Below are 144,179 nucleotides of genomic sequence, written 5' to 3'. Positions count from 1 at the left end.
GTGTTTCTTAAAGCTCTAAAGTTGCCATTTGAAATGACTTTAGTTTTGTGCCATGTCTGTGATCTGCTTTTTTTCAACAACATTAAACAAATGAATGAACGTCCTCCGAGCCTGGTGATTCCATAATTTTTGCCAGGGGTTGCACAAAACAGTATTAGTTCTATAGAAATAAAAATTATTATTGTTATTACCAAACATCTTGGAGAACTAACCACAGATCTTCTGTGGATATAGGCCTGTGCAAATCCTTCTTTCTCTTCATGTAATCCCAGACAGACTCGATGATGTTGGGCTCTGTGGAGGACATATCATCACTTCCAGGACTCCTTGTTCTCCTTTACAATGAAGATTGTTCTCAATCACATTGGTTGGATGTTTGGGGTCATTGTCCTGCTGCAGAACAAGTTTGGAGCCAATCAGACGTCTCCCTGATGGTATTACATGATGGATAAATACAGCTTTGGCAAAAATTAAGAGACCACTGCAAAATTTTCAGTTTCTCTGATTTTTCTCTTTATAAGTATATTTTTGAGTAAAATGTACATTGTTGTTTTAGTCTATAAACTACTGACAACATGTCTCCGAAATTCAAAGCTAACAATTTTATATTTATTTGCAGCAAATGATAAAGCGTCAATATACTAAAAAAGAAACAGAACTTTCAGACCTCAAATTACTCTTGTTTTAACTGTGAAATCAATATTTGCCAATATTTGGTGGACTAACCATGATTTTTAATCACAACTTTCATGAGTCTTGGCATGCTTTCCACCGGTCTTTCCATGCTTTCCAATAGAAAACTGTTCAGTCTTCATTTTTGCCAGAGCTGTATCTGCCTGTATTCCTCAGCATTGAGGATACCGTTAATTTTGACCAAATCCCCAACTCCATTTGCTGAAACCACCCCAAACTTGTAAGAAACCTTCACCGTGCTCCACTGTTCCTACAGACACTTATTGTACTTATTGAGGGTCTCCAGCCTCTAGCAAACAAATTACCTTCTGTTACAGCCAAATATTTCACATGGTTTTTATGTACCCCATTCCTATGTTTTGTGCATAGTTTAGTCACTTGGCTTGTTTCCATGTTGAATGTTTGGCTTTCTGGTCACATTCTACCATGAAGAACACTTCTAGGCAGACTTCTCTGAACAGTAGATTGGTATAGCTTGGTACCACTGGGCACTGCCAGTTCTGAGTTGATGACACTGCTTGACATCTTCCAATTTAGAAGCAAAGCAAGCATGATGTGTATTTTATCTGCTGCACTGAGTTTTGAGTTTCGTTAACCAACTATTGTGTCTATGGTCCTCAGTGTTGCTCTTTTCTTGGTGCTTCTTTGAAAGAGCTTGAATATCACATCTTAAAACCCCAGTCTTTTAAAATTTTGCCTAGAAGAGACCTTGCTGATGCAGTATAACTATCTTGTATCTTGTTGCTGTGCTGTTTTGCCATGGTGTACGACCTGCTACATGAAATTGTCTTCCATAACCTTACCTTTGTCTTTTGGATTTTACTCAACCAGTTTTAAGCTTCCTGTTGCTATTTCAGTTCAGTTCTGTCTTTAAGCCTACATGTGAAAATGAGTAACACAACCTGTCTATAGTTTCCCTCTTGGAGCTTGTAGGTACGTTTAGAGCAGCAAGGAACAAACGTATTCAATTTTACATTTAATAGACATACATAAATTGTACAGTGCTTACAAAGTTCCAAAAAGATGAAATAACAAAAAGACATCAGGATAAAATAGACATGGCATGGAAATATTGCATTTCCCCTTTGTGCCATGTGAAGTCCCTGGTATGGACTGGAGACGTCCAGTCTACCTATTGGCAATTATCTTTCCCTGCATAAAGTATATTAGCACCTCGTTCCTAACGAAGAAACACTCAAGAGAGCATTTGGTCTCCCTGTAGACTGGCTGACTACTTTCAAATAGAATTTTCTACTCACAAAGGAGTTGGTCAGAATTTGGGCCCATTCCTCCTGACAAAACTGGTGTAATTGATCTAGGTTTGTAGGTCGCCGTGCTCGCACCTGCCTTTTCAGCTTTGCCCATAAATTTTCAATAGGATTGAGATCAGGGCTTTGTGATGGCCACTCCAAAACATTGACTTTGTTATCCTTAAGCCACTTTCTTACCATTTTGGCAGTATGCTTCAGGTTATTGTCCATTTGAAAGACTCATTTCCACCCAAGCTTTAACTTCCTGGCTGATGTCTTGAGATGTTGCTTCAGTATTGCCACATAATCTTCTTTTCTCATGATGTCATCTATTTTGTAAAGTGCACCAGTCCCTCCTGCAGCAAAACGACCCCACAACATAATGCTGCCACCCCCGTGTTTCACAGTTGGGATGGTGTTTTTAGGCTTCCAAGCTTCTCCCTTTTTCCTGCAAACGTAACGATGGTCATTATACCCCAAAAATGTAATTTTAGTTTCAGCAAAGGACATGTCTCCAAAAATTAAGGTCTTTGTTCCTGTGTGTGTGGCAACCCAGGTCTGGTCACCACAGTGGCAGCAATGTCATGTCTGAGAGCAGGTGGGAGGTTCCCTGGTTGGGGACAATTAGCATGCAGCACCTCCTGCCTCAGTCCAGGGAGGGGAGAAATCTGCCCTTTATAAACTGGATCTGGGGCGGGGTTAGACAGAGAAGTTAGAGACGAGTTAGAGACAAGTTCCAGTGAAGTTGCAGATAGGGACAGGTCAGCAGCAGGCTGAGGAGTCCCTGTAGGCAGAGGAGGAACACGAGGCCAGGAGGGGAGCTAGCAGAACTCATCCTGGCTAGAGACTTACAAAGCCGGACAGTGGAGTCCGAGGCTGTGAGGGTTATAAGCCCAGCAGCAGAAAACCACCACGCAGGGGACTTCAAGTCCTCTGGCCCAAGGAAGCCCGGAGGCTCAGCCACACGAGAGGGACCACTACTGCCCCGGAGGGGTGAGAGGTACGGAAGGCCCGAGTCGCCAGTCATACGGGTGAGAACAACACGGTACACTCAGAGACGTGGGCTACCACTACACTACAGCGGGATAGCCAAGAAAGAGTGGACTCAGCACGGTAGGCCTACAAACTTCCCCTGACCAGTGGGATTTCCCAGTTGCACTCAGACTGACCAGGCCTCCATTGTTAACCTGTACTCAGGACGGGTCCCTTAATACCACCAACAGTAAAGACCCTGAATTGCATGACAGACTCCGTGTGGTTACTGCTGCTCCCGCGCACCATCACCACCGACATCCCTATTTTCTGCCCTGAGGCTATACTCCTCTCGTGGGGAGTTATACTACCCTCTGCTGCACCCACAACACCAGCCTCAGCGGTCTGCCCTGCAGCGGCGGTTCACTCTGACCGCAATCAACGGGTGGCGTAGTCGGACATTCAGCATATAGACTGCCATTTTGGTTGACCGCCCTGGGCACGGACCGGGTCCCCGCCACGCAAGGACTACAACCCCCAGCATCCACAACGGGTCCGGTTCCGGGTATCCCCACACACACACGGCCCAGGGGGCGCGTCAACTTTTGGCATAGTCGGCAGGATTTCGTGCCCGCCACCAATGGGTACTGCGTGCCTGAAGAAAGACTGTAATACTTACCTTGGTGGAGTTTCCCGCCATCCGCAGCCGTTTCCCGCCATCCGCAGCCATTTTCCCGCCATCGGGCGCCATCTTTGGGACGCCGCGCGGGAAGATGAGGGGCGTGGACGACGAAAGCGCGCGAGAACTGGAGCCCCGCCTTACGCACGGACGCTGCGCAAGGTCCTGCAAGGAACCGAGCGGACGCTGACGTCACCAGGACGCGACGCAAGGTCCTCAACCCCGACGGTCGCCTGCGGAGCCGCGGCCTACAGAAGAAAAGCAACGGAAGGTAGGCCACGGTTGACTAGGGGGGAAGAAGATGTCGGAAGCGGAGGGAACTGCCACCGCCAGCGCGGCCGCTGCCGCAGTAATGCCGTTCACGATGCCTTATATCCCCGGAGCGGCCTGGTTGCCCCAGTACTCAGGGGAGTCGCATACCCTGAGTGACTTTAAAGAGAGACTGTATAGCCTATTCAAAGTATACCCCCTGACGGAGGAACAAAAAGTGAGCATACTGATAGGCCAGTTAAACGGCGCGGCCCAACGAGAAGTAAAGTCCTGGTCAGTCAGGGACAAGGGGACCGTGAAGGAGATTTTAGCCCGTCTAAAGGACACTTTTGATACCCGCACCTCAGCAGAGATCAAAATGAGATTTTATGGGTGCAAGCAACGGGCCCAAGACAGTATAAGAGACTATGCTTTGAATTTGCAAGAGGCCCTGAGAGCCATTAAGCAGGCAGACCCTGACAGTGTGCGGAATGCAGATAAACTGCTGACTGAACAATTCATTGAGGGTCTGCTGTCCAGCACTCACGAACCCAGTTATGCCTGATGGCCCTGCAGAACCCTGAGTTAGACTTTGCACAGTTTAAGGACAGAGCCATCCGGGTACTCCGAGAACCCGCACCCGGTGGCGTTGTGGCCTCCAGGCGCCCTGCTATCACTTGTTACCAGGAGGCGGCGCCCCAGTCTATAGAACCTGCAGGAGCCAATGCACAGACTACGAATAGTACCCCGTCTACAGACCTGCACCATCAGGTCCAAGAACTGACCAAAAGCGTTACCGCACTAACCAGGACTGTGCAGTCGTTACAGGTATCCTCTCCAGGAAAGATCCAGCTGGCTACCAGTCCGGAGGACGTCCCGTGGCGCCGACAGAAGAGGATCCCACCGTCCAGAGGGAAGCCAACGGACCGCTACGACCAGGATGGACAACCCATCTGCCGCCGCTGCAGCCAGCCAGGACATATTGCGAGGTACTGTAATTTAAACTAGCCCAACCTGGGGCAGAGGGCCTACCCCCAGGCGTAAGATCATCAGGCCCGTCAAACTGGCGTGACAAGTATGTGGGGGGACGTCCGGTCTTGCCTGTGGTACTGGATGGCATTCCTATGAGTGCACTGTTGGACACCGGGTCACAGGTAACCACCATCCCCTATGTACTTTTCAAGCGGTACTGGAATGACACGGATATTACCCGCTACCCAGATAATGACTTGAGCATCATCGCCAGCAATGGTCAGCCCTTGCCGCAGGTGGGGTTCAAGGAGGTGACCATCAAAATTGGTAAAGTCGATCTGCCGGCGCAAGGACTGATTATTGTGGACATTGACCGACGTGAAAGTCACCTTAAAATAACGTTGGGTACTAACGTTATTGAAAATTGTCTTTCAGAGATAATTGGTATATTACAGCAGGTTGCAATGAATGCCAGCTCCAGCCAGCAGCGTGTCTTACAAAAAGAGATCAGAGCCCTGATGAAGCGGCAACAGGTGGAACTGTCTGGTGGTGAGATTGGTAGCGTTAGGATGAGTGACCCGTTCCCTATCGCCATGCCCCCAAAAAGTGAAATGATGATCTGCTGCCGGACTGCAATCGGGTTAAGAGGTAGAGACTACCAAGCTATGGTAGAACCCGTTTACTCAGACAGTAGGCCCACCATTTTGACAGCACGGGGGGTGGTTGATGTCCGCCATGGGAGGGTACCAGTCCGCATCCTAAATATTGGGGAAAGAGAAGTACACTTGCCCCGGTATGCCACGCTAGCCAAATTGTTCACCATTAACCAAAACTCTGTAAAAGCTGTGGAACCCTTGCTTCCATCTTCCCCAGAGGAAGGTAACGGCTCCAAAAGACAAATGGAGGAATGGTGCCAGAAGCTGCACGTGGGCACTGACTCCACTCCCCCATGCCAGAAACAGGGAGTCTACCTGGTGGTTCAGGAGTACGAAAGAGTCTTTAGCAAACACCCGCTAAACTTTGGGTAAGTAATGGGGGTGGAACACCAAATCCCCACAGGAGACCATCCACCCATAAAAGAGAGATACCGGCCTGTACCCCCTGCACACTATCAGAATGCCAAGGGTATGTTGCGAGAAATGAAGGCGGCTGGGGTGATCAGGGATAGCTGTAGCCCCTGGGCAGCTCCTCTAGTTCTTGTAAAAAAGAAAGATGGCACGATGAGGATGTGTGTAGATTATAGAAAGGTCAACAGAATAACACACAAAGATGCGTACCCGTTACCTAGGATAGAGGAGTCTTTGGCTGCATTAAAATCTGCTAACTTCTTCTCTACTTTGGACCTCACTAGCGGGTACTGGCAGGTTCCTGTAGCAGAGTCAGACAAGGAGAAGACCGCCTTCACCACCCCAATGGGTCTCAGTGAATTCAACTGTATGCCATTTGGACTCTGCAACGCACCAGGGACCTTCCAGAGGCTGATGGAGTGCTGTCTGGGGCACAAAAATTTCGAGACGGTCCTACTCTACCTGGACGATGTCATCGTGTATTCCAAGACCTATGAGGACCATCTAAAGCACCTGGCAGAGGTGTTCGATGCCCTGGCAGGCTTCGGCCTAAAGGTGAAACCCTCCAAGTGTCATCTACTGAAGCCAAAAGTACGGTACCTGGGACACGTGGTGAGTGCTGACGGAGTAGCCCCAGACCCTGACAAGATCACGGTGATTAAGGACTGGCCAAGACCCTCCAGCATAAAGGAAGTGCGGCAGTTCCTCGGGTTGGTAAGCTACTACCGAAGATTCATCTCCGGGTTCACCAAGATGGCAGCCCCTATGCAGGACCTCCTGTTAGGTCAGTCAAGGACTAAAAGTCAGAAGCCGCCCTTTAAGTGGGACAAGCTGGAGGAGGAGTCTTTCCGCCAGCTGAAGATGGCCCTCACGGGGGATGAGATCCTGGCCTACCCTGATTACGGCCAGCCTTTTATCCTCCACACCGACGCCAGTAACGTGGGGCTAGGAGCCGTACTGTCCCAGATCCAGCAGGGCAGAGAACGGGTAATTGCTTATGCTAGCAGAAAGCTGAGACCCACAGAGAGAAACCCTGAGAATTATAGCTCCTTCAAGCTAGAGTTCCTGGCAGTGCTGTGGGCGATCACCGAACGCTTCAAGCATTACCTGGCTTCTTCTAAGTTCACTGTGTACACAGACAACAACCCGTTGACACACCTGGACACTGCAAGACTTGGTGCCCTAGAGCAGAGATGGATGGCCCGGCTGTCCAATTATGAATTTACTATCAAATACCGGACAGGGCGCGCAAATGCCAACGCAGATGCATTGTCCAGAATGCCTCACTTGCAGGACGGGGGAGAGGATCCAGAAGAACTGGAAGAAATTGAACTCCCTGCATTCCACCGTCATGGGATCACCCAGTGTTCCCATTGCGTAAAGGAGAGGTGCTCTGCCACCGCTACGTTCAATCTCTTACCCCACCACGGCTGGGCAGAGACACAAGATAGTGACCCCGCAGTCCGCCTGGTAAAAGAGATGCTGACCCAGGCTGATGCCCACCTTGATCCGGATGCTCCAGAGGAGACCAAACAGCTGTGGAAGGAGAGGAGCAAGCTGTTTCTCTACGAGGGGAGGCTGTGCCACAGAACCGTCAACTCTCGAACACACGAGCTGACCTGGCAGGTAGTGGTCCCAAGGAGGGATGCGGCTATGGTCCTAGAAGCATACCATGATGGAGCAGGGCACTTTGGATGGAAGAAGCTGGAGTTCCTGTTGCGTGAGCGGTTCTTCTGGGTAGGCATGAGAGGGGCTATAGAGAGATGGTGCAGAGACTGTGGCCCGTGCAACCTAAGGAGGAAGGACCACGCCAGACAGAAGACTCCCCTGCGGCCCATCATCACAAAGCAACCCCTTGAGCTGGTGGCCCTGGACTACGTAAAGCTGGCTCCAAGCAGATCGGGATACGTCTACGCCCTCACAATCGTAGATCACTACTCCCGGTTCCTAGTGGTGGTCCCTGTCAAAGACTTAACAGCTCAGACGGCCGCCAGAGCCTTTCAGCAGCATTTCTGCCGCCCACACGGGTATCCAGAGCAAGTGTTGACTTATCAAGGTCCAGCGTTCGATGCTGAAGTCTTCCAGGAATTCTGCAACCTGTATGGCTGAAAGAAGATAAGGACAACGCCTTACCACCCCCAAACCAACGGGATGTGTGAGAAAATGAACCAGGTTGTAATAGACCTGCTCAAGACGTTACCCCTGGAGGAACGCAGCCTGTGGCCTGAGAAACTACCGGATCTGGTGGACTTGTATATCCATATCCCAGTAAATTCTACCAACTGCACCCCAGCTTACCTAATGAGAGCAAGACCTGGTAAGCTGCCAATTGACCTGGAGATGGGAGTCCTGACATCCGAGGACACCTCACCAGAAGCAGACTGGGACACAGAACGACGGCAGCAGTACCGGAAAGTACAGGAGAGTGTGGAGCGAAGTCTGTCTCAAGCAAGAGAGAGGCAAGAGAGGAATTACAACCAGCATGCTCCTGCTGCTCCCCTGGCACCTGGAGAGCAGGTCTTGAAGAGGAAGAGACGGCTCCACAAGTTGGATGACCAGTGGGAGAAAGACCCGTACACCGTACTGCCCTCAAGCTATGAAAACCTAAAGGTATGTGTAATCAGTAAGGATGGAGGAGAGACCACAGCCATTGTCTCCAGAGACCACCTGAAGAAGTGTCCCGAGCAGCTGCAAAGCGCTGATGAAGACCAAGATAGCCCTCAACCCGCAGAGGAAAGGGAAGAAATGGTCAGTACAGTGCTCGGAGAATTTCCCCGGTCCTGGACACAAATCAACAACGCTATAGTGGTACCCGTCCTTACCTTTCTCCAGCCAGCCCCTCAAGGGCCTGCAGAAGAGCAAGTAGTGTTGGAAGAGCAAGTGGCCCCGGAGGCAGAAGAGTACATACCAGCAGCGCAGGAGAATCAACCCTCTGCTGGTAGTGAACCTGCCATGCCCGTGGTGAGCCAAAGAGTACGCAGAAAGCTGCCCAACCTACCCGTAACATCTGCAAACACCTCTAGTGCAGACACGAGCACACCCAGTACACAGGGGGTGGAAACAGGGGACCCGAATAGAGTACCACCAGACAGTGGGTTACGTAGGTCCACCAGGAGCACTAGAGGTCAGATGCCCGCTCGCTGGAGAATTTAAAATGTAATATAAATACCTGTATATTGCAAAGGTTTTATGTTTGTTGCCTGCGTACTAATTATGTTTTTCTAGTTACCCGACAGGGTTTATGGACTAACAGGTTATGGACAATGAATAGCCAGAACTGTACCTTGTACATAGTTGCACCTGGTAAGGTGCCCTCTTTTGAAGACGACCACAGAACACAAAACCCGTGGAGGTGGCTGAAGACGTGGTCCAACTCCGGATCATCAAAGCCCTGTAGCCACCCCAGGGCCTACGTGGAGGGTTTGGGACGGGTCCCTCAAAGTGCATCTTGGGTGACAAGGACACCTGGTTACGGAAGCGCCGTGACCTAAAAAGACTAAACTTCTTGTATATATGTTACTGTATTGTTATTTCCAGTTGTGTTTTTGCAAAATGTGTTTAGTCCCGGAGTACTAAATTTCACTAGGGGGGAATGTGGCACCCCAGGTCTGGTCACCACAGTGGCAGCAATGTCATGTCTGAGAGCAGGTGGGAGGTTCCCTGGTTAGGGACAATTAGCATGCAGCACCTCCTGCCTCAGTCCAGGGAGGGGAGAAATCTGCCCTTTATAAACTGGATCTGGGGCGGGGTTAGACAGAGAAGTTAGAGACGAGTTAGAGACAAGTTCCAGTGAAATTGCAGATAGGGACAGGTCAGCAGCAGGCTGAGGAGTCCCTGTAGGCAGAGGAGGAACACGAGGCCAGGAGGGGAGCTAGCAGAGCTCATCCTGGCTAGAGACTTACAAAGCTGGACACTGGAGTCCGAGGCTGTGAGGGTTATAAGCCCAGCAGCAGAAAACCATCACGCAGGGAACTTCAAGTCCTCTGGCCCAAGGAAGCCTGGAGGCTCAGCCACACGAGAGGGACAACTACTGCCCCGGAGGGGTGAGAGGTACGGAAGGCCCGAGTCGCCAGTCATACGGGTGAGAACAACACGGTACACTCAGAGACGTGGGCTACCACTACACTACAGCGGGATAGCCAAGAAAGAGTGGAGTCAGCACGGTAGGCCTACAAACTCCCCCTGACCAGTGGGATTTCCCAGTTGCTCTCAGACTAACCAGGCCTCCATTGTTAACCTGTACTCAGGACGGGTCCCTTAATACCACCAACAGTAAAGACCCTGAATTGCATGACAGACTCCGTGTGGTTACTGCTTCTCCCGCGCACCATCACCACCGACATGCCTATTTTCTGCCCTGAGGCTATACTCCTCTCTTGGAGAGTTATACTACCCTCTGCTGCACCCACAACAGCCTCAGCGGTCTGCCCTGCAGCGGCGGTTCACACTGACCGCAATCCACGGGTGGCGTAGTCGGACATTCAGCATATAGACTGCCATTTTGGTTGACCGCCCTGGGCACGGACCGGGTCCCCGCCACGCAAGGACTACAACCCCCAGCATCCACAACGGGTCCGGTTCCGGGTATCCCCACACACACACGGCCCAGGGGGCGCGTCATGTGCATTTGCAAACATTAATCTTGCTTTTTTTTATGTTTTTTTTTGGAGTAATGGCTTCTTCCTGGCAGAGTGGCTTTTCAGCCCATGTTGATACAGTACTCGTTTCACTGTGGATATTGACACAATCTTACCAGCTTCCGCCATAATTTTCACAAGGTCTTTTGCTTTTGTCCTTGGGTTGATATGCACATGTCGGACCAAAGCACGTTCATCTCTGGGACACAGAACCCATCTCCTTCCTGAGCGGTATGATGGCTGGACATTCCCATCTTGTTTGTACTTGCGTATAATTGTTTGTACAGATGAACAAGGCACCTTCAGGTATCTTGAAATTGTACCCAAGGATGAGCCAGACTTGTGCAAGTCCACAATTCTCTTCCTGATATCTTGGCTGATTTCTTTAGACTTTCCCATGATGCTACACAAAGAAGCAGTGTGTTTCAGGTGTGCATTAAAATACATCCACAGGTGTGTCTCTAATGAACTCAGATGTTGCCAAAAAACCTATCACAAGCTTCCAAACACATGGCATCATCATATGGACAGTCCAGAATTGTTTAAAGGCATAGTAATCTTTGTGTATGTAAACTTTTGAATTTGCAGTAAGTAAGAAAAATGCCTTAAAACATTCTCTCTCTTTATGCTGGCATTTTTCAAATATTAAAAATTATGGTAATCCTAATTGACCTAAAATGGGAAAGGTTTATTCTGATTTCACGTCAGATATTGAGAAAAACATGCATGTGTCTTTTTATATAGTGTATATAAACTTCTGGTTTTAACTGTAGTTCCACATACAACCCCTGGCAAAAATTATGGAATCACCGGGCTCGGAGGATGTTCATTCAGTTGTTTAATGTTGTTGAAAAAAAGCAGATCACAGACATGGCACAAAACTAAAGTCATTTCAAAACAAGCAGAGGGAAAAAATTATGGAATCATGAAAAACAAACACACAAAAGAACACTCCAATACATCACTAGTTATTTTGTTGCACCACCACTGGCTTTTATAACAGCTTGCAGTCTCTGAGGCATGGACTTAATGAGTGACAAACCGTACTCTTCATCAATCTGGCTCCAACTTTCTCTGATTGCTGTTGCCAGATCAGCTTTGCAGGTTGGAGCCTTGTCATGGACCATTTTCTCCAACTTCCACCAAAGATTTTCAATTGGATTGAGATCCGGACTATTTGCAGTCCATGACATTGACATTATTTGTCTTCTTTCAAGGAATGTTTTCACAGTTTTTGCTCTATGGCAGGATGTATTATCATCTTGAAAAATGATGTCATCATCCCCAAACATCCTTTCAGTTTATGCGATAAGAAAACTGTCCAAAATATCAATGTAAACTTGGTCATTTATTGAAGATGTAATGACAGCCATCTCCCCAGTGCCTTTACCTGACATGCAGCCCCATATCATCAATGACTGTAGAAATGTGCATGTTCTCATCTTTATAAATCTCATTGGAACTGCACCAAACAAAAGTTCCAGCATCATCACCTTGCCCAATGCAGATTTGCAATTCATCACTGAATATGACTTTCATCCAGTCATCCACAGTCCACGATTGCTTTTCCTTAGCCCATTGTAACCTTGTTTTTTTTTGTTTAGGTGTTAATGATGGCTTTTGTTTAGCTTTTCTGTATGTAAATCCCATTTCCTTTAGGCGGTTTCTTACAGTTCGGTCACAGACATTGACTCCAGTTTCCTCCCATTCATTCCTCATTTGTTTTGTTGTGCATTTCCTGTTTTGGAGACATATTGCTTTAAGTTTCCGGTCTTGACGCTTTGATGTCTTCCTTGGTCTACCAGTATGTTTGCCTTTAACAACCTTCCCATGTTGTTTGTATTTGGTCCAGATTTTAGACACAGCTGACTGTGAACAGCCAACATGTTTTGCAACAATGCGTGATGATTTACCTTCTTTTAAGAGTTGATAATCCTCTCCTTTGTTTCAATTGACATCTCTCGTGTTGGAGCCATGATTCATGTCAGTCCACTTGGTGCAACAGCTCTCCAAGGTGTGATCACTCCTTTTTAGATGCAGACTAACGAGCAGATCTAATTTGATGCAGGTGTTAGTTTTGGAAATGAAAATTTACAGGGTGATTCCATAATTTTTTCCTCAGAATTGAGTGATTCCATAATTTTTTCCCTCTGCTTGGTCTGAAAAAAATGACCTTTACTGAGTACCACATTTTTTATCTTGATTTCTTTTAGTGTTTCTTAAAGCCCTAAAGTTGCCATTTGAAATGACTTTAGTTTTGTGTCATGTCTGTGATCTGCTTTTTTTCCAACAACATTAAACAACTGAATGAACATCCTCCGAGCCCGGTGATTCCATAATTTTTGCCAGGGGTTGTAGTAACGATTTATTTCACACCCTGGATCATCTGACCTGTGATCTTCCAATTACAGATTATAAAAGATGTTTACTCACGTTAAACACAAGATCATGATCTTCTGCCGAAGATTTAATAACTTACCATGTATCCGGCGCGTCATCAGCAGAAAGGTCTCCAAAATTATGGAAGCAATATTTACTCGCCATTGTGTTAATTTCAAGCCTCCATTCTGGTCACATATTAGGGTCGTCAGGTCTGTGGTGTATCTAAGCCTCACATACAGCCTCCAGCATATTTTAGTAATTCACATCTGGCTCTGCAGTCGCCAAATCTGGCATCTCTGGGCATGGGGCGCATATGTGACATCATGGCAGTATGATTGACAGCTGTGCCCGGCATCAGCTAAATGCTTCTGGCAGTTCATTTACATTGCATTCCCTTTAGCCAAAATATTATTGCTCAGCACAACAATGCTGAATATGGAAAGTTTTGCTGAAAATGAATGCGATGATACAAATAATAATATTTTACTATTGCAAAAATCCCATTACCTACAATGTAACACTCGCAGGGGTCCAGGAAGCTGAGACATATGGAGCTGTTTGATGGGGTCCTCATGTTGTGGACCTCCTTTACCTGCCTATGTGCTGCCTGTAATTGCAAAACGGTATTAGACATAGAAATATACTGTTATAAGAAACACTGCATGGCAGTAGTATGTAAGAACTATATGGCAGTATTTACTTAGGCATGGTATGGAAGTGTTATTTGACTGTTTTTTTTGCGCACTATGGGAAGAGCCAAATAACCAGGGACTTTTGCAGCCTGATAATATTAGCCTGCTGCTGTCTGCTTTACCTTGGCTGGTTATTAAAAATAGGGTTCGCCCCATGTCATTTTTTTATTATTAGGTAAAACAAAGCTAAACACCCTTTAGTGTAGGTCATGGGACATTAAATATCTACAGGACGTCTATCTATCGAAAAATATATAGGTGCAGCACCAGCAATACCCAGAAAAATAGATTGGGTGAAAAAAAACGCCTTTCAGGCATAACCAAACGTCAAGACATCCACAAAAAACAAAGGCAGCATTCCATAGTAGAATCTGTGGTATTTTATTGGCCCATCATGTTAAGGCAACTTTTCGGTCCAACAATGTAGACCTTTTTCTCCACAGTTGGACCGAAACGTTGCCTTGACATGATGGGCAGGGCCGTAACTACAACCGGGGCAGCCGGGGCACTGCCCCGGGGCCCCAACCACCCAAGGGGCCCCAAACTGATGGTAAAAAATTGTATTTTAATACTTTAATTTCTCATAAAATACCCAGCTCCTATATTCCTGTCAGACAATGTCACCCGGAGGACAGGAGAGACTATCATTTCAATAATTTCCAGGAGCTCTGCCAGCTGTCAATGAATGGAAACCTGCACTGGCCTGGAGAGTCTCATAGCACAAGATTTGTAACAATATGTTAGTCTGGAGATCACAGAGAGTTGGCAAGGCAGGCACAGTGCACACTGACTGTAACAAACTCTCAGCATCATTGAGAGGAGACAGTCTCAGCAGACACAAATATCTCTGTGACAAACTGTGAGAAGCCCTGCTATTTAATAAACATATACAGTTATTTGAAAATTGTGCAATATTTGGAATTATTCACCTTATTAATTTTCCAAACATATTCACTGAATATTTAACTTCTAAAACTTGCATCATAAACAACAAAATCTATTAAAGGTCTTGCGGAACGTGGTGAAGCCTGTGTGTTGTATACAACAATGCGTAGCAGGCTTCACCACGTTCTGCACAACCTATAGTGATTGAAATGTTGAGGGGCCCCACTATGAAGTTTTGCCCCGGGGCCCCGAAGTGTATAGTTACGGCACTGATGATGGGTCAATAAAATACCACAGATTGGACTATGGAGTGCTGCCTTTGTTTTTTGTGGATATCTATCTATCTATCTATCTATAATCTATTATATATCTAATTCCTTTCTATCTATCTATTTATTTATCTATATATGATTGCTTTATTAGTTTGTAAACTAGCTTTAAGTTACATATAGTAGTGCAGTATGTAAAAGATTATGTTAAAAACACATTACATACAGATGCTAAGCTTGAAAAAAAAACTATTTTATAAACGCAGATGTGAGCGAACCCTAAGGCTGTGTGCCCACGTAGCATTTTTCAAGCGTATATGCTGCGGAATTTCCGCAGCGTAAACGCTTGAAAAACGCATGTATATCCGCACCCCATGGTCCCCAATGGGATTCCGCAAGTTCTATGCACATGCTGCGGATTTTTCCGCAGCGTTTATGCCGCGTTCAAAAATCCGCAGCATGTCATTTAATTTTGCGTTTCCGCAAGCGGAATTGCCTTTGTCCAATGCATAAAAAACGCAAGGCAATTCCGCATGTGGAAAACGCGTGATAAACGCGCGAAAAATGCGCAATAAACGCGTGCGGAATTCCGCATGCGTTTTTCCGGGAGAGGACTTGCATTTATGCAGCAGAAATTTTCTGCTTCATAAATGCAACGTGGGCACATAGCCTAAGTTTGTGCAGCAATTGAGCAGAATGATTATTTTTCTTCCAAGCAGTTACTGCCATCTAGTGGTCACATGTATATAAACTCATTTTTAGATCATGAAGTGTTGTAGTTAAAGAGGTTGTTCAGTGAAAACAAATTAAGGCTATGTGCCCACGATGCAGAAATGCTCCGGATTTTTTCCTGAGCGTTTTTGCATCTCCCTGGCAGAAAAAAAACTCATGCGGACTGTACATGTGGATTGTACATGCGGATTGTACATGCGGATTGTACATGCGGATTGTACATGCGGATTGTACATGCGTTTTTCCTGCCAGGGACATGCGGATGTGAAGCGTTCTTCACATGCATTTCTGCATGCGGGTTGACAAGCGCTTTCCAAGCAATTTTAGCATCACTTGGAAAATGATTGACAACTTGGTCACACTATACACCGCGTGCAGAATTATTAGGCAAATGAGTATTTTGATCACATGATACTTTTTATACATGTTGTCCTACTCCAAGCTGCAGAGGCTTGAGAGCCAACTACCAATTAAGTAAATCTGGTGATGTGCATCTCTGTAATGAGGAGGGGTGTTGACTAATGACATCAACATCCTATATAAGGTATGCTTAATTATTAGGCAACTTCATTTCCTTTGGCAAAATGGGTCAGAAGAGAGATTTGACGGGCTCTGAAAAGTCCAAAATGGTGAGATGTCTTGCAGAGGGATGCAGCAGTCTTGAAATTTCCAACTTTTGAAGCGTGATCACCAAACAATCAAGCATCTCATGGCAAATAGCCAACAAGGTCGCAAGAAGCGTGTTGGCCAAAAAAGGCGCAAAATAACTGCCCATGAATTGAGGAAAATCAAGCGTGAAGCTGCCAAGATGCCATTCGCCACCAGCTTTGCCATATTTCAGAGTTGCAACGTTACTGGAGTATCAAAAAGCACAAGGTGTGCGATACTCAGGGACATGGCCAAGGTAAGGAAGGCTGAAAAACGACCACCTTTGAACAAGAAACATAAGATAAAAAGTCAAGAACGGGCCAAGAAATATCTTAAGACTGATTTTTCAAAGGTTTTACGGACCTATGAAATGAGAGTGACTCTTGATGGGCCAGAGGCTGGATCAATAAAGGGCAGAGAGCTCCACTCCGACTCAGACGCCAGCAAGGTGGAGGTGGGGTACTGGTATGGGCTGGTATCATCAAAGATGAACTTGTGGGACCTTTTCGAGTTGAGTATGGAGTGAAGCTCAACTCCCAGACCTACTGCCAGTTTCTGGAAGACAACTTCTTCAAGCAGTGGTACAGGAAGAAGTCGGTATCATTCAAGAAAAACATGATTGATTTTCATGCAGGACAATGCTCCATCACATGCATCCAACTACTCCACAGCGTGGCTGGCCAGTAAAGGTCTAAAAGAAGAAAAAATAATGACATGGCCCCCTTGTTCACCTGATCTGAACCCCATAGAGAACCTGTGGTCCATCATAAAATGTGAGATCTACAGGGAGGGAAAACAGTACACCTCTCGGAACAGTGTCTGGGAGGCTGTGGTGGCTGCTGCACGCAATGTTGATCGAAAACAGATCAAGCAACTGACAGAATCTATGGATGGAAGGCTGTTGAGTGTCATCATAAAGAAAGGTGGCTATATTGATCACTAATTTTTTTGGTTTTTGTTTTTGCATGTCAGAAATGTTTATTTCTAAATTTTGTGCACTGATATTGGTTTACCTGGTGAAAATAAACAAGTGAGATGGGATTATATTTGGTTTTTATTAAGTTGCCTAATAATTCTGCACAGTAATAGTTACCTGCACAAACAGATATCCTCCTAAGATAGCCAAATCTAAAAAAAAAAACACTCCAACTTCCAAAAATATTAAGCTTGGATATTTATGAGTCTTTTCGGTTGATTGAGAATATAGTTGTTGATCAATAATAAAAATAATCCTCTAAAATACAACTTGCCTAATAATTCTGCACACAGTGTATAAATCCATGCAAACGGCATGGATTTATATAGTGTGACCTTAAAGAATGGTAAAAAATAAAAAAACAAATCTATACTTACCTTCCGATGGACTACGCAGTCTTGCTTCACTCCGTCCTGGCTTACCGGAAGCTCACGGTACACTGAAGGACCTGCCGTCACATGACTATGACGTCAGCGCAGGTCCTTCAGTCCACCGCGATCTGCCGGCATGGGAGGACGTGTGCAGCGGGGCCGTCAGAAGGTAAATATGATATTTATTTTTTATTTTATTCTTTTTTTTACAGGTTCTATGGTACCCGGGTCCGGAAGAGAGTCTCCTGTCCTCCACACCCGGGTACCATCCGCACATTGAAACGCATGGAATGCACATCTAGAGATACAGTGATGTGGATTCCATGCGTTCCAATGAAAGTCAATGGCGGCGAAAACGCAGCGCTTCCGCAAAATAATTGGTAGTGCTGCGTTTTTTTCCGCAATGATAATCTGCAGCGGAAATTTCCGCAGCATGTGCACAGCACATGCGGATTATCATTGGGGAACATGGCAGGCCTTGTACCATGCGTTTTTTAAGCGTTTCTGCGGCGTTTTTGCCGCTGCGGAAACGCTTAAAAAACGCATCGTGGGCACACAGCCTATCACTTATCCAGTGGCGTAACTGGGGTCCGATGTGCCCTGGTACAAAATTTGGTCCTGGCTCCCCCTGCATGTTTGTCAGATGTATGGGCACTTTTTGCGTTCTAAATCCTATAAAGACACACGTGCTGCACCACCCCTTCATTATGTAGTAATGTCCCCCATCCTGGGCATCTTCCAGGTACATATGTCAGTCCATCCTGGTCCCTTGCAGTTATATATGTCCCCCATCCTTGGCCCCTTCCTGGTATATATGTCCCCCATTTTGGTATATATTTATTTTATTTATTTTACTTACTTATATAGCGCCATTAATTCCACAGGGCTCTATAGTCATCATCATCCCTGTCCCTATTGGGGCTCACAATCTACATCCCCTATCAGTATGTCTTTGGAGTGTGGGAGGAAACCGGAGAACTCGTAGGAAACCCAAACAAAGGGAGAACATACAAACTCCTTGCAGATGTTGTCCCTGGTGGGATTTGAACCAAGAACCCCAGTGCTGAGCCACCATGCTGCCCTATATATATATATCCCCATTCCTTGTCCCCTTCCTGGTATATATGTCTCTCACCCTGATATATATGCCCCCCCATCCTGGGCCCCTTCCTGGTACACATTATATTACCCCGTTTTGCCTCTGCATAAAAAAAAGTATTCTACTCACCTTCCTCCGCTCCCACGATGTGTGTCCTCTACTGTAGCCGACGCAGAGGCCGGCAGCTGACATTGGCGTGCCTACTATGGTGACGCATGATGTCACTGCCACACCAATGCCTGGAACGCCGATGTCAGCTGCTGGCTTTTGATGGGCCGGCGGTGTGTATTGCAGTGCAGGGACCCAGCAGTTCTCTGCACTACAATACATTTCAGCTGAATGTGCGCCCCAGGATACACATCCAGCTGTAATAGGCGCTGGATGGTCGCACAGGCCCAGTCATTACGCCCGTGAACCTATCCACAAAATAGGTGAACATTTGTTGATCTGCGGGGGTCTGACCGCTTGGATCCGCAGTGATCAACAGAACAGGGAATGTGTATTTCCATTAGAATGGATTGATAGTACACATGGCCGCCACCTGCTCCATCTATTCTCTATGGGGCTGCTGAGCACTGAACTTCGCTTTTTCCAGCAACCCCATAGAGAATGAATGGAGCAGCGTCTGGGCGTCTGAGCTGCTGCACGATCTTGTAACTAGGATAACAGTTCCCCGATCTACGGATCGATGCTGGTCCCAACGGTGGGACACCCACTGATCAGTAAGTTATCACCTCTCGTGTGGATAGATGAGAACATGTTTTCACTGGATAACCCTTTTTGATCCCAATATTTCCCACCCATTTGACATCAATGAACATCTAGGGAGCTAAGATATTGGATGCTGTTTTGTATCATATTAATACCAACATCTTAAGTATGAATTGGGGCTGATCCCTATTCTGCTGAGTTCACCCCCAAAATGTCTAGTATTTCCCCATTTCCAGTCAAAGTAAAATTCTCCCTGTTCAATTACTGGACTATTTCACGGAACAGTCCTGCGAAAATTGGGATTATGGACAGGCATTATGCTTCATACTGTTTCTGCACTAGTTTTGGGGACCCTAATACCCCCAGTTGCCAAAGTTACTAGTTAGTGTAAAGCAGGTGACCGGAGGCAACACGCAGATAGCGGAAACAGCCAATGAACTATTTATTTCTACCGATATGACGGGAACTTACAGCAGTTATGGAAACAGTTCAACAGTATGAAACAGAATGATCACAAGTAAATTATACAATACGGAACATGCAGCTCTGGCAAAAATTAAGAGACCACTGGAAAATTTTCAGTTTCTCAGATTTTTCTCTTTATAGATATATTTTTGAGTAAAATGTACATTGTTGTTTTATTCTATAAACTACTGACAACATGTCTCCGAAATTCAAAGCTAAAATTTTGTATTTATTTGCAGCAAATGATAAAGCATCAAAATACTAAAAAAAAGAAACAGCGCTTTCAGACCTCAAATAGTGCAAAGAAAACAAGTTCTTATTCATTTAGAAACAACAATACTCATGTTTTAACTCAGGAACAGTTCAGAGATCAATATTTGGTGGACTAACCATGATTTTTAATCACAGCTTTCATGAGTCTTGGCTGCTTTCCACCAGTCTTTCCATGCCTTCCAATAGAAAACTGTTCAGTGGTCTCTTAATTTTTGCCAGAGTTGTATAATAAGTCATAGCGTTCACTTTAAACGTTCAGGAAGTCTTTTAGGGATTATGCTTATATCCTTCTAACAGGGGTGACACACCCGTACCTGTGGGAGCTACTGTGTTGGCTCCACATGAAGCAATAGTCCTAGTGAAGGTCCCCGGTTCTTCCCGCTAGGTTGCAAATCCTCCTGACAAAGTCTACCAAAGCACATTAGGCCTCCTTCACTTCAATTGACCCCCGCCCTGTCCGCTGTCCTAGCCCAGGCCAACCCCTGTACCATAACAATGCTAGAAGTGACGGCCCGGCTCACTGTCGTCTGTTCACCACCGCAGGCATCCTTTCTCAGACGAAGTCTCGTCACCGATCTTCGGTGCTTGACCGCCAGTGGGTCTCTCGGGTGCAAAAAGATGAGGGCTGGGCTCCAGATCTTGACTGTTATTGTCTGGGCTCTGGGTCTTGACCAGCGCAGGTCTGGGATTCAGGCCTTGACTGGTGTAGTTGGAACTCTGGGTATTGACCGGCATAAATCGGGTCCTCGGGCCTTGACCGGTGTAGTCTGGGCTCTGGGTCTGGCCTGGTACCACTAGGTTCCTGTTTACAATCAGCCAACAACCCACTGGCACAAGCTTCTTGCTGAAACCTGTCAATTCGGCTGCAGCATCTTCTCCTGTGCACGTCTGGACCGGTCTCTCCTTTGGCGCCAAAACCCGCTCCAGCTTTGCATGCAGACCTTTTATACTGAGGAACTCCGTCATCAATGGCACCTGACTAGGTATTAAATCCAAACTCGTCCTCCCTGCAACTCTTCCTCTTCCGATTAGTTCCGTATGGTCCCGTCTGAACGTTAGATGGCAGCCATCTTGCACCAATGACACACAGCGCCTGGGTTTGTCAGCAGTAGTGTCACCCCTTCTTACATTAGCACTGAAGAGGTGGATAGTTTTAGCCACAACAATTCCCTCTTCATGCTACTGTCCCCAACTCCAAAAGATGCAGGGGCACAGTAGATTTCAGGAGTCTGGTAGTTTTCCTTTGGATGTTCAGGGAGAGTTTGCATCTATCCTGATACTTAAAGGGGCCGAAAGCCCCTCTGCCACATAAAGTGACACAAATATTATAATATGGGCCAGCCGACTTTGCTCTGTTTTAGGTAAATGGCTGTCACTGTCATACATGGACTCCTTTAAGGGAGACCTGTCACTTGACATAAATATGTATTTTTTATACCTGGTATAAATGCCGCTGTTCTCCTGAATCCAGTGATGTTTTTCTTTTGTTTCTGCGCCTCTCCATTCCTGAGATATGGCCTCTTCTTCACAGTATATAAATCTAGTCATTTTTCCCAACAGGGTGTGGTCCTGAAGACACTCCCACATAGAAGAGTTGAGGACCACACCCACTTGGCTTAAATCACTAGATTTATATACAGTGAAGAAGGGGCCATATCTCAGGAACGGAGAGGCACATAAAGAAAAGAAAAACAACGCCAGATTCAGGGAAACAGCGGCATTTACACCTGGTAAAAAAAGTACATATGTGTGGTGAGTGATAGGTCCTTTTTAATCCAGCTTTTCAGTGTGAGGGGAAAAAAAAGAAACCTATATCTTAGCTTCTTTGATCCCTGTGAGTATATTGGTGTATTAGGTAGACCCCACCGGCTGGAAGCATTACCTTGTCTCTCTCTATCTGACACTGTGCAGGATTCCCGGCTCGCCAGCTGGCATCTAGTAAGGCACTTACATATAGGCACAAAGAGCAGCTGCCTGCTGTGAGCAGTGCTGCTGCTGGCATAGCAAACACTGCCTGCAGGACGGCCACATCTGACAGCGCCTGATCAATGGAAAGCGGGGCGCTGTGAGTTCTAGGGCAACAGAGGACACAGACGGTAATATTTTTAAACAACAGAGCAACTAGAAATCACAGAATTTGAGGATGTTAAATATGAAACAACCTCTTCACTTTCTCCTTCAACTCATATTTAAAATCTATTGCGGGAGATTTTTTTTCCCTAAACGGTCAGTTCTGAAGTATAATACAGGATATAACTCAGGATCAGTAGAAGTAATGTATGTACACAGTGACTGCACCAGCAGAATAGTGAGTGCAGCTCTGGAGTATAATACAGGATATAACTCAGGATCAGTACAGGATAAATAATGTAATGTATGTACACAGTGACTACACCAGCAGAATAGTGAGTGCAGCTCTGGAGTATAATACAGGATGTAACTCAGGATCAGTACAGGATAAGTAATGTAATGTATGTACACAGTGACTGCACCAGCAGAATAGTGAGTGCAGCTCTGGAGTATAATACAGGATATAACTCAGGATCAGTACAGGATAAATAATGTAATGTATGTACACAGTGACTACACCAGCAGAATAGTGAGTGCAGCTCTGGAGTATAATACAGGATGTAACTCAGGATCAGTACAGGATAAGTAATGTAATGTATGTACACAGTGACTGCACCAGCAGAATAGTGAGTGCAGCTCTGGAGTATAATACAGGATGTAACTCAGGATCAGTACAGGATAAGTAATGTAATGTATGTACGCAGTGACTGCACCAGCAGAATAGTGAGTGCAGCTCTGGAGTATAATACAGGATGTAACTCAGGATCAGTACAGGATAAGTAATGTAATGTGTGTACACAGTGACTACACCAGCAGAATAGTGAGTGCAGCTCTGCAGTATAATACAGGACGTAACTCAGGATCAGTACAGGATAAGTAATGTAATGTATGTACACAGTGACTCCACCTGCAGAATAGTGAGTGCAGCTCTGGAGTATAATACAGGATGTAACTCAGGATCAGTACAGGATAAGTAATGTAATGTATGTACACAGTGACTCCACCAGCAGAATAGTGAGTGCAGCTCTGGAGTATAAAACAGGAAATAACTCAGGATCAGTACAGGATAAGTAATGTAATGTATGTACACAGTGACTGCACCAGCGGAATAGTGAGTGCAGCTCTGGAGTATAATACAGGATATAACTCAGGATCAGTACAGGATAAGTAATGTAATGTATGTACTCAGTGACTCCACCAGCAGAATAGTGAGTGCAGCTCTGGAGTATAATACAGGAAATAACTCAGGATCAGTACAGGATAAGTAATGTAATGTATGTACACAGTGACTCCACCAGCAGAATAGTGAGTGCAGCTCTGGAGTATAATACAGGATGTAACTCAGGATCAGTACAAGATAAGTAATGTAATGTGTGTACACAGTGATTACACCAGCAGAATAGTGAGTGCAGCTCTGGGGTATAATACAGGATGTAACTCAGGATCAGTACAGTATAAGTAATGTAATGTATGTACACAGTGACTGCACCAGCAGAATAGTGAGTGCAGCTCTGGAGTATAATACAGGATGTAACTCAGGATCAGTACAGGATAAGTAATGTAATGTATGTACACAGTGACTGCACCAGCAGAATAGTGAGTGCAGCTCTGGAGTATAATACAGGACGTAACTCAGGATCAGTACAGGATAAGTAATGTAATGTATGTACACAGTGACTGCACCAGCGGAATAGTGAGTGCAGCTCTGGAGTATAATACAGGATATAACTCAGGATCAGTACAGGATAAGTAATGTAATGTATGTACTCAGTGACTCCACCAGCAGAATAGTGAGTGCAGCTCTGGAGTATAATACAGGATGTAACTCAGGATCAGTAGAAGTAATGTATGTACTCAGTGACTCCACCCGCAGAATAGTGAGTGCAGCTCTGGAGTATAATACAGGATGTAACTCAGGATCAGTACAGGATAAGTAATGTAATGTATGTACACAGTGACTCCGCCAGCAGAATAGTGAGTGCAGCTCTGGGGTATAATACAGGAGGTAACTCAGGACCAGTACAGGATAAGTAATGTAATGTATGTACACAGTGACTCCACCAGCAGAATAGTGAGTGCAGCTCTGGAGTATAATACAGGATGTAACTCAGGATCAGTACAGGATAAGTAATGCAATGTATGTACACAGTGACTCCACCAGCAGAATAGTGAGTGCAGCTCTGGAGTATAATACAGGAAATAACTCAGGATCAGTACAGGATAAGTAATGTAATGTATGTACACAGTGACTCCACCAGCAGAATAGTGAGTGCAGCTCTGGAGTATAATACAGGATGTAACTCAGGATCAGTACAGGATAAGTAATGTAATGTATGTACACAGTGACTCCACCAGCAGAATAGTGAGTGCAGCTCTGGAGTATAAAACAGGAAATAACTCAGGATCAGTACAGGATAAGTAATGTAATGTATGTACACAGTGACTGCACCAGCGGAATAGTGAGTGCAGCTCTGGAGTATAATACAGGATATAACTCAGGATCAGTACAGGATAAGTAATGTAATGTATGTACTCAGTGACTCCACCAGCAGAATAGTGAGTGCAGCTCTGGAGTATAATACAGGAAATAACTCAGGATCAGTACAGGATAAGTAATGTAATGTATGTACACAGTGACTCCACCAGCAGAATAGTGAGTGCAGCTCTGGAGTATAATACAGGATGTAACTCAGGATCAGTACAAGATAAGTAATGTAATGTGTGTACACAGTGATTACACCAGCAGAATAGTGAGTGCAGCTCTGGGGTATAATACAGGATGTAACTCAGGATCAGTACAGTATAAGTAATGTAATGTATGTACACAGTGACTGCACCAGCAGAATAGTGAGTGCAGCTCTGGAGTATAATACAGGATGTAACTCAGGATCAGTACAGGATAAGTAATGTAATGTATGTACACAGTGACTGCACCAGCAGAATAGTGAGTGCAGCTCTGGAGTATAATACAGGACGTAACTCAGGATCAGTACAGGATAAGTAATGTAATGTATGTACACAGTGACTGCACCAGCGGAATAGTGAGTGCAGCTCTGGAGTATAATACAGGATATAACTCAGGATCAGTACAGGATAAGTAATGTAATGTATGTACTCAGTGACTCCACCAGCAGAATAGTGAGTGCAGCTCTGGAGTATAATACAGGATGTAACTCAGGATCAGTAGAAGTAATGTATGTACTCAGTGACTCCACCCGCAGAATAGTGAGTGCAGCTCTGGAGTATAATACAGGATGTAACTCAGGATCAGTACAGGATAAGTAATGTAATGTATGTACACAGTGATTGCACCAGCAGAATAGTGAGTGCAGCTCTGGAGTATAATACAGGATGTAACTCAGGATCAGTACAGGATAAGTAATGTAATGTATGTACACAGTGACTGCACCAGAGGAATAGTGAGTGCAGCTCTGGAGTATAATACAGGATATAACTCAGGATCAGTACAGGATAAGTAATGTAATGTATGTACTCAGTGACTCCACCAGCAGAATAGTGAGTGCAGCTCTGGAGTATAATACAGGAAATAACTCAGGATCAGTACAGGATAAGTAATGTAATGTATGTACACAGTGACTCCACCAACAGAATAGTGAGTGCAGCTCTGGAGTATAATACAGGATGTAACTCAGGATCAGTACAGGATAAGTAATGTAAAGTATGTACACAGTGACTCCACCAGCAGAATAGTGAGTGCAGCTCTGGAGTATAATACAGGATGTAACTCAGGATCAGTAGAAGTAATGTATGTACTCAGTGACTCCACCAGCAGAATAGTGAGTGCAGCTCTGGAGTATAATACAGGAAATAACTCAGGATCAGTACAGGATAAGTAATGTAATGTATGTACACAGTGACTCCACCAACAGAATAGTGAGTGCAGCTCTGGAGTATAATACAGGATGTAACTCAGGATCAGTACAGGATAAGTAATGTAATGTATGTACACAGTGACTGCACCAGCAGAATAGTGAGTGCAGCTCTGGAGTATAATACAGGAAATAACTCAGGATCAGTACAGGATAAGTAATGTAATGTATGTATACAGTTACTGCACTAGCAGAATAGTGAGTGCAGCTCTGGAGTATAATACAGGATGTAACTCAGGATCAGTACAGGATAAGTAATGTAAAGTATGTACACAGTGACTCCACCAGCAGAATAGTGAGTGCAGCTCTGGAGTATAATACAGGATGTAACTCAGGATCAGTAGAAGTAATGTATGTACTCAGTGACTCCACCAGCAGAATAGTGAGTGCAGCTCTGGAGTATAATACAGGAAATAACTCAGGATCAGTACAGGATAAGTAATGTAATGTATGTACACAGTGACTCCACCAGCAGAATAGTGAGTGCAGCTCTGGAGTATAATACAGGATGTAACTCAGGATCAGTACAGGATAAGTAATGTAATGTATGTACACAGTGACTGCACCAGCAGAATAGTGAGTGCAGCTCTGGAGTATAATACAGGAAATAACTCAGGATCAGTACAGGATAAGTAATGTAATGTATGTATACAGTTACTGCACCAGCAGAATAGTGAGTGCAGCTCTGGAGTATAATACAGGATGTAACTCAGGATCAGTACAGGATAAGTAATGTAAAGTATGTACACAGTGACTCCACCAGCAGAATAGTGAGTGCAGCTCTGGAGTATAATACAGGAAATAACTCAGGATCAGTACAGGATAAGTAATGTAATGTATGTATACAGTTACTGCACCAGCAGAATAGTGAGTGCAGCTCTGGAGTATAATACAGGATGTAACTCAGGATCAGTACAGGATAAGTAATGTAAAGTATGTACTCAGTGACTCCACCAGCAGAATAGTGAGTGCAGCTCTGGAATATAATACAGGAAATAACTCAGGATCAGTACAGGATAAGTAATGTGATGTATGTACACAGTGACTGCACCAGCAGAATAGTGAGTGCAGCTCTGGAGTATAATACAGGATGTAACTTATGATCAGTAATGGATAAGTAATGTAATGTATGTACACAGTGACTGCACAAGCAGAACAGTGAGTGCAGCTCTGGAGTATAATACAGGATGTAACTCAGGATCAGTACAAGTAATATATGTACACAGTGACTCCACCAGCAGAATAGTGAGTGCAGCTCTGGAGTATAATACAGGATATAACTCAGGATCAGTACAAGTAATATATGTACACAGTGACTCCACCAGCAGAATAGTGAGTGCAGCTCTGGAGTATAATACAGGATATAACTCAGGATCAGTACAAGTAATGTATGTACACAGTGACTCCACCAGCAGAATAGTGAGTGCAGCTCTGGAGTATAATACAGGATATAACTCAGGATCAGTACAAGTAATGTATGTACACAGTGACTCCACCAGCAGAATAGTGAGTGTAGCTCTGGAGTATAATACAGGATATAACTCAGGATCAGTACAAGTAATATATGTACACAGTGACTCCACCAGCAGAATAGTGAGTGCAGCTCTGGAGTATAATACAGGATATAACTCAGGATCAGTACAAGTAATGTATGTACACAGTGACTCCACCAGCAGAATAGTGAGTGCAGCTCTGAAGTATAATACAGGATGTAACTCAGGATCAGTACAGGATAAGTAATGTAATGTATGTACACAGTGACTCCACCAGCAGAATAGTGAGTGCAGCTCTGGAGTATAATACAGGATGTAAGTTATGATCAGTAATGGATAAGTAATGTAATGTATGTACTCAGTGACTGCACAAGCAGAACAGTGAGTGCAGCTCTGGAGTATAATACAGGATGTAACTCAGGATCAGTACAAGTAATATATGTACACAGTGACTCCACCAGCAGAATAGTGAGTGCAGCTCTGGAGTATAATACAGGATATAACTCAGGATCAGTACAAGTAATATATGTACACAGTGACTCCACCAGCAGAATAGTGAGTGCAGCTCTGGAGTATAATACAGGATATAACTCAGGATCAGTACAAGTAATGTATGTACACAGTGACTCCACCAGCAGAATAGTGAGTGTAGCTCTGGAGTATAATACAGGATATAACTCAGGATCAGTACAAGTAATGTATGTACACAGTGACTCCACCAGCAGAATAGTGAGTGTAGCTCTGGAGTATAATACAGGATATAACTCAGGATCAGTACAAGTAATATATGTACACAGTGACTCCACCAGCAGAATAGGGAGTGCAGCTCTGGAGTATAATACAGGATATAACTCAGGATCAGTACAAGTAATGTATGTACACAGTGACTCCACCAGCAGAATAGTGAGTGCAGCTCTGAATTATAATACAGGATATAACTCAGGATCAGTACAAGTAATGTATGTACACAGTGACTCCACCAGCAGAATAGTGATTTCAGCTCTGAAGTATAATACAGGATATAACTCAGGATCAGTACAGGATAAGTAATGTAATGTATGTATGCAGTGACTGCACCAACAGAATAGTGAGTGCAGCTCTGGAGTATAATACAGGATGTAACTCAGGATCAGTACAGGATAAGTAATGTATGTACACAGTGACTGCACCAGCAGAATAGTGAGTGTACCTCTGGAGTATAATACAGGATGTAACTCAGGATCAGTACAGGATAAGTAGTGTAATGTATGTACACAGTGACTGCACCAGCAGAATAGTGAGTGCAGCTCTGGAGTATAATACAGGATATAACTCAGGATCAGTACAGGATAAATAATGTAATGTATGTACACAGTGACTACACCAGCAGAATAGTGAGTGCAGCTCTGGAGTATAATACAGGATGTAACTCAGGATCAGTACAGGATAAGTAATGTAATGTATGTACACAGTGACTGCACCAGCAGAATAGTGAGTGCAGCTCTGGAGTATAATACAGGATGTAACTCAGGATCAGTACAGGATAAGTAATGTAATGTATGTACACAGTGACTACACCAGCAGAATAGTGAGTGCAGCTCTGGAGTATAATACAGGATGTAACTCAGGATCAGTACAGGATAAGTAATGTAATGTGTGTACACAGTGACTACACCAGCAGAATAGTGAGTGCAGCTCTGCAGTATAATACAGGACGTAACTCAGGATCAGTACAGGATAAGTAATGTAATGTATGTACACAGTGACTCCACCTGCAGAATAGTGAGTGCGGCTCTGGAGTATAATACAGGATGTAACTCAGGATCAGTACAGGATAAGTAATGTAATGTATGTACACAGTGACTCCACCAGCAGAATAGTGAGTGCAGCTCTGGAGTATAAAACAGGAAATAACTCAGGATCAGTACAGGATAAGTAATGTAATGTATGTACACAGTGACTGCACCAGCGGAATAGTGAGTGCAGCTCTGGAGTATAATACAGGATATAACTCAGGATCAGTACAGGATAAGTAATGTAATGTATGTACTCAGTGACTCCACCAGCAGAATAGTGAGTGCAGCTCTGGAGTATAATACAGGAAATAACTCAGGATCAGTACAGGATAAGTAATGTAATGTATGTACACAGTGACTCCACCAGCAGAATAGTGAGTGCAGCTCTGGAGTATAATACAGGATGTAACTCAGGATCAGTACAAGATAAGTAATGTAATGTGTGTACACAGTGATTACACCAGCAGAATAGTGAGTGCAGCTCTGGGGTATAATACAGGATGTAACTCAGGATCAGTACAGTATAAGTAATGTAATGTATGTACACAGTGACTGCACCAGCAGAATAGTGAGTGCAGCTCTGGAGTATAATACAGGATGTAACTCAGGATCAGTACAGGATAAGTAATGTAATGTATGTACACAGTGACTGCACCAGCAGAATAGTGAGTGCAGCTCTGGAGTATAATACAGGACGTAACTCAGGATCAGTACAGGATAAGTAATGTAATGTATGTACACAGTGACTGCACCAGCGGAATAGTGAGTGCAGCTCTGGAGTATAATACAGGATATAACTCAGGATCAGTACAGGATAAGTAATGTAATGTATGTACTCAGTGACTCCACCAGCAGAATAGTGAGTGCAGCTCTGGAGTATAATACAGGATGTAACTCAGGATCAGTAGAAGTAATGTATGTACTCAGTGACTCCACCCGCAGAATAGTGAGTGCAGCTCTGGAGTATAATACAGGATGTAACTCAGGATCAGTACAGGATAAGTAATGTAATGTATGTACACAGTGACTCCGCCAGCAGAATAGTGAGTGCAGCTCTGGGGTATAATACAGGAGGTAACTCAGGACCAGTACAGGATAAGTAATGTAATGTATGTACACAGTGACTCCACCAGCAGAATAGTGAGTGCAGCTCTGGAGTATAATACAGGATGTAACTCAGGATCAGTACAGGATAAGTAATGCAATGTATGTACACAGTGACTCCACCAGCAGAATAGTGAGTGCAGCTCTGGAGTATAATACAGGAAATAACTCAGGATCAGTACAGGATAAGTAATGTAATGTATGTACACAGTGACTCCACCAGCAGAATAGTGAGTGCAGCTCTGGAGTATAATACAGGATGTAACTCAGGATCAGTACAGGATAAGTAATGTAATGTATGTACACAGTGACTCCACCAGCAGAATAGTGAGTGCAGCTCTGGAGTATAAAACAGGAAATAACTCAGGATCAGTACAGGATAAGTAATGTAATGTATGTACACAGTGACTGCACCAGCGGAATAGTGAGTGCAGCTCTGGAGTATAATACAGGATATAACTCAGGATCAGTACAGGATAAGTAATGTAATGTATGTACTCAGTGACTCCACCAGCAGAATAGTGAGTGCAGCTCTGGAGTATAATACAGGAAATAACTCAGGATCAGTACAGGATAAGTAATGTAATGTATGTACACAGTGACTCCACCAGCAGAATAGTGAGTGCAGCTCTGGAGTATAATACAGGATGTAACTCAGGATCAGTACAAGATAAGTAATGTAATGTGTGTACACAGTGATTACACCAGCAGAATAGTGAGTGCAGCTCTGGGGTATAATACAGGATGTAACTCAGGATCAGTACAGTATAAGTAATGTAATGTATGTACACAGTGACTGCACCAGCAGAATAGTGAGTGCAGCTCTGGAGTATAATACAGGATGTAACTCAGGATCAGTACAGGATAAGTAATGTAATGTATGTACACAGTGACTGCACCAGCAGAATAGTGAGTGCAGCTCTGGAGTATAATACAGGACGTAACTCAGGATCAGTACAGGATAAGTAATGTAATGTATGTACACAGTGACTGCACCAGCGGAATAGTGAGTGCAGCTCTGGAGTATAATACAGGATATAACTCAGGATCAGTACAGGATAAGTAATGTAATGTATGTACTCAGTGACTCCACCAGCAGAATAGTGAGTGCAGCTCTGGAGTATAATACAGGATGTAACTCAGGATCAGTAGAAGTAATGTATGTACTCAGTGACTCCACCCGCAGAATAGTGAGTGCAGCTCTGGAGTATAATACAGGATGTAACTCAGGATCAGTACAGGATAAGTAATGTAATGTATGTACACAGTGATTGCACCAGCAGAATAGTGAGTGCAGCTCTGGAGTATAATACAGGATGTAACTCAGGATCAGTACAGGATAAGTAATGTAATGTATGTACACAGTGACTGCACCAGAGGAATAGTGAGTGCAGCTCTGGAGTATAATACAGGATATAACTCAGGATCAGTACAGGATAAGTAATGTAATGTATGTACTCAGTGACTCCACCAGCAGAATAGTGAGTGCAGCTCTGGAGTATAATACAGGAAATAACTCAGGATCAGTACAGGATAAGTAATGTAATGTATGTACACAGTGACTCCACCAACAGAATAGTGAGTGCAGCTCTGGAGTATAATACAGGATGTAACTCAGGATCAGTACAGGATAAGTAATGTAAAGTATGTACACAGTGACTCCACCAGCAGAATAGTGAGTGCAGCTCTGGAGTATAATACAGGATGTAACTCAGGATCAGTAGAAGTAATGTATGTACTCAGTGACTCCACCAGCAAAATAGTGAGTGCAGCTCTGGAGTATAATACAGGAAATAACTCAGGATCAGTACAGGATAAGTAATGTAATGTATGTACACAGTGACTCCACCAACAGAATAGTGAGTGCAGCTCTGGAGTATAATACAGGATGTAACTCAGGATCAGTACAGGATAAGTAATGTAATGTATGTACACAGTGACTGCACCAGCAGAATAGTGAGTGCAGCTCTGGAGTATAATACAGGAAATAACTCAGGATCAGTACAGGATAAGTAATGTAATGTATGTATACAGTTACTGCACTAGCAGAATAGTGAGTGCAGCTCTGGAGTATAATACAGGATGTAACTCAGGATCAGTACAGGATAAGTAATGTAAAGTATGTACACAGTGACTCCACCAGCAGAATAGTGAGTGCAGCTCTGGAGTATAATACAGGATGTAACTCAGGATCAGTAGAAGTAATGTATGTACTCAGTGACTCCACCAGCAGAATAGTGAGTGCAGCTCTGGAGTATAATACAGGAAATAACTCAGGATCAGTACAGGATAAGTAATGTAATGTATGTACACAGTGACTCCACCAGCAGAATAGTGAGTGCAGCTCTGGAGTATAATACAGGATGTAACTCAGGATCAGTACAGGATAAGTAATGTAATGTATGTACACAGTGACTGCACCAGCAGAATAGTGAGTGCAGCTCTGGAGTATAATACAGGAAATAACTCAGGATCAGTACAGGATAAGTAATGTAATGTATGTATACAGTTACTGCACCAGCAGAATAGTGAGTGCAGCTCTGGAGTATAATACAGGATGTAACTCAGGATCAGTACAGGATAAGTAATGTAAAGTATGTACACAGTGACTCCACCAGCAGAATAGTGAGTGCAGCTCTGGAGTATAATACAGGAAATAACTCAGGATCAGTACAGGATAAGTAATGTAATGTATGTATACAGTTACTGCACCAGCAGAATAGTGAGTGCAGCTCTGGAGTATAATACAGGATGTAACTCAGGATCAGTACAGGATAAGTAATGTAAAGTATGTACTCAGTGACTCCACCAGCAGAATAGTGAGTGCAGCTCTGGAATATAATACAGGAAATAACTCAGGATCAGTACAGGATAAGTAATGTGATGTATGTACACAGTGACTGCACCAGCAGAATAGTGAGTGCAGCTCTGGAGTATAATACAGGATGTAACTTATGATCAGTAATGGATAAGTAATGTAATGTATGTACACAGTGACTGCACAAGCAGAACAGTGAGTGCAGCTCTGGAGTATAATACAGGATGTAACTCAGGATCAGTACAAGTAATATATGTACACAGTGACTCCACCAGCAGAATAGTGAGTGCAGCTCTGGAGTATAATACAGGATATAACTCAGGATCAGTACAAGTAATATATGTACACAGTGACTCCACCAGCAGAATAGTGAGTGCAGCTCTGGAGTATAATACAGGATATAACTCAGGATCAGTACAAGTAATGTATGTACACAGTGACTCCACCAGCAGAATAGTGAGTGCAGCTCTGGAGTATAATACAGGATATAACTCAGGATCAGTACAAGTAATGTATGTACACAGTGACTCCACCAGCAGAATAGTGAGTGTAGCTCTGGAGTATAATACAGGATATAACTCAGGATCAGTACAAGTAATATATGTACACAGTGACTCCACCAGCAGAATAGTGAGTGCAGCTCTGGAGTATAATACAGGATATAACTCAGGATCAGTACAAGTAATGTATGTACACAGTGACTCCACCAGCAGAATAGTGAGTGCAGCTCTGAAGTATAATACAGGATGTAACTCAGGATCAGTACAGGATAAGTAATGTAATGTATGTACACAGTGACTCCACCAGCAGAATAGTGAGTGCAGCTCTGGAGTATAATACAGGATGTAAGTTATGATCAGTAATGGATAAGTAATGTAATGTATGTACACAGTGACTGCACAAGCAGAACAGTGAGTGCAGCTCTGGAGTATAATACAGGATGTAACTCAGGATCAGTACAAGTAATATATGTACACAGTGACTCCACCAGCAGAATAGTGAGTGCAGCTCTGGAGTATAATACAGGATATAACTCAGGATCAGTACAAGTAATATATGTACACAGTGACTCCACCAGCAGAATAGTGAGTGCAGCTCTGGAGTATAATACAGGATATAACTCAGGATCAGTACAAGTAATGTATGTACACAGTGACTCCACCAGCAGAATAGTGAGTGTAGCTCTGGAGTATAATACAGGATATAACTCAGGATCAGTACAAGTAATGTATGTACACAGTGACTCCACCAGCAGAATAGTGAGTGTAGCTCTGGAGTATAATACAGGATATAACTCAGGATCAGTACAAGTAATATATGTACACAGTGACTCCACCAGCAGAATAGGGAGTGCAGCTCTGGAGTATAATACAGGATATAACTCAGGATCAGTACAAGTAATGTATGTACACAGTGACTCCACCAGCAGAATAGTGAGTGCAGCTCTGAATTATAATACAGGATATAACTCAGGATCAGTACAAGTAATGTATGTACACAGTGACTCCACCAGCAGAATAGTGATTTCAGCTCTGAAGTATAATACAGGATATAACTCAGGATCAGTACAGGATAAGTAATGTAATGTATGTATGCAGTGACTGCACCAACAGAATAGTGAGTGCAGCTCTGGAGTATAATACAGGATGTAACTCAGGATCAGTACAGGATAAGTAATGTATGTACACAGTGACTGCACCAGCAGAATAGTGAGTGTACCTCTGGAGTATAATACAGGATGTAACTCAGGATCAGTACAGGATAAGTAGTGTAATGTATGTACACAGTGACTGCACCAGCAGAATAGTGAGTGCAGCTCTGGAGAATAATACAGGATGTAACTCAGGTTCAGTACAAGATAAGTAATGTAATGTATGTACACAGTGACTCCACCAGCAGAATAGTGAGTGCAGCTCTGAAGTATAATGCAGGATGTAACTCAGGATCAGTACAGGATAAGTAATGTAATGTATGTACACAGTGACTCCACCAGCAGAATAGTGAGTGCAGCTCTGGAGTATAATACCATGTACGACGAGCCCGCGCCATACAGGATCAGTACAGGATAAGTAACGTAATGTATGTACACAGTGACTCCACCAGCAGAATAGTGAGTGCAGCTCTGGAGTATAATACAGGATGTAACTCAGGATCAGTACAGGATAAGTAATGTAATGTATGTACACAGTGACTGCACCAGCAGAATAGTGAGTGCAGCTCTGGAGTATAATGCAGGATGTAACTCAGGATCAGTACAGGATAAGTAATGTAATGTATGTACACAGTGACTCCACCAGCAGAATAGTGAGTGCAGCTCTGGGGTATAATACAGGATGTAACTCAGGATCAGTACAGGATAAGTAATGTAATGTATGTACACAGTGACTCCACCAGCAGAATAGCGAGTGCAGCTCTGAAGTGTAATACAGAATGTAACTCAGGATCAGTAAAGGATAAGTAATATAATGTATGTACACAGTGACTGCACCAGCAGAATAGTGAGTGCAGCTCTGAAGTGTAATACAGGATGTAACTCAGGATCAGTACAGGATAAGTAATGTAATGTATGTACACAGTGACTCCACCAGCAGAATAGTGAGTGCAGCTCTGGAGTATAATACAGGATGTAATTCTGGATAAGTACTATGAAGTTATATTACAGTACTGTCCTGTAGATAATGTATTTTCAATGTGGATAAACTTTTATGTAGATTAATTATATATACATAATTTCTTAAAGGGAGTTAGAAGTAGAGAACATTTGCTTTAATGCAGTATTTCCAATTCAGAGCTTTTTGTCAAATCCAGAGAACAGGGGTGCCTGTTGTTCCATAGGGGGGGGCCTCTATACCTCAGACATTTCTAGCCAGAGACTCTATGGCTAGCATTTAAATGCTCCCCCATTGCAAGTTGTTCAAATCTCCATTTGAAGAAAGAAGGACATTACAGAACTAAAGTTGGAATACCCCTTTAAGGAGGGGATATTAAATATATACTATACAGACATATGGAATGTCCTCCAGTGATTTCTCTCTTTACATTTCTACAAGTTCTGCTCATGTAGGGGAAATTGATTAAATCTTCATGCCCCGCTGGAGAGCAGAATTAATGGCAGGCAAATATCTGTCGTTCTGTGACATTCCCCCTGGCTAGAGACATGGGACGCGGCGGTGGCACCCCTGAGCACACTGCCAGCTCAGTCCCAGGAGACAGTGATCCTAAGCTGACCCAGACTGTCCCTCTGGGGTACGTGCCCCATCTGCTGTGGCCTCCTATGTGCAGCTGTGCCTCGTTATACCCACCCCGTCACTGCCGCATCAAGCCTTTATAATGCTCCACCGTATACAAAGCCGCTGCTCTGTGTCGTTCATTATTCATACATCACAGGCCAAATTACATCCGCCGTTCATGTACGACGAGCCCGCGCCATACAGCACACATCATGATACAGCCGGCACCTGAGTCTAAGTGCGGGCCATGTCTGTACCCCTGAGACTGGACTCCATAGGAGATTGCAGTATATTGTAAAAGAGATCAAGTGATCGCAGGTTCAAATCCCCTAAAGAGACCAATAAAATATGTAAATATATATATATATATATAAATATATATATATATATATATATATATATATATATATATATATACAGTACAGACCAAAAGTTTGGACACACCTTCTCATTTAAAGATTTTTCTGTATTTTCATGACTATGAAAATTGTACATTCACACTGAAGGCATCAAAACTATGAATTAACACATGTGGAATTATATACTTAACAAAAAAGTGTGAAACAACTGAAAATATGTCTTATATTCTAGGTTCTCCAAAGTAGCCACCTTTTGCTTTGATGACTGCTTTGCACACTCTTGGCATTCTCTTGATGAGCTTCAAGAGGTCGTCACCGGAAATGGTTTTCACTTCACAGGTGTGCCCTGTCAGGTTTAACAAGTGGGATTTCTAGCCTTATAAATGGGGTTGGGACCATCAGTTGTGTTGTGCAGAAGTCTGGTGGATACACAGCTGATAGTCCTACTGAATAGACTGTTAGCTGCTTTTTTCTTGCCATAATACAAATTCTAAGTAAATAAAAACGAGTGGCCATCATTACTTTAAGAAATGAAGGTCAGTCAGTCCGAAAAATTGGGAAAACTTTGAAAATGTCCCCAAGTGCAGTTGCAAAAACCATCAAGCGCTTCAAAGAAACTGGCTCACATGAGGACCGCCCCAGGAAAGGAAGACCAAGAGTCACCTCTGCTTCTGAGAATGAGTTTATCCGAGTCACTAGCCTCAGAAATCGCACGTTGACAGCAGCTCAGATTAGAGACCAGGTCAATGCCACACAGAGTTCTAGCAGCAGACACATCTCTTCAACAACTTTTAAGAGGAGACTTTGTGCAGCAGGCCTTCACGGTAAAATAGCTGCTAGGAAACCACTGCTAAGGACAGGCAACAAGCTGAAGAGACTTGTTTGGGCTAAAGAACACAAGGAATGGACATTAGACCAGTGGAAATCTGTGCTTTGGTCTGATGAGTCCAAATTTGAGATCTTTGGTTCCAATCACCGTGTCTTTGTGCGACGCAGAAAAGGTGAACGGATGGACTCTACATGCCTGGTTCCCACCGTGAAGCATGGAGGAGGAGGTGTAATGGTGTGGGGGTGCTTTGCTGGTGACACTGTTGGGGATTTATTCAAAATTGAAGGCATACTGAACCAGCATGGCTACCACAGCATCTTGCAGCAGCATGCTATTCCATCCGGTTTGCGTTTAGTTGGACCATCATTTATTTTTCAACAGGACAATGACCCCAAACACACCTCCAGGCTTTGTAAGGGCTATTTGGCCAAGAAGGAGAGTGATGGGGTGCTACGCCAGATGACCTGGCCTCCACAGTCACCAGACCTGAACCCAATCGAGATGGTTTCGGGTGAGCTGGACCACAGAGTGAAGGCAAAAGGGCCAACAAGTGCTAAGCATCTCTGGGAACTCCTTCAAGATTGTTGGAAGACCATTTCCGGTGACTACCTCTTGAAGCTCATCAAGAGAATGCCAAGAGTGTGCAAAGCAGTCATCAAAGCAAAAGGTGGCTACTTTGAAGAACCTAGAATATAAGACATATTTTCAGTTGTTTCACACTTTTTTGTTAAGTATATAATTCCACATGTGTTAATTCATAGTTTTGATGCCTTCAGTGTGAATGTACAATTTTCATAGTCATGAAAATACAGAAAAATCTTTAAAAGAGAAGGTGTGTCCAAACTTTTGGTCTGTGCTGTATATATATATATTTTTTTTTAAAAAGGTCATATTATCCCACACCTCTTTACCAAGACATAAATAAAATTGAGAACAATCCGAAAAAAATGTACATATTTGATATCGCCTTGTGCTTAACCGCGCAAACTAATAAAGTATCAGAATCTGTAGGCTATGTTCACACTTTGCGTTTTTGCAGTGCTTTTTATGCAAATTGAAAGCTGCATTTTACATTACAAATAAAAGTTATGAGATTTCAGAAGTGTTATTTCTGACTGAATTTGAAATCTGCTGCGTTTTTAAAAACTGCTGAATGTCAATTTTGTCAGCATTTTTGCAGCATTTTTCATCATAGAAAGCAGTGAGAAAGTGCAAAAAAATCAGTTTTTGCTGTGTTTTTGCTGAAAAAAGCTAACTTATTTAATAAACATGTATTGTTGCAAATAACACATATAATCCACACCAAAAAACGCAACTAAAATGCACCAAAATAAGTAGCAAAAAAGCAGCAAAAATCAGCTTTTTGTTAGCAGCTTCTTTACTTCCAAGAGAGCAGGTAAAAAAACGCAATGTGAATACAGCCTTACTCTATGCGGCAAACAAAACAAAAATCGGAATTGCTGTTTTTTGCTCAATTTGCCTCCCCAAAAATGTAATAAAAAGAGATCAGAAATTATTATGGACCCCAAAATGGTAATGATAAAATCTATAGCTTGTGCAGTAAAAACCAAGACTATTGACAGAAAAATAAAAGTTTTAATTCTTTGAAGGAAAGGAGGAAAAATCAAAAGCAAAGAATCAGGCTTTTTTTGCCCAAGGACCTGCATAAACCTAGATATGTATATTGATTCATGGTTGCTGCTCTATCTTTCCCTCTTGCTTTACCCTGCAGGTCTTCTTTTTCATATACTTTTTATTTATGAAGAGAATGCAAGAACTACAGTGAAGACTGACAAAGACCGAACAGTAGCAAAGATGTAGGAGTGACAAATTTCTTCATAAGTAAATTGGGGGAATGTAATGGCTTGTTTTTTAGTTATTGTCAGACATTAAAAAAGTTAGAAGTTCAGAGAAAAAATCACTCCAGTGCTGTGAAAAGTTATATACATTGGTTTAAATGATTTGGGTTAGTACGCCTTTAAATGGACTCACTTGGGACTGTCGCTTTAATTGCAAATGGGTCTTAATCTCCCCAAAGGGAAGGGCGAGCTCCTGCTCCATCCATTATATCCCATTAGTGGATGTGAGAATGGAACGTTCATGGCATTCTGAACACAAACACTGGTTCCCATGACAACGGGAAGATGCACCAATGACTGACAACTGACAACCCGAGAGGACCAGCACCCGGTATAAATAGGGAGCGCCCAGTTCTCTGCCAGAAAATGAGTAGAGAAGAGGTGGCAGGATGGAGAGGGGGAATCGCCTCGTCCTAGGAGGGCGCTGGCTGCTCCTGGTGCCACTGCTGTTTATTACCGCAGATGGAGGTAAGAGGATTCGACTCCACTCATATGATATGACCTGGGGGACTACAAGTCACAGCAATCTTAAACAATAGGCCTACCTACGTTAAAAGTCATTTAGATCGGATCCCTTGTTCATAATCACATGGCAGGCATTTTACAAAAATTAGGATGATTTTTTTACCCCCCCAAAAAAGTGGATTTCTTGCATGTGATTTTTGTTTCCATGATTAAATATTTTTCACTTTTTGATTTTAGTTTAATTTATACAAATAACAGGAAAAGAAATGAATGTACAGTTAGATCATGTTTAATGGGCATTTATGTATTTTTTTGACTTTTTTTTTGTTTCTATGGACAGGTGGAGGAATTTCTAACACTTATGAAAGTGGAAGATATTTTAATATTTTTATTATTATATTATAATGTACAATATTATTAATTAAATTCATATGATTATTATATTTTATATATATATTTTTTCACCTTTTTTTAGAAGAAAGTTGAGTTTGTGGAAGTTGTTTTTATAAATCCCGACTGAATATATTTTTTTCTTCCGGGCTTACGTTAAAAAAAATGTATTTAAAATAATGCCCATTTTGATATATATATATATATGTCTTGGTTTTTCTGTATTAAACTGTATTTTATTTGAAGAAGGAGGGGAAATTTTATTTTTTTTCTCTTGTTTTTTTAGTTATATTTTCAATTATATTTTATCAGTTTATTCTTTTTTTTTTTTAAGATATATAAATGAGCTAAATAAAAAACCCTAACATTTCTATCTTATTATAATGTAACATTTTCTCCATTTATCGTTTTTGTATCATTTTAAACTTTTTTTGTACTAGTATCATTTCATCATTTTAGTAATCTATATATACGCAAAAAAAAAAGCGTATATATATATTTTTATACACACACGTGTACATGACAGGCCAGGCCTGCTTATTCCTGTGTGTGTATGTATATATATATATATATATATATATATATATATATATACACACATATACACACACACACTTATATACATGCGCATATGTATATAAGTGTATATATATATATATATATATATATATATATATATATATATATATACACATTTTAGGTTTAAGATATATATACACATACATACACATTTTTATATATATGGCTTGAGAAAGATTTAGTAATGGATCCGAAACCTTGCCACATGGGTTAATAAAAGTCCATTTTTCTGCACAGCTTGTTGGGGAGCTGCTTCTTTTTCTCTTTTTATATCGTGATGGACAAATCTGGGTATATGTTCAAGAGGTCTTGCACCTGCTATTAAGTATTCTGGTGTCGTTCCATTGTATTTATATATACTGTATATATATATATATATATATATATATATATATATATATATATATATACACATACATATATATATATATATATATATATATATATACATATACATATATATATATATATATATACACACTGCTCAAAAACATAAAGGGAACACTCAAATAACACATCCTAGATCTGAATGAATGAAATATTCTCATTGAATACTTTGTTCTGTACAAAGTTGAATGTGCTGACAACAAAATCACACAAAAATCCTCAATGGAAATCCAATTTATTAACGAATGGAGGCCTGGATTTGGAGTCACCCCCCAAAATTAAAGTGGAAAAACACACTACATGCTGATCCAACTTTGATGTAATGTCCTTAAAACAAGTCAAAATGAGGCTCAGTATTGTGTGTGGAATCCACGTGCCTGTATGACCTCCCTACAATGCCTGGGCATACCCCTGATGAGGTTGCGGATGGTCTCCTGTGGGATCTCCTCCCAGACCTGGACTAAAGCATCCGACAACTCCTGGATAGTCTGTGGTGCAACGTGACGTTGGTGGATGGAGCGAGACATGATGTCCCAGATGTGCTCAATCGGATTCAGGTCTGGGGAATGGACGGGCCAGTCCATAGCTTCAATGCCTTCATCTTGCAGGAAGTGCTAACACACTCCAGCCTCATGAGGTCTGGCATTGTCCTGCAAGCTCACATTGATGTGCCATCCTGGATGAGCTGCAGTACCTGAGCAACTTCTGTGGGTTGTAGAGTCCGTCTCATGATACCACGAGTGTGAAAGCACAACCAACATTCAAAAGTGACCAAAACATCAGCCAGAAAGCATTGGTACTGAGATGTGGTCTGTGGTCCCCACCTGCAGAACCACTCCTTTATTGAGGGTGTCTTGATAATGGCCAATAATTTCCATCTATTGTCTATTCCATTTGTACAACAGCATGTGAAATTGATTGTCAATCAGTGTTGCTTCCTAAGTGGACAGTTTGATTTCACAGAAGTTTGATTTACTTGGATTTATATTCTGTTGTTTAAGTGTTCCCTTTATTTTATTGAGCAGTGTATATATAAAGATATATACATATCTATGTAAATCTATCCATCTATCTATATATATAAATATATATAGATAGATATGTATAGATATATACACATACATACACATATACATACATATACAGTATATATCTATATGTGTATATCTCTATCTATCTATCTATATATATATATATATATATATATATATATATATATAGACATACATACATACATACATAGACATACATATATTCACACATATATACATACATCTATATATACATATATAGTATATATATATATATATGTGTATATCTCTATCTATATAGATATACATATATAGACATACATACTGTATATAGACATAGATATTTATATACATTGATATATAGACACAGACATATATAAGCATGCTTGGCCTGTCATGTATCCATACATATGTACATAATGATTAGGCTTTTAACCCTTATAATAATGTTGCCGACAATGGAGTTTTCAGGTACACCGGATTTAGTATTCGCTAAATAGTATCTGATTTAGTATACACGCAGAAGTTTGGCCTGTCCTGCGTATGTATGTATATATATATATATATATATATATATATATATATATATATATATATATATATATATATATATATATATATATATATATATATACATACACACACACACACACACACACACACACACACACACAGTACAGACCAAAAGTTTGGACACACCTTCTCATTTAAAGATTTTTCTGTATTTTCATGACTATGAAAATTGTACATTCACACTGAAGGCATCAAAACTATGAATTAACACATGTGGAATTATATACTTAACAAAAAAGTGTGAAACAACTGAAAATATGTCTTATATTCTAGGTTCTTCAAAGTAGCCACCTTTTACTTTGATGACTGCTTTGCACACTCTTGGCATTCTCTTGATGAGCTTTAAGAGGTAGTCACCGGAAATGGTTTTCACTTCACAGGTGTGCCCTGTCAGGTTTATGGCAGGAAAAAAGCAGCTAAGTAAAGAAAAACGAGTGGCCATCATTACTTTAAGAAATGAAGGTCAGTCAGTGCGAAAAATTGGGCAAACTTTGAAAGTGTCCCCAAGTGCAGTTGCAAAAAACCATCAAGCGCTACAAAGAAACTGGCTCACATGAGGACCGCCCCAGGAAAGGAAGACCAAGAGTCACCTCTGCTTCTAAGGATAAGTTTATCCGAGTCACCAGCCTCAGAACTCGCAGGTTAACAGCAGCTCAGATTAGAGACCAGGTCAATGCCACACAGAGTTCTAGCAGCAGATACATCACTACAACAACTGTTAAGAGGAGACTTTGTGCAGCAGGCCTTCATGGTAAAATAGCTGCTAGGAAACCACTGCTAAGGACAGGCAACAAGCAGAAGAGACTTGTTTGGGCTAAAGAACACAAGGAATGTACATTAGACCAGTGGAAATCTGTGCTTTGGTCTGATGAGTCCAAATTTGAGATCTTTGGGTCCAACCACCGTGTCTTTGTGTGATGCAGAAAAGGTGAACGGATGGACTCTACATGCCTGGTTCCCACCGTGAAGCATGGAGGAGGAGGTGTGATGGTGTGGGGGTGCTTTGCTGGTGACACTGTTGGGGATTTATTCAAAATTGAAGGCATACTGAACCAGCATGGCTACCACAGCATCTTGCAGCTGCATGCTATTCTATCCGGTTTGCGTTTAGTTGGACCATCATTTATTTTTCAACAGGACAATGACCCCAAACACACCTCCAGGCTGTGTAAGGGCTATTTGACCAAGAAGGAGAGTGATGGGGTGCTACGTCAGATGACCTGGCCTCCACAGTCACCAGACCTGAACACAATCGAGATGGTTTGGGGTGAGCTGGACCGCAGAGTGAAGGCAAAAGGGCCAACAAGTGCTAAGCATCTCTGGGAACTCCTTCAAGATTGTTGGAAGACCATTTCCAGTGACTACCTCTTGAAGCTCATCAAGAGAATGCCAAGAGTGTGCAAAGCAGTCATCAAAGTAAAAGGTGGCTACTTTGAAGAACCTAGAATATAAGACATATTTTCAGTTGTTTCACACTTTTTTGTTAAGTATATAATTCCACATGTGTTAATTCATAGTTTTAATGCCTTCAGTGTGAATGTACAATTTTCACAGTCATGAAAATACAGAAAAATCTTTAAATGAGAAGGTGTGTCCAAACTTTTGGTCTGTACTGTATATGTATATATATATATATATATATATATATATATATATATACACACACATACAGTGCCTACAAGTAGTATTCAACCCCCTGCAGATTTAGCTGGTTTGATAAGATGCAAATAAGTTAGAGCCTTCAAACTGCAAACGAGAGTAGGTTTTATGAACAGAAGCATAAATCTTACAAACCAAAAAGTTATGTTGCTCAGTTGAATTTTATTAAATTTTAAACATAAAAGTGTGGGTCAATTATTATACAACCCCTATGTTTAATATTTTGTGGAATAACCCTTGTTTGCAATTACAGCTAATAATCGTCTTTTATAAGACCTGATCAGGCCGGCACAGGTCTGTGGAGTTATCTTGGCCCACTCCTCCATGCAGATCTTCTCCAAGTTATCTAGGTTCTTTGGGTGTCTCATGTGGACTTTATTCTTGAGCTCCTTCCACAAGTTTTCAATTGGGTTAAGGTCAGGAGACTGACTAGGCCACTCCAACACCTTGACTTTTTCCCTCTTGAACCAGGCCTTGGTTTTCTTGGCTGTGTGCTTTGGGTCGTTGTCTTGTTGGAAGATGAAATTACGACCCATCTTAAGATCCTTGATGGAGGAGCGGAGGTTCTTGGCCAAAATCTCCAGGTAGGCCGTGCTATCCATCTTCCCATGGATGCGGACCAGATGGCCAGGTCCCTTGGCAGAGAAACAGCCCCACAGCATGATGCTGCCACCACCATGCTTGACTGTAGGGATGGTATTCTTGGGGTCGTATGCAGTGCCATCCAGTCTCCAAACGTCACGTGTGTGGTTGGCACCAAAGATCTCGATCTTGGTCTCATCAGACCATAGAACCTTGAACCAGTCTGTCTCAGAGTCCTCCAAGTGATCATGAGCAAACTGTAGACGAGCCTTTACATGACGCTTTGAAAGTAAAGGTACCTTACGGGCTCGTCTGGAACGGAGACCATTGCGGTGGAGTACGTTACTTATGGTATTGACTGAAACCAATGTCCCCACTGCCATGAGATCTTCCCGGAGCTCCTTCCTTGTTGTCCTTGGGTTAGCCTTGACTCTTCGGACAAGCCTGGCCTCGGCACGGGAGGACACTTTCAAAGGCTGTCCTGGCCGTGGAAGGCTAACAGTAGTTCCATAAGCCTTCCACTTACGGATGATGCTCCCAACAGTGGAGACAGGTAGGCCCAACTCCTTGGAAAGGGTTTTGTACCCCTTGCCAGCCTTGTGACCCTCCATGATCTTGTCTCTGATGGCCTTGGAATGCTCCTTTGTCTTTCCCATGTTAACCATGTCTGAGTGCTGTTCACAAGTTTGGGGAGGGTCTTAAATAGTCAGAAAAGGCTGGCAAAAGAGATCTTTAATCCACACATGTGAAGCTCATTATTATTGGTGCCTGAACTACTTCTTAATACTTTTGGGGGACCAAACAGAATTCTTGTGGTTTGAGGGGTTGAATAATAAATGACACTCTGAATTAACTTTTAACGTTTTTTTTTTTAAAAAAAAAAAAATTTGCTGCAGTGCATTTCCCACTTCCAGGCTGATCTACAGTACAAATGTCACAATGCCAAGTTAATTCCGCATGTGTCAACCAGCTAAATCTGCAGGGGGTTGAATACTACTTGTAGGCACTGTATTTGGCCCGGTCTTCCACTCTTGTGTTCACATGACATTGGCATTTTCAGGGCTCCCATATGGTGTATGTTAGTTAATGTTTGTTTCAGTGGGGGACTGTTTTCACTCTTTATGGCAAGAGAGGAGTTAATAGGGGGTAATCCCTTCAGTAGCCATTGTGCCATCTGTCCGCCGGTCTGAATGGGATGTGGGACAGGCTGGACGAGCCGCTCCAGAGTTTGTGTTGCCGCATGTGAATAGATCGTCAATAAGCTTTTGTACGTTGTCCAGTTGACTCTTAAAGCCAAATTGTGAGGGAGCGGAAGAAGCAGGCAAGGGGTGGTGGGCAAGAGGGAGGGTGCCTGTTCCTCCAGCGTCGCTATGGACTCATTCAGTGTGATGGGTTCCTGGGTTGGGAACCTCTTTTGTGCTGTCATGAGATGTAAATCAGTTTCTGGCAGAGACCGAGCTGAAGAGCGGATTGTGCTGCCTGGAATATTGTCCAACCATCAAAATAAAGCTAAATGTTCAATACCCTGGGAACATGTGGTGATGGGGCAGCTTTGGGTGGCGGTATAAAGGGCATTGAGTTCTAATTTGAGTGTGTTTGTGTGTTTATTGAATGCTATCTGTTGTTCTCTGTTATCAGCAATGGTTCTCAGTGAGATGATTGACGGGAAATCAGTGATCGACTGAACGGTTCACCCACATTGTCCATCTTGTATCGCACGACCATATTTTATTATGAACTATTATGCACTATAGCCAGCAAATGTAATATCTACCATCACCCTTAAAAACAAATAATAAGAAAACAACTGTTACCTGGAAACCATCAACAAGTAGATCTGCTGCCGCTCACGGATCTTAATATGTCTTTATATCAATTGCATGGTAGCTTAACTCAATATCACATGGATGCTGTGGGTCCTTCACATTGTATTCAGGGGTTAATAACGCATACACAAAAAACAGGAAACTATTACATGCACTGTAAATAATATTTGTTAGACAAAATAAAAATCTGACAACAGCAGCTTATTGATGGTTAGCTGGAAACAGTTAAATTAATTAAAAACATTCTCTGGGAAGAAGGGATGCATCCTGAGATACCTACAGGAGACCGAGCAGGACAGGAATCCTCTTTTTGATGTTCCTACATTTCCTTTATCATGCCCCACACCATGGATATAAATGCATTGTAATACTTTATTTTTCCTGTGGGTGTGCTGTTGGGAAACTCTGCATTTCAAAAGTTGCAAAAAGGTATTTTTTTTATTAGATGATATATTAAAAGAGGTCACTAGAAAGTCACTGAACATGTAAACATGTGTTTCCTATTGTCCTCTTCTTGCAGCTCACAAATCTGATTTGGGGGGTGATGCTGCAGCCACCCTCATTAATCACTCCTCCATGGTCATCCAGCGGCTGCAGGAGTTGCTACAGAACGGCAACGCCAGTGACAGCACGCTGCGCATACGCACCACCAACTCTGATGAGGTGAAGATCATCCACACTCATCAGCTGCTGCTCGTCCTCCAAAGCGACGTCTTTGAAGGACTCCTAGAGAACAAGAGCGTGGTGACCCTTCTGGAGCCCCCGGAGTGCGCCGTTCTGTTTGAGAAATTCATACGGTAAATTAATTACCACTTCAATAAAACATATACAGCATATATTAAGTGGTAGAGTGCTATACTGTTGTAAGCATAAAGCAATGGAAACCATTAACAAGTTGCTATTGATGAATATTATTCACTTGGCAGTCATTCAGTTGCATGGCTGTCCATGTAATACATAGGTTTGCCATAGTCAGCCAGAATGGTAACTGCTTTTACAAGGCTCATAGGGAGGAGTCCTTTAAGAGGTCACTTCTCCTCTACGACGATCCGATTAATATCCCCATAGCCTGAAACTCACATATACCTAAATACTAATGTTCATGTACAGTGAAACAGTATGTTGTATGTTCGTATGTAGTCAAACTAAACACAATAAGATCCATCAACAGCATTCACCATGCTTGTTGATGGTTTCCAGAGACAAACTGACTGAGGTCCGTCACTAGTAAAACTTTCTATATGCTTACTGTTCTTGCAGGTACTTCTATTGTGGAGAGATCTCGGTCCAGTTAAATCAAGCCATACCGCTGCACCGATTGGCCAACAAGTACCATGTTTCGGCGCTACAGAAAGGCGTTGCTGATTATATGAAGACCCATTTAGCCAGTGAGTCAACTCAAGGCCATGTAGTGAGCTGGTACCATTACGCTTTAGGGATTGATGATGAAACTTTGCAGGAAAGTTGCCTGAAGTTTTTGGCCTGGAACCTTTCGACCGTGATGAGTAGCAATGAGTGGGCGACAGTGAGCGAAGACCTGATGGTTTCTCTTCTACAACGATCTGACTTGGTGCTGCAGAGCGAGCTAGAATTGTTCACTTCGGTTGAAGAATGGGTGAATCGGAACAATCCAAATGTGTCCATCATTGAGAAGATCCTGAGGTCTATCAGGTACCCCATGATACCTCCGAGTCATCTTTTTCAAATCCAGAAGCAGTCCATGTTATTGGTGTCCTACCAACATTTTCTGCAGGATCTCTTGTTCCAAGCCTTCCAGTTTCACTCTGCTTCTCCTCTGCATCTCGCAAAGTATTTTGATGTTAACTGCAGCATGTTCATTCCTCGGAATTATCTATCTTCACCATGGGGGTCCCAATGGATCATCAACAACCCTGCCAGAGATGACCGAAGCCTCAGCTTTCAAACTCAACTTGGCCCAAGTAACTTTGACTCCACTAAGAAGATCACTTGGAACGCAATCTTCTCTCCACGTTGGCTTCCTGTCAGTCTCCGTCCTGTCTACTCAGAGTCAGTATCCGGTGGTTCCCCATCAAATCGCCTTGAAGAAGGAAGGCCACGGCTGGTGGTCACTTCGGCCATGAGCGGTCTAGATTTCGCAGGAGTCACATTTCAGAAGACCGTACTGGTTGGAGTGAGGAGACAGCAAGGTAAGGTGTTTGTGAAGCACGTCTACAGCGTCCACCAGAGCACGGATGAAGTGTCTGACTTCTTGGCCCAGGCCGATCTGCAGAAACGGACCTCAGAGTACCTGATCGACAACTCTCTCCATCTACATATTATCATCAAGCCTATCTACCATTCTCTAATCAAGGCCAAGTGATATGGATTCTCCATAGTAGTCAGCTAATCTTGGGCCGTCATGCTCGGTGCAGAACCTGAACATTACTGTGAACCTCTTTTCTACACAAAGTTGGATAGTTCTCTAAAATGGTTGGTTAAGATCTACTAGTTTTAATCGAAACCACATGAACAGTTGTCAGGGTATGTAGACCCTTGAAACATCTTTTTGCACACTCTATAGATGTTCTGGGTCAAAGGCAGAAAGCTGAGACCTTCAACGATTTATTGGTTGGCATTGGCTTCATTGAGGTTTTCATGGGTGAATCTGATGGTGTTTGTAGCCCCCCTGATTATGTTGGGAGCATAGTCGCGTCCGTTTAGAGACACGGCACCCAGCAGTGGTTTAGGTCTCGGCTTCAAGACCTACATGACTGTCAGATAATGTAGAAAAGTTGTTCATTCCCTTCAAGACAAAAGATATAGTTTTGGTCTGTAGATCAGTGGTTTCCAACATGTGGCTCTCCAGTGGTTGTGAAACTACAACTGCCATCATACTCTAATAACATGGAAGTTATAGTTTTGTGACACCACTGACACCACAAATACCACAGGTTAGAGACCACTGTCATAGATTTTTTTTACATTATTTTTCACTATACAGACACTGAACCAGCAGGGACTGCCATGAAGAAAGCTAGCAGAGTTTCAATAGTTCAGCAAAGAAGAGTATTTTAAGGTAGGGCATTAAAAGAGGGAAAAAGAAAATTACTTTTGTCTTCCAAAAACAGCACCACACCTTTCCACAGGCTGGGTGTGGTATTGCAAATCAGCTCCATTCACTTCAACAGATCTGAGCTGCAAAACCTTGACACAAGGCATGAATCGCTGTGGCAGTGCTGTTTCTGGAGGAAAGCAGCATGTTATTCTAAATCTGGACAACCCCTTTAAGGAATGTAGAGTTAAGAATTAAAAAAAAAATGTTCCATCTAGTCATGTGACCGAGATTATTTTATTCCAATTTCATATATATAAAAACAGTCAACAGAAAAATAATCAGTACAAAGTATACAAAGTTCTGATCCAGACGCAGAAGAAAAACCCTTATTTCCCTTCGGACTAGAAACGATAATAAAAGTGCTAGAACTGTAAGGATTTCTGGCCTTGGATAATATAGATCCTGATTATGTTTTTTTTTAGTTGTTTATAATAAAACACATTGGTTTATAACGGTGTCAAATTCTTTCAAATAACTTACTAATCGGGTGATATTTTAATAAATATTATCCCGGGTGGTCTAGTGGGGCCTGGAGCTCAAAATTAATAGAATTTATGGTTTAAATGTGATGAAGATGTAAATTTTAAAAGGGCTGTCTGGTTAAGAAAGTCTCTTTTCTGCAGACTCAGTCCATCCATTTATTCATATAGCCGAACTACTAATTTTAATGTGTGCCATGTAATACTTCATTGAGGGCTATCTGTGTAGGGTTCCAGCCGCAAGACTAAACTCGCCCTCGTTATATGGTGCTATAGCATGATTAGGGTGATTTTGGGGTTTATTTTACTACTTCAGGTAGCATAGGATATTTTAGGAGCTAACTTAGAAAATTCTTGGTGGTATGGGGTGGTTTTTGGTGTTAATATTCATACCTCTAGTGGCATCAGGTGGCAGAACTTATAACTGCTATGCTATATTATCCCTGGTTATCTAGGGCGGTTTTCACGCTAACAGTCATACTTATGGTGGCATAGGTTGGTTTAGAGCAAATCCAGATACACCCTGGTGGTATAGAGTTGTTTAGATAATAATATTCATACTCCGGGTGGGATTGGGTGGATTAGATGTTCTATTATATTAGTTTTGGTAATATAGGGTGGAATAAGGGCTAATCCAGATAATTTATGGTGATACAGAGAGGTATAGGTATTGATATTAATACTCCTGGTGGTATGGGTTATTATAGGGGCTAAACCAGGAAATCCCTGGTAGTAGGTGATAATATTAATAGCTCTGGTGGCATAAGATAGTTTAGGGCTAAACTATAAAATCCATTGTGGTATAGGGTGGTTTGGGTATTAATATTAATACTCCTGGTGGTATAGGGTGGTGTAGATGTTGATAATATAATGCTGGAATATTTATGGTGTTATAGGGTGGTTAAAGAGCTAATCAAGAAAATCCCTGGTGATATAGGTGATATTAATACTCCTGGTAGTATAGGGTGGTTTACGTAGCGATATTAATACTCCTGGTGGTATAGGGTGGTTTATGTAGTGATATTAATACTCCAGGTGGTATAGGATGGTTTACGTAGCGATATTAATACTCCTGGTGGTATAGGGTGGTTTATGTAGTGATATTAATACTCCTGGTGGTATAGGATGGTTTATGTAGCGATATTAATACTCCTGGTGGTATAGGGTGGTTTACGTAAGTGATATTAATACTCCTGGTGGTTTAGGGTGGTTTACATAGCGATATTAATACTCCTGGTGGTATAGGGGCTAATCCATGAAATTCCTTGTGGTATAGGGTGGTTTGGTGATAATATTAATACTTATGGTGACATAAGGTGGTTTAGGGCTAAACTAAAAAAAAAAATCCTGGTGGTTTAGGGATCATTAATAATACTCTTAGTTGTATATGCTGATATAAGGGCTTATTCAAAAAATCTCCCAGGTGGTATAGTGTAGTCCAGATATTAATACTCCTATAGGGTGGTTTAGTGGATAATCCAGGAAATCCTTGTGGTATAGGGTGGTTTAGATACTATAACAGTTGCATCATATACCACCATACTTTTGATGTTTGCTCCCCCCCATATCAAGATCAATACTGACCAACCCTCCATCTAAATACTTTCACTTCTACATATTAATGTAAGGTGGTGTAGGGGTTAATTCAGAAGATTCCTGGTGGTATAGAGTGGTTTAGTCTCAAATATTAATATCCCTGGTAGTCTAGGGTTGTTTAGGCCTAATTTAGGCTACCTGGACCAATAATTGCCATAGTCATACTCAAGTCCTCATTGCCAAGCCACACCAACACCAACACCAAGTACATGCTACCATACTAGGGGCTTTGGCCCCTTCCACCCTGGGCCAATATTTCCACTTAAATAGCTTAAAAATGTGTGTGTAAAAAAAGACCACATATAATTATGTACGAGTAAATTGGGTCAAAATGAGCATTATCCTATAATGGACCACCCAACTGATATTGTGATCCATTACTTCAGTGTCTACCTATAGAAACTTTGCCCTAAAAAGTAAACGTTTCACAGAAAAGTTCTAGTAAATTTGCATAGTACCAAGGTTTCATAGACCTTGTGGAGGTATGAGGCCCATGATTGCCCGCACCTTACCCAACGGTTCAATCGTCATCTCCTCTGGGCCTTAGTCCATTGCATAAGTAAGACGCTCCATGGCATCATCTTGGGGTTGGGTGCACTCCGACACAAAGGCAGGCAAAAGTTCTTTTTCGAAGTGATGCCCATAATGCCCGTTGTGTACAATATTTAAGGTCAGGTCCTGGGCTGGCGGAAATACAACAGTCGGGAATAATCCAGTGATAATACAAAAAAGTGCACAAGTTTTACGAGAAATCTACAAGAATTTGATACAATTTTTTGAAGGTTTTTGGGTAAATTATCCACCTTGCCTGAAAATTATTGGGAAATCCCATAAGACGCAGGCACTCTATGGAACAGAACGGTCGGTCAATTCTACATAGCAGCGAGGAAGAGTCTCCTCCGGTAGCCAAGAGATAATTGGTATCCCTATAGCAGAAGAAGAGAGACGTAATACAGTTCTGTCAGGGAAAGGAATGATGAAAATACCTTCCGGAATCCAAAAGAAAAGTCTGCACTGATGACAAAATGCCCTTTTGACACTTTTTTTCACCACTTCAGCAAAGTTCTGTGGTCAAAAATGACCAGAGATTCCATGTCTTGTAACGAGATAACGTGCTTGGCTTTATAGGATCATCCCAAACCCACTAATATTTCCGCACCCGAATCTCCTTTCCATTAATGCCACCAGCGTTTCCAGTGTTGTAGTTGAATCGTGGTCGCTGGTTGGTGGCAATTTGCTTCTTGGCATTGCCAGGTTGGGATCCTGCTCCTTGATGGTCTCCGACTTTGGCCAAGTTTCCTGTGTAGATTGGATAGAGCGTTAAAGGGGTTTTTCATGCTATGGCATATTGTCTGATCTATGACAAGCAAACAGTTGAACCCAAAAATGGGGGTACCCATACTAGGCACAATTATTCCTAATCATGGCCCACCTAGCACCCTAAGTAATGTAGGATGCTGGGCCTTTATGCAAAAATTGTGAAAAGGCAACTTACCATGCTTCTTCTTATCCTTTGGTCTTTGGGTCCCCTCGGGCATCAGGGCTGGGGTGTAACTGTGAGCTGTACACCCCCTAGAGCTATGTTTTATGTCCCCCTCCCTCCACAGTCTCCTTATTACTCATGTTGTGTTAGCCAGTCATAATGCTGTAGGAGTAAAGGGCCTGTTACAGGATCTGCAGGTCCTGGATCCTGCACACACAGCTAGTGCTCCATTTACTCATATAATACATCTTCTTTCTTCCCACGTAGTACAAAGAGATCCTGATCCTGTCCATATGTACAATTTACCTTGTTTTCCAGGGTTAGAAACAGGCTGAAAAGTAATCTGACCCTCTTTTAAAAGTGAAATTGTCCTTTATACCTAGTTCCCAAAAAAGCAAATTTTCAAGGTTTTTTCATACATGCGGTTTAAACAGCTGTAAAATGTTTTTGTTCGGATATACAAATAATTTTTTATTTTTTTCGTCATGACACGTGGGGCCTAATTTTTATGTTATTTTCATACTCTTTTTTTCAGTAGCAAAATAATGGAAATACATATCTATTTTTCACTTTTTTATGACTACAAAGGACCACTAAAATATGTTTTAAATGTTGTTAAATTTTTATATGTCGTCATGTTTTTTTTCCAAAGGGGCAGGGCTAGTAACAGCGATTTCGATTGACTTTGGCTTTTATTTATTCTGCTTTGCATTTATTTACTTTTTATTTGCTTCACACATTGTGCTAGCCTACAAGGTCATAAAAACTTTCTGGGGCATTTGAACATTTAGATACTTTTTTATCTGATTTCCCCTGTAACTGGGGATAGTATATTAGCCCCAGTTATAGAGGAAATTCAGCTTCCTTTATAGCAGAGCTGACTGGATGTCTTAGGACCCAGCAGATCCTGCTCCCTCCCTATATCCAGCGATCACATGATCATTGGGTCCTGAAGAGGATGCACCATTATTGCTTCCTATAATGTATACAGGGAAAGGGAAGGCAGAGACAGTAAATAACCATTGCTGCCTTCTCTATAGGGAGTCTTTCTGTGTCTGACAGGTGGCTTCCCGCTCCCACTACGCACTGATGTTTTAGAATGTCACTGAAGAGAAGAACATGGACTGCCTGGATGGATTTAACGTAGGCACCAAAATGTGCAAGTTACAGTTACTTGAACTTATGAGTCAATCAACAGGATCTTAGCAGACACCAAAAGTAGTTGAGGGGGTCCAAAGCTTGCCCTTTCACCTACACAGACGATAAAGACCCACTTTTGAATTAGTCAATAAAGCATATTACTCATTTGAGAACTCTGGCTTAAAGAAGGGGGTCCTAGGGCCCATTCTATGACAGCCATATAGCTGTACCTGGCCTCTACATGAAACCCACCAGCTTGATTCTGAGGAAGCTTGACCTGTGCTATAGGTAGCACAATTTTTCCGCGGCTGTTGACATTCTGAGGGATGTTACTCTGGATCTTGTGGTCCGAGTTACTCTCAAGAGCTCGGTTTCGAGAAGGATGGTTCTTTGGTCGTCCAAACTAAATGAAAAGGGGCAAGAAAAAAAAAATTAAATTTCCTCTTCATGCTTGGACCGCTCAGCTGTTGTCCATCTCTTGGATACTATGCACTAAAATAGGGCTGGTTAGTGACAAAGTAGGAAATTGCTCACGGTCACCAGCTCCTCCTCCTAGCATGGAACCCCAAGAGCATGGCCAGTTTACCATTGATCTCTTAACTGCCTTAGACTACCAGGGCATTTACCAATAAACCTTCTCTACTCTAGACACCAGAGATTTTGAAATTATGAGAAAAACAGAGGTTGGGCTACTTTGGAAGCTCCTATAAAACTGGCCCTGTTATATCTTGCACGTCCTTACCCCTTGGCCGGTGACCTCAAAAGATCTTGACCTCTTCTTTCTGCGCTTAACTTCTAAAGACTCCTCTCTTTTTTCCAACTTCTGAGCTCCTTTCTTTTGTGCTTGGTTCCAAAGTCTCGGGGAGTCTCTCTGCTGGTTGCCTCCTCTACTTAGGGTGGCCACCATCTCACCAGTGCTGGTGGAGAGGTTGTCCTCACTGGCTGCATGGTGGAGTGGAGAACTTGTTATTGGCTGATCTCTGAAAGGATTGTCCTCGCTCTCGCTCAGAGAATGGACCGACAGGTTACTTCTCTCTTTCATAGGTTGAAGTAGCTGTAGACGATCACCTTCTACAACACGGGAACGTCTCCGTGCTGCCTTTACCGAAATACTTTTAATGCTGCTTAGAATTTCTTTTTTCTCTGAATGGAAAAAACAAAACAAAAGTTTCTTCAACAAGTCACCACCAATATGTGCTTAGTACCTCAAATCTCCCAGGGACTGCAATGGGCACCTTATGCACTTATCACAAACTCGATCCAAACCTCAGAACGTTAGTTTTTGGTGAATCTTTAGCTATTGCTAACCTTAGAGAATTTTACTTATTGGTGATACTTAATTTTGGAGTCTTCTCCCATATTGACTAACTGGAAGTAATTTAGAGTAAATACTATATGTTATTGAAGGTGTAAGGAATTGGAGGCATGAACATGTCCCTTTATAATAGGTATTGTACAGGAGAGTAAATGTGTATGCCGGATTTTTCTAAAGCATAAGACCTCATCAATTCGCCATCTAATACTGCTCACCTTTCCGTGTTAATGCAACCTTGTCGCTGTTGTCAGGAGAGGAGTTGATGTGGCTGTTCCTTACTCTATTGTCACGTGGAAAAGACTGTAAAAAAAAAAACAACTTTTTTTTAGAAGGACACCTCAATAATAAGATGATAATTTGTTGGGATCACCAGTGATCAGCTCTGATCAGCAAGTGTTACATTTCGCTGCAGCGCCACCATAGGAGAAATTAAGCATTACATAGTTCTGATTAAAATCAATGGGTTGTTCATGTTATGTACTAATGCTCTAGGTCCTCCAGAATCAGAGAAATGTCTTCCGGCCGCTAGCCTGTATGTCTATTAAATAAGGGTCCTAAATGAAAGACCACCTTCTTCACTAACTCAAAATTCCCTTCCCAAGTAGCAGGGAGTATTCCTATCAGAAGAATTTACGGACCAACTTTGTGGAACGAGGGGGGGGTTAACTAATTATAAAAAGGAGGTCCTTTGACCCTCCATGTGAACCACCCTCTTCACTGAAGTCTTTCGTAGTTATGTGAACAGCAGAACAAACAGCTTTCCATGGAAGTCATTGCAGCTGGTGGTCGCTTTGCATTGGAGTCCTGTGTTTATACTGTAAAAGCTTCAAATGGCAAAATCCTTTAAAAAAGGGTTGCCATCAAGACAACCTGTCCTTGTGTCTTAGAGGGGTTTCCCTTCTTAGGACCCTGAGAGAGATACTGAGTAAAAGAGGCACTCGGACAGGCAGACCTGGCCACTCCTTGAATGAGATGGTCCGCAAAATATGACCTGGTCACTTGATTATTTGTTAATCTCATAATGAGCATTGATGGAGATGTATGAGATGCTTCACCTGGCTACTGAAATAACAAGTTAATTGTTGGGCTGAGGCAACTTTGCAAGGAGAAAGGGGATGGAGTTGTGTAGTTATCTAAAGTCTATGGCCAGCTAGGAAAAGAAACCCTGATGTCTCTCTAACATACAGAAGCAGCAGCAGAGGTAAAACCTTCCTACCTACCTCTTTGCTGACCATGCCATTCACGTGTATTGGCGGTGGGGTCACCACTGTGGAGTTTTTAAAGTGCCGGGCACGAGGACTGGTTTTAAATACTTTATTTGCATCACTGGTAAAAAAAGAGAAGACATAACATAAAGGCTTAAATTTCTTCAATTCCGATAAGAATCAGTGGCAGATCCTGGAAATATGAAAAAAAAATGTATTGGAATTCTCAAAACAACCCCTTTTTAAATACTATATTCCCGAGGGTAAAATATAAATAACTGATACCCACCTCCCGCACCGGTACTGTTCCAGCAATATTGGCGTCAGATCTCCCAGGGCTTGAGTGACGGTGTTATGCCACACTTCCCTCGGACGTCCGATGGAGGATGGACAACTGCAGTCCATTAGTGGCCTCTGATTGTTATCCACATGAGCACAGCATCCAATGTCACACAAGTCCTGGGAAATCTGGTGCTGACATTGCTGGAATGGCACTAGTGCGGCAGGTGAGCATTGTTTATTTTACACTGAGGTAGATAGTACTGAAAAAGGAATTGTCCGAGTAGTGAACAACCCTTGTAAGAGGGGTCCCATGATGATATCAAGTATTCTTAAAGGGGTTCTTCAGAATAAAAAAAAATTGCCTTCTTTTAAAAACAATGTCACACCTGTCCACAGGTTGTGTGTGGTATTGCAGCCCATCTCCATTTACCTGAACAATACAAACCAGTGACAGGTGTGCTGCTGTTTCTAAACGAAGGCAGCCATGTTTTTCTAACCCTTCTTAAAACATAACAGAAGGTAAGGAGGACTTCATAGATTCTTTAAGGGCTTGTCTAATTTTGCATTACTTTTCCCTTCTCCCTCTAATAAGGCTATTGGTACATTAGTAGATTCAGACATTGCTGGGGGTGCCTAGTGGGAACCAGTGACATTATTGGGCCCTACTCCACCAAATGGCCAACTAAACATCAAGTGAAAACTTCAAGATCCTATTAACTTGGTCTATCTCCTGCATGATGAAGATCTAAGAGAGGTCTTAGTTACTGGCCCCTCAGGGAATATTACACCGTACTAGGACCTTATTATTATGGTTGAGGCAAATTTTTAGTCTCCAACCTTTCTGTCTCTGAGAGTAGTCGTGGAAGGATTCTTCTGTAGGACTCTCTTTGGTTCAGATTCCAGTTGTCTGATCCAAATGTACGGATGCTCTCTTGGTCTGAGTCTGGTTCCTGGGACGTCTCCTCTGCTGTGATCTGAGGGATTTTAGGCAATGAGTTCTGGCTGTCCTGCAAAATATTAAAAAGTTGAATTAGAGTCCAGGGGAAACATGGAACATCTTAGAACTAGAGCTTTCGACAAGATGAAGAACATCACATCTCTTCACTAATGGTGTATAGATAAGCTAGGAAGAAAAGAAGGAGCCTGATGCCCTTGGGGCTTTATCCAATCAATGTCCTATGGGGAAAACATGACTTAGCCTTACTTACTTTTAGGGCTAAAACAGAAGCTTTGTCAATAATAGTTATTCGGTCCAATGTGCCATCTTCTAGCTCTCGAAGGTAGAGCTCATATAAGTCCTCCAGGCGGTCAGGGACAGTCAGGTTGTGGTCTACAAACAGAGGAACCATGTAAGAGAAACCATCAACACAACATGGACTCATCATCTATGAACTATAGGGCTACTAGTATCGTTCAGAAAAATTAATTTTGTTAACCTGTTCATTGTTTTCAAAATGTCTCAAAAATATACTTGAAATTTTCCATTCTTGAGCCAACTAGATCCACCATCACTTCCATTTGAGATTGTCTAGCCCACATAGAAGATCCACCCACCACAAAGAGTCCTCAATAGTCCCTGCTTATTTTTGGTTGACCAAAGGAGAAACTACACAATGAGGAAATGGTCCTTCGTTTGTATTTTGACCCCAATGGGAATCCTTACCAGCAATGATACGTCTCTGCTGCTTGATGATCTCATCACATAGACACCGATGTTGCTCAAACTTCTGCACCATGTAGTTCTTCTGCCGGATCATGTTGTCTTTGAGCAGTGCGTGAGACTGCATCTCCGTGTTTTCTATCTCCAGTTCATGGACTTTACACAAGAGGCTTAGGACCTCCCTCTGCTCCTCTGAGCTGATTCGTTTGGGTAAAATCTCTTCCAGTCTTCTTGCTCGTTGTCGGATTTCTTTAAATCGCTTCTCCAATTCCATCTGCAGAAGACATGACAGACAGTGAAGGACTAACTTCATCCTGACACACACATAATATTACTCCAGCTGCTGACAGTGTAAATCTTCACAGACCATCCCCTTAAAGTGGTTGTCTTATGAAGACAACCCCTGTCCATATGCCCTATTGTACACTCCATGGAGGGATCCCCAGGTTGGGTTACCTTCTGATCAGAGTCGAGGGTGACACTTGGATGTATACAAGCTGCCCATGTATTCCATATATTCATCTGAATGGCAGCCACTACATTTCCTGTGGAACAGCTGATACATTGGAAGTGTCTTGTGCAACCACTTTTATGTGCATTAAACAGAAATAGGCAACTTAGCAGATCTTAAGGGGGTATTTCATGAAAATGAATGAGAGTTAGACATAGTGTATTACAGCGAGCTGGGGGTCCTTTGGGATCACATTATTGTCATGTGACCTCGGGATTGTCCGAAGTAGCCAAACCCTGTTCAGCAGGTGGGTCAAATGCTTAGCTTTATTTATTTTATACTGTTTTTGACACACTTTTTTTTATACTCTAGCCAATATACTATGCTGCTGTTAACTCTCATGTTCTCTCTCACTTCATCTCAGCTCTTTTCCTGGGAAATGCCCCTCTATGGTACATTGTGGGATATATACAACCAATGTATAGGGTTATACGTGTCTGTCAGCAAACTGCTGACAGACTTTAGGTAGAAACCACCAGAATTTTCAGTGCATTTTCAAATGTGACTGGAGTTGTGTAGAGTTGGTGTGAATTGATGTCAGTAATCTGTGTCTGCTGGACGGGAGCCGTGAGAATCGCCCCTTACCTAGCGACATCTGCGGCTCTAGTTATGATTAGCTAGCCTGGCTCAATATCATGTCGTACATGTGATGTCACTCCAGACTTGCAAATCACAAGAAGAGCACCGGAGGCAGTTAGGTAAGAGGCGGTTCCCATGGCTCCTGTCCAATGGCCAAAGACTACTGACGTGGCCGATGGCCAGGGTCATGCATATTGGTTTGTACCAACTCTAGGGTCAAGTTACTAAATTCATGTTCCTACTAATACCTTTTGGCGGCGCAGCTTGCTTTGATCTACTACTAGGGCGTGAACGTTCTCTCTGGCCGCTGTCACCTCCGACGGCTCCATTATGTCGGACTGGTCATCTCCAGTGTCCGAGTCCTTTTCGCTATCGTCTTTGCCATAAGATTCCCTCCTCAGCTCTTCTCGCCATTTGCGGACTCGACGAGTTTTTTCTTGCTCCCAGCTGTAATCATAAGACAGGTAAAAGTGATTGCTGGTGGCCTATAAAGCTAGATCCCTAACACCCCACAGTTGGCCAAAGCTGTTAAATGGCTGATTACAAAGGGACCTCACTATGTTACCCGATCAATGTGTGGGTACAGTTCTCCACCTACTCGGCAATGATGAGGAAGTGACGGGAAGTCTCCATCTGTATCTCCATGTGGTTGTTCTCCAGGTCCATAAGCTGTTTGCGGATGTCCATCTGTTCCCTAAAAGCCTTTATCAGCTGCTCCCGGAGCTGGTCCATCTCCCGTCTGTCATAGGGTAATGTATGGAGCTGGACCTCAGCTGGTGGTCAGAATATTGGGAGGAGTTATGGTGTTTATTACTTGGGAGTCTACGGGATTTGCCTATTGAAAGAAGCCAAATATCACCTTGGATGTTGCGAATATCACTCTTCTCATTCCTCATCTGTTTCAAACCCTGCTCGTCAATCTTCTCCTTGAGTCTTTGGATCTCATTTCTCAGGTCAGAAATGATACTGGTGTACTGGGCGATATGGTAAGAGACATTGAGAAGGTTCCGCTTCACCTGGATGACAGAAAAAGAACTGGTATGATGGAAAGGAATCGTATAGAATGACTTTGAATTGCATTGTTAACTATGACCTAAAGCCACCACATTTCTTAGATATTGGTGAGAAGTTCCCAAGATGAGCAAGAGCTGTCAATATGACCGTCGTGATACTTACATGTCCCTGATCCGGTCGGAAGTCACTTTTGACGCCTTCTGCAGCAAATGTAAGTGTCAGGCAATGCCATCTACCATACTACCAGTCGAAACACTACCCCTGTCTATGGGTGCTACCCTAAAGTGCCAACCACTGTGTCCACCATACTTTGCTTTAGTTCATACACATCATTAATCCTTGAGTGCCACTTAAGAGTGCCAGCTGTTGCAGGCTGCGTTTCATTCTACATTGCAGCTGATATGTCTTACCAGTCTGTGTGTGTCACTCTACAGTGCCTGATTTGCTGTCTGTCTCTTACCATCTGCACGTGGCACATAGTCCTACACACTCAGCCCTAGATTTTACTAGTAGTCACTACCTGAGCGGGTTCATAAGAATATCCTGCTGTCAGTGACTAAAGGAAATCCTAACCAAAGCAATTACCCTTTAAAGGAGGTCAGTATACATACCCGGGTCTTGATATTTTTGGCACGGTCAGCGTAGGTGAGAGTATTCCGGGACTCCTCAAAGGCACTGCTGGCCGGACTTATGTGAGCGATCATCACAGTGCGACTATTGCCGCCCAAAGAGTCCTGATGATGAAGACAAGGGTATGTAAAGCCAATTTTGAACCACAAAAGCTGACAATCTGAGAAGATGCTGGAGGTCAGTGGAATGTGTTTGGCTTATTGGATGGACGGTACCTTCAGGAGTCTGGTCAGCTTGCTGTCTCGGTAGTTGACATACTTATTGCCTCCTCTGTCACTGAGGGCGTTAATACAGTTACCCAGCGCCAGCAGGGAGCGATTGATGTGCGCCCCTTCCTTCATCCGCTGACCTCGGTTCTGCGTCTACAGCGAAGAAAAAAAAGTTTACTTGTTAAAATAAATAAAAAAATCATGGTGGCACTATGGCTGTCACTGACAACACTACCATGGGGGAACTATGGCTGTCACTAATAATAGCTCTGTCATTGGGGCAGTATAGCTGTCACTAATAAGAGCACTGCCATGGGGGCACTATGGTTGTAATAAATAATACCCCTACCATGGAGGTACTGTCACTAGCACTGTTAAGGACACAGTATGACATGGTATCACTGTAACAGGAATTGCTAATGGATAGCTGTAAATGGCATTATTATGGCAGCACTGAGACTGGCACTGTTATGAGGGCACTGAGTCTGGCACAGGGGGCACTATGGCTGACTCTGGTATGTGGACACTGTTCTTAGCTCAACATGAGACACAAAGGTTGGTTGTTTTATGGACTGTGACAGATTAAATCCATGGATGGCAGTTGTCTGTTATGGAGGCACTTTAGCACGCTGTTATAGGTCAATGTTCTTGGCTCTGTTGTGCGGTTACAGTGGCTCACTTTGTTATAGGGCACTATGGCTGGCACTATTATGGAGGTACTATATCATACTCTTATAGGGTGCAGCTCTATTGTGGAGTCAATGTGGCTCACTCTGTTATGAGGTACTGTGGTTGACTCTGTTATGGGGCACCGTGGCTCTGTTTTTATATATATATTTGTCATAGAAAATATGTCATAGAAAATATTAGCAGCTGCAGCCCCACCAGAGAGGGACATTCTTTCCCCTCCCTCCTCCCCTCTCTCAGTTGCAGTACCAGACAAGAGCTAACACTCCTAGATGCAGGATTGTACAATAGACTAATACAAGTAAGGCTGCAATGTGTAGATTGGAGACAAAGAGAAGTGACACTCCTAATTAAGATGCATGAAGTCCTTTTGAAGCCCAGATGACTGAAAGAAGATGTCTTTTGTGAGAAAGACTGAGATTCAGAATGGACAGGTAATTAGACAAAAGGTCTTTTCAGAAAGCAATAGGGACAGGTGTTTACGTATAAACACAGAAGTGGAAGAAACATTTTGTCCACAGGAAATACATTGTCCTTTCAAGGGAAATATTTTACATGTACACTAGACACCATTGTCCCTGTAAGACAAGTATTGCACCACCAACAGACATATGTCTCCGAAGGAAAATATTGAATATCGATATCTATTTAAATCCGATATTGATGAGATATATATTTTTAGCAGCAGGCTAATAGGGGAAGAAGACATAATTTTTCACAACTGTAACCCCTGATGATGAGCCACAAATCGACAGTACCAGATAACTGACAACAGCTATGCCATGTTTACTATCTATGGAAAGGTAAAATCCCGATGGAAAATATGGCGGCAATCTCGAACTTCTGTGACCATCAGGAGTGAAGTTATCACAGAAGTTGGGATTTCATAAAATCCTGAAGGGTTGAGGATGGCTCACAACCCTGCCCACATGAGGTCATCATGGGGGGTGGGGTGTGGATGGAACTCAGGGGCTGATAAAAGATCAAGCCGAATTATGATTTGTGTTCGTGTAGAGAGATACATATCGGGTATGCGTGAAGGCCGTTCTCTGAACGTCCCCAAGCGAAGCGCTCTCCTTCGGCTAAGTTGACTTGTCTCCGCGACCAGTGTAGTAAGTTCTCTTGTTAATCCCTTTGATTTTCTGTAACTGTAACTATATATACCGTATTGTTTTGTCCCCTTTGTAAAATCATTTGTATATTTTTCATAAAAACTGCCTCCCTTTGGATTAAATATAAAATTTAATAGTTCTGTTCCTTTTGTTCTGTAACCACGCTACCTATCAGGCGTCCAGTCAGCCTGTAAAAACGGCTGGTGGTCGTAGCAAGTAGTCTTGGGTTATCGTGGAGTTAGTGGTGATCAAATGGGGTTATATACACATATTCCATGTGTTGGAATCCGGAGGTGTATATACCATATGCTCACTGTTAGTTTTCTGATATCCAGCCTGTTAGTGCACACAGCCTGCGACCTCCTCCGTTATCAGTCGGCCAATCGTGTAATTGTCTGGACAATAGGGGGCAGCAGAGAGCTGTTCGACACACAGATGGTGCTGTGGTACCTTCCAGGACTGTGATATTCTTGACATTATACATATATATATATATATATATATATATATATATATATATATATATATATATTATATACACACACACACAGTTGTGCTCAAAAGTTTACATACCCCAGCAGAATTTTTCCTTTCTTGGCCTTGTTTCAGAGAATATGAATGATAGCAAAACACTTTTTCTCCACTCATGGTTATTGGTTGGGTGAAGCCATTTATTGTCAAACTACTGTGTTTTCTCTTTTTAAATCTTGAGCACAACTGTATACACATATACACCTACACATGCATGGAGGCTTTATTGTGGATGAGAACTGATGTAAACGATTACTTTCTGTGAATGGTGTGGCGGTATATTATTACTAATACACTCACACAGCTTAAAGAAATACCAGCTAGACCCAGCAGGTGGCGATGTTTATCAGCATAAATCACATCTCTAGGCTGCGGATTACACTGAGCCCTGAGAGCAGCTTTGTCCTCAGCAAGGTGTCAGGTTACAAATAAAAGGGCACGTTCATTAAAAGCCTTGCAGAACAAAGAACAAATTCTCTAAAGCCTTTTGTCAATCCAGGACAACTATGTGATTAGAAGGCATCTGGTCGGGTTTTTTATCCCTACTGGACAGGACTTCATTATACCATACATATAACTGTTTATGATTTTATTATATTGGTTTGAGATTAATACCGTAATCTTGGGTTACATGAATTACCTGGGAGGCCCGCTCTGACCCGGCCAGGTCTATCATGAAGAGTCGTCCCACGCGGACCTCCTGTGTGATGTTCTTGACCCGGCTCTTCTGCCGTACTGTGACCTGGAGGATGGCGTGAGAGCGGGACGAGGTCTTATTGGCCGCCGTGGGCTCCTGGGTCCTTTGCTTGTTTCCTTTCATTAGCAGCTGCATGATCTATAATTGGCCATATTTCAGTACAGCAGGGTGAAAGGGACACACATAATTGAGACACTGAGAAAATTACAAATTCTATACGGAATTTTTTATTGGGCACCATATGGCGGTATTATTAAAATATTTAGGTGTTGTACTGCATTATATAGAGGCACTGTACTTAGATATTATTTGTGACTGTAATGCAAGCAAGACCCCTCACAGCATTTTGCACCACAAGACTTGGATCAAATTATACAATTTCCCTAAAACAACATATCGTATATATCAAGGTGATGAAAATATGTCCTAGCTGGGTACACAATCAGGAGGAGGTGAAATATGCACAAATTAGCAGTACTGGGGCACAGTATTTGCAACAACTGTAAAGTGAAACTGTGGAGCTGATGCAAATTATGGTCTATGCGCCCCCTGCAGGTCAAAAATATGAAACAAATTATACTGTCACCTCTTTGGCGTTAATGGTGGACACCTCCGTTATCCCAGCTACTTGAATCACTCCCTTTGAGTCCTCTCGTAGATCCAGGTAGCCCAGGGCTGGGTTCAATAAGTCTCGGATCATTTCATTGTAGATCTGTAAAATGAAGAAGATAGTTTAATATGACTAAACACAGAGATGTCATCTGATCATGTGTATGTGGATAGATGCGTATCAATGTTTGTTGTACATGAACACGTGTCTGTACTTGTGCTGAGCATGTATGCGCATGTATGAATGTTACATATGTGTGTTTATGTATGTGTGCGCATGTATGAATGTTACATATGTGTGTTTATGTATATGCGCATGTATGAATGTTACATATGTGTGTTTATGTATATGTGCACATGTATGAATGTTACATATGTGTGTTTATGTATATGTGCACATGTATAAATGTTACATATGTGCGTTTATGTATGTGTGCACATGTATGAATGTTACATATGTGTGTTTATGTATATGTGCACATGTATGAATGTTACATATGTGTGTTTATGTATGTGTGTGCATGTATGAATGTTACATATGTGTGTTTATGTATGTGTGTGCATGTATGAATGTTACATATGTGTGTTTATGTATGTGTGCGCATGTATGAATGTTACATATGTGTGTTTATGTATGTGTGCGCATGTATAAATGTTACATATGTGTGTTTATGTATATGCGCATGTATGAATGTTACATATGTGTGTTTATGTATGTGTGCGCATGTATGAATGTTACATATGTGCGTTTATGTATGTGTGTGCATGTATAAATGTTACATATGTGTGTTTATGTATGTGTGCGCATGTATGAATGTTACATATGTGTGTTTATGTATGTGTGCGCATGTATGAATGTTACATATGTGTGTTTATGTATGTGTGCGCATGTATGAATGTTACATATGTGTGTTTATGTATATGCGCATGTATGAATGTTACATATGTGTGTTTATGTATGTGTGCACATGTATGAATGTTACATATGTGTGTTTATGTATATGTGCACATGTATGAATGTTACATATGTGTGTTTATGTATATGTGTGCATGTATGAATGTTACATATGTGTGTTTATGTATATGTGCGCATGTATAAATGTTACATATGTGTGTTTATGTATATGCGCATGTATGAATGTTACATATGTGTGTTTATGTATGTGTGCGCATGTATGAATGTTACATATGTGTGTTTATGTATGTGTGCGCATGTATAAATGTTACATATGTGTGTTTATGTATATGTGCGCATGTATGAATGTTACATATGTGTGTTTATGTATGTGTGTGCATGTATGAATGTTACATATGTGTGTTTATGTATATGTGCGCATGTATGAATGTTACATATGTGTGTTTATGTATGTGTGTGCATGTATGAATGTTACATATGTGTGTTTATGTATGTGTGTGCATGTATGAATGTTACATATGTGTGTTTATGTATGTGTGCGCATGTATGAATGTTACATATGTGTGTTTATGTATGTGTGCGCATGTATAAATGTTACATATGTGTGTTTATGTATATGCGCATGTATGAATGTTACATATGTGTGTTTATGTATGTGTGCGCATGTATGAATGTTACATATGTGTGTTTATGTATGTGTGTGCATGTATGAATGTTACATATGTGTGTTTATGTATGTGTGCGCATGTATGAATGTTACATATGTGTGTTTATGTATGTGTGCGCATGTATAAATGTTACATATGTGTGTTTATGTATATGCGCATGTATGAATGTTACATATGTGTGTTTATGTATGTGTGCGCATGTATGAATGTTACATATGTGCGTTTATGTATGTGTGTGCATGTATAAATGTTACATATGTGTGTTTATGTATGTGTGCGCATGTATGAATGTTACATATGTGTGTTTATGTATGTGTGCGCATGTATGAATGTTACATATGTGTGTTTATGTATGTGTGCGCATGTATGAATGTTACATATGTGTGTTTATGTATATGCGCATGTATGAATGTTACATATGTGTGTTTATGTATGTGTGCACATGTATGAATGTTACATATGTGTGTTTATGTATATGTGCACATGTATGAATGTTACATATGTGTGTTTATGTATATGTGTGCATGTATGAATGTTACATATGTGTGTTTATGTATATGTGCGCATGTATAAATGTTACATATGTGTGTTTATGTATATGCGCATGTATGAATGTTACATATGTGTGTTTATGTATGTGTGCGCATGTATGAATGTTACATATGTGTGTTTATGTATGTGTGCGCATGTATAAATGTTACATATGTGTGTTTATGTATATGTGCGCATGTATGAATGTTACATATGTGTGTTTATGTATGTGTGTGCATGTATGAATGTTACATATGTGTGTTTATGTATATGTGCGCATGTATGAATGTTACATATGTGTGTTTATGTATGTGTGCGCATGTATGAATGTTACATATGTGTGTTTATGTATATGTGCGCATGTATGAATGTTACATATGTGTGTTTATGTATGTGTGCGCATGTATAAATGTTACATATGTGTGTTTATGTATGTGTGCGCATGTATAAATGTTACATATGTGTGTTTATGTATGTGTGCGCATGTATAAATGTTACATATGCGTGTTTATGTATATGTGCGCATGTATGAATGTTACATATGTGTGTTTATGTATATGTGCATGTATGATTGTTACATATGTGTGTTTATGTATATGTGCGCATGTATGAATGTTACATATGTGTGTTTATGTATGTGTGCACATGTATGAATGTTACATATGTGTGTTTATGTATATGTGCGCATGTATGAATGTTACATATGTGTGTTTATGTATGTGTGCGCATGTATAAATGTTACATACAGTACAGACCAAAAGTTTGGACACACCTTCTCATTTAAAGATTTTTCTGTATTTTCATGACAATGAAAATTGTACATTCACACTGAAGGCATCAAAACTATGAATTAACACATGTGGAATTATATACTTAACAAAAAAGTATGAAACGACTGAAAATATGTCTTCTATTCTAGGTTCTTCAAAGTAGCCACCTTTTGCTTTGATGACTGCTTTGCACACTCTTGGCATTCTCTTGATGAGCTTCAAGAGGTAGTCACCGGAAATGGTCTTCCAACAATCTTGAAGGAGTTCCCAGAGATGCTTAGCACTTGTTGGCCCTTTTGCCTTCACTCTGCGGTCCAGCTCACCCCAAACCATCTCGATTGGGTTCAGGTCTGGTGACTGTGGAGGCCAGGTCATCTGGCGTAGCACCCCATCACTCTCCTTCTTGGTCAAATAGCCCTTACACAGCCTGGAGGTGTGTTTGGGGTCATTGTCCTGTTGAAAAATAAATGATGGTCCAACTAAACGCAAACCGGATGGAATAGCATGCCGCTGCAAGATGCTGTGGTAGCCATGCTGGTTCAGTATGCCTTCAATTTTGAATAAATCCCCAACAGTGTCACCATCACACCACCTCCTCCATGCTTCACGGTGGGAACCAGGCATGTAGAGTCCATCCGTTCACCTTTTCTGCGTCGCACAAAGACACGGTGGTTGGAACCAAAGATCTCAAATTTGGACTCATCAGACCAAAGCACAGATTCCCACTGGTCTAATGTCCATTCCTTGTGTTCTTTAGCCCAAACAAGTCTCTTCAGCTTGTTGCCTGTCCTTAGCAGTGGTTTCCTAGCAGCTATTTTACCATGAAGGCCTGCTGCACAAAGTCTTCTCTTAACAGTTGTTGAAGAGATGTGTCTGCTGCTAGAACTCTATGTGGCATTGACCTGGTCTCTAATCTGAGCTGCTGTTAACCTGCGATTTCTGAGGCTGGTGACTCGGATAAACTTATCCTCAGAAGCAGAGGTGACTCTTGGTCTTCCTTTACTGGGGCAGTCCTCATGTGAGCCAGTTTCTTTGTAGCGCTTGATGGTTTTTGCAACTGCACTTGGGGACACTTTCAAAGTTTTCCCAATTTTTCGGACTGACTGATCTTCATTTCTTAAAGTAATGATGGCCACTCGTTTTTCTTGCCATAATACAAATTCTAACAGTCTATTCAGTAGGACTATCAGCTGTGTATCCACCTGACTTCTGCACAACACAACTGATGGTCCCAACCCCATTTATAAGGCAAGAAATCCCACTTATTAAACCTGACAGGGCACACCTGTGAAGTGAAAACCGTTTCCGGTGACTACCTCTTGAAGCTCATCAAGAGAATGCCAAGAGTGTGCAAAGCAGTCATCAAAGCAAAAGGTGGCTACTTTGAAGAACCTAGAATATAAGACATATTTTCAATTGTTTCACACTTTTTTGTTAAGTATATAATTCCACATGTGTTAATTCATAGTTTTGATGCCTTCAGTGTGAATGTACAATTTTCATAGTCATGAAAATACAGAAAAATCTTTAAATGAGAAGGTGTGTCCAAACTTTTGGTCTGTACTGTATGTGTGTTTATGTATGTGTGCGCATGTATAAATGTTACATATGTGTGTTTATGTATATGTGCGCATGTATGAATGTTACATATGTGTGTTTATGTATGTGTGCGCATGTATAAATGTTACATATGTGTGTTTATGTATGTGTGCGCATGTATGAATGTTACATATGTGTGTTTATGTATATGTGCGCATGTATGAATGTTACATATGTGTGTTTATGTATGTGTGCGCATGTATAAATGTTACATATGTGTGTTTATGTATATGTGCGCATGTATGAATGTTACATATGTGTGTTTATGTATGTGTGCGCATGTATAAATGTTACATATGTGTGTTTATGTATGTGTGCGCATGTATGAATGTTACATATGTGTGTTTATGTATATGTGCGCATGTATGAATGTTACATATGTGTGTTTATGTATGTGTGCGCATGTATAAATGTTACATATGTGTGTTTATGTATGTGTGCGCATGTATGAATGTTACATATGTGTGTTTATGTATATGTGCGCATGTATAAATGTTACATATGTGTGTTTATGTATGTGTGCGCATGTATGAATGTTACATATGTGTGTTTATGTATATGTGCGCATGTATGAATGTTACATATGTGTGTTTATGTATGTGTGCGCATGTATAAATGTTACATATGTGTGTTTATGTATGTGTGCGCATGTATGAATGTTACATATGTGTGTTTATGTATATGTGCGCATGTATGAATGTTACATATGTGTGTTTATGTATGTGTGCGCATGTATAAATGTTACATATGTGTGTTTATGTATGTGTGCGCATGTATGAATGTTACATATGTGTGTTTATGTATATGTGCGCATGTATAAATGTTACATATGTGTGTTTATGTATGTGTGCGCATGTATGAATGTTACATATGTGTGTTTATGTATGTGTGCACATGTATGAATGTTACATATGTGTGTTTATGTATGTGTGCGCATGTATGAATGTTACATATGTGTGTTTATGTATGTGTGCACATGTATGAATGTTACATATGTGTGTTTATGTATATGTGCGCATGTATGAATGTTACATATGTGTGTTTATGTATGTATGCACATGTATGAATGTTACATGTGTGTTTATGTATGTGTGCGCATGTATGCTACATATGTGTGTTTATGTATGTGTGCGCATGTATAAATGTTACATATGTGTGTTTATGTATATGCGCATGTATGAATGTTACATATGTGTGTTTATGTATATGCGCATGTATGAATGTTACATATGTGTGTTTATGTCTGTGTGCGCATGTATAAATGTTACATATGTGTGTTTATGTATGTGTGCACATGTATGAATGTTACATATGTGTGTTTATGTATATGTGCGCATGTATGAATGTTACATATGTGTGTTTATGTATGTGTGCGCATGTATAAATGTTACATATGTGTGTTTATGTATATGTGCGCATGTATGAATGTTACATATGTGTGTTTATGTATGTGTGCGCATGTATAAATGTTACATATGTGTGTTTATGTGTGTGTGCGCATGTATGAATGTTACATATGTGTGTTTATGTATGTGTGCGCATGTATGAATGTTACATGTGTGTTTATGTATGTGTGCGCATGTATAAATGTTACATATGTGTGTTTATGTATATGTGCGCATGTATGAATGTTACATATGTGTGTTTATGTATATGTGCGCATGTATAAATGTTACATATGTGTGTTTATGTATATGCGCATGTATGAATGTTACATATGTGTGTTTATGTATGTGTGCGCATGTATAAATGTTACATATGTGTGTTTATGTATATGCGCATGTATGAATGTTACATGTGTGTTTATGTATGTGTGCGCATGTATGTTACATATGTGTGTTTATGTATGTGTGCGCATGTATGAATGTTACATATGTGTGTTTATGTATGTGTGCGCATGTATGAATGTTACATATGTGTGTTTATGTATGTGTGCGCATGTATGAATGTTACATATGTGTGTTTATGTATGTGTGCGCATGTATGAATGTTACATATGTGTGTTTATGTATGTGTGCATGTACGAATGTTACATATGTGTGTTTATGTATGTGTGCGCATGTATAAATGTTACATATGTGTTTTTATGTATATGCGCATGTATGAATGTTACATGTGTGTGTTTATGTATGTTTGTGCATGTATGAATGTTGCGTATGTGTGTTTATGTATGCGCATGTATAAATGTTACATATGTGTGTTTATGTATGTGTGCGCATGTATGAATGTTACATATGTGTGTTTATGTATGTGTGTGCATGTATGAATGTTACATATGTGTGTTTATGTATGTGTGTGCATTTATGAATGTTACATATGTGTGTTTATGTATGTGTGCGCATGTATAAATGTTACATATGTGTGTTTATGTATATGCGCATGTATGAATGTTACATATGTGTGTTTATGTATGTGTGCGCATGTATGAATGTTACATATGTGCGTTTATGTATGTGTGTGCATGTATAAATGTTACATATGTGTGTTTATGTATGTGTGCGCATGTATGAATGTTACATATGTGTGTTTATGTATGTGTGCGCATGTATGAATGTTACATATGTGTGTTTATGTATGTGTGCGCATGTATGAATGTTACATATGTGTGTTTATGTATGTGTGCGCATGTATGAATGTTACATATGTGTGTTTATGTATGTGTGCACATGTACGAATGTTACATATGTGTGTTTATGTATGTGTGCATGTATGAATGTTACATATGTGTGTTTATGTATGTGTGCGCATGTATAAATGTTACATATGTGTTTTTATGTATATGCGCATGTATGAATGTTACATGTGTGTGTTTATGTATGTTTGTGCATGTATGAATGTTGCGTATGTGTGTTTATGTATGCGCATGTATAAATGTTACATATGTGTGTTTATGTATGTGTGTGCATGTATGAATGTTACATATGTGTGTTTATGTATGTGTGTGCATGTATGAATGTTACATATGTGTGTTTATGTATGTGTGCGCATGTATAAATGTTACATATGTGTGTTTATGTATATGCGCATGTATGAATGTTACATATGTGTGTTTATGTATATGCGCATGTATGAATGTTACATATGTGTGTTTATGTATGTGTGCACATGTATGAATGTTACATATGTGCGTTTATGTATGTGTGTGCATGTATAAATGTTACATATGTGTGTTTATGTATATGTGCGCATGTATGAATGATACATGTGTGTTTATGCATATGTGCGCATGTATAAATGTTACATGTGTGTTTATGTGTGTGTGCGCATGTATAAATGTTACATATGTGTGTTTATGTATGTGTGCGCATGTATGAATGTTACATATGTGTGTTTATGTATGTGTGCGCATGTATAAATGTTACATATGTGTGTTTATGTATATGCGCATGTATGAATGTTACATGTGTGTGTTTATGTATGTGTGCGCATGTATGAATGTTACATATGTGTGTTTATGTATGTGTGCGCATGTATGAATGTTACATATGTGTGTTTATGTATATGTGCGCATGTATGAATGTTACATATGTGTGTTTATGTATGTGTGCGCATGTATAAATGTTACATATGTGTGTTTATGTATATGTGCGCATGTATGAATGTTACATGTGTGTTTGTGTGCGTGTGCGCATGTATGAATGTTACATATGTGTGTTTATGCATGTGTGCGCATGTATAAATGTTACATATGTGTGTTTTTGTATATGCGCATGTATGAATGTTACATATGTGTGTTTATGTATGTGTGCGCATGTATAAATGTTACATATGTGTGTTTATGTATGTGTGCGCATGTATGAATGTTACATATGTGTGTTTATGTATGTTTGCGCATGTATGAATGTTGCGTATGTGTGTTTATGTATGTATGCGCATGTATAAATGTTACATATGTGTGTTTATGTATGTGTGCGCATGTATGAATGTTACATGTGTGTTTATGTATGTGTGCGCATGTATAAATGTTACATATGTGTGTTTATGTATATGTGCGCATGTATAAATGTTACATATGTGTGTTTGTGTGTGTGCGCATGTATGAATGTTACATATGTGTGTTTATGTATGTGTGCGCATGTATGAATGTTACATGTGTGTTTATGTATGTGTGCGCATGTATAAATGTTACATATGTGTGTTTATGTATATGTGCGCATGTATGAATGTTACATATGTGTGTTTATGTATATGTGCGCATGTATAAATGTTACATATGTGTGTTTATGTGTGTGTGCGCATGTATGAATGTTACATATGTGTGTTTATGTATGTGTGCGCATGTATAAATGTTACATATGTGTGTTTATGTATATGCGCATGTATGAATGTTACATGTGTGTTTATGTATGTGTGCGCATGTATGTTACATATGTGTGTTTATGTATGTGTGCGCATGTATGAATGTTACATATGTGTGTTTATGTATGTGTGCGCGTGTATGAATGTTACATATGTGTGTTTATGTATGTGTGCGCATGTACGAATGTTACATATGTGTGTTTATGTATATGTGCGCATGTATGAATGTTACATATGTGTGTTTATGTATGTGTGCGCATGTATAAATGTTACATATGTGTGTTTATGTATATGCGCATGTATGAATGTTACATGTGTGTTTATGTATGTGTGCGCATGTATGTTACATATGTGTGTTTATGTATGTGTGCGCATGTATGAATGTTACATATGTGTGTTTATGTATGTGTGCGCGTGTATGAATGTTACATATGTGTGTTTATGTATGTGTGCGCATGTACGAATGTTACATATGTGTGTTTATGTATATGTGCGCATGTATGAATGTTACATATGTGTGTTTATGTATGTGTGCGCGTGTATGAATGTTACATGTGTGTTTATGTATGTGTGCGCATGTATAAATGTTACATATGTGTGTTTATGTATATGTGCGCATGTACGAATGTTACATATGTGTGTTTATGTATATGTGCGCATGTATGAATGTTACATGTGTGTTTATGTATGTGTGCGCATGTATAAATGTTACATATGTGTGTTTATGTATGTGTGCGCATGTATGAATGTTACATATGTGTGTTTATGTATGTGTGCGCATGTACGAATGTTACATATGTGTGTTTATGTATATGTGCGCATGTATGAATGTTACATGTGTGTTTATGTATGTGTGCGCATGTATAAATGTTACATATGTGTGTTTATGTATATGCGCATGTATGAATGTTACATATGTGTGTTTATGTATGTGTGCGCATGTATGAATGTTACATATGTGCGTTTATGTATGTGTGCGCATGTATGAATGTTACATATGTGTGTTTATGTATGTGTGTGCATGTATGAATGTTACATATGTGCGTTTATGTATGTGTGCGCATGTATGAATGTTACATATGTGTGTTTATGTATATGTGCGCATGTATGAATGTTACATATGTGTGTTTATGTATATGTGCGCATGTATGAATGTTACATGTGTGTTTATGTATGTGTGCGCATGTATGAATGTTACATATGTGCGTTTATGTATGTGTGCGCATGTATGAATGTTACATATGTGTGTTTATGTATGTGTGTGCATGTATAAATGTTACATATGTGTTTATGTATGTGTGCGCATGTATGAATGTTACATATGTGTGTTTATATATGTGTGCGCATGTATGAATGTTACATATATATGTTTATGTATGTGTACATGTATGATGAATACATATGTGTATTTATATATGTGTGCATGTATGAATGTTACATGTGTGTTTATGTATGTGTGCGTATGTATGAATGTTACATATGTGTGCGTATGTATGAATGTTACATATGTGTGTTTATGTATGTTTGCGTATGTATGAATGTTCCATATATATGTTTATGTATGTGTGTGCATGTATGAATGTTACATATGTGTGTTTATGTATGTGTGCGAATGTATGAATGGTACATACGTGTGTTTATGTATGTGTACGCATGTATGAATATTACATATGTGTTTATGTATGTGTGCGCATGTATATGAATGAATGCATGTGCGCATGTACGTTTATGTGCATGTATGACTGTGTGTATTAAATACTAAATGATATCCCATGTATGTATGAATCTGTATACGTATGTGTGCAGCTATGTTTGTGTATGAATGCATGTATGTGCATCTGAGTGTGTAAATGTGTAATAGTGTTATGTATTGTATGTATATACATGTAAGTATGGATTCATTTATGCTTGTGTGTGTATGTAACTAAGTATTTAGATCGGTGTATGAGTGGACAGGTGCATCTCACTAAATTAGAATATCATCAAAAAGTTAATTTATTTCAGTTCTTCAATACAAAAAGTGAAACTCACATATTATATGGAGTCATTACACACAGAGTGATCTATTTCAAGTGTTTATTTCTGTTAATGTTGATGATTATGGCTTACAGCCAATGAAAACACAAAGATCATTATCTCAGTAAATTAGAATACTTTATAACAACAGCTTGAAAAATGTTTTTGAAATCCATGTGTGTCTGTATAAATATGTGTATACTAAGTCGAAGGTGCATCATTTCTGCTACTGCATCCATTTATTTAATATAATCCCCATCCAAGATGGCAACAAGCAGAGCTAGAGCTCATCATGGCCTTCGGGAAAGAGTATTTGTATGTTGTCAGCTCATGCCTCGCTTGGCGTCCATCCTTAAGTGTCAGTCAGTGAAGAGGTAACAGGAGCCGCCATCTAAGTCATTTACTCCTCACTTTACACTAATTTCTTGCGGTTTCCCAGCCCTGTGTTTGTCTTCTTGGTTGCTGCAGACCAAATGTAATGTGCAAATATTGCGCAGGCCAAAAAGTCATCTCCGCCACATGAGATGGAGCACAAATGGAGGCCGGGCCCATCCATCACCATGGGAATTATCTGTCCTCCTCACAGGGAGGATACAGACAAACAAGCAGCAAATGTTATCAGTGCTTCTGGTGTAATAGGAGCAGCAGCAGGAAGGAGGCAGATAGCAGCTACACAAGCCATGGGGATGGGTGTTTATCTAGTAAATCTGACCCTGTGTTCTTACTACTACAGTACATTATGTTATGTGCTCAGCACACATCCTGATATAGCAAGTGCCCTGCCTTACAGAGGAACTGTCACTAGGTCAACAGAGGGCAGGTATTCCCGCTGCTCCCCTGAGAATTGCGGGTTGTTGTTTTTTTTTTAAATCCGCCATACGGTTCAAGAGATGTGGACCTTTATATTTCTTGCTCATCTTCATGGTCTTTACTCATGGGCGGTGCTTACAGGGTAATTATGCAGAACAGCCTATAGACACGCCCCCATGGAATCCTAGACACGCCCCCTTGATAAAGACCAGAAAAATTAGTACTAGGTAAAAAAGGGTCATATCTCTGGAACCTGATGACAAATGTAAAAAAATAAAACAAAAACTGGAATACTCAAGGGAGTAAAAGGAATAAAATAAGAAAAAAAATGGTCACTTTTCATGGTGACAGGTCCTCTTTAAAGGATATGTCAGGATATGGCAATGTATTATCTTCACCATAACCTACAGCTTTGTTCACATCAGTTGAATGTGCTTTTTTTTTTTTTTTTTTTTTTTGCAGATTCCGCACTTAAATCAGAACCAAATTGGACGAGATCCAACTCATGTGAGTGGGGTTTCCGCAACGCTTTTCACATGGAAAAAGATCGGTCACGAACATAAGTACTAATTTTGGGCACCTTGAATGATAATGGGGCTCATCCCTGCGTGGATCCCAGGGGTCAGCCTCACATTTCTGCCACAGAAATACACATTAGAATTTTATTCCATATCGAGATGTTGCGGAAAAATCTGTGGAATTGCCGAAAATGCACACGATATCCACAGCCATTCCACCCCCAAATCTGTATGTGTTACGCTATATCCAGAAGTGGTGAATCCCACAGTGTAAAGCTTCCACAGTATATGGAGCATGGATCCGTAACATGCACAGAATTTCTCCCCTACATCACTGCGTATATTTTAGTGTAATTTGCTGCAGACATTGTGTATTATTCGGTATTATGTTTTTTTAACAGTGCATTATTTGGGTACTATAAGGTAGTATTATATTGACTTTATAGGTCCGTAGTATTTTAGTATTATATTGGAGTAATATGTGTGGTATTTAAGAAAGCATTGTTTGGACACTATGTGCTGGTATTATATTGACGTTATAGGTCAGTAGTATTTTAGTACTATATGGTGGTAATATGTGCGCTTTTTAAGAAAGCATTATTTTGAACACTATAAGGTGGTATTATATTGACTTTATAGGTCAATAGTATTTTAGTACTATATGGTGGTAATATATGCGCTCTTTAAGAAAGCATTATTTGGACACTATATGGTGGTATTATATTGACTTGATAGGTCATCAGTATTTTAGCACTCATTTGTTGTATTATGTGAGCTCTTTAAGAGACCATTACTTGGGCACTTTATATTCACATTATGCGTTCTGTATATGACAGTATTATCTTGCCGCTATATGGTTTTGTTCTGCTTTAAAGGGTTATTACAGATATAGAAAGTTATTCCTTATCCATAGGGCAGAGAATAAGTTACTGATTTTTGGGTAGTTGACAGCTTGTAACCCATTAATCCAAAGAAGGGGGCTCTGGAACCCGAGAATTGTGTTCTACAAAGTCCCATTTTGAATGGTATAGTTGTGTGTATGTTCAGCCTCTGATAAATTCATTGTCTATGGGACTGCTGGAGAAAGCAGAGTACAGAGCTCTAGGGCCCCATTTTGGGATCACTGTGGGTCCCTAGTGAGATGACATCTATGGGCATTCCCAATCCCATCCATCCATGTAATTTGACAATTGTTCCAATTTTTACATTTAATTTTTTATTTGATCAACGTCACCACTGACCTCTAAGTAGGACATGAGGACTTCATACTCCATATCATCACTGGTCTCTTCAATAGCTTTAAAGAGATCATTCAAGGTCCTGATGTATATCCCAGGCTCCCGGTCCGTGCCCAGCATAGTGTAGGTCTTGCCACATCCTTATGATAAAGGAATTGAACAGTGAATACCAGATTTGGCGAGTGTAGTGTTATAATAAAAAACACATCAGGAACACAAATACAAATAGGGTCCTCACTAAAACTGTCCGAACCCACGAGATTGGTGATGGCAGAACGATCATTTGGCAGACAGTTATCTCTCCCGACTCCCCCATACACATGAATGCTAGGTCGAACGTTCCTGTGTTTTCAATGGGGAGAGAGTAGTCTGACAGAGCCTTATCTTCCCTAAATTGTCTTTACATGCATTTAAGTAAGAAGAGGACAACCTAGGCCATTATGCACATCAGATTATGGTTGGTGGGATTGGCCAGGCATCTAATAAGTATGGGGCTTCTCCACACAGCATCCACTCTCAAAAATGGGTATTTGGGGGGCATTTATGGGTTGTCCTGAGTTTAAGCTTATGCACTCGGATGTGACTGATCAGGGAAAAGAAGGATCGGGCATGCTGAATTTCAATGCCCAATCCTTTTGTTTCCATGGAGATAAATTTTAGAATGCGTGTTTTGGAACTTCAAGCAGATCCTTCAATCTATATGTCTCTATGACACTATTTTAATTTTTTCCCAGGGATCCCCAATGCATCTGGATAAGAATATTTGATGACAACTTGGTTTTTGTAGTGGACAATTGAATAAGATCCTCAGTTTCCCTTTTCAGTCCCCAAAACATGGGGGAGAACACACCCTGATCACACATGAATGAGCTTCTCGGTTAACCTCTGCTGTTCCAGCCGAGCAGCGATCCAGTCAGTACACCCCCACCGAGGCCTAAATGTAGCACCAAAACCTTTTTTTCCCGTGAGAAATGAGGTATCGTAAATTCATCAAACTCACCAGTGGGGCCATAGGCGAACACGGTGGCATTATATCCCGAGATGACTCCTTCAATCAACCCTTTGGTGGTGAGGCGGTACACGGTGTCCTATCGCAGAGCGAAGTAATAGATATATATTGGATCATGACATAATTAAAATATATTTTTGACCAAAAAAAACAAACAAAACTGCTTTCAAAAGGTGACCAAAGGGAATGGCAGCACGCGAAGAGGAAGTCACCAAAAAACTCCAAAATGGCTAATGTGCCCAATAATGGAGAGAAAAATAAAGCCCTGTGATGACGACCATAATAGCCTGGCTAGCATCGGCCTTCTAGGGCCCTTGTCCCAACCTTGTACTTTTTCATTGTCACAGCCTGTGGCATCATTGGGGGCACTATCTGTGGGACATGTTATCCCTTTTGGGGGTACTATTTATGTCTTCTTAGGTAAATGTGAGGCACTATGGGGCCGATTCATCATTGCTTTTGTGCCTTTTTTGGCCAATCTTGTGTATTTTGCGCCTTTTAGTTTGTTTGCGCCACATTCATTCTTCCATTTGTGCCTTTTTTGCAGTCTATTTTTTATGTGTGTGGCAAAATTTATGGCTTCCAAATATTTTTGCCTTATAACTCGTGTAACTTTTCTAAAAGTCACAAACTCTGTCACAAATGTGCTCCAGTCCCCCTCATCCCTTCTTCTTCCCCTGGAGTAATTTTATGTATTCCTGAAATTTTGACACAAATTTTTGTGACATTTTAGTAGAACATGCCTACTTTTGGCACTAAAAAGTCGCAAAACGGGTGTGCAGAATTCACGAAACCTGTGCGTCAATTTAATGAATTTAGCAAAAGAAACATCAGCAAAGACCACAATATAAAAAAAGAAAAGGGACTTCCAAAAAATTACAAATGATGAACCAGGTAATATTTGTTGGGTACTATATTCCTTTTTGGGGCACTTTCTAGCTTTTAGAGTCAGTACAAAGCACTCTCTACCTTTTGGAGGGTATTTTCTATGGGACACTATATCCTTTTTGAGGAACTATTCGTTGAGCACTATAACCCTTTTAGGAGTGCTGTATAGCTTTTGGGATAAATTAGAGGCACTATATCTATTTTGGAAGCAACATCTGCTAAGTACTATATTTCTGTAAAGCTATGTGTACACAATATTTTTTTCAGGTGGATTCTGCCTGGAACCCACCTGAAAAAGCACCCAAATCACCCCCAAAACGAATATACTGCACAGCAATATAATAACGACATTGCTGTGCACATGTTCAGTCTTTTGTTACTTATTTTAACCGCGTCAGGCTTCGGAAACCCTGGAGAGGTTAAAAGAAGTGATATGTTCATTCTTCGTCTCACTAGTTATAGTTTAAATTACAGAAAAAAGATGCCGTCGGTGGATTTGTTTCAAGAACGATGGCACGACTGTTAGCTTTTTCCTGAAGTGGCTTCATCTAGGAAAACCTTGGCGGATGCGTCTTAAAGACATAATGTGCACAGACTCTTACCCTATTAAGGGTGCTATATTTCTATGTATATAGATTCAATGTGAGGCACTATATCCCTTTTATGGGACACTGTTGGGCACTACCTGTAGGACATTAGTAGGGATGATCATCGGGGTGCTCGCCACTCGACTGAGCATCAGGGTGCTCGGGTACGCTTCGAGTATATCGCTAGTGCTCGAGAACCACGCTCGAGTTCCTGCCTCTCATTTCTGCGGCTGTTAGGCAGCCAATAAACGTGGGAATTGCCCGTATATGGCAGGCAATCCCTGCATGTTTTTTGGCTGTCTCATAGCCGCAAAACATAGGGGTGGGGCCTTGAGCATGGCACTTAAGCACCAGCAATATTTGATATGTACCCGAGCATGCCGGTGTTCACTCCAGTGGAGAGCACGTTCGCTCATCACTAGATTGGGGGGCAATATCTGTGAGGCATCAAATATTTATTTTTCAGAAAGCATTTTCTATAGGGGCATTACCTGTGAGACACTGTATCCATTTTAAAAAGGACATGTCATTTGCTATTAATATGTAATTTTTTTTTAACCTGGTGTAAATGACGCTGTTCTTCTGAATCCGACGTTGTTTTTGTTTTGTTCCTATGCCTCCCTGTTCTTGAGATATGGCCCCCTTTTTCCTGCGTGTCAGTCTAGTGTTTTTAGCCAATTATGCGTAGTTCTCAAGAAGACTCACATAGAAAAAAATGAAGACCACACCCATTTTCTAACAAGACTAAATTTATATACAGTGAAGATGGGGCCATATCTCAGGATTGGAGAAGCGCAGGAACAAAAGAAAAACATCGCCGGATTTAGGAGAACAGCGGCATTTAGACCAGGTACAAAAATTACATATTTATGGGAAGTGACAGGTTCCCTTTAAGTATAATATATACCTTTTAGGAGCACTATATAATGCCCACTGAGGCTATGTTGTTTGTTATTCAGCTTTTTCAGAAATTAATATAACTAAGAATTGGCAGAAGAGCATTTTCAACAAGAAAGGAACGGCTCAGTCCACATATGAGAATTCTTCAGTGTAAGATTACACTTCAGGCATACAGTATAAGGAAGCAATCTCATGGCAATTATATACTTAAGATATTATCATAGCTTATCCAGTTTGTATGCAAGGGCCATTAACGCTCACTAGCGTCTTCATGAGTAATATTTACCAGTGCTTTCCAATTACAATGCTTTGGTGAGATCATATAAATGTCAGGAACCTATAGATTTTACTAACTCTTAATTCCCCCCAAAAAATTCCAAATCAGGTTTTTCATGATTTTACTTCCTTCATGCAAATTTAGCCACTAGAGGGCAAACATGTGAGAAATGTGTCCCACTAAAACTATAAGAGAAGATCAAAAGCACTACATTTCTCTGAAAGGCAGGGGCTGCCCATAATTCTGTATGAAAATCCCATCTGTACAGTAATATTGCATTAAAGATCTGGGAGGAAGTCTTAAAGGGGTTCTCCATTTTTGACAATCCCTTTCTGTTTGAAGGATAAAATGATCATGGATTTCTGTAATTTCTATACCCTCCAGTAATCAGATCTAACACTGCAAAGTGACCAGTGTTCAATTTTCCTGCAGTGTCCCCACAGGATAAATGAAGCCTTACCCAGTTTCTGCACTGTTTAGGAATTAAAATTATTTTCTAGTCCTCGAGAGATGGAGATACACTTGTATAGGCAGCCTTGAAGGAAAGCCCAATTTTTCTTTTATTAGAAATGGGTTTTCAAAAGCAGAAAACTTTTAGGTCAATGCCCATTTATTTAGCAGGAACTGTGAGTAGACAAAGAGTTCAAATCAAGATCCATGAAGACCCTTGACAATATACAAGAAGGACCCTCTAGCATTTTAGTACCTATATAATTGGTGTCACCCAATAGGCATATAACATTGCCATGTAGAGCCAATAGATTTTTTTTTGTAATGGCCATTGGCTTTATCTCGAGCCATGGCGACTTGATGGATGAACAATCTGTAGGAAGATCGATTTTGTGCAAGCCTAGATAGGTCTACTATGGTTTTCTCCGCCGTTATCTTGATAGGATCAAGTTTTGGTCTTCCTCTTCACCTTGTTCCTTCTATTTTTTTGACTATGATGTCCTTCTCCAGTGATTTCTCTCTTCGAATGATATGTCCAAAGTTGGCAAGTCATAGCTTGGTGATCCTTGCTTCGAGTGACATGTCTAGCTTGACTTGTTCCAAGATTGATTTGTTTTATTTTGCTTGCAATCCATGGTATTAATAACGTCCTTCTCCAGCACCATATTTTGAAGGCATCAATTCTTCCTCTGTCTTGTTTCTTTATTGTCTAGGTTTCTAATCTGTATGTTACCACAGAACAGACCAAACTATGTAAGAGCCGTGTCTTCGTCGCCAGCGAAATGTTCCTCAACTGGAAGACCATACAATGTCAAAATAATTCTATGGCATCAGCCTTGCATGCATTTTCAACAAGCTGCTAGGGAGAAAGTTTACAGTGATGATATGTGGTGAGGGCATTGGTGAAGGCCTAGAGGCAATTGCCCATATTGCCAATATAATCCAGGCATGGCAAGATAGTCAAGTTGGTGATCTAAGCATTGGAAGCTACTAATGATACCTTGGTCTACGAAAATTTACTTGCTTGGAAGGAGCAGTAAAAGTAATGGCGTCACAGCAGTAATTTTAGGACCAACAGATTTGTTTGCATTCTCAGTTGACCATTAATACCCAATAAGAAACTCGGGAGTCACACATACATCAAGGAGAAGAGGTAACACAACCCAAAGCACAAAGAGGCAACATGATCCCATCAAGGAGGTAACATTATCTCCGCGCGGTCTTGTATTTCCACTGTCCTCATTCTTTGCTCAGAGGCTTCTGTCAAGGACAAAAATGTCTCAAGAATACGGCAAGAAAAGTAAAAGTGTAACGGAATAGGAAGCGAAGTCTAATAATGAGAGTAGACAGGAATGAAGGAAAGCAGGGCGAGCCAGTACTAGAAAGACAATAAATAATAAGAAGAGGACAATGACCAACCAGGGGGTGCTAGGGGAATGTGTGACTTTACATAAGACAACAGGAGGTAAAGCTATAACTCAATACATCGCCTCTACACGTGAATGAGACCACAGAAAAACAAATGCAACCTTCAGATTACGAGCAGACCTCTTTAAAGATTCTTTACATGTCCAGTTATTTATTAGAATCTCCCAACAGTCGCGGAAGTGACTTGAGAAGGGCTCAATATAAGTTTGAGAGTTATAAAAATATTTTTTTTTCTTTTCCAAATTGCCCAACTCAGGGTCAATTGACGATACAATATTTGCTACAATTTTCCAAGTTTACATTAGAGAAATGACCCAAAGGATATGTTATCTACAAGCTAAAACATCTCTTATCGGCTGCTGCCTTCACATTCCATCCAAGTAAAAGTAGTTGGTTTGTAAGGAATGTGAAGACGGCAGCAGAAGTCGTTGATTGGCTACACTGGTCATGTGATGTCTTCTTTGGGTGTTGATGACCCTAGACCAGCAAATGATACTGTAGCAAGTGTGGAGGAGCAGTGTAGTTTCGGGAAATTAGTCTTCTTAAAGAGGAGGTCTTTTGGAGAAGTATCATTGACCATGATCTACAAGACTTTGATGATGAATCTCATTGATATCAATGTCTCATTGGTGTCCATCCAACTATGGATGGCAGGAAAGCGCCAGAGCCATTGGGTTTCTGTTAGCTCAACTTGACTTTCTTTATAGGCTTCATAGCTGGTCATTAGTAATGGTTGGTCAAATATGTAGCCTTTAAGTAAATTAGGGCAAAGAAATGAATAACAATTTACAACTTCTACCGACATTTTCAGCTGTTCTCTGGATGATCCAGAAGCCAGAAACATTGATTGCTAGGCTTCATTATAATAAGGAGTTAAATGATTAGTGCTCACGCACGTGACCAGGTAGAGCTCTCTCGCATGCTTGTGTGTTGCCTCCTGCTGAGTGATTATAATGCTCCCATGTACAAGAATATAATCACTACAATGCTGTCCAGTTTCATACAAAAATACTGCCCCTATGTACAAGAATATAACTACTATAATACTGCTCCCTATGTACAAGAATATAACTACTATAATACTGCCTCTATGTACAAGAATATGACTACTATAACACTGCTCCTATATACAAGAATATAATTACTATAATACCGCTCTATGTACAAGAATATAACTACTATAATAATGCCCCATGTACAAGAATATAACAACTATATTACTGTCACACGTATAAGAATATAACTACTATAATACTGCCCCTATGTACAAGAATATAACTACTATAACACAACTCCTATGTGCAAGAATATAACTACTATAATACTGCTCCCTATGTACAAGAATAGAACTACTATAATACTGTCACATGTATAAGAATATAACTACTACACTACTGCCCCATGTACAAGAATATAACTACTATAATACTGCCTCAATGTACAAGAATATAACTACTATAATACTGTCACATTTATAAGAATATAACTACTATAATACTGCTCCTATGTGTTAAGAATATAACTACTATAATACTGCTCCTATGTACAAGAATATAACTACTATAATATTTTCGATGCCCAATAATCTATTATAATACTTCTCCCTTTGTACAAGAATATAACTACGTACTGTAATACTGCCCCCAATACATATGAAGCTACATTACGTTATTATGGGTCTAGTAGACATACTAGTTCAGCACAAACCATTAAGCAGTTAAAAAATAATTATCAAGCGTGGAGACATCAGGGACGAAGCATCTGAGGAATCATTCCTGAAAGACACCTGTAATACGCACTGTCTCTACACAGTAGTTGCCACCTGAGCACCATGCTCTCTAGATACATTACAATATGTAGCAGAGAAAGGTTTGGCGCCTTCATAGTCATTCTTGTAGACAAGACATTGAAGGTCACCTACTCCTTTGGAAATAAACACAGATTTTTTTCCAGATCCATCAACATTATCACCAACACATTTAGACACAAGGACATACAAACCACAATGACTGATTATGAAGCTCCTATTAGGGCCTTGGACAAAAGAGACCCAGCCCCAGTAGGTCCTACCCCTGCTATTGGGTGGTGAGATCTAGTGCGAGACTGCCCCCTCCTGAGGAACTTCCATTGTTAGCATGGTGGCATTGAAATGGGCAAAGGTTTATAGAAAACGGTGAAAAACACCAGGTTCATCTATTGTGGGTTTCAAACCTAGATGTTGGGGCATTTTGATATTTTTTCTTTAGGGCCCTCTATCATTGATAATAACCAATATTTATAATGCACTGGCAGGAATCACAGTATTCAGTTTTGAAGTCTGGAGCCAAATAAAAAGAAGACACTGAAAATAGCCCAAGCATCCAAGGAAGACCCAAGGAAGATACTTAATGTTTGGTTATTTGCGCTTAATCATTGGCTTGTCATGATACTAATGATACCTATATGCTATTCCATAGTTCAGTTCTTCAATGTATTGTTATATGGACATGTCTTTCAGACTTTCATTATAGAGACCAAAGCACAGTACCTGGGTAGCAGAGTAGTCAAACGCCACGTCAAACATGTAGGACTTCTCACGGGAACGGTTGGCTCTCAAAATGTCATCAGGGTCTTCCATTGGGTCCATAAGAACCACCATCTGCAAGGAGTTATTACGTAGATTTATAACTTTCAATAACTGGATCATGAAAATCCTTCTGAAGAATTAAATCCACCCCATGGTCCACCTCTCCGAAGAGAAGGCAATACTTATTTAATTACTGTATATTGTTTGATTGACTCGTTTTCTTATTCCTCAGTTTTACATAATTTTGTATGACTGTTCAATAATCTAGCATACCCATTGGCTTATTACCCATGCAGTCACCATGGGTCTCACATGATGGGTTGTCTAATGGCCAACCATGCTACCAAGCATATTTTTTAAATCTGTCCTTGAAAGAGTGGTTTTCCATAATCTTCAAATCTACAATGGAAAATCAAGGGGTAACGATGGGCTATATGGATATCTACTGATGTCATGAATGGGAAGAGGGACTTAAGCTACACAAACCTTTTACATAACTGCTCGACATTTCTTTCAACTGTTTTCAAAACTTGCACGCTTTGCCAAGAAGCTTATCTCCCATGGGGACAAAGGCCCAGGTTAGTGAAATCCAAGAAACCTGATTCTTTCTTCCCTTGACCTCTAGCATTAGGGCAGAGTTGTGTCATGCCTATACACATTGCATAATTGACTAAACCCAGTGAAATTGTCCCGGCCACCTAATGCATATGGGTACCATAGGAAGCAAATCCAGTGCCTGATATTTTTGCATATGTCCTAATTGACCCTTTTCTCAGAATTACTAAGAATTACCCATACACAATAGATAATAAGGGTTCAGCCAATTGTTCAGCTGGCAGCTATCTCTCCTGACTCCTCCATACAACAGATCACTCTACTGAGTGTTGCTATGTTCTCTATGAGAGAGCCACTGCTGGACCCCTCTGGCGGCAGCTTATTTTACAGAGAATAAAAGGTTCGGCAGCCCAAATTTAGACATGCTAGATCCTTATTTCCTCCAACATTATCTTTTGGGGAGATTTAGTAGGCCCCCATACCTTTTCAACTGTTAGCTGAGCCCTCAGATATTGGTCAGTTCGTCTGATGTTAGCTAAAGAGTATGGGCACCATTAGTCTTCTTCAATACCGGCCCAACTTTACTATGGCCACCCACAGTAGATGAGTTATATGTGTTTCCTCCATTTTTTGGCCTTTTTTTCAACACAATTTGTTGCTCCTCCTGCATCTTCAAAGTTCCTCCTGTTTTGCTCCTTGGAGAATCCTCTCCCATACCAGATAGACCATCTCTTTGTACCAGTGATATTCAGCACCCATTTTGCTAAGACGTCATGTTCCTCAAGAAAGAACATCTATGGTATTATTCAGATGAAAGCTTTACATCAGTAAATGAGTGGGGACTTTGTGAGCAGATGGTATTACGCGGCATCGTCTCTAAATTATTCTAAGTCAGATAAGAGATTATTCCAGAAATGGCGCCAGGCTGAACAGACACTATACTGTGCCAGACTCCAAACTGGTACATCTGAGCATATGTAACCAGACAATGGCCACCTTCACTCCGCCACCAGATGGTGTTACCTCAGCGCTACCTGGAACAAAGACAACTATTTAGCTTGACTCCAGCTGTTATTGGAGGAGATACAAAGAAGGATTTTTGAAAGATGTGACTGATTTTCTGGCTATGTCATATTGAAAATGTAAAACATACAACCATAGGCTAAGAAGACTACAGGTAGGTAGACATTGCGTTCCAGGGGTGTAAAATCTTAATTTTTGGGGAAACTTGGACATCAGTCTACTGGTCAGTTTTTGCATCTGACAAGTCCATGCCCCCTTGTGAAGGTAAAAGGTGAAGAACACATACTAGTTACACAATGTCAACCTTACTGAGTCACAAAGGGTTCACATCCAACTCCAACCCCATAAGACACACCAACCTTCGAACCCATAACTAAACCCAATTCTTTAGAGAAACAAAAGGTCCACATTTAACCCCAACCAAATAGAAAAACAAAAGATCCAAATAAAACTCCAACCCTATAGAGACAGAGTCCACATCCAAAGTCAACCCACTAGAGATACAAAGGGTCTACATCCAGGATCAACCTTTAGAGTCTTGAAGAGTCACCATATAACGCTATCCCTATAAAGATACAGTGTCCACATCCAAAGCCAAGTTTTAGAAGAACAAAGGGTCCACAATCAACTCTTACCCTATAGAGACAGAAAGGGACCAATTCCAGCACCAACCCTATAGAGATACAGCATGGCCGCATCCAACATCAACCCTATAGAGACATTAAGGCTCCACATCCATTGTCAACATATAGAGGTACAAATAGTCTAAATACAGAGTAAACCCATAGATGTACAAAGGGTCTACATCCAACATCAACTTATAAAGGTACAACGAGTTTACATCCAACTCTAACCCTACAGAGATAAAAAAAAGCACCCTACCCAACAACAACCCAGTAGAAATGCAAAGTGTTCACATCAAGCATCAACCCTATACAGATACAAAGGGTCCAAACATAACACCAACCAAATAGCAACACAAACAGTCCAAATCCATGTCAACCTATACAGCTATAAAGGGCCCACATCCAACTCTCACCCTATTCAGATACAAACCAGCGCCAACCCCGTAGTGATATAAATTGTTCATATCCAACTCTAACAATATAGAGACAAAGAGGGTCCAAACTCAGCATACACTATATGATGAACCAATGTCAAGGTCAGCCCTATAGAGGTACAAGCATCCCCATCCAATGTCAACTTATACAAGGGGTCTGTGAAGAACCGCACCTTGAAGCCTCACCTGATGTCACTAATACGTCAGGGGTCACGTGGTACAGTCTCTCCACTTTCACCAAAGTGATGTTAAGCACCCCCTGGGGATACGTAATGTCAGCCTGGCACAGTTTTTCACAGACACACTCTGTCTGCACGGGAACAGGGAGGCATGGGGAGTGAAAGAGAGTGGCCCACGCTACCACCGGCTGGGCACAACACTTACAACCCTGACAGGCTGAGAGATCCCTTTCACTAGCACCAGTGAAACCTAGCCTTGCCAGCCTGGTAGGACTGCCACCAGTTCCTCGTTACATATAAGCCTGGTCCAGTAATGGGATTATAATGGGCCAGAAACCAGCCCCAGTAGTATGAGACGTAAAACCGAGAACACAGACGTGTGGATTCGTGGATCGAGATAAAAGAGCAGCCCAAGGTTAAATTGGATATTTAATCGCCTTAAGGGAACACTAGACAAAACACTATATACACAATGGATATACGTATACGATGGTCAGATATGCAAATTCAGGTGGTAGTACAATAAGCATAAGCAGATTGTAACATCCCTGGCGGCGTGCTGGCATGGATTACCATCTCCCACCATGCAAGACCGCCAATTTACCTATCAGTCCAGGCTGCACACTTTGCTCCAGTACTTATTGTGTGCATGTCTCTTGTCTGATTGCTTAGGGCGGCGGCGCTGTTACTGCCTGATTCTTAAAGTTACAGTGTGCGCAGTCCTAATGCCTCCCCAGCCTATTGCTGTGAGTCACTGGATACTTAAACCCCCTCCACCCAGTAGGAGGTGCCTGAGCAACACTTTCTTTCAGTGTGTTCTGTGCAACTGAGTTGCCAGGTCCTGTCCTGCATCTTGTCTGTTTCTGCCTCCCTGGGGGCTGTATACCCAGGCCTGTTACCTGTATCTGTGACTTCTAGTCTGTTCCGCCACCCTGGGGGCTGTATACCCAGGCCCGTTACCTGTATCTGTGACTTCTAGTCTGTTTCCGCCACCCTGGGGGCTGTAAAGCCAGGCCCGTTACCTGTATCTGTGACTTCTAGTCTGTTTCCACCACCCTGGGGGCTGAGTTCCCAGGCTTGCTCCTGTATCTTGTTCCTGGTTCAGTTCCTGTCTGAACTGTGTCCTAGCCCGTTACCTGTTTGTCTCTATGTCCGAACCTTCCCTTTTCCTGCAGTGTCTGAACCTGCACCTAACTCCAACTCGTTGTCTCTGTACTTCTGTTTGTGAGTTTTGTGTCCACTCGATACTTCATTTCAATTACTTTGTGTGTATCTGGTTCTACTTGTCCCGTTTCCCTGCCTCTGTATCTACCTCCTGTGTTCTAGCTATCTTCCTGTGTTTCCCAGTCTGTTCCATGTGAAAAGAGCCCTGTCCTGTCTGCCTGCACCTTCTGCCCTGTGGTTTCGCTCTGCTCTGCTTATCCACCGCACCTGCGGTTTCGCTCTGCTTGTCCACCGCACCTGCAGTTTCGTTCTGCTCTGCTTGTCCACCGCACCTGCGGTTTCGCTCTGCTCTGCTTGTCCACCGCATCTGCGGTTTCGCTCTGCTCTGCTTGTCCACCACACCTGCGGTTTCGCTCTGCTCCGCTTGTCCTCCGCACCTGCGGTTTCGCTCTGCTCTGCTTGTCCACCGCACCTGCGGTTTCGCTCTGCTCTGCTTGTCCACCGCACCTGCGGTTTCGCTCTGCTCTGCTTGTCCACCGCACCTGCGGTTTCGCTCTGCTCTGCTTGTCCTCCGCACCTGCAGTTTGGCTCTGCTCTGCTTGTCCACCACACCTGCGGTTTCGCTCTGCTCTGCTTGTCCACCGCACTTGCGGTTTCACTCTGCTCTGCTTGTCCACTGCACCTGCGGTTTCGCTCTGCTCGGCTTGTCCACCGCACCTGCGGTTTCGCTCTGCTCTGCTTGTCCACCGCACCTGCAGTTTCGCTCTGCTCTGCTTGTCCACCGCACTTGCGGCTTCGCTCTGCTCTGCTTGTCCTCCGCACCTGCAGTTTCGCTCTGCTCTGCTCCGCTTGTCCTCCGCGCCTGCGGTTCTGCTCTGCTTGTCCACCGCACCTGTGGCTCTGTTCCAGTATCCCAGTCTGTACTGGTCCCTATCCAGCCTGCGTTCCTACCTGCCAGTATCTGCCTGTCTGCATACCAGCCGTGCCTGCCAGTACCCGCCTGTCTGCATACCAGCCGTGCCTGTCAGTACCCACCTGTCTGCATACCAGCCGTGCCTGCCAGTACCCGCCTGTCTGCATACCAGCCGTGCCTGCCAGTACCCACCTGTCTGCATACCAGCCGTGCCTGCCCGTTCCTGCATTCCCCGGTGTGGGTCAACAGCTGTGACTGGGGTCTGACCTGGAGTAGCACCTGGGCCACCTCCCACGTCCCTCCTCAGACCACGGAGTCGATTAAGCCGCCGTGTGTTCGTGGTTGGATCTGGCGAGGCCCCTAGTCACGCCCCTCCAGGCACTCCTCGGTTCGTGGCCCAGTGGGACCACTAACCACGCTCACGCCAGTCAGTCCGGGCGTGAGCGTAACACAGATGATACAAAGGTCAGTTACCAATTGGATGTTAGGCCTTGGTGCTGCGCAGCCACATGCGAGGTGTGGGGTGCCAGCGGTTTCCGGTGTCTTCCAACACGATACGACAGCGTGACGTTCCTTAGAAGAGAACACTGGGCCACAACCTTGCACAAGCAATTAAACCCTTGGTCAGTAACTCTCTTTAACGCCCCCGAGATGGTCCTAGTTTCCTTCCCCTTGGGTCTGGTGGCTGAAACTTCAAAACCTATGATGGATCATAACTTGTCAACGGAAGGTCAAAGGGGGGCAAATTTGGCACCATCGGATCCGGCCGGGCCCTCGTCATGCTTGGAGACCAAACATGGCATGGCTTCCTGGCTTCTACTAACCCTTCTACGTATCTCCCCACCCCAGGGTGCTAGAACGGTTCGAGACCTAGGTCCCGTTCCCGCGATCTTTGAAATGTAACCAGTATACGGCTAGGACGTACGTTAACTCCATAACTCCTTATAAAATTACAGCTCCCATCCGTCTGGGGGGGTTTCTTTGAAGCAGTTAAGCAGCTTGGGCTCCCAGCAGGTGTTCGTCGTGCCAGAAAAGCCTTGGTCCCAGCTAGGCTGCAAGTGAGTTTTTCCACTTGGCTCAGCAGGTGGTCCAGCTTCAAAAGCTCCAAGTGTCCTGTTCAGCTTCACATTTTAAAATAGGTCTATAATCTCGGACTGGATATGATACAGTCAATTGACATGAAATTATATCCCCCATATTCCTCTACATCCAACTTCAACCATATAGAGACACAGAGGGTCCAAACTCAGCATACTCTATAGCGGAACCAAGGATCCACATTGAACTTGACCCCTATAGAGATACAAGGGATTCACATCCGACCTCAATTTATATAAAGGGTCCACATCCAACTTTAACCATATAGAGACACAGAAGGTCCCATCCCAACATACTCTATAGTGATACAATGGGTCCACATACAATACAATATTAACCTATAGAGCATATGTGTCAAACTCTCGCCCGTGGGCCAAATCTGGCCCTAAGGGTGATTATATTAGGCCAGCGATGCCATATGGAGGACTATGTGGGGCCACTATGCTGAATGGAAGACTATGTAGGGCCCATTATACTGTATGGAGGACTATGTGGGGCCCATTATACTGTGTGGAGGGCTGTATTGGGATCACAGTTGGGGGATCATAGTCTGTTGGATTCACCATACTTTGCCAGAGGAGTTGAGGGGCGGGGCACAGTAGGGTCTTCATACTGTGTGTGTGGAGGGTACTATGGAGGAAATCTCTCTGGGGGTATCATACTGTGTTTTGAGGGCACTTGTGTTAGCATCATACTTTATGGGGGCAATGAAAGGGCAATCTAGGGTCTTCAATAGGAGGAAAGGGTCTGCAAAGTTGTGAGACGTGCTCTTCTGTGACCCCACAAAATATTAAGCTATTTTTTTTTAGGGGGGCATGGCCCAATTAGAACGTCTGCTATGGGATGCCATGATTTCTTTCTACTCCCCTGCCCGTGAGGAAATACCCAGTGCTCCGGTTATGTGGTCTGTCTAAATTATTAATTAAAATGTACTTTTGTGGGACAACCTCTTTAAGCTTGTTTTCAGATTAGATGATAAGGAAAAATTTCCTCAATTGTAGACATATTTTTTATAAATATCAAAGTTGGCCCAAGTTTTTAATTTTGGCCCTCTGTGTATTGGAGTTTGACATCCCTGCTATAGAAGAACCACGACTCCAAAGTAAAGGTCAACCCTATAGAGCTACATGTTCACATCAGACCTCAACTAATACAAAGGGTCCACATCCAACTCTAACCATATTGAGACACAGAGGGTCTAAACCCAGCATAACCTATAGAAATGCAATGGGTCCACATAGAACCTATAGAGATACAAAGACTCCAAATCCACACTCTGTTACTTTGTATGTATTACCAACCCTCCCTAGCATCATAACTCTATTGTTATACACTTGCTTTATTCCATCCCCACCTGGCATTTCACCCGAGCGGTCACTTAAGATACTATCTCCTTAATTATCCTTTGCAGATCACAAGGAGCCTGGTTATAAGATGTCTCAAGGAGCCATCTGGTTGTTACATGGGCGGTTGTGTAATCCCAGTCTGGTGTCTTACACCTTAAGGGTCTTACACCTGCCATATGCTATGGAAGGGCACTGGGGGCACCGGTGCATGGCCGTGGTGACAGAAGGAGGCTGATCTGCACACATATAGTCACACCCTCATTATTGTACTAGGAAAGCAGATCTAGGCTTAAATTCATTAAGACGATGAAAAATTTATTTTGCTTGACAGCAGTTGCCTAAATTGGCTACTCCCTAGCCATGTATATATGTATGTACAGTACAGACCAAAAGTTTGGACACACCTTCTCATTTAAAGATTTTTCTGTATTTTCATGACTTTGAAAATTGTACATTCACACTGAAGGCATCAAAACTATGAATTAACACATGTGGAGTTATATACTTAACAAAAAAGTGTGAAACTACTGAAAATATGTCTTATATTCTAGGTTCTTCAAAGTAGCCACCATTTGCTTTGATGACTGCTTTGCACACTCTTGGCATTCTCTTGATGAGCTTCAAGAGGTAGTCACTGGAAATGGTTTTCACTTCACATGTGTACCCTGTCAGGTTTAATAAGTGGGATTTCTTGCCTTATAAATGGGGTTGGGACCATCAGTTGTGTTGTGCAGAAGTCAGGTGGATACACAGCTAATATTCCTACTGAATAGGCTGTTAGAATTTGTATTATGGCAAGAAAAAAGCAGCTAAGTAAAGAAAAACAAGTGGCCATCATTACTTTAAGAAATGAAGGTGAGTCAGTCCGAAAAATTGGGCAAACTTTGAAAGTGTCCCCATGTGCAGTTGCAAAAAACATCACGCGCTACAAAGAAACTGGCTCACATGAGGTCCGCCCCAGGAAAGGAAGACCAAGAGTCACCTCTGCTTCTGAGGATAAGTTTATCCGAGTCACCAGCCTCAGAAATCGCAGGTTAACAGCAGCTCAGATTAGAGACCAGGTCAATGCCACACAGAGTTCTAGCAGCAGACACATCTCTTCAACAACTGTTAAGAGGAGACTTTGTGCAGAAGGCCTTCATGGTAAAATAGCAGCTAGGAAACCACTGCTAAGGACAGGCAACAAGCAGAAGAAACTTGTTTGGGCTAAAGAACACAAGGAATGGACATTAGACCAGTGGAAATCAGTGCTTTGGTCTGATGAGTCCAAATTTGAGATCTTTGGTTCCAACCACCGTGTCTTTGTGCGACGCAGAAAAGGTGAACGGATGGACTCTACATGCCTGGTTCCCACCGTGAAGCATGGAGGAGGAGGTGTGATGGTGTGGGGGTGCTTTGCTGGTGACACTGTTGGGGATTTATTCAAAATTGAAGGCATACTGAACCAGCATGGCTACCACAGCATCTTGCAGCGGCATGCTATTCCATCCGGTTTGCGTTTAGTTGGACCATCATTTATTTTTCAACAGGACAATGACCCCAAACACACCTCCAGTCTGTGTAAGGGCTATTTGACCAAGAAGGAGAGTGATGGGGTGCTACGCCAGATGACCTGGCCTCCAGAGTCACCAGACCTGAACCCAATCGAGATGGTTTGGAGTGAGCTGGACTGCAGAGTGAAGGCAAAATGGCCAACAAGTGCTAAGCATCTCTGGGAACTCCTTTAAGATTGTTTGAAGACCATTTCCGATGACTACCTCTTGAAACTCATCAAGAAAATGCCAAGAGTGTGCAAAGCAGTCATCAAAGCAAAAGGTGGCTACTTTGAAGAACCTAGAATATAAGACATATTTTCAGTTATTTCACACTTTTTTGTTAAGTATATAATTCCACATGTGTTAATTCATAGTTTTGATGTCTTCAGTGTGAATTTACAATTTTCATAGTCATGAAAATACAGAAAAAGCTTTAAATGAGAAGGTGTGTCCAAACTTTTGGCCTGTACTGTATATACTCCAAGTAGGGATATGTAGGGAAAGCCATGAGGCGGGTGATGGCTCAGAGAGGTCATTAATGCTGCTCAGCATAATATATATTAACTATAGCCACGACATATAGGTGGTATACTATGTCTAAAGGGCATCTCTCTACCATAATGTCTAGAAGACCCCTGGTGAAAAGGAAAGACCTAGTAGACACCTAGATGAACTCTTCATATCCCTGCAGTCCTCTTCACTCCATGCTGGTGCCACAGACAATTAGAGTCCTGGTCTGGGGACTATTAGTTTAGAGGGTCTAGGGTTTGCATTAGTTTAAGGGACTGGTCTGTGATCTGTATTAGTTTAGGGGGTCTGGCCTGGGATCAGTATTAGTTTAGGGGGTCTGGCCTAGGCTCTATGTTAGTTTAGGAGGTCTGGGATCTATAATTTAGAGGGTCCGGTCTGGAATCAGTGTTAGTTTAGGAAGTCTGGTCTGCAGTCTATATTAGTTTAGGGAGTCTGGTCAGGGATCTGTTTTAGTTTTGAGAGTCTGGTCTGGGGTCTGTATTAGTTTAGGTGGTCTGGGATCCGTATTATTTAAAGGGGTCTAATCTGGGATCTGTATTAGTTTAAAAGGTCTGGTCTGGGTTCAGCATTAGTTTAGGGGGTCTGGCCTGTGGTCTATATTAGTTTAGGAGGATTGGTCTTGGATCTGTACTAGTTTATGGGGTCTGGTCTGGTACCTCTATACGTTTTAGAGCTCTGGAATCTGTATTAATTTAGAGGGTCTAGTCCGGGGTCTGTATTGGTTTAGAGGGTCTGATCTGGGGTCCATATTAGTTCTGGGCGTTTCGTCTGTGGTCTGTATTAGTTTAGGAGGTGTAGTCTGGGATCTGTATTATTTTAGTTGGTTTGATCTGAGGATGGTATAAATTTAGGGGGTTTGTATTAGGGGTTCAAGGGAGTCTGTATTTTTTTTTTGGGGGGGGGACTTGGTGAGGGGTCTGTATTTATTCTGATGTCTTGTTAGATATCTGTTCTGGAGTCTGGATTAGTTTAGGTGTTTGGTCTGAGGTGTGAACCAGTAAAAGGTGCCTGGTCTGTAGTCTGTATTAGTTGGGGGTTTGGTCTGGGGTCTGTATTTGTTTATGAGGTCTGATCTAAGCTCTGTATTAGTTTAGATGTTCTGGGTTCTGTATTAGTTTAGAGGGTTTAGTCTGAGGTCAGGATTAGTTTAAGGGGTCTGGTCTGGGGTTTGTATTTGTTTTGGTGGTCTTTTCTGGGAACTGTATTAGTGCAGAGTGCCTGGTCTATAATATGTATTAGTTTAAGGGGTCTGGTTCGGGGGTCTGTATTTAATTTGGTTGTCTAATCTGGGGTCGGTACTACTTTGGGGGACTGGTCTGGGGTTTACATTGGTTTAGGAGGTCTGGTCTAGGCTATGTATTTGTTTAGGAGGCTGTATTAGTTTTGAGTGTCTGGTCTGGAGCCTGGCCTAGAATATGTACTAGTTTAGAGGTCTGGTTTGGGGGTCTATGTTAGTTTTAAGGGAACTGTTTTGAACCCGTAGTACTTTAGGAGTCTGGTCAGGGCTATGTATTAGTTTTAGGTGTTAGGTCTGGGGTCTGTATTCATTTAGAGGGCCTGATCTGGGGTGTATATTAGTTTGAAGGGTCGGTTTTGGGGTCTGTATTCATTTTGGGGTATGATAAGAGGGCCAGATGTACTACTTGTGATTCAGTCCTCCTCGCCATTACTAGTCGGGGTCATGTGCGGCCGCTCTGTGGAATACACAGATAATATCTGACCGTTGTTTTCATCTTTAGCCAATTCACACTATCATCCGCTGATTATCGTCAGTCCGGGATGTTACCATAGTGACGCAGTCCTGCAGAACAGTGAGGAGCCATCAGCCGCCATCTGCGCCTCTCTCCTGGCTTCTGACCTGTCTACCTCATGTCGACACATCGTCCAACGCTCCGGATCGGACATATTTCCACCTGACTGATCTAATTAGTCTGTGAATCCTGGGGGGATGCACAGGGGGCAATGCTTCTGATTGAGAATGCTGCCATCTTGAAAGCAATCTAACTATCCACCAGTAATGGTGCCCACCAGGAACAGTGCCCAACTATAATAATGTAATAATATACACCTGTAACAGTGCAGACCTTTAATAGTGCCCAACTAGAATAATTCTCACTAGTAATAGTGCCTGCCTGTAATAGTGTCCAGCTGTAATAGTGCCCACCTGTAATAGTGCCCACCTGTAATTGTGGTGCAGGTGAAAGCTGTAGAGTCCTGGCCATGGACTGACAGCCATGAATATTGTACAGATATAACCAGGGCGTTGTTTGGTTTTGGTCTCCAGTAACAAGATCGGCCTCACCTGTTCATCCACCTTGTGGGCGATGATGGTGGCTCCTTCCACCAGCTCCGTCTCATTGATCGGCCGGACGCGGAGAGCGACCTGTTGTGAAAGAAGAGAAAATCGCCAGTGTCATCATAACCATATTACATTCTGTGTATAGAGGACTACAACTCCCAACATAACCATAATACAATATTTTATATGCTGTACATAGAGTACTACAACTCCCAAGAGAACCATAATACAATCCTAATATGCGCTCTGTACACACAGCACTACAACTCCCAACATGCCCTGACCACTGGACATGACCATTTTACTGTGGGATCCGGAGGAACGGTGAATAGTTATAAAGTTACACAATTTTCTAATTTACTTTCTGCATCAATTCCTCATCCTTCAACACCTCTGCTTGCTGTCACTGAATAGGACCCTTCATTGTCACTTCCAGTGAATAGAAATGAGTCCGGAGCATGTGATGGCCGCCCGGGCGTATGACCCATTATTGGGCCCAGCTCCGATCACATGAGCGGGACAGATTTCTACATAGTGAAAGAAAAAATAAAATGAAGGTTTCTATTCAAAGGCAGCAAGTAGAGATCTTGAAAATTGTGAGGAATTGATACAGAAAGTAAATTAGAAAATTAGATATCTTTTTTTTTTACAATACAAAGAATTATATATATATATTTTTTATTTTTTTTTATTTGCTATAACGGGAATATTGCCCTATAAAACCAATTCATTGGACAATCGCTGTTCTAGCAATTCCCTAATAACTGCAATCCCCGCCAGGTAAAGGTTTTGTTAATTACTTCTCAGGCAGTTTGATGTCAGACTTAATTACAAGTCATTACTCTCCTAATCCTGCAGTGAGACCCCCAGCAAGGGATTATCATGCACACAACAAGTGAGCAGAGCCCAGCGAGCGAACGCGCCATCCACCAGCAGCGCTGAGACATGGCAAGGAGGAAAGCAGGTTATGCCAAGACTGTCAGCGAGATTAACTAACTCAGCACCGGGTACAGCCCAGCTCCTAAATGACTACAGACAGTATACGGGACAATCACATTTAATTTATATATATACCGGTATGCATATATTAGGGAATCGCTCCACATGCGATTATCCCATATACTGTCTGTAGTCATTCAGGAGCTGGCGCTGTTATTGGGCCTAAAGGATCAAATCTCCATCCCGGGTCAGTGACCCCGGCCGTGTTATGTCAGTCTGTGGAGGATGTGGACTTATCAGGGATATTACGGGATTGCTGCACATGTGATTTTCTGAGAATAAAAAATAAATAAAGTAATAAATTAAAAAAATAACCAATAAAATAAAAATTGTAGAATCACATAGGGACGGCAGCGCAACTAACAATAACATCCCATGTCTATTAGTGCCCAGATATGGTGGTCATAACAGGGTCTCTCAACTATTGTGTATATATAAATATAGGCATAATATGACAGTGTATATGTGTATATAAAATGGATAGATAAATAGGTAGATTAATATGACATAGATAATAGATAGATAAATAGATAATATAGAAAGAGAGATAAATATAATGTCTGTAAAGTGCTGTGGAATTAATGGCGCCATATAAGTGAAGTAAAATAAATAAATATGAGGATGGATAGATGATAGATAGATATGAGAACACATGATAAATAACAGAGTCCCATATTTTGGGGGCCAGATACCAGCTGCGCCCTTTCGTTAGTCCCAATTCTGCCCCACATGCCATAGGCAGTGGGTCTCTGGGCAGTATATATATATATATATATATATATATATATATATAGGGGGGACGTGTGGTTACCGTCAGCTGCTGGTCCTTGGACTCGCCTCCGTCCTTCATGGCTGATGAAAGGTGCAGCGGCTTTATCCGTACATGTCAGCAGCAGCAGATCCTACAAGCGGCAACTCCTATAGAATAAAGCATGTCTGATCAGAAGGACATGGTGGCTGAGGGGGCAGTCATGTGGGCGCAGAGCGGCAGGGGCAGGGGCAGGCTGTGAGGAGTTCACCAGGTTCCTCTCACTCCTTCATCTCATGGATTCCCTGGAGATTTGGAAACCCAACACAACAAACCAACCCCAGCTGTCACTGCAGTGCTCACATGCTCCTCCTTGTGGCTGATGTGGATACTGCAGCTTAGGAGAATTGTATTTTTTCAATTTACCTATAATAATAATTTTTATTTATATAGCGCCAACATATTCTGCAGCACTTTACAATTAAGTAGGGACATGTACAGACAATATAAACAATACAATGTATCACATTTCAACAGTTACATGAGGAGTGAGGGCATGGGCGTACCCACCGTGGGGCAGGCAGGCACGCAAGTCGCACACCAGGGCCGGCGTCAGCACCTGGCGCACCTGGGTAAATGCCGGGGCCCTGAGCAGGCGGGAGGGCCCCTCACCGTCAGCGCCCGCTCCCCCCCCCCGCTTGCTCAGGGCCCCGGCACCTGGCACAATACTTACCCCTCCCTGTGCCTCCGCAGCAGCTCCTGCATCCTCCGCGGCTGCTGCACTGTGACGTCTCAGGTCAGAGGGCGCGGTGACGTCTTTACACCGCGCTCTCTCCTGAGCAGTCACAGCGCAGAGCGGGAAGACGCCGGCGACGCTGAGGAGTGAGGTGAGTATCTGATTTTTTTTTTTATTGTATGGAGGCCTGTGGCAGTATAAAGGAGGGGGGTGAGGTGGGGGTGTGTGACATCCTGCATGGGGCATTATAAGGGGGGGTGACATCCTGCATGGGGCATTTTAAGGGGGGGGGTGACATCCTACATGGGGCATTATAAGGGAGGGGGGGATGTGACATCCTGCATGGGGCATTATAAGGGGGGGGGGATGTGACATCCTGCATGGGGCATTATAAGGGGGGGTGACATCCTGCATGGGGCATTATAAGGGGGGTGACATCCTGCATGGGGCATTATAAGGGAGGGGTGTGTGTGACATCCTGCATGGGGCATTATAAGGGGGGGTGACATCATGCATGGGGCATTATAAGGGGGGATGTGACATCCTGCATGGAGCATTGTCGGGGGGGGTGACATCCTGCATGGGGCATTATAAGGGAGGGGGGGTGTGACATCCTGCATGGGGCATTATAAGGGGGGGGTGACATCCTGCATGGGGCATTATAAGGGGGGTGACATCCTGCATGGGGCATTATAAGGGAGGGAGGTGTGACATCCTGCATGGGGCATTATAAGGGAGGAGGGGTGTGTGACATCCTGCATGGGCCATTATAAGGGATGGGGGTGTGTGTGACATCCTGCATGGGGCATTATATGGTGGGGTGGGGGTGTGTGACATCCTGCATGGGGCATTATATGGTGGGGTGGGGAGGTGTGACATCCTGCATGGGGCATTATAAGGGAGGGGGGTGTGTGACATCCTGCATGGGGCATTATAAGGAAGGGGGGGTGTCATCCTGCATGGGGCATTATAAGGTGGGATGACATCCTACATGGGGCATTATATGGGGGGGAACAGCCTGCATGGGGCATTATGTGGGGGGGCAGCCTGCGTGGGGCATTATGTGGGGGGGAACAGCCTGCATGAGGCATTATGTGTGGGGAACAGCCTGCATGGAGCGTTAAATGGGGGCCAGTATTCTGTATGGAGCGTTATATGGCGGCCAGTATTCTGTATGGAGTGTTATATGGGGGCCAGTATCCTGTATGGATTGTTATATGGGGGCCAGTATTCCATATGGAGCGTTATATGGGGGCCAGTATCCTGTATGGAGTGTTGTATGGGGGCCAGTATTCCGTATGGAGCGTTATATGGGGGCCAGTATTCTGTATGGAGCATTTTATGGGGGCCAGTATTCTGTATGGAGCGTTATATGGGGGCCAGTATCCTGTATGGAGCGTTATATGGGGGCCAGTATCCTGTATGGAGCGTTATATGGGAGCCAGTATTCTGTATGGAGCGTTATATGGGGGCCAGTATTCTGTATGGAGCGTTATATGGGGGCCAGTGTTCCGTATGGAGCGTTATATGGGGGCCAGTATTCTGTATGGAGCGTTATATGGGGGCCAGTATTCTGTATGGAGCGTTATATGGGAGCCAGTATTCTGTATGGAGCGTTATATGGGGGCCAGTATTCTGTATGGAGTGTTATATGGGGGCCAGTATTCCGTATGGAGCGTTATATGGGGGCCAGTATTCTGTATGGAGCATTTTATGGGGGCCAGTATTCTGTATGGAGCGTTATATGGGGGCCAGTATCCTGTATGGAGCGTTATATGGGGACCAGTCTCCTGTATGGAGCATTTTATGGCGGCCAGTATACTGTGTGGAGCAATTCACCGGTTTCTGAGCTATTGTGGAATTTACAATAGATATCACTCATGTAATGTAAGAAGTGAAATCTTTGCATTGTACTATATATATATATTTCTCTTCGGTATCTGTGACCATGGCTTGCCCCCCCCCCCCTAGTTTTGATCCTGGGTACGCCCATGCCCATAAGTGAGGGCCCTGCTCGCAAGCTTACAATCTATATTATTATTATTTATTATTATAGCACCATTTATTCCATGGCACTTTACATGTGAAAAGGGGTATACATAGAAAAAACAAGTACAATAATTTGAACAAAAACGAGTCAGTGACTGGTACAGGAGGAGCGAGGACCCTGCCCACGAGGGCTCACAATCTACAAGGGATGGGTGAGGATACAGTAGGTCGGGGTAGAGCTGGTCGTGCAGCGTTATGGTGGAGCGAGTGTTACTGCAGGCTATAGGTGGAAAATATGGAAATAGGGGGAAAAGATAGGTAGAACATGGTCATCAGCCAGTATCAGTATCTAAGAGCAGTTACCGTGTGCTATTTGGTGCATGGAGGATGTGGAGACAGATGAATATGCAGGGGCAGATTAAGATAAACATTTTGGAGGGAACAGGGGAGAGTTAGGTTGGTGAGTTGACATGATAGGCTTGTCTACACAGATGTGTTTTTGAAGCATGTTTAAAAACATGGGGACTAGATATCAGTCGGATCGTCTGGGGTAGTGCATTCCAGAAAACTGGTACAGCATGAGAGAAGTCTTGGTTGACAGAGGTGTGAGGTCGGATTAAGGAGGATGTTAGTCCTAGATCAGTTGCAGAACGAAGGGCACGGGAAGGGTGATAGACAGAAACGAGGGATGAGATATAGGGCGGTGCAGAACTGTGGAGAGCTTTGTGGGTGAGAAAGATGAGTTTATATTGTATTCTGTGGTGAATGGGTAACCAGTGTAATGACTGGCACAAGGTGGAGGCGCCGCATTCAGAATGGATTGGAGAGGAGACAGTTTGTTTAGAGGAAGACCGATTAGATGAGAGTTGCAGTAGTCCAGACGAGAGTGAATCAGAGCGACAGAGTTTTTGCAGTATCAAAGGTGAGAAAAGGTCGGATTCTGGAGATGTTTTTAAGGTGCAGGTCACATGAGCGAGCGAGTGATTGTATATGGGGAATAAAGGAAAGTTGTGTGTCAAATATGACTCCAAGTCAGCGAGCTTGCTGCTTGGGAGTTATGGTAGCGCCACCCAAGGAAATTAAAAAGTCAGGTATAGGTAGGTAGGAATTTTCATAGACCAACTCTAAAATATATGTGTACACCACTAGAAACCTCCCAATGCCATCCCTGCCTGAAAGAAGCTTGGACTCACTAGATCTGCCTAAAACATGTGAAAAGTTTTTGTAAAGTGGACTTACCCCTTAAGGATTCTCAATACCTGTTTTTACATAGGTGCTAGCCAACAAGACGAGCCAAGCTCTGCCGGGAGCTGAGATATGGGATACCGTATGTATATTCCACACAAGAGGGAACTGCTTAACATGGAAGGAAATGGGAAGTCACTAGTGATTTTCTTTCAAAGTATCGCAGGTTAGCACAAATACATCCAAGTCAATCACTCTCTGCATACAGCAGCCTGGATCTCAGATTTGTGGTCCCCCCCAAAAAAGCGACATGGTGGGAGTGGTATAATGAGTTCATGTTAAGGTGACATGGCGTTACTATACAGGATTTCATTTAGGAATTAAGAGAAAGAATTATGGCTTGCAATACCAGACACGACCATGAACGAGAGTGGCGCTGTTTCTGGAAAAAAAGAACAGGCCCTTTTCTATCATTTCACGCAAACTGTTATATAACAGATTCCAATTAAGTTGAAAGATTCCGTTTGGCTTAGCCTTGTCTAAGGATTTACATTCTGCCAAAAAAGATATTAATGTAACAGCAAAGCAAGCCAGATGGACCACCGACGTCATACAAAGACGTGGGCGCATAACAAGACTGAAGGGGGCTTACTGCACCAGATCCTCAGACTCCAGATAAAGAACTACAATATTATCATACAATAGAATACAACTCAATGTTTAGAGGGAATTTGGAATTTTCCATTACTTATTTGGGCTATCTTCTTATCTATAGGGGGCAGTAGATATATTCTTGTACATAGGGGGCAGTATTATAGTAGTTATATTCTTGTACATAGGGGCAGTATTATAGTAGTTATATTCTTGTACATAGGGGGCAGTATTATAGTAGTTATATTCTTGTACATAGGGGGCAGTATTATAGTAGTTATATTCTTGTACGTAGGGGCAGTATTATAGTAGTTATATTTTTGTACATAGGACCAGTATTGTAGCTAAATTCTTATACATAGGAGCAGTATTATAGTAGTTATATTCTTGTACATAGGAGCAGTATTATAGTAGTTATATTCTTGTACATTGGGGCTGTATTAAAGTAGTTATATTCTTGTACATAGAAGCAGTATTATAGTAGATATATTCATGTACATAGGAGCAGTAGTATAGTAGTTATATTCTTGTACATAGGGAGCAGTATTACAGTAGTTATATTCTTGTACATAGGAGGCAGTATTATGTAGTTACAGTATATTATTTTACATACGGGCAGTATTATAGTAGTTATATTCTTATACATAGGAGCAGTATTATAGTAGTTATATTCTTGTACATAGGGGCAGTATTATAGTAGTTATATTCTTGTACATAGGAGCAGTATTATAGTAGCTATATTTTTCTACATAGGAGCAGTATTATTGTAGTTATATTCTTCTAGATAGGGGCAGTATTATAGTAGTTATATTCTTGCACATAGGGGCAGTATTATAGTAGCTATATTCTTGTACATAGGGGCAATATTATAGTAGTTATATCGTTGTACATAGGACCAGTATTGTAGCTAAATTCTTATACATAGGAGCAGTATTATATTAGTTATATTCTTGTACATAGGAGCAGTATTATAATAGTTATATTCTTGTACATTGGGGCTGTATTAAAGTAGTGATATTCTTGTACATAGGAGCAGTAGTATAGTAGTTATATTCTTGTACATAGGAGGCAGTATTATGTAGTTACAGTATATTATTTTACATAGGGGCAGTATTATAGTAGTTATATTCTTGTATATATGGGGCAGTATTATAGTAGTTATATTCTTGTATATATGGGGCAGTATTATAGTAGTTATATTCTTGTACATTGGAGCAGTATTATAGTAGTTATATTCTTGTACATAGGGGGCAGTATTATAGTAGTTATATTCTTGTACATAGGGGCAGTATTATAGTAGTTATATTTTTGTACATAGGAACAGTATTGTAGCTAAATTCTTATACATAGGAGCAGTATTATAGTAGTTATATTCTTGTACATAGGGGCAGTATTATAGTAGTTATATTCTTGTACATAGGGGGCAGTATTATAGTAGTTATATTCTTGTACATAGGGGGCAGTATTATAGTAGTTATATTCTTGTACGTAGGGGCAGTATTATAGTAGTTATATTTTTGTACATAGGACCAGTATTGTAGCTAAATTCTTATACATAGGAGCAGTATTATAGTAGTTATATTCTTGTACATAGGAGCAGTATTATAGTAGTTATATTCTTGTACATTGGGACTGTATTAAAGTAGTTATATTCTTGTACATAGAAGCAGTATTATAGTAGATATATTCATGTACATAGGAGCAGTAGTATAGTAGTTATATTCTTGTACATAGGGAGCAGTATTACAGTAGTTATATTCTTGTACATAGGAGGCAGTATTATGTAGTTACAGTATATTATTTTACATACGGGCAGTATTATAGTAGTTATATTCTTATACATAGGAGCAGTATTATAGTAGTTATATTCTTGTACATAGGGGCAGTATTATAGTAGTTATATTCTTGTACATAGGAGCAGTATTATAGTAGCTATATTTTTCTACATAGGAGCAGTATTATAGTAGTTATATTCTTCTAGATAGGGGCAGTATTATAGTAGTTATATTCTTGCACATAGGGGCAGTATTATAGTAGCTATATTCTTGTACATAGGGGCAATATTATAGCAGTTATATCGTTGTACATAGGACCAGTATTGTAGCTAAATTCTTATACATAGGAGCAGTATTATATTAGTTATATTCTTGTACATAGGAGCAGTATTATAATAGTTATATTCTTGTACATTGGGGCTGTATTAAAGTAGTGATATTCTTGTACATAGGAGCAGTAGTATAGTAGTTATATTCTTGTACATAGGAGGCAGTATTATGTAGTTACAGTATATTATTTTACATAGGGGCAGTATTATAGTAGTTATATTCTTGTATATATGGGGCAGTATTATAGTAGTTATATTCTTGTATATATGGGGCAGTATTATAGTAGTTATATTCTTGTACATTGGAGCAGTATTATAGTAGTTATATTCTTGTACATAGGGGGCAGTATTATAGTAGTTATATTCTTGTACATAGGGGCAGTATTATAGTAGTTATATTTTTGTACATAGGAACAGTATTGTAGCTAAATTCTTATACATAGGAGCAGTATTATAGTAGTTATATTCTTGTACATAGGGGCAGTATTATAGTAGTTATATTCTTGTACATAGGGGGCAGTATTATAGTAGTTATATTCTTGTACATAGGGGGCAGTATTATAGTAGTTATATTCTTGTACGTAGGGGCAGTATTATAGTAGTTATATTTTTGTACATAGGACCAGTATTGTAGCTAAATTCTTATACATAGGAGCAGTATTATAGTAGTTATATTCTTGTACATAGGAGCAGTATTATAGTAGTTATATTCTTGTACATTGGGGCTGTATTAAAGTAGTTATATTCTTGTACATAGAAGCAGTATTACAGTAGTTATATTCTTGTACATAGGAGGCAGTATTATGTAGTTACAGTATATTATTTTACATACGGACAGTATTATAGTAGTTATATTCTTATACATAGGAGCAGTATTATAGTAGTTATATTCTTGTACATAGGGGCAGTATTATAGTAGTTATATTCTTGTACATAGGAGCAGTATTATAGAAGCTATATTTTTCTACATAGGAGCAGTATTATAGTAGTTATATTCTTCTAGATAGGGGCAGTATTATAGTAGTTATATTCTTGCACATAGGGGCAGTATTATAGTAGCTATATTCTTGTACATAGGGGCAGTATTATAGTAGTTATATCGTTGTACATAGGACCAGTATTGTAGCTAAATTCTTATACATAGGAGCAGTATTATAGTAGTTATATTCTTGTACATAGGGGCAGTATTATAGTAGTTATATTCTTGTACATAGGGGGCAGTATTATAGTAGTTATATTCTTGTACATAGGGGGCAGTATTATAGTAGTTATATTCTTGTACGTAGGGGCAGTATTATAGTAGTTATATTTTTGTACATAGGACCAGTATTGTAGCTAAATTCTTATACATAGGAGCAGTATTATAGTAGTTATATTCTTGTACATAGGAGCAGTATTATAGTAGTTATATTCTTGTACATTGGGGCTGTATTAAAGTAGTTATATTCTTGTACATAGAAGCAGTATTATAGTAGATATATTCATGTACATAGGAGCAGTAGTATAGTAGTTATATTCTTGTACATAGGGAGCAGTATTACAGTAGTTATATTCTTGTACATAGGAGGCAGTATTATGTAGTTACAGTATATTATTTTACATACGGGCAGTATTATAGTAGTTATATTCTTATACATAGGAGCAGTATTATAGTAGTTATATTCTTGTACATAGGGGCAGTATTATAGTAGTTATATTCTTGTACATAGGAGCAGTATTATAGTAGCTATATTTTTCTACATAGGAGCAGTATTATAGTAGTTATATTCTTCTAGATAGGGGCAGTATTATAGTAGTTATATTCTTGCACATAGGGGCAGTATTATAGTAGCTATATTCTTGTACATAGGGGCAATATTATAGCAGTTATATCGTTGTACATAGGACCAGTATTGTAGCTAAATTCTTATACATAGGAGCAGTATTATATTAGTTATATTCTTGTACATAGGAGCAGTATTATAATAGTTATATTCTTGTACATTGGGGCTGTATTAAAGTAGTGATATTCTTGTACATAGGAGCAGTAGTATAGTAGTTATATTCTTGTACATAGGAGGCAGTATTATGTAGTTACAGTATATTATTTTACATAGGGGCAGTATTATAGTAGTTATATTCTTGTATATATGGGGCAGTATTATAGTAGTTATATTCTTGTATATATGGGGCAGTATTATAGTAGTTATATTCTTGTACATTGGAGCAGTATTATAGTAGTTATATTCTTGTACATAGGGGGCAGTATTATAGTAGTTATATTCTTGTACATAGGGGCAGTATTATAGTAGTTATATTTTTGTACATAGGAACAGTATTGTAGCTAAATTCTTATACATAGGAGCAGTATTATAGTAGTTATATTCTTGTACATAGGGGCAGTATTATAGTAGTTATATTCTTGTACATAGGGGGCAGTATTATAGTAGTTATATTCTTGTACATAGGGGGCAGTATTATAGTAGTTATATTCTTGTACGTAGGGGCAGTATTATAGTAGTTATATTTTTGTACATAGGACCAGTATTGTAGCTAAATTCTTATACATAGGAGCAGTATTATAGTAGTTATATTCTTGTACATAGGAGCAGTATTATAGTAGTTATATTCTTGTACATTGGGGCTGTATTAAAGTAGTTATATTCTTGTACATAGAAGCAGTATTACAGTAGTTATATTCTTGTACATAGGAGGCAGTATTATGTAGTTACAGTATATTATTTTACATACGGACAGTATTATAGTAGTTATATTCTTATACATAGGAGCAGTATTATAGTAGTTATATTCTTGTACATAGGGGCAGTATTATAGTAGTTATATTCTTGTACATAGGAGCAGTATTATAGAAGCTATATTTTTCTACATAGGAGCAGTATTATAGTAGTTATATTCTTCTAGATAGGGGCAGTATTATAGTAGTTATATTCTTGCACATAGGGGCAGTATTATAGTAGCTATATTCTTGTACATAGGGGCAGTATTATAGTAGTTATATCGTTGTACATAGGACCAGTATTGTAGCTAAATTCTTATACATAGGAGCAGTATTATAGTAGTTATATTCTTGTACATAGGAGCAGTATTATAATAGTTATATTCTTGTACATTGGGGCTGTATTAAAGTAGTGATATTCTTGTACATAGGAGCAGTAGTATAGTAGTTATATTCTTGTACATAGGAGGCAGTATTATGTAGTTACAGTATATTATTTTACATAGGGGCAGTATTATAGTAGTTATATTCTTGTATATATGGGGCAGTATTATAGTAGTTATATTCTTGTATATATGGGGCAGTATTATAGTAGTTATATTCTTGTACATTGGAGCAGTATTATAGTAGTTATATTCTTGTACATAGGGGGCAGTATTATAGTAGTTATATTCTTGTACATAGGGGCAGTATTATAGTAGTTATATTTTTGTACATAGGAACAGTATTGTAGCTAAATTCTTATACATAGGAGCAGTATTATAGTAGTTATATTCTTGTACATAGGAGCAGTATTATAGTAGTTATATTCTTGTACATTGGGGCTGTATTAAAGTAGTTATATTCTTGTACATAGAAGCAATAGTATAGTAGCTATATTCTTGTACATAGGAGCAGTAGTATAGTAGTTATATTCTTGTACATAGGGAGCAGTATTACAGTAGTTATATTCTTGTACATAGGAGGCAGTATTATGTAGTTACAGTATATTATTTTACATACGGGCAGTATTATAGTAGTTATATTCTTATACATAGGAGCAGTATTATAGTAGTAATATTCTTGTACATAGGGGCAGTATTATAGTAGTTATATTCTTGTACATAGGAGCAGTATTATAGTAGCTATATTTTTCTACATAGGAGCAGTATTATAGTAGTTATATTCTTCTAGATAGGGGCAGTATTATAGTAGTTATATTCTTGCACATAGGGGCAGTATTATAGTAGCTATATTCTTGTACATAGGGGCAGTATTATAGTAGTTATATCGTTGTACATAGGACCAGTATTGTAGCTAAATTCTTATACATAGGAGCAGTATTATAGTAGTTATATTCTTGTACATAGGAGCAGTATTATAATAGTTATATTCTTGTACATTGGGGCTGTATTAAAGTAGTGATATTCTTGTACATAGGAGCAGTAGTATAGTAGTTATATTCTTGTACATAGGAGGCAGTATTATGTAGTTACAGTATATTATTTTACATAGGGGCAGTATTATAGTAGTTATATTCTTGTATATATGGGGCAGTATTATAGTAGTTATATTCTTGTATATATGGGGCAGTATTATAGTAGTTATATTCTTGTACATTGGAGCAGTATTATAGTAGTTATATTCTTGTACATAGGGGGCAGTATTATAGTAGTTATATTCTTGTACATAGGGGCAGTATTATAGTAGTTATATTTTTGTACATAGGAACAGTATTGTAGCTAAATTCTTATACATAGGAGCAGTATTATAGTAGTTATATTCTTGTACATAGGAGCAGTATTATAGTAGTTATATTCTTGTACATTGGGGCTGTATTAAAGTAGTTATATTCTTGTACATAGAAGCAATAGTATAGTAGTTATATTCTTGTACATAGGAGCAGTAGTATAGTAGTTATATTCTTGTACATAGGGAGCAGTATTACAGTAGTTATATTCTTGTACATAGGAGGCAGTATTATGTAGTTACAGTATATTATTTTACATACGGGCAGTATTATAGTAGTTATATTCTTATACATAGGAGCAGTATTATAGTAGTAATATTCTTGTACATAGGGGCAGTATTATAGTAGTTATATTCTTGTACATAGGAGCAGTATTATAGTAGCTATATTTTTCTACATAGGAGCAGTATTATAGTAGTTATATTCTTCTAGATAGGGGCAGTATTATAGTAGTTATATTCTTGCACATAGGGGCAGTATTATAGTAGCTATATTCTTGTACATAGGGGCAGTATTATAGTAGTTACATCGTTGTACATAGGACCAGTATTGTAGCTAAATTCTTATACATAGGAGCAGTATTATAGTAGTTATATTCTTGTACATAGGAGCAGTATTATAATAGTTATATTCTTGTACATTGTGGCTGTATTAAAGTAGTGATATTCTTGTACATAGGAGCAGTAGTATAGTAGTTATATTCTTGTACATAGGAGGCAGTATTATGTAGTTACAGTATATTATTTTACATAGGGGCAGTATTATAGTAGTTACATTCTTGTACATATGAGCTGTATTATAGTAGTTATATTTTTGTACATAGGAGCAGTATTGTAGCTAAAATATTATACATAGGAGCAGCATTATAGTAGTTATATTCTTGTACATAGGGGAAGTACTATAGTAGTTATATTTTTGTACATAGAACCAATATTATAGTAGCTATATTCTTATACATATGAGTCCATATTATAGTAGTTATATACTTGTACATAGGAGCAGTATTATAGTAGTTACAGTACAGACCAAAAGTTTGGACACACCTTCTCATTTAAAGATTTTTCTGTATTTTCATGACTATGAAAATTGTACATTCACACTGAAGGCATCAAAACTATGAATTAACACATGTGGAATTATATACTTATATACATTATATTATATACAACTGAAAATATGTCTTATAGTCTAGGTTCTTCAAAGTAGCCACCTTTTGCTTTGATGACTGCTTTGCACACTCTTGGTATTCTCTTGATGAGCTTCAAGAGGTAGTCACCGGAAATGATCTTCCAACAATCTTGAAGGAGTTCCCAGAGATGCTTAGCACTTGTTGGCCCTTTTGCCTTCACTCTGCGGTCCAGTTCACCCCAAACCATCTCGATTGGGTTCAGGTCTGGTGACTGTGGAGGCCAGGTCATCTGGCGTAGCACCACATCACTCTCCTTCTTGGTCAAATAGCCCTTACACAGCCTGGAGGTGTGTTTGGGGGTCATTGTCCTGTTGAAAAATAAATGATGGTCCAACTAAACGCAAACCGGATGGAATAGCATGCCGCTGCAAGATGCTGTGGTAGCTATGCTGGTTCAGTATGCCTTCAATTTTGAATAAATCCCCAACAGTGTCACCAGCAAAGCACCCCCACTCCATCACACCTCTTCCTCCATGCTTCACGGTGGGAACCAGGCATGTAGAGTCCATCCGTTCACCTTTTCTGCGTCGCACAAAGACACGGTGGTTGGAACCAAAGATCGCAAATTTGGACTCTTCAGACCAAAGCACAGATTTCCACTGGTCTAATGTCCATTCCTTGTGTTCTTTAGCCCAAACAAGTCTCTTCTGCTTGTTGCCTGTCCTTAGCAGTGGTTTCCTAGCAGCTATTTTACCATGAAGGCCTGCTGCACAAAGTCTCCTCTTAACAATTGTTGAAGAGATGTGTCTGCTACTAGAACTCTGTGTGGCATTGACCTGGTCTCTAATCTGAGCTGCTGTTAACCTGCGATTTCTGAGGCTGGTGACTCGGATAAACTTATCCTCAGAAGCAGAGGTGACTCTTGGTCTTCCTTTACTGGGGCAGTCCTCATGTGAGCCAGTTTCTTTGTAGCGCTTGATGGTTTTTGCAACTGCACTTGGCGACACTTTCAAAGTTTTCCCAATTTTTCGCACTGACTGACCTTCATTTCTTAAAGTAATGATGGCCACTCGTTTTTCTTTACTTAGCTGCTTTTTTCTTGCCATAATACAAATTTTAACAGTCTATTCAGTAGGACTATCAGCTGTGTATCCACCAGACTTCTGCACAACACAACTGATGGTCCCAACCCCATTTATAAGGCAAGAAATCCCACTTATTAAACCTGACAGGGCACACCTGTGAAGTGAAAACCATTTCCGGTGACTACCTCTTGAAGCTCATCAAGAGAATGCCAAGAGTGTGCAAAGCAGTCATCAAAGCAAAAGGTGGCTACTTTGAAGAACCTAGAATATGACATATTTTCAGTTGTTTCACACTTTTTTGTTAAGTATATAATTCCACATGTGTTAATTCATAGTTTTGATGCCTTCACTTTGAATGTACAATTTTCATAGTCATGAAAATACAGAAAAATCTTTAAATGATAAGGTGTGTCCAAACTTTTGGTCTGTACTGTATATTCTTGTACATAGGGAGCAGTATTATAGTAGTTATATTCTTGTACATAGGAGGCAGTATTATGTAGTTACAGTATATTATTTTACATAGGGGCAGTATTATGGTAGTTATATTCTTGTACATAAGAGCAGTATTATAGTAGTTATATTCTTGTACATAGGAGCAGTATTATAGTAGTTATATTCTTGTACATAGGGGCAGTATTATAGTAGTTATATTCTTGTACATAGGGGCGGTATTATAGTAGTTATATTCTTGTACATAGGGGCAGTATTATAGTAGTTATATTCTTGTACATAGGAGCAGTATTATAGTAGTTATATTCTTGTAAATAGGGGCAGTATTATAGTAGCTATATTCTTGTACATAGGGGCAGTATTATAGTAGTTATATCTTTGTACATAGGACCAGTATTGTAGCTAAATTCTTATACATAGGAGCAGTATTATAGTAGTTATATTCTTGTACATAGGAGCAGTATTATAGAAGTTATATTCTTGTCTGTAGGGGGAAGTCTTACAGTAGTTACATTCTTGTACATAGGTGGCAGTATTATAGTAGTTATATTCTTGTACATAGGCGGCAGTATTATAGTAGTTATATTCTTCTACAAAAGGGCAGTATCATAGTAGTTATATTCTTCTACATAAGGCTTGTATACTTTTTTTGATCAAAAATAGTTCACTAAGTACCCTATATTTATTAAGCAACTTTGCTTTACATTTATATATAATGATGGTAGGGTATGAGATATATTTTTGTCTTTTGTCTTTTGTAGGTTTTGTTTCTTTTTTGCTAGTGTGAACATGCTCCTATTTCTTGCATGTCTACCATCTTAGACCTCAGTTCACATTGCCTGGTTTTTTGTCTTGTTTGCATTCTGTGCAATTTAAGGGTGTGGCATCCCCTTTGTTGAGCTGACTGGTATATATTTAGCTTACCACGGGCCTGGGTGGTCTGGAGTTGGGACCCGGTCCTATTTGTCTACCCTTTTATATGCATTGCTTCAACTTTGATATACAGTAAGGTTTTTAATATAGGCAGTATAGGTACCGTCCCAATTTAGGGTCACCTTGCCGCTGGTGGGACGGCTTGTATACTTTTTTTGATCAAAAATAGTTCACTAAGTACCCTATATTTATTATGCAACTTTGCTTTACATTTATATATAATGATGGTAGGGTATGAGATATATTTTTGTCTTTTGTCTTTTGTAGGTTTTGTTTCTTTTTTGCTAGTGTGAACATGCTCCTATTTCTTGCATGTCTACCATCTTAGACCTCAGTTCACATTGCCTGGTTTTTTGTCTTGTTTGCATTCTGTGCAATTTAAGGGTGTGGCATCCCCTTTGTTGAGCTGACTGGTATATATGTAGCTTACCATGGGCCTGGGTGGTCTGGAGTTGGGACCCGGTCCTATTTGTCTACCCTTTTATATGCATTGCTTCAACTTTGATATACAGTAAGGTTTTTAATATAGGCAGTATAGGTACCGTCCCAATTTAGGGTCACCTTGCCGCTGGTGGGACGGCTTGTATACTTTTTTTGATCAAAAATAGTTCACTAAGTACCCTATATTTATTATGCAACTTTGCTTTACATTTATATATAATGATGGTAGGGTATGAGATATATTTTTGTCTTTTGTCTTTTGTAGGTTTTGTTTCTTTTTTGCTAGTGTGAACATGCTCCTATTTCTTGCATGTCTACCATCTTAGACCTCAGTTCACATTGCCTGGTTTTTTGTCTTGTTTGCATTCTGTGCAATTTAAGGGTGTGGCATCCCCTTTGTTGAGCTGATTAGTATATATGTAGCTTACCACGGGCCTGGGTGGTCTGGAGTTGGGACCCGGTCCTATTTGTCTACCCTTTTATATGCATTGCTTCAACTTTGATATACAGTAAGGTTTTTAATATAGGCAGTATAGGTACCGTCCCAATTTAGGGTCACCTTGCCGCTGGTGGGACGGCTTGTATACTTTTTTTGATCAAAAATAGTTCACTAAGTACCCTATATTTATTATGCAACTTTGCTTTACATTTATATATAATGATGGTAGGGTATGAGATATATTTTTGTCTTTTGTCTTTTGTAGGTTTTGTTTCTTTTTTGCTAGTGTGAACATGCTCCTATTTCTTGCATGTCTACCATCTTAGACCTCAGTTCACATTGCCTGGTTTTGCTACATAAGGGGCAGTATTATAGTAGTTATATTCTTGTACATAAGGGCAGTATTATAGTAGTTATATTCTTCTACATAGGGAGCAGTATTATAGTAGTTATATTCTTCTACATAGGGAGCAGTATTAGGCCATGTTCACACGTTGATTATTTGGCGAGTTTTTCTATCACTATTTGTAAGCGAAAACGAGTGGGTGATAAATACAGAAGTGGTGAAATTGTTTCTATTATACTTTTCCTCTGATTGTTCCACTCCTGGTTTTGGCTTACAAATACTGAGGTAAAAAAAGTCACCAAATAATCAACGTGTATAAATAGCTTTATAGTAGTTATAATTTTGTACATAGGGGGCAGTATTATATCTGGTATAGGCAAGTCCTGCTATAAAATGAGCACCATATGAAATAATATTGTAAAGCTGGAATTGTACTGATTTTCTAGAAATAATTATTTAAAAGGTCAACACTTCATGAGATACGTGGAGCATTGACTAGTGATTTGTCAGGTTTACCTGAAATATGGCTCTACCAGGCTCAATTTTTAGACTGTTATTTGGGAACTATTCTTGGGTTCTGCCAATGATCATCACGTCTATCAGGTTGGATTTGTCTAGACCATGGATCTGCCATGTTGGGTCTGTCTGGAGTGTGTATCTAAATGTCAAGATTGTATAGTCTGTTCATTAAACCTTGACTGTTCATAGCTCTGCCAATAGCCAATAATCTCTTAGTTCAGATCTGCCTAGGCACTGAAATAGCCAGTATGGATCTACCTGCACTTCTAAGATCTTCCATTTTTTGACTGTTTTTTTTTAGGACAATATGGACTTCTTAGGTCACCTCCAATGTTGTTGCATCTCCTTGTTGCATTTCTCTATTACCAGCAAGTGGTGGTGACTTATTCCTCAGTGTTTTGGGACTCCAGAGCTCCCATTTCTTCCCAGTCTTCACGTTGGCATTCAGTTGGTTGCTACAACTATCAGGAACAATGCTTGTCCCGCTGCCCAATTCTGCACCAATTGCTGGAATATCAGACTTGGTAACCTGGATCTGGTGACAAATGACTTCTTTCAGTTGGTGAACCCTTCAGATGGGCCATAAATCAGGAAGAGTCTTTGTACTGTGTATACATATCATACAATAGTTCTGACCTTCTCTAAACCTCTACACACAGATTTGGCACCAACTTGAAGAAAAGTCATTTTGCAAGCCTTTTGACTGCTGAATTGTTGTTTCTAAACCTATTCTACTGGAACAAGAGGGACCTCACCAGAAAACTGTAATAATCCTGGCAAGCTTTAGGCTCAGGAACCAGAGCTCAATGTGGGTAGAAATAGAGCAACACTACAGCAACATCTCTGATCAAAAAGAATGGCAGTATCGGGAAAAATTCTCCATTTCCAGAGCTTTTTTCACGTATTACCCTGCCACCATATTCCTGCCAGTCCACTGTTTCGCTGGCTCGAAGTCAAACAGCCTCCCAACAGAATTGAGACTATACACTCGTGTCCTAAAAGTTCCTGGAAAAAAGGGAGTCCTCCTAAATTAGAAAAAAATTGGCAAAAGTTGGAGCAGGTGTCTCCCAGGATACCTAACCTGGAAGGCAGAAACGCTAGCAGTGAGCCACAGGCTGCATTGTAAAGTGTACAAGAATTTTCTCTGCCAAAAGATCTAAATGGTATTCTTCTTCTTTACAGGAACATTGTATTGGTACCTAGAGATATATGTCTATATGCATAACATAATAGTACATTATAAAATTAAGAGAAAAGTAATAATTAGAGCTATCGTTTCCATAAAATTACTAAAAACAATTACAATAATGACATGGACATATTTGGTATCACTGTAATCATAACATAACCTGAACAACACAGTCAACATTTTAAATTCTTCTGGTCGTCTGAACAAAAATAACATTTTCCATCGATAAAGAAGTTAACTTACAAACATTGCGACATGCCTCTGCCTCGCTTCTTTTTTAGGGTATGTTCACACATGGTGCTTTTTTTGGAGTTCTTTCCTGGTATTACAGGAAAATATGTAGTAATGCATATATAATGCTTTAACATGTGCAATATTTCTATATGTATATCTAATGGAATGTTCATGTGTATATGACGCGCCCCTGGGCCTGTGTCGCGCTGCGTTGCGCATGCGGGAGCCTACCCGGAGCCGGATCAGTGGAGGGTTGTGGTCTCGTGGCGGTGACCCGGTCCGTGCCCAGGGAGTCAAACTAGACGGCAGTCTATTAGTAGTAAATAGTTGATGACTACGCCACCCGTTGAGTGCAGCCAGGGAGCTGCTGCTGCAGGGCAGACCGCTGAGGCCGGTGGTAGGATTGTGCAGCGTGATAGTATAACCCCCAACGGGAGGGGTATGGCCTCAGGGCAGCCGACGTGGATGATGGGGGTAGCAGGAACCACTCAGAGACGGTACAGTGTAGTTCAGGGTCTTTACTGGTAACAACGATAGACCCTCCCGGAGTACTTGCTAGCAAACGGGGCCTGGTCAGTCTTTGAGCAGATGGGATCTCCCCTGGCCAGGCGTAGTTGTAGGCCTCACAAACTGACTGTACTCTTCTGGCTACCTTGCTAGAAGCTGATGTAAGTAGCCCACGTCCCTGAGTGTACCGTGTGGTGCTCACCCGTATGGCCGGTGACTCGGGGCCTTCTAATGGCTTCCGCTCCACGATGGCGGTGCTGGTCCCACGCGTGTGACCGTGCCTTCGGGCTTCTGGGCCAGAGGACCTGAAATCCCCTGCCTGACGGATTCTGCTGCTGGGTAGAAGTTAGTCCCCACAGCCTCGGACTCCGGGTCCGGTAAAGAATCTTCTTAGTCAGGGCGAGCGCTGCAGCTGCCAGCCCCTGACTCCTTGGAACTCTCCTGTTTCCTATGCTGCTTCTTGTCTCCACTCTCCTTGTCTGACTCACCCTGCCTCAGCCCCGGGTTTATACAGGGGAAGTTCTTCCCCTCCCAAGACTGGGCAGGAGGTGTGGCATGCACAGGATCCCTGACCAAAGGACCTCCCACCTGCTCTCAGACATAACATTACATTACTGTGGAAAACCAGACCCCTGGGGTGCCACATTCCCCCCTAGTGAAATTTAGTACTCCGGGACTAAACACATTTAGAAAAACATAACAAAGTATAACAATAACAACACAATAAGAAAAACACATAAGATGGTTGCGGCGTGTCCGCAACCGGGTGCAGTCTTTGAAGAAAAGCAAAGGTGTCCATTTCACCAACACAGGGAGACGTAACCAGGTAGGGGTCTGTCCTACCCCGAGTCCTTAACAGTCTCTAGTCCATCCTGGGTTACGCTCCAACTATATACAAGGATTCCCGGTAAATCCACCAAGGTTTCCTAAAAACAACTGGAAACACAAAATTATTCACAAGCAACAATACACAGAAAAACATAAATAAAACAATTTATACACTTTAAATTCTCCAGCGTGCGGGTAACTGGCCTCTAGTGGCCCGAGTGGACCTACGGAGCTGACTGTCTGGCCCTGAACTACAGGGTGTAGGAGCTGTCGAGGGTAAACTGGGCAGCTGTCTACCGGCTCTTTGTCTCACTAGGGGTACGGCAGGCTCACTATAAGCAGAGGGTTGATTCTCCTGTTCTGCTTGTGTGGAGTCTTCTGCCTCCTGGACCGGCTGTTCTTCCAGCTCTACCCGTTGCTCCGTAGGTTCTTGGGATGATGGTTGGAGGAAGGTGAGTACGGGTACCACAACTGCACCATTGACTTGAGTCCAAGACTGAGGGAAGTCCCCGAGCACGGTACTAACCATATCTTCCCTTTCTTCCACGGGTCGATGGTCTTCTTGTTCCTCTTCAGGGTTCCTCAGTTGTTCGGGACACTTCTTCAGGTGGTCCCGGGATACAATGGCTGTGGTTTCCCCTCCGTCTTTACTGATGGTACAGACCTTCGGGTTCTCGTGGCTTGAGGGCAGTACGGTGTACGGGTCCTCCTCCCACTGGTCATCCAACTTGTGGAGCCGTCTTTTCCTCTTCAAGACCTGCTCTCCGGGTACCAGGGGAACAGCGGGAGCATACTGGTTGTAAGTCTTCTCTTGTCTTTCCCTAGCCTGACAGAGACTTCGCTCCACGCTCTCTTGTACTCTCCGGTACTGCTGCTGCCTCTCTGTGTCCCAGTCTGTTTCTGGTGAAGTGTCCTCAGGTGTCAGGACTCCCATTTCCAGGTCAACAGGTAACTTACCAGGTCTCGCCCTCATTAGGTAAGCCGGGGTACAGTTGGTGGAACCTACCGGGATGTGGTTGTATAGGTCCACCAGATCGGGCAACTTCTCAGGCCACAGACTGCGTTCTTCCAGGGGCAATGTTTTTAGCAGATCCATTACCACCTGGTTCATTTTTTCACAAAGTCCATTAGTTTGCGGATGGTAGGGTGTCGTCCTTATCTTCCGGCAGCCATACAGATTGCAGAATTCCTGGAAGACCTCCGCTTCAAAGGCAGGTCCCTGGTCCGTCAGCACTTGGTCCGGGTACCCGTGTGGACGGCAGAAGTGCTGCTGGAAGGCTCTAGCTGCTGTTTGAGCCGTTAAGTCCTTGACGGGGACGACAACCAAGAACCGGGAGTAATGATCCACGATGGTTAACGCGTAGACGTAGCCACTTCTGCTTGGGGTCAGTTTTACATGATCCAAGGCTACCAGTTCCAACGGTTGCCGGGTGACGATGGACTGCAGGGGAGTCTTCTGGCTGGCCCGGTCCTTCCTTCTCAGATTGCACGGGCCACAGTCTCTGCACCACTTCTCGATGGTTCCCCTCATGCCTACCCAGTGGAACCGCTCGCGCAGCAGGAACTCCAGCTTTTTCCACCCGAAGTGTCCAGCTCCGTCGTGGTATGCCTCCATCACCATGGCTGCGTCTCTTCGTGGCACCACTACTTGCCAGAGTAGTTCATGCGTCCGGGAGTTGACCATTCTGCGGCACAACTTCCCCTTGTAAAGGAATAGTCGACTCTTCTCCGCCCATAGTTGTTTGGCTTCCTCCGGAGCGTCTGGTTCAAGTCGAGCCTCCGGCCGAGTCAGCATCTCCTTCACCAGTCGGACGGCAGGGTCGCTGTCTTGCGTTTCCGCCCAGTTGTAGTGGGGTAAGGGGTTCAACGTAGCAGCCTGTTTACCCCTTACCCGGTGGGAATACTGGATAGTCCCATGACGGTGGAACGCAGGGAGTTCAACTTCTTCCAGTCCCTCCGGATCTTCTCCTTCGTCCGGCAGGTTGGGCATCCTGGACAGGGCATCCGCGTTAGTATTGGAGCGTCCTGCCCGGTATTTGATTGTGAACTCGTAGTTGGACAGACGGGCCATCCACCTCTGCTCCAGGGCACCGAGTCTTGCCGTGTCCAGGTGTATCAACGGGTTGTTATCCGTGTATACGGTGAACCGGGAAGAAGCGAGGTAATGCCTAAAGCGCTCGGTGACTGCCCATACCACGGCCAGGAACTCTAGCTTAAATGAGCTGTAATTCTCGGGGTTCCTTTCGGTGGGTCGCAGTTTTCGGCTGGCATAGGAGATCACTCGTTCTCTCCCCTGCTGAATCTGGGATAGTACGGCTCCTAGCCCGATGTTACTGGCGTCGGTGTAGAGGATGAAGGGCTGGCTATAGTCTGGGTACGCCAAGATTTCATCCCCCGTGAGGGCCATCTTCAGCTGGCGGAAGGACTCTTCTTCTAGCTCTTCCCATTTGAAGGGCGGCTTCTGGTTCTTGGCCTTCCGGGACTGGCCTATCAGGAGGTCCTGCATAGGCGCTGCCTTTTTGGTGAAACCGGGAATAAACCTTCGGTAGTAGCCTACCAACCCTAGGAACTGCCGCACTTCTTTTACGCTGGAGGGGCTTGGCCATCCCTTAATTGCGGTGATCTTATCGGGGTCGGGAGCCACTCCGTCAGCGCTCACCACGTGTCCCAGGTATTGCACCTTTGGTTTCAGGAGGTGACACTTGGAGGGTTTCACCTTTAGGCCGTAACTCGCCAGAGCTTCGAACACCTCCGCCAGGTGTTTCAGGTGGTCCTCATAAGTTTTGGAGTATACGATGACATCGTCCAGGTACAACAGGACCGTCTCGAAGTTTCTGTGGCCCAGACAGCACTCCATTAATCGTTGGAAGGTTCCTGGGGCGTTGCAGAGTCCGAACGGCATGCAGGTGAACTCACTAAGTCCCATCGGGGTGGTGAATGCGGTCTTCTCCCGGTCCGCCTCTGCTACAGGAACCTGCCAGTACCCGCTAGTGAGATCCAAGGTAGAGAAGAAGTTAGCAGATCTTAAAGCAGCCAATGACTCCTCTATCCTTGGTAAGGGGTACGCATCCTTGTGTGTGATACGGTTGATTTTCCGGTAATCTACACACATCCTCATGGTGTTGTCTTTCTTTTTGACTAAAACTAGTGGGGCTGCCCAGGGGCTACAGCTATCCCGGATTACCCCAGCCTCCTTCATGTCTCTAAGCATCCCCTTGGCGTGTTGATAATGTGCAGGGGGTACGGGTCGATACCTCTCTTTTATGGGAGGATGATCTCCCGTGGGGATGCGGTGTTCTACCCCCTTGACTTGCCCGAAGTCTAACGGGTGTTTACTAAACACTCTCTCATACTCTTGAACCACCCGATAGACTCCTTGTTTCTGATGTGAGGGAGTGGAATCAGTACCCAAATGTAGTTGCTGACACCAGTCCTCCATGTCTTTCTTAGAGCCGTTACCTTCCTCCGGGTGAGATGGAGGCAAGGGTTCCACAGATTGTATAGAATTTTGATTAGTGGTATATAATTTGGCTAGCGTGGCATACCGGGGCAGGTACACTTCCCTCTCCCCGATATTTATTATGCGAATGGGCACCCTCCCATGGCGTACATTGACCACCCCCCGTGCTGTCAAAATGGTGGGCCTACTGTCTGAGTAAACTGGTTCTACCATTGCCTGGTAATCTCTTCCTCTCAGACCAATAGCTGCCCGGCACCAAATCATCATTTCACTTTTTGGGGGCATGGCAATAGGAAAAGGGTCACACATTCTTACGCTACCAATCTCACCGCCGGAGAGTTCCACTTGTTGCCGTTGCATCAGTGCCCGGATCTCTTTCTGGAGCACCCGCTGCTCGCCGGAGCTGGCGTTCTTGGCAACCTGCTGTAAAAGGAAAATCACCTCTGCAAGACAATTTTCAATTACGTTAATTCCTAGAGTTATTTTTGGGTGACTCTCATGTTTATCAATATCTACAATGATCAGTCCCTGTGCGGCCAGTTCGACTCTACCGATTTTGAGGGCCACCTCCTTAAATCCGATCTGTGGCACGGGCTGGCCATTGCTGGCGATGATACTCAAGTCGTCGTCAGGGTAGTGGGTAATATCCGAGTCATTCCAGTACTGCTTGAAGAGCACGTACGGGATGGTGGTGACCTGTGACCCGGTATCCAGTAGGGCACTCATGGGAATGCCATCCAGTACCACAGGCAAGACTGGACGTCCTCCCACATATCTGTCGCGCCAGTTCGATGGGCCTGGTGATCTTTTTCCTGGGGGTTGGCCCTCTACCCCAGGTTGTGCCCGTTTAAAGAACAGTACCTTTCCATATGTCCGGGTTGATTGCAGCGGCGGCAGATGGGTCGTCCGTCCTCGCTGTATCGGTCACTGGGTCTTCCTCTGGCCGGTGGGGTCCTCCTTGGTCGACGCCACGGGATGTCCTCCGGTCCGGATGCCAGCTGGATCTTCCCTGGGGTGGAAACCTGTAAAGACTGCACAGTTCGGGTTAGCGCAGCAACGCTCTTAGCTAGCTCTTGGACCTGATGGTGTAGGTCTGGAGCCGGGTCATTGTCCAAAGCCTGCGCATCAGCTCCCACAGGCCCTGCTGACAAGGGCGCCGCCTCCTGGTAGTAAGTGGTAGTGGGGCGTCTGTGGGTCACAACGCCACCTGGTGCCGGTTCTCGGAGCACCCGGATGGCTCTGTCCTTGAACTGTGCAAAGTCCAGATGGGGATCCTGTAAGGCCATTGCCCGCAACTGGGTTCGGTGGGCATTGCAATATAAACCCTCTATAAATTGTTCAGTCAACAGCCTGTCCTCGTTTCCCACCCCATCAGGGTCGGTCTGCTTTATGGCCCTCAGGGCCTCTTGTAGGTTTAGTGCATAGTCCCTTATACTCTCATGCGCTCGCTGCTTGCACCCGTAGAATCTAAGCTTAATCTCGGCTGAGGTGCGGGTATCAAAGGTGTCCTTCAGCCGGGTTAGTATCCCTGCGACAGTCTTCCTCCCAGGTGGCCAGGATTTTACTTCCCTTTTGGCTGCCCCGGTTAGTTGGGCCACCAGGATGCTCACTTTTTGCTCTTCTGTGAGGGGGTACACCTGGAAGAGGCTATCCAGCTTTTCTCTAAAGTCATGCAGGGTATGGGACTCCCCTGAGTACTGGGGTAGCCAAGCTGCTCCCGGGATATAGGGCATGGTGAAGGGCATAACTGCAGCAGCGGTAGCGCTGGCGGGGGTTGGGGCAGTGAAGCTCTCCTCCGTATCCGACATCTTCCTCCCCCCTAGTGGACCGTGGCCTACCTTGCGATGATCCTCTTCCGTAGGCCGCGGCTCCGCAGTGGATCGTCAGGGTTGAGGACCTTCCGTCGCGCTCCTGTGACGTCGGCGTCTGCTGGGCTCCTTCCAGGACCTTACGCAACGTCCGGACGTGAGGCGGGGCTTCAGTTCTCGTGCGCTTTCGGAGTCCACGCCCCTCTTCTTCCCGCGCGGCGTCCTCAAGATGGCGTCCAATGGCGGGAAAACACCACGGATGGCGGGAAGAAGGTCGAAGATGGCGCCGGATGGCGGGAAAACTTCGCGGATGGCGGGAAGAAGGTAGAAGATGGCGCCGGATGGCGGGAAACCTCCACGGATAGCGGGAATCTTCACCACTGGTAAGTTTGAACAGTCTTTGCTTTTCAGGCACGCAGTACCCGGTGGTTGCGGGCACGAAATCCTGCCGACTACGCCAAAGTTGACGCGCCCCCTGGGACATATTCCTTTTTGAGGGGAATACCCGGCACCGGATCAGATGGGGGGTTGTAGTCTCCGAGCGGCTGTGACCCGGCCCCGTGCCCAGGGCGTCAAGCTCAGTGTTATGTGGCAGTCCTACAGATGTTATTAAGAGTTCTATCCTGCCGACTACGCCAAAGTTGACGCGCCCCTGGGCCTGTGTCGCGCTGCGTTGCGCATGCGGGAGCCTACCCGGAGCCGGATCAGTGGAGGGTTGTGGTCTCGTGGCGGTGACCCGGTCCGTGCCCAGGGAGTCAAACTAGACGGCAGTCTATTAGTAGTAAATAGTTGATGACTACGCCACCCGTTGAGTGCAGCCAGGGAGCTGCTGCTGCAGGGCAGACCGCTGAGGCCGGTGGTAGGATTGTGCAGCGTGATAGTATAACCCCCAACGGGAGGGGTATGGCCTCAGGGCAGCCGACGTGGATGATGGGGGTAGCAGGAACCACTCAGAGACGGTACAGTGTAGTTCAGGGTCTTTACTGGTAACAACGATAGACCCTCCCGGAGTACTTGCTAGCAAACGGGGCCTGGTCAGTCTTTGAGCAGATGGGATCTCCCCTGGCCAGGCGTAGTTGTAGGCCTCACAAACTGACTGTACTCTTCTGGCTACCTTGCTAGAAGCTGATGTAAGTAGCCCACGTCCCTGAGTGTACCGTGTGGTGCTCACCCGTATGGCCGGTGACTCGGGGCCTTCTAATGGCTTCCGCTCCACGATGGCGGTGCTGGTCCCACGCGTGTGACCGTGCCTTCGGGCTTCTGGGCCAGAGGACCTGAAATCCCCTGCCTGACGGATTCTGCTGCTGGGTAGAAGTTAGTCCCCACAGCCTCGGACTCCGGGTCCGGTAAAGAATCTTCTTAGTCAGGGCGAGCGCTGCAGCTGCCAGCCCCTGACTCCTTGGAACTCTCCTGTTTCCTATGCTGCTTCTTGTCTCCACTCTCCTTGTCTGACTCACCCTGCCTCAGCCCCGGGTTTATACAGGGGAAGTTCTTCCCCTCCCAAGACTGGGCAGGAGGTGTGGCATGCACAGGATCCCTGACCAAAGGACCTCCCACCTGCTCTCAGACATAACATTACATTACTGTGGAAAACCAGACCCCTGGGGTGCCACATATATATAGGTGGGGCATTATGGAGGGGGTCCCAGGCACACGTCCTTATACAGGGGTCCTCTGGAGTCCACCACTGCCTTTTTGTCTGTGGCTATCAGATTCCGTACCCTTGTAAACCCTGAAGGAGGTGCAGATCTAAACTAAGCTCTCAAAACCACTGGGGTGCAGGGTGCACTCTCCACTAACTTCAGCTGACCCTTGCTGTGGTCTTCTAGTCCAGTAGGAGGGGGAAAAGTCTATTAGGCTTCCCCCTATTGTGACAGGGGGTATGTGACAAACAGTATCCTTGTGCACTTTTTGTGGACGTATTTATAGAAAATTTTGTTAATTTGGTGCACGCTAATTTTTGTATTATTCTTTTTAAAATGTTAATTTGTCCTAAAATATAAAAAAAAAAGTTGAACACTGGGAAACCACAACCTCTTACATTCTGCACGAGTAGGTTTAGTAACTGCCAGGAGAGACTCAGATGGTATCGGGTGGAGGGGGCACCCAGGACCACGCAGATGGCAGGAAACAAGCCGCGTATTATTGTTTATCTTGTGAATGGAGCCAGGATTAGCGCGTTAAGAGGGGCCGGGGTAGATTGCTTGCAGGAGGTTAAGAGTCTTGTGTCGGTGTCAAGTGCAGTAAAGCAGATTTTCTCAGAATAGTCTATAACCTGTCACACAAAGGTCACGTTTGGATGGAGCCCGAGTCGAAATGAGGAGAGTCGCTGATTTGCATTCAGCTGCCTAGAATGGCACAGCTTAAAGGGTTTAGAAAACATGGCTGTTATCTTCCAAAAATAGCGCCACACCTATTCACAGGTTATATGTGGTATTGCAGATTACTCCTAAATGGAGCAGAGCTGCAATACCAGACAAAGCCTTTTGGCCATGGGACCTTGCCCCAATAGTCGGTTTGTCACCAAGGGGCGGCTCATTGACACCTAAAATCAGAGTACTGCCAATAAAATATATCAATCAGGAGTCAGGATTTCCTAGACTGGATCAGAGGTGTAACTTAATGGGGTTGTCCAGGTTTGGTAACAACTCTTTTTAAGCTTTGGGTCCCCATCTATAGAATGTAACAACTTCTGGACTAATAGGATTGGATACAATTGGAACAAACCCTCAGCTGTGAAAAGAATAAGCTCCGTACAGGTTTTTAACCTCAGGATGTAGTTTGCATTTACCAACAATCTTGCAGTTGGTGATACATTTCAACACAATGTATATCAAAAAGTTGCAACCAGCAGAATTATAAATGCAGCTCTGGATGTGAACAGTTTCCTAATTCGACTTTAAACAGTAGAAAAAAATAGGAGCTGTTTTTCATAAACTGCGGATTTGACAACACCAGCAGAGGGCAGCAGAGCTAAATGTAAAGTACTGTAGAGTTAGCAGAGTTCTAGATGCAGCTTTGTAGTGAATGGTGTATAGCACATAATTTAACCCCTTCCTGATGTGTGACGTACACAAATGTCAGGTGCTTGTGTATGCAAATGGCTCAGGAGCTGATCACACTCCATACATGGTAGGTGTCAGCTGTGTTATACAGCCAGCACCTTCCTCTAAAAGCTCTGATCGCTGCTGTTTAACCACTTAACTGTCGCTGTTAATCTCTGTTAGGCGGCGTGCCAATTTGGGTGCCTCCCGCACAGTCTCCCATGACGCCAATGTTTGGTGTTGATAGCAGCCGGGGTCCTTTTGTTGTAGATGGTTAATATTAACCATATTACATATTACACTGAACCAGCAGGGGACAGTAAAGAGATACAAGAAACCATCAGAATGCTGAACGCAGCTTTGGATGTGGATGAAGTATAACTAAGACGTAATGTAACTAACGATCTTGTGTAATGCCAGGTTTACAATCAGTCTGCACTAAAAATAATGATGGATAAGATAGCAAATATTGCAATAAATTATTTATTCAAACATTGAAAATAGGAAAAAAAAGAGTAAAATAATAAACTCATATCATCGCAGTCTTCAATGGTTTGGCTGTGGCACCATAAGCGGGGTCAGGCCTGTAGAGAAGATAGCGAGAGGGTTTAATGTATGCACAGAGCACGTGGGGAAAGCACATCCCCTGCATTGTTACAGGGGTTGCCACTCAGCTTTTCCAGCATTTGCTATTCAGGAGCCTGGGAAAGCTGAGTCAGTGACCATATTGGCAGCTACATGGGATCAGTACACGGGACTGACCTGTGAGAGAATCTCCTTCTCCTCTGATACTTCCTTCTCCTGTGGAAGATATAAGCATGTGATTTAAAGAGATACAGTGACCGGTTACATGTCTGATGGGGCTGATAACAGAGACCAATAACTCTAGCAGCCTTCAAGCCTGGGGCATGCACATTAGAGCGATAGCTGAATACCATTCCAAAGCTTACTGCTATAGGGGAGTATTCTTTTTAGTGAGATTGATTGGCCATGTCTGCTCTGTCATATGTGCTGACGCTCTAGTAATGTCTGTAATAGCTGTCAAATTTCCTGGGTGCCGTGTCTTTAAATTATAATCCCATCTCGCCATCGCTGCATGCCTTTAATGCGGAAAATGTCCTGATGCCAGGTCTGGGGTCTCATGGTTCCGGTCTAATGTCTTTATTAAGGGGGTCTGTACTTGATGTCTCCTTCAGCTCCATAGAATGAATGGAGATTATGGGCGAATGTGTGACCACCAGTCTATCGAAACTTCTCATCGCTGTGCTGGGAGGAAGAAAGGGTGGGCCCCCCATTCCACCAATCCACGAAGTCTCAGTGGTTAGGACCCTCAGTGATCAGTCATTTATCACCGATCTGGTCTGTATTTTTTTAGGGAATCTGCTCTGGGCCTTGTATTTCTTTAATGGGTCTGTATTTAGTTTGGAGGTCTGGCTTGAGGGTCTCTATTAGTTTAACGGGCTATGAGGGATCTGTTTTTAACTAGGGGGTCTCATTGCATTTTTCTATTGGGTGTAGGATTTGTATAAGAGGGGTCTGGTCTGATGTTTTTATTTATTTAGGAGTCTGTATTTATTTTGAGGGTATGGTCTGGGGGGCTTTTTTGGTTTAAGGGGTCTCTTCTGGGGTTTATATTCATTTTGGGATCTGAGCTGGGGTCTGTATTTATTTAACAGCCTGGGGTCTGTTTTTGTTTAAGGGGTCTTGTCTCGGGTCTGTAGTAGTTTGAGGGGTCTGCATATATTTTGGGGGTACAATAAAGGGGTCAGATTTACTATTTGAGATTCAAATGCCTCCGGTTGGGGCGTGTCCTATATAAATTGGCGGGGCATACTGAGCAGACAGTTTCACTGCTGTTTGCCAGCAGACGGCGTTCTTTTACCCAAACGGAGCACAGAAACTCATGTGGACAATACCTGGTCCTCCTCCACTTCCTGTTTCTTCACTTCCTGTTCTCGCCACTTGCGCTCAGCCTTGATGATCTCAAAGAATTCCTTCTCGGCCTTGGAGATCAGTTCCTCCATGTTGTCCTCGGGTTTATCATCCTTGCTTTCCTCCTCTTTGCCCGGCTCGGCTTTGCTCCGTTCCTTCAGACGCATCTCTCGATGTCGTGCCTCCAGGATCTTCTCCCGTTTCGTCTCTCGCTCAAACATCTATGGCACCAGAAGGAAGGGCAGAGTGCTCCTTTAAGTCTTAAAAACAGGCACTTAACAAAACAAATGGATACTGCGGTTATTGTCTGCAATCACAGGTCTGGTGGCTACCACTGGAAACAGTCAGCAAGCTTGTCAACAGGCACCTCTAACAGCTCCGCATTGGGGGACAGTTAGCTTTCTCTACATTAGATAATTCTACAATTCCCAGAATGCAAATCACCAAAGCAAGTAATGAACGCTAGGAGATTTCAGCTCGGAGGCCTGCAGAATTGAGAATGCAGCTCTGGAGTATAAAATAAGCTGTAACCCAGGATATGACTGGACTTACCGCAGTGGCAATGTTCTTCTCATTTCTCTGTAAAGTGCACAGTCCGGGGGACAGCTCCAGCAGAGTTGTCAGGCCCATCTTAGAGCCACAAGCTACGAAGCGGCCATTATCTTGTAAGCGGAGGCTGTAGAGCGCCTCATCACACACCTGCGGGAGGAAGAAGCGTTCACAGCAGTGGACCGCCTGACCACAGAGACCCCGCTCATTCAACAGTCAGCGTTCCCACAACAGGTTTTGGTAGTAGTAATTGTAGTGATTAGCAGGGGTAGTATTAGTAGTAGTGATGGTGGTGGTAGTAGAAGTATAGTAGGGATAGTAGTACTAGCGATGGTAGTTGTATGGATAGTAGTAGTAATGGTAGTTGAAGTGGAGATTATCAGTAGTCTTGTTACTGGTAGTAGGGATCTTAGTAGTAGAAATAGCAATAGTGGTAGTACAAATAATAATAGAGGTACCAGTAGCGATAAGGATAAAAGCAGTGGTTATAGTAAAAGTAGTAGTAGAGATAGTAGTAGAGTTATCATAGATAGTACTAATGCTGAAGGTTGTAGAAGTAGTGAGAGTAGTAGTGGTAGTAATGGTACAGGTAATAGTTGTAGTAGTAGTGATCAGGTTTGGACTGGCCCACAGGAGAACAGGTAAATCCCCCGGTGGGCCCCCCATAAGCACAGTGCTTGACGAAGTACACAGTATCTTGTTTATTAGTCTATGGAAGCCTTGGCTGAAATGACATAAAACTGCTGCAGAAAAGCACATAGTATCCTAGTATTACATTTGCATGCCACTGAAGACTGGGCTCCCAGAATCAATGTTACTGGCGGGCCCTTGGTACCCAAGTATGACACTAGTAGTGATAATAGTACTGATAGTAGTAGTGGTGGTAATAGCACTGACAGTAGTAGTAATAGTGATAATAGTACTTTTCCTAGTACTAGTGGTAGTAGTAATGGCAATAGTACTGGTAGTGTTAGTAGAAGTAGTGATAATAGTACTGATAGTAGTAGTAGTAATTGTGGCAATAGTACTGGTGGCATCGGTAGTACTGATAGTAGTAGTGGTGGTAATAGCACTGGTAGTAGTAGTAATAGTGATAATTGTACTTTTCCTAGTACGAGTGGTAATAGTAATGCCAATAGTACTGGTAGCGTTAGTAGAAGTTGTGATAGTAGTAGTAGTAGGGGTCAGCCGACAGAAAAACTCAGTAGTTGGCGGCAAACGTTTGACAGTTCCCCATAAATACCCATATACCCAACACATAGACAGTACCTTCAGGCTCAGGGAGGGGTTGTTCTGCTTGAATAAATAGTCCCAAACATCCAAGGTCCCGTCCATCTTGGTGGTCAGGAACACAGATGGGCGTACTGGACTCCAGGCGGCATCTGTTAGGTAGCTGGAGTGATACCTGGAGTAGAAAGATATGCTGGGTATGTGCCATGTGGCTGTGGGCAATGTGGCATTTACTGTGAGACTTACTGGAAAAACTAGCTATTATGGTGACGCAGTGGCTATTCTTGTGGCATTGTGGCATTTTTTCAGGATATTCTTGCTTCTACTAGGGGTGATGTGGCTTGTACTAGGGGCACTATTGTAGGTACTGGGTGTACTGTGGCTTATTATTCGGGGCACTTTGGCTTCTACAAGGTGGATGTGGCTTCTACTTGGGCGCTGCTGTAGCAGCTGTTTTGGGACAATCTGTGGACCGCTATTATTCGACCTCTTCTTGATTGTTGGTTCCCTGACAGGAAGAGTGCCGTGGCTAGAGCTGGTACTGTCTGCAGTGGGTGAAGTTTACACTCTGCCTGTGACATGCACGCTGCTGCACCCTGCGCAGCCTGCTAGCTCTCCTGTGCCTTTCCTAATCCTGCTACCAAGGCAGAAATCTCAGCATCAAACCGTTTAGCTTTACTTAGTCCACATGATGGAGGACTCCCGAGAGTCCTCTGACCAGATCCGAGCTGTCCAGTCTCCAACTGTTAGGAAATTTTTTGGGAAAAATGGATTCCTCTGTACAGAGTAGATGGGACCATGATGACCGCTGTACGTGCACACAATCTTTTCAGCAGGGGTCTTTGCCTTCCGGTTACAGGATACCACCATGCCTTGTTCTGTCCCCACCATGAACTTGGTTGGCTATGATAAAAAGCAGAAAAAGCAAAACTAACAAACTGGCTTATTTCCAACCAATCACCTCGGCTCCTGGCTGCAGTGGGCGGAGTTTACATGTTGCCTGTGGCACGCTCGCGGCTGCACACTGCACGGCCTGCTTGCTCTCCTGTGACTTTTCCTAATTCTGCTCACAATTTGGATTGATCTACTGTATATGACCATGGCTTCTGACAGATGTGATCACCAATCTTTGTGATGCCTGGGCAAGATATCAATGGGCTTGTAGTTACCAGTTCTACACACTTACTATGGTGGGCTCAAACTCTAGGGAGATGCCACCTAAAGCCAAGTCAAGGTTCCCTTTCTTTGTGATGTCCAGGATCAGCTTTTCTGTTGGCTCGCTCATCTTCCGTATGTCCCACCATAAGACCTGTAGCCAAAATTCACCAAAAAGAATAAAAAAAAGTTATATTAATTTCTAGAAACAGTATTTTTTATGGCAATGCAATCACCTTAGACGAGGTTTTAAAGGAAGTGTTTGCGTATCATAACCCCTTCCATGTAGCAGGTCCACGTGGTCACAGAGTGAGGGAGAGGAACTGCTGTTATAACTTAGCACTGCTGTTATAACAGGGCAATGATACTACCAAGCTTAAAGGGAAGTTAGATTGAAGCCCAAGTTTGGAGAAAAATTATGCAAGGCCCCATCAGAAACTGAAACAAGATGGAAGCCAAGTCCAGAGGGTCATGATCTCCTGGTCACCTGTCCATCTGTGGAAGTTGAGAAACACTCCATGCCGGTTTTTGACTGAAGCCATATGACCTTGTACACGGGATCACGGTGGCTATGTTCAATGACAGACAGCTCCACCGGTTGCCCCCCTTTCCTCGTGTCCCAGTAAGCTGGAAGACAAGAGCAGGACACTATAGAGTTAAGAAAGAACACTTCTGCTGACTCAGTTTTCCACCCGATTGCCCCCAAAACTAGAGAGAGGAGAGGCAGTGACCCTAAGAAGACCCCAATTTTGACCTCCAGCTTTATAGCTTTATATTGTACTATATTATCAAGTGGAAACCATCAACAAGCATGTTTTTTTGCATATATATGTATACAGTACAGACCAAAAGTTTGGACACACCTTCTCATTTAAAGATTTTTCTGAATTTTTATGAGTATGAAAATTGTACATTCACACTGAAGGCATCAAAACTATGAATCAACACATGTGGAATTATATACTTAACAAAAAAGCGTGAAACAACTGAAAATATGTCTTATATTCTAGGTTCTTCAAAGTAGCCACCTTTTACTTTGATGACTGCTTTGCACACTCTTGGCATTCTCTTGATGAGCTTCAAGAGGTAGTCACCGGAAATGGTTTTCACTTCACAGGTGTGCCCTGTCAGGTTTAATAAGTGGGATTTCTTGCCTTATAAAATGGGGTTGGGACCATCAGTTGTGTTGTGCAGAAGTCTGGTGGATACATAACTGATAGTCCTACTGAATAGACTGTTAGAATTTGTATTATGGCAAGAAAAAAGCAGCTAAGTAAAGAAAAACGAGTGGCCATCATTACTTTAAGAAATGAAGTTCAATCAGTCTGAAAAATTGGGAAAACTTTGAAAGTGTCCCCAAGTGCAGTTGCAAAAACCATCAAGCGCTACAAAGAACCTGGCTCACATGAGGACCGCCCCTGGAAAGGAAGACCAAGAGTCACCTCTGCTTCTGAGGATAAGTTTATCCGAGTCACCAGCCTCAGAAATCGCAGGTTAACAGCAGCTCAGATTAGAGACCAGGTCAATGCCACATAGAGTTCTAGCAGCAGACACATCTCTTCAACATCTGTTAAGAGGAGACTTTGTGCAGCAGGCCTTCATGGTAAAATAGCTGCTAGGAAACCACTGCTAAGGACAGGCAACAAGCAGAAGAGACTTGTTTGGGCTAAAGAACACAAGGAATGGACATTAGACCAGTGGAAATCTGTGCTTTGGCCTGATGAGTCCAAATTTGACATCTTTGGTTCCAACCACCGTGTCTTTGTGCGACGCAGAAAAGGTGAACGGATGGACTCTACATGCCTGGTTCTCACCGTGAAGCATGGAGGAGGAGGTGTGATGGTACGGGGGTGCTTTGCTGGTGACACTGTTGGGGATTTATTCAAAATTGAAGGCATACTGAACCAGCATGGCTACCACAGCATCTTGCAGAGGCATGCTATTCCATCCGGTTTGCGTGTAGTTGGACCATCATTTATTTTTCAACAGGACAGTGACCCCAAACACACCTCCAGGCTGTGTAAGGGCTATTTGACCAAGAAGGAGAGTGATGGGGTGCTACGCCAGATGACCTGGCCTCCACAGTCACCAGACCTGAACCCAATCGAGATGGTTTGGGGTGAGCTGGACCGCAGAGTGAAGGCAAAAGGGCCAACAAGTGCTAAGCATCTCTGGGAACTCCTTCAAGATTGTTGGAAGACCATTTCCGGTGACTACCTCTTGAAGCTCATCAAGAGAATGCCAAGAGTGTGCAAAGCAGTCATCAAAGCAAAAGGTGTCTACTTTGAAGAACCTAGAATATAAGACATATTTTCAGTTGTTTCACACTTTTTTGTTAAGTATATAATTCCACATGTGTTAATTCATAGTTTTGATGCCTTCAGTGTGAATGTACAATTTTCAAAGTCATGAAAATACAGAAAAATCTTTAAATGAGAAGGTGTGTCCAAACTTTTGGTCTGTACTGTATATATGTATATATAATTTGGGGGTGTTAAAGCCTTTTTTAAGGAATTGTGAGTCACAGACAGAACCCAGTATGCAATCAAAGTACTAAATACACAATAACATCAGCAGTATCTATCCTGCTTGTCGATAGTTTCTACTTTTTCTCTACACTGTAAATTAGAAATGGAGTGCACTGGATGAATGTGAAATAAAGCAGCAATCGTGAGGTCAGGGACTTCCCACTGAAGACCTCAATCAGCTTCTCCCTAGTCTGAGCTGGCTGATAACAGGGAACAATTTATAGTCTGTCTATTGCTAATCTTCTTGCCACCACTAGAGGGCAGTAGTTACACGATCAGTTTATTTGCCGTCCCTATGATACGTACTGATCTGTCCATTGTAGCAGCCCCCGACTAGGATGTGGGAGTCCTTTGGGTTGTATTCCAGGCTGACCAGCGGGGACACGGGTTTCAGGGTCAGCTCCGGCTTGTTTGGATTCTCTGCATGATAGGGGGACATGAGCAGATATGAGGGTCGTATTCGGTTGGCATTACAGGTCTGTATGAATGAATCTTTCCTCACCGATGTCCCAGATATACGCGTCGTAGCTCATGTCTTTGGGGGCTCTCTGGAACTCCAGACAGGAATAAGCCACCGCCAGCTTCCTGCTGCCGTCAGGGTGCCAGGAGAGATGTGTGGCTGTACGCTTGATCTCATTGGGGTCTCTGTAGAAAGAACAGTCATATATATTTATGTATATGGACGATCTACAGCAGTGGTCTTAAACCTGCGACTACTACCCCCATCATGCTCTCACAGCTGCAGGCCGGGTATTGTAGTTTCACCACTGTTAAAGAGCGGCAGATCAATGATCAGAAAAAAACTCTCCAGCAGTAGAAAAAAACTGAAACAGCGCCGCCCCTGCCCACAGGTTGTATCTGGTATTGCAGCCCTGCTCCATTGAAGTGACCTGCAATACCAGACACGACCTGTAAACTGTCAGGGACAGTCTCAGAGGCAATTTTCTCTCGGTGATGTATCCGCTTCCCATTTACAAGTTGTGGGCTTTATCAGGTACCCTATTTCCTACGTGCTAAACATGACCCTGAATGGAGGGAAACGAGCCACTGAAATAATCTGGATCAGCACCCTCTCCACCTAATCTTATGGGGGGTGCTGGTTCTGGAAGAAGGACTCGAAGAAAGTCGCCACTTTTACTAAAACTACCTAAGCCCTTTAAATGGTCCAAAGATTCAGGTGCAAACCTATGTGCAACCTCTGAACCCATCCCATTGACCTGTAGGTGGACCTGGAAGGGCACCAAAGCACAACTTTTGAGGATGCCAGGCCTGATCAGAGTGGTCTGCAGCCCAATGGGTTAAGCCTTCCTTGCCCCAGCCCCCTCTACCTCGTCTATTAGCGAAGCTGCTACCTGAATACATTAATGGTCTTGGCAGAAGGCGCCTCGTCCATCCCTTCCAGCTCCTCCTCTTCTTCGAAGTACTCCTCGTAAATATTGATGGCGTTGTTCTGCTTGATGCAGTGCTCCATCACCTGGGATGACAAGATAACACCAGCCGAGCTGTAAATCAGGACCCGTGGCTCTCCATCCCACCGCTCCTCGTAACCACAGAGCCAGATGATTAGCGGTAGATGGATTTCTTGTTATGTCAGCTACAATAGTGTTTTCGGGAAACCTAAGAAGCTCCAACCTCACCTACTCCTTAAGTATCACTTTTATGGGACTATTTAAAGGAGCATTCCAGTTTACATGAACAGTTACATGGACCCCCACTGATCACTTGTGTCCTTCGTTCATTGTTGTCCGCAAGACCCCAGCCTTGAGAAGCTATCGCGCATGCCCATTAGTCAGTGCCATAGACTTTGTATGGAGCGGCACAGCGCTCTGGTACCCCCCCATGCTTCTTGCAGACTGGGCGGGGGGGTGAGCAAGTGACAAGGAAGGAGTCCAGTGGTGGGACCCCCACCAATCTAGAAAAATATCACATTATAGAAGCCAAAGCGCTTGTCCAAAATAGGTCCACCCCTATCGATATGTCATATTAGTGGGGTCACCGCTGTCACTTCATCGCCCAAACAACACAATTGTGAGGTGCCGGTGGGTTATCATGGCTGCCTGGAGCCCAATGAAGGACTTAATAGGGGAACGCTGACTTTAAGATAAACTGCAAGTCACCAAAGGGACTAAAAAAAAAGTGTTAAAATGAAAAAAAAAAAAAAAAAAAAAATAGTAAAAAATAAATAAATATACGATATATATGCTTAAAACAGAAAAAAAAGCTAAAGTATCAAAAAAATCTAGAATTAGTATTGCAACAATCCAAACTATTAAAATAATGAATTATTTATCCAGCATGGGACGTGGTATGAAAAAAACAAAATTCCGGAATTGTGGATTTTTGCTCCCCTAAAAGAAATAGTATAAAAGGTGACCAAAATGACATTAGTAAAAAAAAGTGAACATGAAAACAACAACAAAAAAAGATATCTTAAGGTTTTTTTAAGCTTGGAAAAGTAGAAAAACATAAAAAACTGTATGTGCAGTAATGTAAATGGCGGCATTACAAAATATGATTCATCCATCATAAAATAATAAAGTTATGGCTATTGGAAGGTGGAGGATGGAAAAAAAGAAAGTGAAAAAAACTAAAAGTGGCTGTGGCAGATGAGTCCTCACTAAAGGGGTTCTCCGGGAACAAAAAAAGAAATAACTGAAGGACCCCCTTACACTGCCCAGCTGAGTGATGGTGGTGACATAATGGTCGTCCTTCTCCACTTTCTTCCTGTAACGGGTGGTCTGTTCCATTTCTTGGGGGTTAATATCTTTCGGCCAGCCGCCCTCCACGTGGTTAACTCCTCGCGTCTCCATCTCAAACCTTTCTGTGTTCACCTATGGAGAAAGATGGAGAAAGATAGAGAAAGAAGGTCAGTCTGGTCTGTCTGGAGATCTTTACCAATATCCACCGTTTTTCTAAAGGCGAAGACGTCATATGTGCGACCACCCCCTCCATTCACTTCTATGAGAGTAGTAATGAGCATGTGCGACCACCCCCTCCACTCACTTCTATGAGAGTGGAAATGAGCAAGTGCGACCACCCCCTCCATTCACTTCTATAAGATTGGTAATGCGCATGTGCGACCACCCCCTCTATTCACTTCTATAAGAGTGGAAGAGTGGTAATGAGCATGTGCGACCACCCCCTCCATTCACTTCTATAAGATTGGTAATGCGCATGTGCGACCACCCCCTCCATTCACTTCTATAAGATTGGTAATGCGCATGTGCGACCACCCCCTCCATTCACTTCTATAAGATTAGTAATGCGCATGTGCGACCACCCCCTCCATTCACTTCTATGAGAGTGGTAATGAGCATGTGCGACCACCCCCCTCCATTCACTTCTAGTGGTAATGAGCATGCAAGACCACCCCTGCATTCACTTCTATGAGAGTGATAGTGTGCATACAGAACTGCTCCATTTACTTCAATAGGAGTGATAGTGCGCATGTGTGACCACTCCCTCTATTCACTTCTATAGGAGTGATAGTACACATGTGAGACCACCCCCTCCATTCACTTCTATAGGAGTGATAGTACACATGTGAGACCACCCCCTCCATTCACTTCTATAGGAGTGATAGTACACATGTGAGACCACCCCCTCCATTCACTTCTGTAGAAGTGATAGTACACATGTGAGACCACCCCCTCCATTCACTTCTGTAGAAATGATAGTACACATGTGAGACCACCCCCTCCATTCACTTCTGTAGGAGTGATAGTACACATGTGACACCACCCCTCCATTCACTTCTATAGGAGTGATAGTACACATGTGACACCACCCCTCCATTCACTTCTATTGGTGTGGTTGTGCACATACATGCTCACTATTCTCATGGAACTGAATGGAGGGATAGTCATAAATGCACATCACTGCTCCATTCAAGGGACATGGGACTCCCATTTTCAGAACCATTGGCACCCCAACTGACCATACATTTATCACCTATCCACGGGCAGCACGGTGGCTCAGTGGTTAGCGCTGCAGCCTTGCAGCGCTGGGGACCTTGTAGTCTTCAAATGTGCACAAGAGGGGGGCGACAAAAGTGAGGAGCGGGAGGGTGAAGCATGGGAGCAGATAAGTGTGGGTATATCAGGCATCATGGCTCACACTAATATGGCTGCCAACGGCCATCACATAGAGTCTGGCACTACTAAACTGACACCAAGGCTGGACCTATAACAAGGCCAAATGTATGGGGATTAGGGAACTACATAGGCATTGGGGATGGCAGTATTATATAGACACTATGGCTGGCATTAGTATATGGGCATTAAAGATAGTACTGTTATATAGTCCCTAGGTCCGACACCTTAACACAACCACTATAGCAGTATTATTATATGGGCACTATGGTTGGTACTATTATATTGACACTATGGCTGGCATTATTATATTAGCATTATATTGACCCTATTGTATGGGCATGAAAGAAAGTACTGGTATATAGTCCCTGGGACTGACACTATTGTATGGGCACTAGGGCTGAGATCTAAACACAACAACTATAGCAGTATTATTATATGGGCACTATGGTTGGTACTATTATATGGGCACTATGGTTGGTACTATTATATGGGCACTATAGCAGTATTATCATATGGGCACTATAGCGGTATTATTATATGGGCACTATAGCGGTATTATCATATGGGCACTATAGCGGTATTATCATATGGGCACTATAGCGGTATTATTATATGGGCACTATAGCGGTGTTATTATATGGGCACTATAGCGGTATTCTCATATGGGCATTATAGCGGTACTATTATATTAGCACTATAGCGGTATTATTATATGGGCACTATGGTTGGAACTATTATATAGGCACTTGGGAAAGCAATATTACAAGGGCACAATGGCTGGTACTGCAATATGGCACTATGGTTATCACTAAATCTGGTAATCACTATATGGGCACTTAGGATAGGAATATTATAAAGGCCCTAATGCTTCATTATTATATAGGCACTAGGGCTGGTACCAATAGCCAGAAACTAGCAGACAGTATATTATGGGAATTAGATCAGCCACTGGGCACTAATATATGGGCACTAAGGTTGGTCCTGTGACTTGGGTACTAGGGCTGTACTATCATATTGGCACTAATATATGGGATGTAGCATAGACATTAATATATGGGTATTCGGGGGTTGAAATCCTATATTGGCTGGTGCTGATATGTGGGCATTAGGGCTAGTAATATGTGGGCACTAGGGCTGATTGTATATTATCAGCATTAGGATGGCATTAATAATGGGCACTACTATTTTGGAAATAGAGTGATCATATTACATAGGAGTTTATGGTATCACTATTATTTGGGGGCTTTGGGCTGACACTTTGCTATGGGCACTGATACTATTATATGGGCACCGTGTTGGGAATATTATAGGGTCGCTTTGTCTGGTACTAATATGTCTGAGACTTGGATGCTGCCACCAGATTGTGACTGATGATGATGGTTATGCCCCGTGCGCCATTTTGATTAATTTTGTACAATTTTTTTTTATGGCGACTCCTAAGCTCATGCGTCCCATGGCCCCAATGATGACTCTGCCGTCCGGAGGACTCCCTTAGGTAGGTTCTCTGATGTGTAGTAAATGTATGAATGTCTTGCACACTCTGGACGGATGGACAGACGTATCACACATCAGCAGTGACATCTACTGGCTAATAGGAGTATGACACTAGATAAATCAGAAACGATCAGTCCCGCTCCTACATGTTACCTCGTGCTCGGACATGTCGTGGGCGCACTGGATGCCCATGTCACATGGGTTCCTCTCTATGAAGTTCAGAGCCTGTGAGGGGTCGGGCAGTATATCCACGTGCAGTTCTGCTGGGCGATCCGAAAAATTGCATTGTCGGCCAAATTCGCTGCGTTTCCGCGTGTAGACGTATACGATCTCCATGATGCCTGGAAGGGAGGAAAGAAGATATACACCCCGACCGATCAGACATGGATGACCTGTCCTAAGGATGGGTCATCAATGATAAAGCCGTGGACAACATCTTTAAAATTTGCAGTCATTGTAGAGATATTAACAGTTTTCTTCTCGTTGCTTTGGAGACCGACCACCACTGCTGACTAGCGAGTAAGCACAGCGCTGAAGCAGGCCGAGATTAGGAGGTAATGGCGCGCTCCGGCAATCCTGGCCAGCTCCAAAACAGTGCTCACAAGCTCAATAGAAAAGAGTGTGCTAGCACGGCACATGTTTTACTTTCTAGCAGTGGTCGGTCACCAAGGAAACGAGCTGTAAACAAAAGAAAAGTGTTCATATGTCAAGAATGACTGATAATTAAGCAGGAAATGGCAAAATTGCTTGTATCCAATAATACCCATCTATGAAGATGGGAATAACCCCTTCAATGCTGCACCTATACCGTGCACCTGCGGCCAAGTCTTAGAAAGATGGGAGATCCCCCCAATTCGGTAAGACCCACTTAAGGTATAAAATCTGGGTCCACACAGCATGTTCAGGAGCTGTACCTGCTCCATGTGCCGGCTGTGTTGTACAGGCAGATCCGATCGCAGCACTTTAACCTCTCAGATGCAGTTGTCAATCAGGACAGCAGCATTTAAAAGATTGGAAACGGGGGAGGTGTCCCTTCCGATTTCCATTGGTCCTCTTGCAACATGATTGCCGGGTGCCGATGCTGTATCATAGCAAGTGGGAGGTGTACTGAAAGACCCCATGTCTGCCATGTTTGTACGCCCATGGCTGGATTTCATAGGAGACGGATATTTTACAGTGACCAAGTGATCGCAGGTTCAAGTCACCAATAAATAATTACAAAAAATAAAAAAATGTAAAATATATTAAATAATAAAACCATATATACAGTCCCGCTGCGTGAAAAACGACATATACAGCACCGCCACATAAAAACCACATATACAGCACCGCCACATAAAAACCACATATACAGCACCGCCACATAAAAAACACATATACAGCACCGCCGCATGAAAAACCACATATACAGCACCGCCACATAAAAACCACATATACAGCACCACCACATAAAAACCACATATACAGCACCGCCACATAAAAAACACATATACAGCATCGCCACATAAAAACCACATATACAGCACCGCCACATAAAAACCACATATACAGCACCGCCACATAAAAACCACATATACAGCATCGCCACATAAAAACCACATATACAGCATCGCCACATAAAAACCACATATACAGCACCGCCGCATAAAAAACACATATACAGCACCGCCGCATGAAAAACCACATATACAGCACCGCCACATAAAAACCACATATACAGCACCACCACATAAAAACCACATATACAGCACCGCCACATAAAAACCACATATACAGCATCGCCACATAAAAACCACATATACAGCATCGCCACATAAAAACCACATATACAGCACCGCTGCATAAAAACCACATATACAGCATCGCCACATAAAAACCACATATACAGCACCGCCACATAAAAACCACATATACAGCACCGCCACATAAAAACCACATATACAGCATCGCCACATAAAAACCACATATACAGCATCGCCACATAAAAACCACATATACAGCACCGCCACATAAAAACCACATATACAGCACCGCCACATAAAAACCACATATACAGCATCGCCACATAAAAACCACATATACAGCACCGCTGCATAAAAACCACATATACAGCACCGCCGCATGAAAAACCACATATACAGCACCGCCACATAAAAACCACATATACAGCACCACCACATAAAAACCACATATACAGCATCGTCGTGTGAAAAACCACATATACAGTACCGCCACATGAAAACCACATATACAGCACCGCTGCATAAAAACCACATATACAGCACCGCCACATAAAAACCACATATACAGCACCGCCACATAAAAACCACATATACAGCATCGTCGTGTGAAAAACCACATATACAGTACCGCCACATGAAAACCACATATACAGCACCGCTGCATAAAAACCACATATACAGCATCGTCGTGTGAAAAAACACATGTACAGTACCGCCACATGAAAACCACATATACAGCACTGCCATGTATAAAACCACATATACAGTACCGCCACATGAAAAACACATATACATCACTGCCATGTATAAAACCACATATACAGCACCGCCACATGAAAACCACATATACAGCACCGCCACATAAAAACCACATATACAGCACCGCCACATAAAAACCACATATACAGCATCGTCGTGTGAAAAAACGCATATACAGTACCGCCACATGAAAACCACATATACAGCACTGCCATGTATAAAACCACATATACAGCACCGCCACATGAAAACCCACATATACAGCACCGCCACATAAAAACCACATATACAGCATCGTCGTGTGAAAAACCACATATACAGTACCGCCACATGAAAACCACATATACAGCACCGCTGCATAAAAACCACATATACAGCACCGCCACATAAAAACCACATATACAGCACCGCCACATAAAAAACACATATACAGCATCGTCGTGTGAAAAACCACATATACAGCACCACCACATATACAGCATCGTCGTGTGAAAA

The 144,179-nt window shown here is 42.3% G+C and overlaps 3 protein-coding genes across 5 annotated transcripts in view; 1 reads left to right on the top strand and 2 right to left on the bottom strand.

Annotated features, from left to right (window-relative positions):
* The first annotated feature begins 39,769 nt into the window (after nt 1-39,769).
* Nucleotides 39,770-50,469, top strand: BTBD17 (BTB domain containing 17). Its single transcript, XM_073682557.1, has 3 exons — nt 39,770-39,917; nt 47,462-47,738; nt 48,202-50,469. The coding sequence occupies exons 1-3, from the start codon at nt 39,839-39,841 to the stop codon at nt 49,280-49,282; spliced, it is 1,437 nt and encodes a 478-aa protein (XP_073538658.1). The 5' UTR covers nt 39,770-39,838; the 3' UTR covers nt 49,283-50,469.
* Nucleotides 50,096-101,012, bottom strand: KIF19 (kinesin family member 19). Its single transcript, XM_073682556.1, has 20 exons — nt 100,740-101,012; nt 98,933-99,013; nt 87,188-87,298; nt 80,122-80,209; nt 79,125-79,261; nt 65,734-65,859; nt 65,091-65,285; nt 62,127-62,273; nt 61,893-62,015; nt 61,127-61,283; nt 60,866-61,040; nt 60,516-60,714; nt 59,181-59,451; nt 58,726-58,847; nt 58,355-58,524; nt 57,251-57,356; nt 56,246-56,330; nt 55,458-55,858; nt 54,968-55,118; nt 50,096-53,391 (listed from the first exon to the last, which is right to left on the bottom strand). The coding sequence occupies exons 1-20, from the start codon at nt 100,776-100,778 to the stop codon at nt 53,237-53,239; spliced, it is 3,039 nt and encodes a 1,012-aa protein (XP_073538657.1). The 5' UTR covers nt 100,779-101,012; the 3' UTR covers nt 50,096-53,236.
* Nucleotides 101,013-128,668: 27,656 nt separating this feature from the next.
* The window catches only part of DNAI2 (dynein axonemal intermediate chain 2), a 26,824-nt gene continuing 11,313 nt past the window's right edge, over nt 128,669-144,179 (bottom strand). For 2 of the 3 annotated variants that reach the window (XM_073680993.1, XM_073680994.1), the window contains exons 2-13: nt 141,337-141,524; nt 138,265-138,426; nt 136,948-137,069; nt 136,098-136,240; nt 135,902-136,015; nt 133,555-133,694; nt 133,099-133,221; nt 132,592-132,815; nt 131,952-132,087; nt 130,686-130,832; nt 130,118-130,354; nt 128,946-129,002 (exon numbers count right to left, since the gene is read on the bottom strand). In XM_073680993.1, the coding sequence (XP_073537094.1) occupies nt 128,946-129,002; nt 130,118-130,354; nt 130,686-130,832; nt 131,952-132,087; nt 132,592-132,815; nt 133,099-133,221; nt 133,555-133,694; nt 135,902-136,015; nt 136,098-136,240; nt 136,948-137,069; nt 138,265-138,426; nt 141,337-141,519 (1,788 nt within the window). In that variant the 5' untranslated portion in view covers nt 141,520-141,524. Of the gene's footprint in view, nt 128,786-128,945; nt 129,003-130,117; nt 130,355-130,685; nt 130,833-131,951; nt 132,088-132,591; nt 132,816-133,098; nt 133,222-133,554; nt 133,695-135,901; nt 136,016-136,097; nt 136,241-136,947; nt 137,070-138,264; nt 138,427-141,336; nt 141,525-144,179 lie in introns of those variants that run through there. The other variant, XM_073680995.1, reaches the window with a different exon arrangement.

Source organism: Phyllobates terribilis, unplaced genomic scaffold (assembly GCF_046119375.1).
Source record: "Phyllobates terribilis strain yellow unplaced genomic scaffold, ASM4611937v1 Scaffold_5__5_contigs__length_657084704, whole genome shotgun sequence".
Taxonomy (NCBI): Eukaryota; Metazoa; Chordata; class Amphibia; order Anura; family Dendrobatidae; genus Phyllobates; species Phyllobates terribilis.
This window is presented reverse-complemented; position numbering and strand designations above follow the sequence as displayed.

Bases quoted from the DNA above. Each gene is read 5' to 3' on its own strand.
- BTBD17 (XM_073682557.1), top strand. From the start codon at position 39,839: ATGGAGAGGGGGAATCGCCTCGTCCTAGGAGGGCGCTGGCTGCTCCTG. The intron at 39,918-47,461 runs GTAAGAGGATTC...CTCTTCTTGCAG, and splicing joins GTTTATTACCGCAGATGGAG to CTCACAAATCTGATTTGGGG. The intron at 47,739-48,201 runs GTAAATTAATTA...CTGTTCTTGCAG, and splicing joins CTGTTTGAGAAATTCATACG to GTACTTCTATTGTGGAGAGA.
- KIF19 (XM_073682556.1), bottom strand. From the start codon at position 100,778: ATGAAGGACGGAGGCGAGTCCAAGGACCAGCAGCTGACG. The intron at 59,452-60,515 runs GTATTAGTAGGA...TGTCTTCTGCAG, and splicing joins GCAAGCTGCGCCGCCAAAAG to ATGGAATTGGAGAAGCGATT. The intron at 56,331-57,250 runs GTAGGTAGGAAG...TTTTTTTTACAG, and splicing joins ATGGCATGGTCAGCAAAGAG to TCTTTTCCACGTGACAATAG.